The sequence below is a fragment of the Dryobates pubescens genome, chromosome 20, assembly GCF_014839835.1.
Source record: "Dryobates pubescens isolate bDryPub1 chromosome 20, bDryPub1.pri, whole genome shotgun sequence".
Classification (NCBI taxonomy): Eukaryota; Metazoa; Chordata; class Aves; order Piciformes; family Picidae; genus Dryobates; species Dryobates pubescens.
Window position 1 is genome coordinate 9776308 of NC_071631.1, and position 143763 is coordinate 9920070.

The following is a 143763-nucleotide window of genomic DNA, read 5'->3' on the forward strand; positions in this document are numbered from 1 at the left end:
TGGCCTTCATAAAGAATCTCTCTCCATCCTTCTTGTAGGCCCCCTTCAAGTACTAGAAGATGAGGGAATGATCTTCCCTCTTACCAAGTTAGTGATCTGATTGCAGCACCATATTGCCAGTCCAACCTGTTAGAACTGCTCCACTTCTTTTAACTGATATCTTGTTGTCTCAGAACTTTCTGAGCTGCCACTTGTAACCTCAGCCAGTTTTAATCCTTATATTTAAAAACCATATCCTTATTAATCCAGTTCTACCTTCAGTGCTGAATGAAGAAACCTTCTTCCAGAGGCCTGACCAAATCAGAATGAATTTTAGTGTTCAAGTCATCAGGACTCCAACTGTAAATGCAGCTGGCATGGTACCTGGTATGGCAGTGGCAATGCCTTGAGACCCAGTGTCATACATCCCAGCATTTTACATGACCTGGGAGATATCTTTGACTGCTTGAACTGCAACACAGACCTCAATGCTGAAGAGCAGCTGTGTGCCAGGATGTTGTGGGTTAGTGCCATGTGCTGTGTGGCACAGAAGCCCAACAAGAGCTTGGAGAGGGGCATGTTGAAGTAGCCCAGCCAGTGCCCTTCTGAGGCACAAAGGTGGCTGCTCTAGGAAGCAGAGTGCTGGCTCTGTATGCACACACCAAAAAAAATGTGGGTTTAATTTATCTTGGAGTAGTTACCATAAATAGCCTTATTATAGCTGAGGTTGTAAGTGGGTGGCCAAAGCAAGACTAATCATAAAGGAAAGTCTGAAGTGTCTCGTTCACCAGGGAACTCATCAAAGAACAATTTCTTCCTACAATCACTAGTAAAGGGGCTGTGGTGAAGGAACATGAGGTTTAATGGCTGTGTAAGTGCTTTAATAGATTTTAGCCTTAGAAATCGGCAAACCCCTGTGCTTTTCTTGGTATTGGACCTGCTTGTAGGCCTTGCACACCTGAGGCAGCTTAAAGAAACCCTTAGCTATGTTAAGAGGAGGTAAGAGTGTTTCAGCAGGGCATTTGCCACTCATGCAATCTGAAAGGACTGTCTGAATTGTCTGTCTGTCCTTCTTTGGTACTTCCTGAGATAACCCCACTCATCCTTCACAAACAGGAAAATCTGAAGGAGTAATTTCTGCAGCCCTTTTCCCTCTTCTCCTCCCTGTCTCTTAGCTCTAGAAGAGTCCAGCCCCCACTGTCCTAGTTTAGAGCAGCGTTGCACCTTGAAGGGAATCTTTAGCTCCCCTTACTCTGCCCTGTGCTTAGCTGAGGGGTGGCTGTGCCTCCAAGCTTTGCTCCCGCAGCAGCTCTATTCCTCTGCAAGAAGTGAAGGGTGCTCATGAGCTTGCAGGATCAAGCCCACCACCACACTTGCTCTTAGCCTTCTTCCCCCACATTTAATACAAAAATTTACACAGTGGAACTAAGTTTTACAAACATTTTCATGAGTAAGTAAATAGATGGCTCTCAGTACATGAAACCCTCCTGAATTCTTTGGGCTGCATCCAGATTTACACAAGTGCAGAGCTCAGTGAGTATTTTACAACAGCCTGTGGAGCCTTTAGGCTCCTCTGTAGAAATCTTCATTAAAAAAAAAGAAAAGTATTATTTGTTGTGTAAATTGGTGTCAAAATATCTGCAGTTGCCTAACCTTTGATCAGTTGCCTAATCTTCAAAGCAGCGATAGGTCACACAATCACTCCTGAAGCTTTCCAGAGGGTTACTTGAGGACACCACTGATCTGTAACATCTTTCTGCTGATCATTTTGTGTATTTTACCATTAATTGAGCTCTTACACTTATCAGAGGGAAATCTTTTCCCTCTTCGTTTAGAGGGTGATGAATGCATGCAAGGGAGAAGTTTTTCCTCTATTGTGAGAGAAGGGAAATTGCCTCTGCTTCTGAAATCACAATGTTATGGTTTGCTTATGACATGAGTTTAAAAAAAAATAAAAGGAAAAGGATTTTTTTTTTTACCTAGACACTGATGAGGTTTATCCCTGCAGTAGCAAAGTTAATGAGATATTAACGAGCCCTCAGCACTTTGATCAGTGCTGCCATTCCTCAGCACTCCTCTTGCCAGCCCTCCGCATTCTTGCTGTGTCAGTGTCAAACAGGAGTCTCTCCTCTCCTCCTGTCATTTCTTAAGATGCTTAGTGCCAATTCCACATGCAAGAAAACGATTTTATTACTGCAATAAATTTCTGGCTATCAGTTGTGGTTAAATCGTTGGGCTTTAACTAGCTCGCTGCAGATTGACAGCACAGTGGGGTTTGGGTACCAGCCAGCTTTGTTTTTCTGAATAACAGTTTGCCTGAGGTGAAGATCCTGACAGTGCTCACTGGATGCACCATGCTCTGACCTTTCATTAGAAACAGTAAATAAAAGCAAGAGCTACCAGCACAGTTTATCCCTGATCCTTCTCTGAAGTGCTGTACTTCACAGGCTTATTGTCATGGAGGTGACCATCAAAGGCGTGAGGAAAGCAAGATCCTGATTTTCTTAGCGAACCAATCTAACAGTTACATAAATATTTGCTTTAGGAAGTCTGATGCAACCTGTAAAAATCTCTTCTGAGCAAAGAGCACAGAGGTAACAATGGCGTCATCTTTAGACCACACTAAACAGCTGCTAAATTGCAGCAGAAAACTGCAAATTGAACAGTTGCAGAGATTTCTTATTTTATAGCTTTCTGTTACTCAAAAGCTCCTGGAAACCTTTGTCCATCCCTCCAGTGAGCTGGGGTTGCTTGTATTCCCATGGACAATACTCCAGCCAAAGAACTGAGATTTTGGAGGCTTTCCAGAAAGACTCAGTGCTTGCTGTACAGACTAGAGCAGAGATCCTGTGTTGTTTGTTTGTACTTCCAAGCTCTGATGCATCAGAGTGGTGCTTTCACTGTTACACAAAGGCCATGCAATTGGGCTCCATTCAGCTTTAGGGAAAGCAAAAATCCCATTTCCCCTGTCACAGAATATCCCTAATGGGGAGGGTGTCCAATTTTGGCAGCTGTTTATGAACTGCCAACATCAGCCAGCAATGGGCACTGGCAGCCCAGAAGGCCAACGGCAGCCTGGGCTGCATCCAAAGCTGCATGGCCAGAGATGGGAGAGAGGGGACTCTGCCTCTCTGCTCTGAGGCCCCACCTGCAGTGCTGTGTCCAGCTCTGGACTTGCTGGTGCAGATTCAGATTTTGTTTAAACCCATCAAAATCTACTCCTGAAGCAACTGTCTGGTTCCAGTCTTGTTGCAGTTAAGAGTGGTCAGCAGCTTTGGGTGATAATTTCCAGTCCACAATTGGTTGCTTTCATTTATTGAGGTGTGGTTTTTTGTGTGGTCTTGTTTTGTTTTGTTTTGAAGGATTTTAATGCAGCATTTATCTTCAGAACAGCCCAGATAGTGCCAATGCCATTCTGTGACCTTTTCAAATCATGACCTGTCAATTTTAAAGGAAGGTAATTTTGATTGCTTTTCATTTTCCATTTGTTCCTGGATTAATAAGAGTGTAAAATCTCTGTTGTTTGAAAGAGGTGAGGTTGTAAATCCGTGCCCTGCCTTGTCTTCTTTGAGACAGAGGTGAAAATTAGTTTATAGAGAACTAATAGAAAGTTCTCAGTGTATAGAACTAGTGGAATAAAGCTCCATTGTAATTACTTTCAGACTCCAGCAACTGCCCATCTTTCACTCATAAGCTTAATTTTCTCACCCATCTGTGTATGCTATTCACTTGTATTAATTATTCCATCTTGAAAGACACTACTTGATAATTAGTTGGTTGTGTAATCTGCAGCAAATGCTGGGGTGAATTTTGCCTTTTCCCTTTCATTCTGAAATCATCTGCAAGCAATTTTCTCAGAGGCACTATTCACAGAGGAATTATTTACCTGGGGGTTCTACTGGAAGAAATGCAACTGCTCTCTAATCATGGCTAAGAAAGGTCGTTGTCTGCATCTGATATTTTCTGTCTAATATCTTCAGACTCTCTTGGTTGGTTGTTTGGGTTTGGGGTTTTTTTGCTGGTTTTGTGGGGTTTTTTTTTAAGAGCTGGACACATTGTACTGATTTTCAGCACAGTAATTTCTTCACTTTCTTTTTTGCTAGAGTACAGTAGAAGGGATTACTCTGCCAAAAGGATTACTCTGTCATTGAATGCTTTTTAAAGTTGAAAATGGAATCTTTATGAGTTGTTGGGGTTTTTTGTAGGTTGGTTGGTTGGGTTGGGTTGAGGTTTTTTTGGGTTTGGTGGTTGTTTTCTTTCTGCCATGGTTGCTCTTTATCTAGGATTCAAGGTTGAAGTAGTTCTTCCTGTCTTGACTTTTCTCCTCTCGCTGCAGCTCAATACTTCCCTCAAGAAAATTCACCTGATTTGTATTGAGCAGTCAGCAGCAGAGCCCATCTGCACCAGCACTTCTCAGAAAGAATCTCATGATTCATGCTTAGCTCTGCTGCTGAAAACAGTGCAGCTGGAACAATCAATGCCACCTTCTGCTTTTCAGCACATTCATCTGAAAGAGGAGGCAAGGCAGCAAATTCAGCCTGCACACTGATAGCCAGGAATTCTTCAATTTTCTAATTGGGGCCCCTAATTAAAACCAAAATGCAGAGTTTTGTTATAAAGTGCAGGCAGCATAACAGGTCAGGGGCTGCCAGAAGAGTGGAGCACAAGATTTTTTCCGTTAGAGTACTGAGAATCCCTTCATGCTTGGCAAATATTAGGTTGTTGTGAAGCTCAGATCACCATCAGCTGTAAATTAAATGGATCACAAGCTGAGGAAAGGAAATTGTAATGTACCTAGGACAGAGTGAAGTGTCCATGGCCATATTAAAAGTGACACTGCTGGGGCTGGGCTTCTTAAACCGTCAGTCTTCTCATTTATCTTCAGGGCTTGCTTTCTCCTCTTTAAAAAAGATATTCTACCTAAAACATTGTTGCTAACAACCTTTAATAGGCCATCATCAAGTGCTTTTGGTTAATAACACCATAATAAGTGGCTGTGGTCATGTTTTAGAAGGTGATATAATAAGTGGTCATGGTCAGGTTTTAGATGGGGATCAACAATTCATCCCCAAAAGACAGGACAAATGGGTGCTCAGTTTCTGGCCAAGGTGTTGAGTATTTCCCAGTACTGCCCAGATCAGTGCAAACCAAAAACTGATCACAAAGCAAATTTCTCATTGCAAATCTCAGCCTTTACCCTCTGCTGGGCAGCTCTGGGTGCTGCATGGAACCTGTGGCAATAGTGCAAACCTGGACAGTGGTTAGAGGTTGGAGTAGAGGATCTCTGAGGCCCCTTCCAACCTGAGTCATTCCATGAAATACCTGCATGCAGATCCTGCCTTTTCTCTTTTTAAAAAAAGCCAAGAACAGGTCCTCAGTGAGAGGTTTCACATTGTGTGAATTCAGTTAATTTCACCTTGTAGCACCTCATAATTTTTCTGAGCAGAGACCATTAATCATTGCTCAGTGCCGTCGAAGTTGCTGCGATAGCTGCAAGACCACCAAACTCTGACCCTGGAGGAAATGAATTCCTAAAGGTGAAAAGCAAGTGTTTTCTTAATTAAGCCACCTAAGCTGCCTGCTTTTGCAAATATTTATTAACTCAGTTCAGATGAAGTCAGATTAGCACTTCTGGCTGCAGAGAAAGTTCTTTCACTGGACCATGAGTCCTTGGGTTTGTGACTCAGTGTTCAGTCTTTTAACACAACACCAAATTATTCTCCCCATCTGTCTCCTGTGACAGCTCTAATGAAGGTAATGTCTGGATGGGGATGTGCAAACACTTTCTAAGGGCTTCATTTATCAAAATACAGGTAGGGGTTATTTATAATCTCTATAATAATTTATAGTTATTTATAATCTTTGCAATATTCTGCAGTTATTTATAATCTCTGTAATAATTTATGGCTATTTATAATCTTCACAATCATTTGTAGTTATTTATAATCTCTATAATAATTTATGGTTATTTATAATCTTTCTAATCATTTGTAGCTATTTATAATATTTCTAATAATTTATAGTTATTTATAATCTTTATAAGACTTTATAATTTACCTTTTGGGAAGTGCATACTTAATATTCATTGCAATGTTATGTTTCTTTTGCATGGAGCTGGAACATAAAATGTACAGGGAGATAACAAAGAATTTTTGACACAGTAAACTTGGGGGTATGGGAGCTTGATATGTTTGGAGGGTTTTTTTGTACTCTAAACCAAGTGTTTTAGTATGAGCTGAAGAAAAAAAAGGTACTGTGAAACCTGGCCCAGCTGGAAGCTCAAGCGGCTGAGAGTGTGGCTGAGAGCAAGGCCATGCCCATTGTAGTGCCTAGAGTGGATCTGGGCACTTGGCAGGGTGCTGGTTTGTGTTGCAAGCACCTTCTGCCCCAAGATTAACCAGCACTGTTCTTTCTGATTTAAGGATGAGGCAGAGTGAGTAAAGCATGTCCCAGGTGGCCTGTTAACAAGAAGGAAGTTCAGAGGCTGTGACTAACATATCAGGATTGGGTCTATATCACAATTCCTCATGAAGAGGGACTGGCTGGTTTTAGCCCTGGAAGGAATCATAAGTGGCTTGAAGGCTACATCCCAAATATCAGAACCTGAATGTGGGAAATAAACCCAAGAATCTTATGGTTTAAATCTGTGTGACCTGAAGTACATTAGAGAGTGATGATCACTTTCTGTGCTGTTCTCCTTTGTGAGGCAGATGGGACAACAGAGAGAGGAGTGGTAATAATGTCATTGCTGACTGAGAGGCTCCTGCAGTCAACTGAAGGGACACAGACTCATCACTTGTAGGGCTGTTATGGTTTAACCCCAGTGGTAACTAAGCCACATCCAGCCACTTGGTTACTCCCTGCCCCACTGGGATGGGGAGAGAATGGAAAGGGTAAAAGTGAAAGAACTTGTGGGTTGTGATAGAGACAGTGATCAGGGAAAGGACAAACCATGAACAAGAAAAGCACAAAAAGGAGTTCCTTCACCAGTCCCCAGCACAGGCATGGGCTCAAGCAGCTCCAGGCAAGCTGCGCTCCAGAATGTGCACTGGAGGCCTGGGAAGAGAAGTGCCAACACTCTGATTGTCCTACTCCTCCTTCCCCCAGTGCTGAGCAGGATGTGGTGTGATCTGGGATATCCCTCTGGTCACTTGGGGTCAGCTATGTCCCCTCCAAACTCCTTGTGCACCCCAGACTGCATGCTGGTGGGGTGAGGAGCAGAAAAGCCTTGACTGTGTGTGAGCACTGCTCAGTAGTAACTAAAACATCCCTCTGTTAGCAACACTGCTTGCAGCACACATCCTAACCACAGCCCCATATCAGCCTCTAGGAAGAAATTTAACTCTCTCCCAGCCAAAACCAGCACAGGATTAAGGAAAGTGATGAGAAACTATTTTTATGAGCTGCTCTTCTATCTGCTCCAGGTTCTAGAAGCTTCCACTGCACTCAAGACATGATGCTTGGCACAAAGTGCTACATTTCTCCTGTGGTCTACACAGGCAAGTTTGGCTGCATTTCTTGTATTTTGATTTACTTCAGTTGAAAAGTTGGACTTCAGGAAGGAACAATCACTTGTTTGGGAGTTTGCTGATGATTTTGCTGTGCCTCACACCCCTCAAAGCATGCAACACCCTCTGGCTTTGTCTCTAAGTTTTAACGAGGTTTTGACAAAGCCTCTCTCCTAACATTGTCTGTGTAGTAGATCCTGGAGCTTCATGATTTCATCATTCAGTATTTGAAGGGGGCCTACAGGAAAACTGGAGAGGGATTTTTTTAGGATGTCAGATAGTGATAGGACTGGGGGGAATGGAGCAAAAAGAGAACTGGGTAGATTGAGATTGGATGTTAGGAAGAAGTTTTTCACCATGAGAGTGATGAGACACTGGAACAGGTTGCCCAGGGAGGTGGTGGAAGCCTCAGCCCTGGAGATTTGTAAGGCCAGGCTGAATGTGGCTCCGGGCAACCTGATGTAGTGTGAAGTGTCCCTGCCCATGGCAGGGGGGTTGGAACTGGATGATCCTTGAGGTCCCTTCCAACCCTAACAACTCTATGATTTGAAAGCTCTGATGAGTGCTCAGCAAAAACAAATGTTTAAATGTGCACTTGAACACCATATGAAACAGAATTGTGCTGGAAAGAGCCTGGAGTTACTTCATAGCAATCACTTCTTGTTCTGGTTGGTTTTTTCAGTGTGGTGTTTTTTTTGTATGGCTCCTGGGAGAGGCTGGTTTGGAACTCCTGAGAGTTATTTTCATTTTAGCTATCATGTAAATGAACAGTCACATCAGAGCAAATGATTGCAGTGTGGATTGCAGCCTGTGTCAAGCTCACAGCCAGGAAATGTGATGTTTCGCCATTAGAGGGATGACCCACGGGGCTGTTCACTAAAGCTTGTCTGGAGAGACAGATCTCTTTGTGGTTCTCTCTCTGATAATGCAGACAAATGGGCTCTTGTTTCGAGCTGCTGTTATCTAGAGTAGTCTGTCTCTATCAGGGAAAATTATTCTCCCCAGGTAACTGTTAGCCTTTGAAAACAGTCCCCCCTCCTACTCCTCGTTCTCAGAACCAAAAGTTTTTCTGAAGCACAACTGTATTCTTAGGTTTGTTACTGGGTGATTTTAATCACTAAAATAGTTGTTAAAGAGAAATCATTGCCCTTAAACAGATTTCTGCTTTTAGCAGGGCAAACAAGCTGCTCTCTGAGGAATAGGTGTTTAGAAAAGTAATCACTGCTTGGGTTCACAAAACAGTAGGAGGTTGTTCTGCCATTACCCAAGCTGTTTCTTTGCTCAGCATGACAAATGACACTTGTTTGGTGCTTTATAACAGATCATAGAATCACAGAATGGTTTGGGTTGGAAGGGACTCTAATGATCATCTAGATCCAGTCTCCTGCCATGGGCAGGGACACCTCCCACTGGACCAGGTTTCTCAAGACCTCATCCAACCTGGCCTTGAACACCTCTAGGGAGGGGGCACCCACAACCATGTTCCAGTGTCTTCACCCTCACTGTCAAGAATTTCTCCCCAATCTCCAGTCTAAATCTCTCCTCTTCCAGCTCAAAGCCATTCCCCCTCATCCTATCATTACAAGCCCTTGTCAAAAGTCCCTCCCCAGCTTTCTTGTAGCTCCAGGTACTGTTGCTGGTGCTCTTATACATCAGAAGAACAAGGAGATTTCACCTTGAGCAACAGGCCTTGAGCTAGTAAGTATCTTGCTAATAACTGCAATCGTACCCAGGCTGCAGGGACTCCTACCTCCTGAAGTTCTTTTTGGCCTTTTTCTTGACCATGTCACAACCCCAGCAAGTGCTGTGCTTTCTGAAGGCAGCATCACTTCATAGCTATAGCTTTAAAAAAAACACCCCAAAAGTTGCTTCTTTGGCATGGTGCATGTCTGCCTCACGTCTGCCTCTCTTCAGCATTGTTCCACTCTCACTTTTGGTAAATCCTTTTTGTTTTTTCACCCCTTATTCTTTCCTAATCTAGAAATTGCCACCTATGAAAAGCTTGCTAATTGCTGTTTGTAAAATGTTCTGCTGTAACTTGGATTCAATGCAGTGCAGCTGGGAGCAGTCTTGGCCAGACAATAACAGAAATGATCTCTATATGGAGTGTCTGTCTCGATAGGATAATTGACACGAGGCTGACAACACAGCACAGTTGTGGTGTTGTTGCTGCCAGCTCCCTGATTTCTGTGATGCTTAGCTGGGGAACTCATCCCTGAGGAACAGCAGTATCTTCAGATCTGTCTAACAGCCTGCAGGTACTTCCCTAAGCTTTCTGGAGTTGGATGTTTGCACAAGTCCAGGATTTTTCCTCACCAGGAGCACAATTGCAGGAACTGTTGGCTAAGAGCACTCTGCTCTGCATAGCTTCTACAGCAGGGCAGCATTTCCATCTGGCAATGATGGTGAGCACCTCTTGGTGTGTGTGGATCACTTAGGGTAGCAGCAGCTGCTCTTTGATTCCTTGCTTCAAGCAGCAATGGCTTGAAGGATCTGATCAACAACTTCTGCTGAAATATTTCTGTTTACCTTCACTTACACTCCAAATGTTGTTTGGTGGCTCAGACACTGCAGGCCTGATTCTACTCCACTGAAGCCAGGGAGTATTATTCTCAGGAATTTTCCACTTAAAAAAAGGGGGGGGGCGGGGGGGGCACTTTGTCAAAAATAAGCTGTACAGAAAACATGCCATCTCGCAAGAATTCTGCCCAAACACTTCTGGTTTCCTGCTAGTTCACCTAAAACCCTGCTTTGAAACATAAGCAACCAGGGTCCCCTGCTCCAAGGCATCGCTCTCACAAAGCTGGAAGGACTCCTGGCCTCCACATCCCTTCCTGTGGAAGTGTGGGAGTCTGCAAGCCCCAGGCACTGGTGGATCTGCCAGCTCCAGCCCTGCAGCAGAGCCTGGGCGTGCTGACATCCAGGTCGTGCCGAGAGGGCTGTAGGTTGGGGAACCACAGCTGAGGCAGGAAGCCTTGCAGGAGCTGGGGCTGCCAAGCTGGGTTGCTTTCAGTCAGTTACATCACGGCTGTCTCAAATAGTTCAAAACACTTGGGAAAATTATTTCATTGGGAAATTTTCTAAACTTAGGCCAAACACAATTATTTTTTTTTTTCTTCCCTCACAATTTCAGAATTTCTTGAGTTTGATCATGTCTGTGATTGATGAACTGGGAAATATTTGACTTTTTTTTTTTTTTTTTTTTTCTTTTAATGAATGCACTGAATACTTCTGTGTCTCTGTGGATAATAGGTTATTTGCTATGGATCTGGATCAAGAACACTGGCTAAAGGAACTAGGGAAACAGTAAGACTCAGATCAATGTCCTTGAGGAAACACAAGAAACCAGGGACTAGGACAGAGAATTAACACATTGGCAAAGGGGAATGTGTGAAAGATGATAGGTAAACAAGGAGCCAGAGAGGCAGGAATTGCCAAAACCAGAGCTGGAATTTACTACAGTAGCTTATATGTAGAAAAACTTGCAAGAGAGTGTGGGGACAAAAAAAAAAAAGGGATACCTTTTTATAGGCTTGTTTGGGTTCTTTTGGATTTGGTTTTGGTGGGGGTTTTTCTGCCTTTCCCACTGTGTAGCTTTGACTGCATGAAGAAAAACCACCTCAATGTCTTGTTTCGAGGAGCAGAGTCACTCTAACTACCTCTCCAGTCCTGGATTTCCAAAATGAGAGCACATACAGATGCCAGGCAAAGCTGGCCTGGCCTTGCTACTTTGGGATGGAGGCTGGAGACCTCCTTGCCAGGTATCTGACCTGCTGCAGCAGTGTGCAGGTCAGATCTGACACTGAATCAGATACAGTTCTTTCAGGGGGATGATGAGCAGTTTGAAATACAGCTTTGTCTCTAATAATGCTGACAGCTTTCTCACTGATTAGGAAACACAGTCAGGCTCCATGTAAAGCTTGCAAATCCCAAATGGTTGGGGTGCAGTTTCTTTGCTTCAAACTTCCCACCTGGTTTCCACTACTGGGCCACCAAATGGTTTTCACAGCACAGTGCTGAAATGTGAGGTGGTATCGAACAGAGGAAGGCTGCTTGCTGGCTCTGGAGGACATGCCTGCTACCCAAGCATCCATCTGCAACTCAAGGTTGGACATCCTGTGCATGGGACCAGGCAGTACCTGTGCGGAGCGGCTGCTCCAAGAGACCACATCGGGCTTGGAAGAGCTGGGTGGACACTGCCACCTATTGATTGACGAACCGAAAAGGAGCGTCTCCAGCTGCCCTCCAAGCACAGAACAGCTTCCTGAGCTACGCCAGAGAAGAGCCTTCCTTAGCCCAGAAATGTTGCTGGGTTCCAGAGGAAAGGAAGAGTATTTGCCTGGTGGAATGAATGGTGAACACCATGCGCAGCTGGACTGCTGCAAGCGTCTGAGGCTCAGAGCAGGGGGAACGAATGTTTGGGTAAATGTCATCAGCCAGCTTGAGTGGCTTCTGTAAACTAAACATCACACTAAAAGTACATCTTGAGTTGTACCTGAGAGCTGCTGGAAGCAGCTGAGGATGTGTGCTGTGCTGTGCCATGCCAGGCAGGTAATGAGGGTGAGCAAAGGTGCAACCAAAATCCATCACAACAGATGATGGAGCAGCAACCACAACACTCTGGTCAGCTGCTGAGTATGAAATGCAGGCAAGTGAAGTAATGCATGGCTGACACCTCTGAGCCTTCCAGTGGGATCATCATTCAGGTTTCTGCTCAATATCAGACTAACAGACCTGCTTGCATATCTACTGTGGTTCTCTTCTACCCCGAACCCAGGGGGTGGATTTCTGTAGGTCTTCTGAGCCTTCTCAAGCATCCAGAACTAGATGTAGGCAAAACACGTAGGTAGCTGCATTTCATGTGTTTGAAATGGGCACATATGCAATGTTTACCTACACACACAAGGATGTGTGCAGGTAGAAGAGCTCTCCAGGATGTTTTGGTCTCTACCCAGAAGGATTTTAAGACTATAGATTAAATTCAAGTCCCACAGCATTCAAATGCCAGACTCAGGACTGGGTTTTAGCTTCAGCTGCTCTGGTAACAGGACACTGCTTGGTCTGAGCACCCTTAGCTGAGGTTTGAAGGGTGGGAAATGAGGCTGGTTACCAGCTTTGGGAAGTTTTCCAATGTTTCCAAAGGATGAAACATCACATCTGAATAAAGCCAGTGATCTTCTTTTTTCAGTAGAGTGTAAGAGCAGCACTGGAGTGCTCTGGTTGCACCGTTTTAACCCAGTGGACTTGGTTGGATGTTAGGATTGGATATTAGGAACAGGTTGTTTACTATGAGGGTGGTGGAACACTGGAACAGGTTGCCCAGGGAGGTGGTTGTGGCTCCATCCCTGGAGATACTCAGAGTGGGGCTCGACAGGGCTCTGGGCAGCCTGATCTAGTTGAGGATGCTTACTACAATGGGGGTTGGACTGCATGGCCTTTGGAGATCCCTTCCAACCCAGACCATTCTGTGATTCTAGGACTGTCCAGTGAGGAGCACCATTTCCTGGATTCCTGTTTATCACCTGTGTGCCTTTGGAATTCTAGGTCTGGCTGTGGTTATTCCCTATGCTGACTTTGAAACATCTTTGCAGGTTTCTGTGGCATACAGCATCTGGATTTTTTTTTTTGTTTGGGTTTTATTTTATCCCCCCTGTAATATAAAAACATTGACACATCACCAGCTTACTGCTTTGGAAGCTTTTAATGCAGGTGTTACTGGAGCTGCTTTAGCTGAAACCTGGGCATCAATAAAATATAGGTTTTCTTATTTAATCATCTCTGCTAAGCAAAATCTGTTCAGCCTGGGAGTTTTCAGATGCTGATGCAGATGTCCCACAGCTCTGGCGGTGGTTGCTGCTTTTGTTGCTATGATTGCAGGCAGCTGGACTGATGGCTTGCCTGAGAAGGAGCAACAATACATCACATGCAACATGCCTTGTTGGACAGAGTGCAGGACTGGGATTCCTTCTTCCCCCCACCTCAGCGCCCTCTCCCCCCCCGCCCCCCCCTTAACTGGCTTCATATAAACCTAACTGCTTGAAGATGGCTGCAGCAGTGTCTTTTAGCTCCTACTTCATGGCAAATTAATTGCAATCAGAGTTGTGTTTATTCTGGCAGCAATTATTGTTTTTTCCTACTGGCAAGCCTGTGCTGCTGATCAGTTTGAAGGGACACAGCTAAAAGCTCACAGATGTCAGGGCATTGTCGACTCCAAATGCAAAGGCTTCATGCATCAGTCACTGCTGGAGCTGCACGGGGGGGCTAGGGCAGAGTCAAGGCACCAAACCTTCTACCTGTCAGACAACCAATAGTGTTTTGCTCTGAGATCTTATCGGTGGTCTTGGTAATTGCTGGTAACCAGCTTTTCCTTATCTGATCATTCATGCAGTGTAAGGAAGAGGTTTACTCACTCTGCCCAGAGGCTGAGACAGCAGAGACAGCAAAGCCAAATGTGACTCCTTGAATGAAGGCACTGGACAATTCCCAGCCACTTGCTCATGTTTTGCCTTGGATAGCCTAAGCTGGTAAGTCAAATTTAACTCTTTAATGCATATGTTCTTAATTAGCAACATCATATCATTTCACAAGCATATTTCAGAACACACACAGTGCTGAGTGGTTGCTTGGCTCCTCTGCTTTTCTCAAATCTGAAGTGCTCTACGAGTGCACCTGCCTGCACTCTGCAGCATGCCTGTGCCACATACAACACACAAGGACCCAGGGATTTCTTTTTCCTCTCTCTGCAGTGTGTTTTTAAAAGGACATGAAGATTAGGTCGGTATCTGCCAATCTAAAAAAAGGGGGGGAGGGAGGGGAGCTTTTTTAAGGGTAACTAACATTGATTTGTATTGGACTTTGACTTTTAAAGCACTGGGGAATGAAATGGTGACTTCGGTGCTTAGAAGCCCAAACAAACCTGATGGCAAAGATTAAGCTACAGCATGTGCAGCATGAAATGTGTTTTGGAAGGCTTGGATCCCTGCTTTGATACCTGCTCTAGCAGGGTGACAGCACACAAGGAAGACTTCGGGTGGCTGTTTCCAGGGGAGTGCAGTAGAAGTTTCCCCAGAAAACTGCCACAAGACTTTCATTTTGTGGTTTTTAATTCTTGGAAACGCAAACTACTGTTCATTGTGACTGATTCTGAGGGGAGCTGCTGCTATTATCCTGTCTAGCTCTACATGTTCCTGACAAACCTTATAAGCTTCTGCTTGTTGTAGTACCTGCCTTGCTGTCAGGTCACACAGGGCTGCCTCAAACCACACCGAGATGTCCTTATTTCATTCTGACCTGTGCTAGGTATGTGCAGAGACTTCTACAGGCAGAAGTTTCTGGACATCACCAGTTCCTTTAGCATTTAATATACTGCACCAGTTGTGACAATGCCATATCCTCAGACTGAGTCCATTTCAGCTGGAAGACTGATTTCACTGAAGACAATGCACATTTCAGGGTTTCACCTGCTCAGTGAGGTGAGGACATTGTCCTAAAAGAAACAATAAAACCCAATAAGTTTGCAAGTGCAGAGCAGCAGGGCAAGTGTTTAGTAAAGAAGTCTTTTATGGTTGTGCACAGTTATTAGAGTCTGCTCCTGCAGTCTGATTTTTCTGAGATGGAGGCTGAGACCACAAAGACAGAAAGTTACAGGGTTTGTGTCACAGTACAAAGAATCTAAAGCTATATTCTAGGAAAAGGTAATCAGAAAGTATAGCCAGATTTACTGTAACAACCAAGAGGTCTTTGAGAGAGACACTGTCTGCCTTAGAAATGCCTGCACCCTCTTGGCAGGGCAAGAGGAAATGTGAAGAAATTGTGCATTTTCTTCACCTTTTCACTTCAAAAACCTTGGGGATGGTTTCCTGTGCTTGCAGTTGGGTCAAATCTGATCCTTAGTTTCCCTTCAGAAAGGCAAAACTCTTCCCACACAAAGTATTTCCAGGGAGTTCAAGAGTAATTCAGTTTTTCCTAGTATGGAAAATTTGCTGTAATCATAGAGCATAGAAAGTATTGTTTGATTATGAGATAATGTGGAGTTCCTGTGAGGCCAGGCAGTCTCAGAGAGAGGAGCAGTCCTTCCTGGAAGAGTTTGCAGTCTAAATGGATGGTGGCAAAGCAGGATAAATTTGCACAATACATAGAGCCAGTGCCTGTCCACTGAGGGAGGAGACTACTCAGTGTTCAGCAGTAAACAGCAAGCTAGAAATAGTGATTATTTTAACTGTAAAACAGTGTAAGGTCTTTGTTTGCAATAACCTGGACATGGCTGGGCATGGGTGGCTTAAACTAAAAAAGCACATATGCCTCATGCTGACAACAGAGCCTAGAAAGGCTTTTTGTTTTAGCTGTTCGTTGCTAAAACACAATGCCTTAGGTGTCTCAGCTACACAACAGGACCTCTCCTGCCAAATGCTCCTCAAAATTCTATCTAAAAAACATTCTTTGTAGCAATGGACTCTCCTTTGCATGTCAACATTGGATGCAAGTTCAGTGTGGGTTCATCTGTAGCAGCTCATGATGGGGTCAGAGATGACGAAGTACTATGAACCCAGCCATACCTCCTGAGTGAGGAAGACTGCTCTGAGCCTCTAGAGAAAGAGAATCCACCCAGCTCACTGAGCACAGTCCATGCTTGTGCAGCACACAGTTTGCTAGCACAGAGTAATGTGGGAAATTGCCTCTCATCCTATCACTCCAGGCCTTTGCAAACAGTCCCTCTGCAGCCTTCTTGTAGCCCCCTTCAGGTACTGGCAGGCTGCTCTAAGGTCTCCCCAGAGCCTTCTCTTCTCCGGGCTGAACAACCCCAGCTCCCTCAGCCTGAGAGAGCTCTGATCTATGACGTTAGCCTGGCAAACCCTTGTTAAAGAGCTGCTGCTTTTCTTCTAGAAGCTCCTGTCTGAAAATGACCCAGCAGATGCACAACCTGAGCCTGCTGCAGAGCAAGAAGGGCAGCATGCCGTCCTCTCCAAACGCTGCCAAGCGCCTCTACCGCAACCTCTCCGAGAAGCTCAAGGGCAGCCACACCTCCTTCGATGAAGCCTACTTCAGAGCTCGCTCCGACCGCCTCAGCCTCCGCAAGACCTCCATGGTAGCTGCCTGACCTTTATCAAATGGCCAATTTATCATCCTGTTAATATCTCCTCACCCTGCTTGGTTTAATCTCTACAGTTCTTGTTCTCTCGCTTTGTCTGTTCCCCGAGCAGTGCTGTGATTCTTCTCAGTCTTACCATTTATTATTTGGGTGATGGTTGGACTTGATGATCCTAAAGGTCTCTTCCAACTTTAATAATTCTATGATTATCCTGAGTCAAAATACTCTGAGCTTGTTGAAGGCTAAAGAAAAGCTGCCTTGCTCAAGTGATGATGCTTTGGATTAGGAGTAAGGTCATAACTTGGCATTAATGTGACAAAATGTGGATTAAATTCACACAGACAACCTTTTTTCTTCCACGAAATGAAGAAAGCATTTTCAGAAAGCTGAAGATAACTTTAATAGAATCAAATAACCATAGAATGGGTTGGGTTGGAAGGGACCTTTAAGAACATCTAGATCCAACCTGTCATGGGCAGGGACACCTTCCACTAGACCAGGCTGGCCTTACCCAGCCTGGCCTTGAACACCTCCAGGGAAGAGGCGTCCACAACCTCCCTGGGCAACCTGTTCCAGTGTCTCACCAGAAGCAGCTCCCAGTTTTCAAACAGAAGCTCCCAGTTTTTAAAAAAAGCAAGCAGAGCTTCCATGCTGTGACAGATATCTGCCAGGTTGTTCACACGCTGGGGTGAGAGTCACTAGGTAGGACCACGGGAAAAGCAGATCAGCAGCTTGCTCCTTTCCACAGAGGACAGCTGAGCACTCTGGTGTCAGTACAGGTTGCTGGGATCAACACTTCTAAGTGCTGCTGTTTCTGCCAGTGCTGCTGAAGCTACACGAGCTCCAGCACATACATGGTGAAGGACAGATTGCGTACCTGAGAGAATGGCTCAGCATAAGTGCTGTGCACAACAGCATCTTTTCTGTTTGCTGGAGAAAGATGAACCTGCTGCTGATATTGCCAACACAAAACAATATCCCCTTTTCTGTAAGTAGGAAGAGCAGGCATCCTTCAGCTTCTCTGCACTATTTTGAGGGAGTAAAAAACTCCTCTCCACTTCTGAGGAACAAGGACTTATGGTAGTGTGTGGGAATGCAGCAGGAGCCACCTCTTGGGACCATCACTGCTGCACTACAGCAGATGCTTAGCACAGTGTAGTGCTAAGCTCTGAATATGGCTGGCACAGAAAATAACAAATTTTTATTTTTTTTTCAGGAGTTAAAAAGCACTCTCTAGACTCCTTCACACTCACAAATCTTTGTTACATATGAGACAAATCATATGCAAGAATTTAAAATCATGAATTCGATGATCCTGTCCCCTAGGATCACTCCTTCCCTGAAGTCAGAGGACCTATGCATGTCCCATGGGGAAGCTAAGCTGAAGTGCAGTCCTGTGGTGCTGGAAAGTCAAGAAGCTGTTGTCTCTGTCCTGTGAAGCAAGACTATGGCCTGAAGGAAGCAAGGGATTCTGGCTCCTTCCTCTCAGCTCCACCAGAGCCAACTGCCTAACAGAAGGAGAAGCCTGAAGTTCAAACAGGGTTTGATAGCTGGAGAGCAGGTCTGCAGGGTAGCCAGCAGCTGTGCTTTTTAGGGCAGTGGGCATCTAGATTTCAGTTCCTGGGGATCATTTGAATTTGGACCTCCAAGTATGAGCTGTGGGAAAAGATTCTGTTCTTACCTTCTTCTCTTCAATTCTAAGCTTTTGTGTGACTAAGCAAGTGCAGGAGAGGAGGATAAAGTAGTGCTGGGGACCAGGCCAGAGCAGGCTGACATGTGGACTGAATGAATGCCAGTCTGTTAGCATATCTCCTGTCCAGGGCTTCCCTAAACACACATTTCAAATTACATATTCCTTCCAGCATGGGGGCTTCTGTCATATTTAACTAATGTGAAATGGCAAACAAGCATAGCCCAGGGACTGAGGAGCAGTATGCTGCTTCTGAGGCTCAGGTCCTGCTATCCACAGAGCTAACTCCTTACAATGTCTCCTCTCTCCCTTTTCAGTCCCACTCTGACAGACAGTGGGAGTGTCTCTTCAGTCAGTCGTGGTACCTAGCAAAGTGGATTTTCCCTTGTGCTGTGGCTGGTGGTTTTCATGAGGCAGAGACTTCCCTGTGCTCACTTGGTTCCCACCACAGTCATGGGACCAACACTGCTTTTGTCACTGCTGAGCTACAGCGAGCAGAAGTTCCTCTAGGTACTGCCAGTCCCTGTCCACAGCAGTAGGTGACCAGACTTCCCCTGAACTCCAGAGGCTTTGGACCCCTTTCTGCCTGTTGTTTTCACAGCTTTCTCTAGAAATAAACAGCAAGGAAGCCACCAGTGAAGCAGTGGAGAGGTTCCAGCTCAAGTTGCTGCCTGGTGTATTTTCTAATCACTGAGTTTCTGTGCTGCAGAGCTCAGTCAAAGACTAAAATCATGTCTCCAGACAAGTGAACAACATTTGTTCGAATTTGTTTGCTTTCAAGCTTTGGCTAGTGAAGAGTTTTCTTTCCATTCTCTCTTGCTGTGCAACACTTTCCATTCAGTAAATTGTTGTCTTGCTGCAGACATAGCAATGCCCCAGAATAGCTTTATTCTTGAGCTGATGTTTATCAAAACAAGCCTTTGCAGAAACAACTTGAACGTGTTTTTTTCCAACTCCAGTAACACATAGTGGACTTTTTCAGTCAAACCTAGAGCAAATAGCTTGAAAGGGGCACTTCATTTTAATTAAGCTACAGAAGATTGCATTTCTAAACACTCCAGCACTGAATCACTTACTGGAACAGGGTTATTACTTACTGCAAAGCAATACTGTAGTCCTTTTCAGTATGTACATTTGTGCATCAGAGTAACACCTAAAGAAATTAATCACAGAGCACAGCTGTCTAGCTAATGATTAGAGGCTGCAGGGCTGAGTCAAGGAATCGGCAACGTGAAACTGCCCCTGAACTTCACCTGATCACTTGTACAAGGGATTCAGTTTCTCTTTGAATTCAATGGGTTTGCTCTTTCAGGGGAGAAGAAGGTTGTCCAGTCAGTGCAACTGAGCTAAAAGTCAGAAGGCTCTGGTCACAGAGTCACAGAATTTTAGGGGTTGGAAGGGACCTTCAAAGATCATCCAGTCCAACCCCCCTGCCAGAGCAGGATTACCCAGGGCAGGGCATATAGGAACGTATCCAGGTGGGTTTTGAAAATCTCCAGTGAAGGTGGCTTCACAACCTCTCTGTGCAGCCTGTTCCAGGCATCCCTGCCCGTGGCAGGGAGATTGGAGTAGATGATCTTCAAGGTCCCTTCCAACCGAAGACATGCTATGATGTTGCATTTCTAAACATGTAAGGTCACACTGCTGCATCCCTAACAGTAAAGTTTCAAGGAGCAAAGGAGAACAGGAACTGTAAAGATTACCTAGTTCTTACCTAGTTCCAACACCCCTTCCATGAACAGGGATGCCCTCCACTAGACCAGGCTGCTCAAGGCCCCATCCTATCTGGTTTATTTCACATCAGAAAGAATACATAATTAGAGAATAATTTCTTCTGTTCCCTCCATGTGGGTTCCAGGGCACAGAAAGGGAGCTCACCTCACTTACCTGGATCTCTGTTTCTCTCTTGTATGCAGATCTTTAGCATGCCCACTGGCACCAGATGTCCATATAGATCTCAGTTCCTGTCTGTGATCCCATGCTGAGCCCTCCTTGCTTAGCTGAGCCTCTTGCTTCCTCTAATTCATTCTTAAGAATCAAAAAACCTGTTGGGTAATGATAGCAATGGGACACTGGGAGAGAATTTAAAGAAGCTTGCCAAGGACCATGTCATTACTGAAGGCTCCAGAAGGATGTTCTCATAACAGAAACCTGCAGGCAGTGCTGCTCTCCTGCACCTGCTTCTCCCCAGCCCAATTAACAAGCAACAGATTTCTTTGTGTATTGCACCACTCTTTTATCTGCTTGACACTGGGGAGGAAAAGCTTCAATGCTTCTCTCTGCTTGAGACTTGGTGCCATGGATGTGCTTGGGTTTGGGTGCTTCTGCTCTCCGCAGACACTTTCAGGCCAGTCAGGACTTTTTCATTTCATTTCTACTTAGTTAATTATTCCTCATTATTCATTATTTAATTTATTTATTAAGTGGATGGCCAGTGGTTCTTCAATCTAAACATGAGAAGGAACTTTTTCACTTTGAGAATGGCAGAGCCCTGGTGCAGGCTGCCCAAAGAGGTTGTGGAGTGTCCACCCCTGGAGACCTTCAAAGCCCACCTGGATGCATTCCTGTGTGATCTGCTTTAGATGATCTTGCTCTGGCAGGGAAGTTGAACTCAATGATTTTCAGAGGTCCCTTCCAACCCCTACCATCCTGTGATTCTGGGACTGTACATTTACAAGTGAAATGCAAACCCATGAGCATCTAGAAATTATTGAAGTGTTTGCATGGAACACCCTGGAGCTGTGAAGGTTTGGGTTTTTTTTCTCCAGGATTTTGATCCACCTGGGTTGGTAAATTTTTAATTTAAATGTTTAATTTGAAAAACTCAGTAGTCCAAGACTCTGCCAAAAAAAACCCCTCCAGTTTCACACTGCAAGCATTACCATTGCTCAGGTAGTTTGCTTACAGGACAGATGGCTAAGTAACTATGGGCTTGCTGGGTATGGGTTTGAACCTCACTTGAATCTTCCCACAGACAGGTTCAAGCGCACAGCTCCAGAAGCAGACCAAACTCGTCTTTCCTGCAAACAATTCCCATATTTTTAGACAAGCCCAAGCTGGGGCAACCTCACAAAACACAGATTTTCTCTCTTTGTTTGTAAAACGCCGATACTTGAAATGTGCTTCTGGCTTTCTGCTTGCATTGACACACAGAATTTCCAGTGCAATGAAGCTATGTTTGAGGCTGTAGAACAGCAAGATCTGGATGCTGTTCAGATTCTTCTCTATCAATACACCCTGGAGGAACTGGACCTGAACACACCAAACAGTGAGGGACTGACTCCTCTGGATATTGCCATCTTGACCAACAACGTCCCCATTGCTAGGACACTTCTGCACGTTGGGGCCAAGGAAAGTCCACACTGTAAGTAAAGAGCACAAACTGAACTTGTAGGTAAAGGCCTGGAGGAGGTTTATTTTACTGCTGGTTTGGGGCATTCATTCCATTACACACAAAACTTGACTGGTTTGACCATGAAGATGATCATACCCCAACAGTACCATCCTGCAGGAGGGTGTTTGCAGCCTGTTGAATGCTCACTAGGTCTTTTTGTTCCCTATGTCAGACACACCAAGTGATGAATCTGGTTGGGTTTCTAATGTGAGTAACCGTGGGGCAGCTGAGTTAATATCAATACTGAGGGGGGAAAAAACACCTTTAGAAAGATGGAAATGGGAACTGAGAGAGAGCTTCAAAGATTATAGTGTGAAATATGGAGTTTGTCATCAAAAATGTAAGGACAAGAGGTTGCCCAGACTCTGGGCTGTTTTAACTATCCTTTTGATTTTTGGCTATGCTGCCTTCGAGGAACAGGTTCTGGTGTGGCTAATGGAAGTGAGAGATTGCAGACTCCTCACTCTTGGTCTTCAAACAGCCCCAAATCCAAGAGAATTTCAGAGCTCTGCAGAACCAGAGAAAATTGACAGGCAAACCCAACCTTCCCTCTTGATCAGAACACCAATATTGCTTAGAGCTCCACATTGTAGTTATAAACCTCCTTTGTACTCCCCCAGGAGTGTTTTTCCTGCACAGTTTGTGGGCTGGAGGGTGACTTTACCAACCCAATTAATCAACCTTCTACCATGACACCAACTCTGACGCCTTGCTGGTGTCTAAAAATACCCCTGATGTGTGCCAATCTGTTTTAAGCTGTCAATGCCTATATTTAGGCCATTCCCAGCAAGGCTATAATGAGACTGTGTTTGAGGGGTTCGGCCGCTGCAGACTCTGCCATTAATTTGAAGTTAGTTAAATTAACAACATTTAGTGCTGGCTTGTCAATCTCTGTGCTCCAGGAAATTGCACCTTGAGGCTACTACCATTGCCAGTTCTTTCAGTGGAAAGTGTGTATGTGTGTGTGTAGAGGGTGTTTTTTTCTGCCAGACCCTCAGTGTTGGTACACCTTTATTGCTTTTCTATGTCCACAGCACTTATATTATCATTTATTCTGGCCTCCTTTAACCTTCCCTGGAGATTTTTTTCCCTTTTTTTTCCCCCCCTTTTTTTTTTTTGCATAGTGTAGCTGCTCAGTGAAAAGAGTTTGGTTTTGTGTGTGTGGTGTGTTTCTCTTTTTTGGTTGGGTTTTTTTTTTTGGGTTTTATATTTATTTGTTTATTTTTCTGTCATGGTTCATGACTGAGGCTTTAAAAGAAAAGGGGGGGGGGGGGAAAGAAGTGTGACAGCATTTAGAGTGCATGATTGACTGCTGAAGCAACATTCATTAACCATGACAAATCTAGAGGAAAACACAGTCTTGAGTGTTCTAAACAGCAGTAAAAAAAAAAAAAATGGGGTAAAAAAAAAAAAAAAGCCTAAACTAATTTTTCATTGACCTCATCTGTAAATAAATGCAGTCTGATGGCGAGCAGGGGCAATCATAAATTAGTATTCATTTCCTGTAATTAATGCAAACATGCCTATGAACACAGGGAATATGAATATATAACCACCTCATTTCCATTTCAAAATACAGACCCACCAAATTTCCACTTCACTTATCTTGATTTTCAGCTCTTTCTGATTGCAATAATGGATGAAACGTTCTCAGCAGCAAGCAAATGATGGGCTTGGGTTGTTGCTATTTTATTTTGGGTTTTTTTACCTTAAGGGTTTACAGTTGCTGCTCAAGAGCAAAACACAAGAAGTCGTTTTCAGCGCTCAAAACAAAGGTTCACAGCAGCTTTCTGTGTAGCTTCACCCTTGTGGAACTGATAGTAGTCACTTTCTATCTCTCCAGTCTTTCTGCTTTGATTCCTGACTTAACCAGCCCTGTTAGGACAAAATCACAGAAACACAGAAACATTCCTTCAGGTTGGAACAGACCCTCAGGATCACCAAGTCCAACCCAGAGCCCTACTCTGCAAGGTTCACCCGTAGCACCTAGCCCCAAGCCCAGGTCCACTCCTAGCCCCAAGAGCTGGATCCAAACCACCTTTAAACACTTCCAGGCTTGGTGACTCCACCACCTCCCCTGGGCAGCATATTCCAATGCCTGACCACTCTTTCCCTGAATTTTTTTTTCCTACTGTCCAGTCTAAAGCTACCCAATGGCAGCTTGAGGCCATTCCCTCTTGTTCTATCCCTAATTACCTGAGAGAAGAGACCAGCACTAGCCTCTCTACAATGTCTTTTCAGGTAGTGGTAGACAGCAATGAAGTCTCCCCTCAGCCTCCTCTTTTTCAAACTGAATCCAATCTGTTTGTGTGATCTCAAGGCTGCAAAAACAAGATCCAGCACCCAGCAGCAGCATTTTCATTTCTCTGTGGTGGGCTGTTGAGCACGAATTCCCCAGGCTGAGTAGGAAGGGACTTCAAGGTAGAATTCTGACTCATCCCAGTTTTGGAAGAGGACACAGGCATCTCTTCATCTGATGGGAAGTGCATAGGAGAGATGCAGATATGTGGGAGACTGAAAGGCAGAGAAATCTCTCATTCCAAGTGCACACAGGTAGCTTCCTACAGGGAAAACTCTTCCTCCTCCACTCTATTAGCCATAGTGATCCAGGTGAAATCTCACTGTAGCCCCTAAGCTAACACTGTAGGAAAGAGGATCTGAAGGGCAGATAGCCTCCATCTACATCACCTGGATTTCCACCTGGAACAGGAATGACAGCAAATAAAGGAATAGAAAGTAAAATGACAATCTTAAACATAAAGTGAGTAAGATCAGAAAGTAGAGCATTTAAAATATCCATTTAGCTGGGGAGCAGGCAAAGGCCACTCTGTCATCTTTTCAGTTACTTTGATTCACCATATACTCTTGGTTTGGCTTGGCTTCTTCACCTGACCCCAAATAAAAATGAGATTAAAGTTTCCAGTGGCCAATAGGACACGTTCCCAAGATCAGAATCTTGATTAAACAGACAGAGCCAGGTCCTTAGCGAGAACTTGAACCAATGCCAGTTCTCAATCACCTGAGGTTCTGGCACATAAAATCTCCTTCCTCAGCCCTGTTGTGCTATCAGATGTGTTGCAAGTTTATTGTAGGCATGGATCCAGGAAACCGTATCACCTTTGGCCTCCCAGTAAACAGGCAGCTCTGAGGATACCAGCAGATTCCAGGGAGCTTGGCCATGTGCCTCTGATGTCCATATGAAGAATGATCAAACTTCAAGAAGTGTGGCTTGATGCCAGCTTCTGAAAGCAAAGGCCGAGACAAACGTTCCTCAAGCCTAACCTTTTGGATGTCAGAGGTGCTGAGTAGTTCTTTGCTCTCCTCCTGTAGCTTTAAAGATCCTGTGGCACTTCCCACATCAGTGTGCAGCCTTATTCTGAAGCTCTGCTAACCTTCAGTTGTGATATTGTTACGAGAGAGAGAGAGGACAAAAGTCAAAATGAAAGATTCAGGCTGGATAAACAAACAGCTTTTTCACACAAGGACAGAGGAGCAGTGGAGCAGCTTACCCAGAGCTGCTGAAAAGCCTGCATCCTGGGAAGCTTTCAAGACTAGATTGGGCAATGCCCTCAGCAGCTTGGTCTGACCTCATAGCTGACCCTGCTTGGAACACAAAGGTTTGACCAGAGAAGGTCCTTCCCTATCTGATTTGTTCCATGATCCTACTATTCCAGTTAAGGAATAAGATGTTCCTATGTGCAGATATCTTTGCTCATGTGGTGTTTTGATGTTTAAAAAGTGCCAGAGTCTTGGCCCTTTCTTTGGTACAGTTTGTTTTCAGAAATGCTTCTGCTCCTGCCTTGTGCAAGAAGCTGATTCATGCACCCCATGGCAGATTTAGGCTGTTCTTGTAGAGCCTTAGGGAAAGCAGGAGCCTGAAGGTTCCTACATTGCAGCTCCCCATTGCTGCTAAGAGTAGCTCTTATGCCAGGACAGAGTTTGTAGTAAACAGGACACTTTGACATCCACAGAAAACTGACTTTCTGTGACATCAGAATTCCTTCTCTTCTACAGGATTTCCTTCAGGTCGAACAGCAGATCCATGACTGCACATTTGCAAGTCCTATTTCCTAGCCTGAACCATCAGGCTAAGAGCATTTCTGAGAAGAGAGCTTGAGTGACCACCTTGACTCACCACATTTCACTGTATAACCCAGGGGCTGGTTCAGGGTAGTCTCGTGGGCTTGGGCTAACATCAAACCTGTGTTAGTTTGCAATCTGCATGATCTTCATCTTCACCTTCATGCAGCATGCCCTGCTGTACCATGACCTGCTAAGCATCACATTACAATTATTCTGAGCACTGGAGGAAACCCAGCTCTCCAGGTGTCAACCTGTCCTCTACCTGCCCAGCCTGTCAGAGGACTAAATTAATATTACTGGGCAAAACCATGGCAGAAAGAAAACCTGGAAAGGGATCCATGCTACACCAGCCATACCCCACCCCAAACTCTTCTTCTTCACTTTGCCAGTTAGATCTCTTTCTGCTTGTAGAGGTTTATCTTATGTGTATTTGGAACCAGCACAACTTCCTTTTTTTACTATGGAAGTTTATGATATTATGTCAAAGCAGGGCAAATGCTTTCTTGTTTTAGTTTGAGTTTAATATTCACAGATTCATAGAATGGCTCAGTTTGGAAGGGACCTTAGAGATCAACTACTCCAACCTCCTTGCCATGGGCAGGGGCACCTCTCCACTAGACTAGGTTGCTCAAGTCCTCATCCAGCCACCAGGGAGGAGGCATTCATGACCTGTTTCAGTGTCTCACCATCGTTACTGTAAAGAACCTCCTCCTAATATCCAGTCTATACCCACCCTCCTCAAGCTTCAATGCATTGCTCCTCATTCTATCATTATAAGTCCTTGTCAAAAGTCCCTTCCCAGCTTTCTTGTAGGCCTCCTTCAGGTACTGGAAGTCTCCTTGCAGCCTCCTTAAAACATGTGCAATTTCATACTGATTAAGAGATTTTTCCAGCATATGAGGCACGCTGGAAGACAAAATGCGCTCAATTTATTCATGTTGTTAATCCCTGTTAAGTGACCTTGGGTGGTATAAATTGCCATGCTCTAATCCACTGGATGGCAAGATAACTGATGGAAGGCAGTGTTCAAGGGCTGGGCTGACCTTTCACATGTGTTATGCTGGAATGTGTGAGGCTGGGGTTTTGTCTCCTGTCCACCAAACTATTCCTTTCCCCTTGCCTTGCTAGTTGTGAACATGGAGAGCAGGTCAGCGCATCTGAGTACATTGGTCCAGGAAGCAGAGCAGCGAGTCAGTGAATTGTCAGCACAAGTGATGAATGAAAACCCTGGCACAGACAACACAGAAAAGGAGAAGCAGCTGAAGGCATGGGAGTGGAGATCCAGGCTGTACAAGCGCATGAGGGCAGGCTACGAGCATGCCAGTAAGTAGGAGAGGCTGCACAATGCCAAACAGCTCCCGCTGGAAGCACTTTGTTGGGCAAAGCTGCTCTTGCTAACTTATCCTCACAGCACTGCTCTGAAGCCATGGCAGGGTGGGAAAAATAAGATGTACAACTAAATGGCCTTCCCAAGAATGAGAGGGAAAATGATGCTAGAACATTGCAAGACCAGAGATCTGAGAGCAGCAAGCACACAGCTCTTGCAGGAGTGAGCTGCATAAAAGTGATGAGACTGCTGTCAGCAGCTAATGATCCTGTCCTTCTTGCTTCTCTTCATATTTACTCCTGGATCTCATTTAGTGTGCTCAGAATTTAAAACAGGATGATTAGAAAGGAATATATGAGTAGGAAGGAAGAGGGATGGGGACATTGGCCTTTGTTCTGCTGTAATTTGATTGATTTTTAATGAATTCAGTTAGAAGAACGGAGTAGTTCTGAATATTTCATCAAACAATGGAATTTCATTTTATATCTAAATTGAGGTATTTTAACTGTGGCATCCCCAGAGAACATTTTCATAGGGTAGCCTCAGATTGGGTCACTTCAAACAGTTGTACCCAAAATAAAGGTGAATTTGAGCCCTTGGGAAAGAGTAAACAGGGCTGAACTGTGTGGATCTGTAGCTGTATCCTAGTCAATGAAATACAATCATTGCCATTAACATTTTTACAGCCATCCCTACAGAAATGTACTTACAAATCATTTCCCCAGGTTTATTGTATTCTGAGATTACTTCTTCAAGCCAGCTGTAGTGCTCCTTGTAGTAGATACTGACTGCAGGAAATAGAGCAGGAGTGTAAGTGAATGGAGTGACTTCTGAAATCAATCCCAGCAGTAAGTCACAGCACTTGGGGCTTGATTTCTGAATTGGGTCTGGTTGAAATTCTGTGAATTCAGATTTTATTTCTTTTTTTTTTAACACACACCACCACCCCAAAACCAAAACCAAAGCAAACCCAAGCTAGATTTGAAAAGAGAAGTGTAGGTTGGGAGTGCTGCACTGGGACATTGGTGGGATCTGCACTTTCTGCATCACAATAAGGTAAACATCTTCTTTCTCATTTGATAAATTTAAGTTTGTTAGTGAAACCATAAAGCTTTAATTAGCTCTTTGTGGGTTTTGTCCTTTCTCTCTCCTCTTACCCACCCCAAGAGATTTATAGGGGCTTTTCACTGACATAATTAGCATGAATCTGTTTTATTGGGTTACATATATGCAGGAAGATATTTTTAACCCAAAGGAGTCAAAAAAACCCCAACCAAAAACAAAACCCATGATAGAAACAAATGGTGTCTGCAGGATATTGTTAGCAGGGGCACTAATTAAAATGCTCAAAAGGCAGAGCACACAAACACCTACAACCCGAAGCTCACAATTGCAGGGTGATTTTCAGTGGGTTCTTTGAAGACTCAAACATTGTTTGAATAGGATTTGTTGTGCTGAAGAGCTGATGTTTTCTCTTCTCTCCCAGGAGCCCCTGAGGCGCCAACCAACGTCTGTGTCATGGTAACAAGCAGTACATCACTCACTGTCACCTTCCAAGAACCTCTGAGTGTCAACTCAGCTGTGGTGACCAAGTATAAAGGTATTGGATTTAAGCATCTTTCGTTTGCCTTAACAATGTACAAAAAACTGGGGGGCTGGCAAAGGGATTTATCTGCAATTAGCTGTAGAAGTGGAACTTTCTTCAAAGATTTCCCCAAAGACAAAATTTTTATTAAAGGAAAAAAAAAAAAAAAAGAAAACAAATTAACCCAAAGTTTTTCTCCATGAGTGCTTTGAAGAAGTTTGCTTGACTCACTGTGGTTAGGACATCAGCTCAATGACTGGGTTGAGATGAGCAGTTGCACAACACAAAGCTAACTTTTGGTGCCTGTGGGCTCCTGAAACCATGTGTATCCTTGTAAATGCCAAACCCACACCACCATTCCTTAAAGGAATGCCTCTGGAAGCTGAAGCGTTTGGCAGAGGCATCCTACAGCCCAACTAATTAGCTATTCCAGTGCTGCCACATCATTCTTGAAAGAGCAATACATTAGGGGTGGCACCAGTTAGTTGCAAAGTGGAATGAACAGTAAAATGCTTCCATCTGAATAGCACAGTTGAAGAGAGATGGCTTTAAAGCAGAGTTTCTGTTCCACAGGAAATTCCAGCATTCAAAAAAAAATTATAATGTTGTATTGAAGATCAGAACAAAAAAAAAAAGAGAGAGATTTTGCATTTTCCCAATGAAAGGAACTCCCAAGCTTTCTAAAATGTTGGAAAGAGGAAGTTCCTCAGTGTTCTTTGCCTCCATCTTCCAGTGGAGCCTGAGTCCTTCCAACAGGGAACTGAAAGGCACTGTTCTGAAGAGCTGGGACCTTGTTGGCCCAGCATGGGAGAGTCAAGGAATAGGGAGCCTGCAAATCCTCTTAGTTATTTCCCACTGGAGTGGGAGGGTTTAAATATTAAAGCAAAGACACAAACACAACAGGAAGCAATCCAAGTAATTTGAGAGGTCTGTGAACCTTGGGTTTCCATCCACAGAGCAAGAACCATGCTGGCTGTGCGGTGGGACAGCCTCTTTCCATACGCGGGTGTCACAGGGATTGCCTCGAGGGGAGCTTCAGAAAGCCCCAGTGCATCAAGAGGGTACCACAGCTCATGGAGCTCTTCTGAAGGTGGGAAATGTTGGTGCAGAGCTCTGCTGGCATCAAGCATAAGCACCCAAAAGACTGCTTGAGTTTATTTCGGAAAGGATAGACTCTTTCTTATCTTTCCTCCTCCTTCTCCTGCTCAGAGATTCCAGGCATCACTGCTATGCCTAGTTTAGGGGGTGCGGGGGGGGGAAAGTTTACAGTGTAAGAAAAACAATTCCAACTTCCCAGATCTGACTAAAGCCATCAAAGTGATTCCATTCCCAACAGCCTCAGTGGAAGGGTAAATTGCTGTCTTACACCCAGTCAGCTGTGCAGTGCTGCAGGAAGGGTGATTTTCAGAAACATCAAAGCCTAAATCTAATTTTCAGCAATGGCTTGGGTTGCCAGGAGACTAAATTTCATTTAAGGGCTTCCTACTGCCTGATTTGCTTGTGAAAATGATGCTAGGGCTCCTAAAGTTCCCTCGCAAACATCAGCCTGTCCTTTGTAATGCGCTTGAAATGCTGTCCCCACTCTAATTAAAATAACTGTTGATATTTTCATAGCAAAGCAAACTCCCCAGAAGCACTCATTTTCAAAAAAAAAAAAAGAGAGGAAAAAGAAAAGAAAAATAATTTTCTAAAGGCTGTAGAATCTTTCTCTCATGGATTCCTTTGGGTTGAGTCTGTTTTGCACCATGTCAGCCCTGTCCCCTTTTTTGTTGAGCACGACATCCAGAGAAATTTAATCCGACCTGAGCTAACTTCTAATCAGAACAGGGAGCCCTGCTGTCACGTTTGGAATTGCCCTCACTGGTGATCATTTTCTGCTTTATCAAGTTGACAGTTAGTTTTGCCAGAATGTTCTTTTTTAAATCCTTTATCCCAGGAGACTTGCACATTTATGGTTAGATAAAAAGCCAGATCATTAATAGCTCCTTTTGGTGACTTTCGGGAATTAATTAAGCGCCGGTGGTGGAATTGTTTATTACATTATGGAGTGAGATTCTTTGTGCTAGTTTGAGGGGGTCATAAAACGAACCTTTCAAATGATCACTTGCAAGAATGATTAGAACCAGCTAGCAATTACTAGGCCTGAAAAGGGGAGCTTGATAACATTGTGTAAGGATCTTTTTAGTCAGATACATAAACCTCCTACCCAGAAAACCATCGAAGCATTTTGCTAATTCAGGGGCAAACCCAAGCTGGTAGGGTTTGGTGGTTGGTGTGTTTTTTTCTCTCCCCTCAACGCTTTACCATTTCTGTTTCTAAGCAAATTAGAATTCAGATCATTTGCAGCAGTGTTTAGGGAATACCTGCTCATTAACAGAAGCTAATAATGTTCTTTTCTCCAGCCTTGAGTTACAGGGGATAAAAGCTGACATCGTTTCTGGTCAGTTTAGTTCCCTCAAAGCAGTGAGAAACTGCCAATTGCCTTTTTTTTTTTTTAATCTTTTTTTCCTTTTTTGTTTTTCCTGTGTCTCTTTTTCTTTTAAAACATATTTTTTTCCCAAAAGCTTTATTTGCCCAAATGTCATTTAGAAACTGGGCTTGGAACGTTGTCTAACTGTCTGTTATTTTCCTGTGTGTGATCTTTTCCCTTGTTAGCTGTATAACTTACAAATAATAATACAGGAGAATAATACTTTGCACTCACTCTCCAACCACTAAAACCATCTCACTTCATTAGGAGATTTAATTTTAACCACACACGGTGAATGGGTATTGACTTTGGTGTCCCAGCTGGATGGCAGTTCAGGGACTGCATTCTGTTGAGCCATTGCTTTAAGGAGCCAGAGTATTCTTTACTTCCTCTCCTGGATTGTTGTTTAATGTTGCAGGCACCATCCTAATGGCTTCCTTCAGCTTCCCTCCAGAGAAGGCTACACAGTGGTGGTGGCTGATGAGAAATGATTCCTATGTATATTGTAACTTAGTAAAGTGTTTTGAGGCTGGAAGCAGACAGGCATGACATAAATCAATAATAATAGTAATAATCTGCTCCATGCTAGAGAGAGAGATTCAAAGCCAGAGACACCTCACCCCAGCCAGTTTTAGGAAGGATGTGAAGCATCACTGTAATATTGAGAAGAAAAAAAAAAACCAACCCTGCCCTTGGCTAATCGTGCCCTGAAGCCAAACCTCACATCCCAGTGTGGAAGTACTTAAAATCTGCTTTAGTTTTTACATATTTGAAAGCACAATCAGAATGCTGCCCACGAGTACACAAAAAAACTCACCACAGTTTGAAGCCAGGCTGAACCTTCCAGTCCTGTTGTGCTGTTGCTGCACGATGTATTTTTATCCTAGAGCTACTAGAGCTACACTACTGTGACTACCTTGATGCAAAAAAACCCCCAACCCAACTAAACAAAATAATCCCAGCAGCCACATAATCCTGATAGGCACCACTTGACTCTGAGGAGCAGCCCCAATAGAGGGGTAAGTGCTTGCAGGGCTGTGAAGAACTCTTGTCTCTCAGTAATCAGCCTTTCTGGGGTTCAGGTGTCCCCTACACCACACACATACACACACACACACACACATATGAAGAAAGCAGGGGTTTGGAGAGCTAAATTATAAGGAGAGGTCAGGATTTTTGTTGCACTTCTTGTCTGTGCATTTTAAATCTGACTTAAACCTTGCTTTACTGTGCATAGGTACAGCTAAAACCCCTCCTGTTGCATAGCTGGGGGGGTCACTTGTTTCCCTTCAGAAGCTGTCAGAATAATGCTGTGATCCCTAGGTATAGGGTAAAAGCCAGAAAAGGACCTAGCACCAATCATTGCTACTGCAAAGGATCACTTTGCAATGGAAAAAAAAAACCCTCCCTTTATGTCGTATTTACAATTCTAAACCAAACATCTCTATTCCCATTTGGAGAAAAAATGAAACAGCTTGTATAACTGAAGCTGAGCTAATTTATTTAAGAGCCTGGAACTATTTATGTTTGAAGAGAGAGGAAGAGTGAAGAAAAAAATAAAAAGCACAAAACCCAACCCTCTGAGCCGTGTTTGATGTAGCAAACAGAGCTGATCTTCTCTCTTTGGCTGTGGCTGTGGACTTGGATGCCAAGTTATTTTCCAGATAGCAATGGTGAGCTGCCTAGGCCTCCTCAGCCCGTGTTACCTTCTTCTTTGGTTTGTTCTTTCAGCAGAATAGTTCATGTTTGTCAGGCTTTGCCCAGCTGCCTTCTAGGATTTCTGCTGGATAGAGAGAAGGGTGTTCGGGGTGGGGGGAGGGGGTGGGGTGGTGGGGTGGTTAATTCTCTATGTCAGTGTATGTAGCTCTTGAAAATGAAACCCCTCACGTCAGCTCAGATCAGGAAAGAAGGAGTTATATCTTACTTGTGTTTTGATGAAAAGTTGCTCCCTGCCTCCCTGCTTGCAAGGCAATTTAAATGGTCTTTAGGTCATGGTTCAGTCCTAGCCAGATATGCAGTAGCTGCAGCACGCTGCTGTCACGTGGCTGCATGGAACAGGTTGGTTATAGCCAAGTGTCTTTGTCCAGGACAGGCTGAAGCAATTTGGTGTCATGGAATCATAGAATATTAGAGGTTGGGAGGGATCTCCAGAGATCATCTAGTCCAACCCCTCTGCCAGAGCAGGATCATTCAGGCCAGAGCACACAGGAACACATCCAAGTGGGTTTAGAAAGTCTCCAGAGAAGGAGACTCCATAACCTCTCTGGGCATCCTGCTCCAGGGCTCCAGCACCCTTACAGTAGTGTCCTCAGTAGCCTCCTCTTTAGACTAAACAGCCCCAGGGCTCTCAGCTTTTCTTCACAGAAGAGATGTTCAAGTTCCTTCATCATCCTTAGAGCTCTCCTTTGGACTCTCTCCAGCAGATTCCTGTCTCTCTTGAACTAGGGTGCTCAGAGCTGGCTCAAGCCTGACCTTGAAGGCCTCCAGCCACAGGCCTCAGCTCCCTCCCTGTGCATCCTGTTGCAGTGTTCCAGCATCCTCATGGTGCAGAACTTGTTCCTAACAGCCAGTCTAAATCTGGTCTTCTCTAGTTTGAAGTCATTGCCCACCATTTGCTTAGTCTAATCAATAGAGGATGATGATGATGATTGTTGTTATTATTATTATTACTATTATCATTACTATTATTATTATTATTGCTATTATTCAAAGTTTCTTTGTGTATTTTGAAGCTGATTCTTTCTTTCCCCAACACAGTTCTTTCTCCATAAAAAGGCAAGAGAATACATTTCTTTGTGAGACATTTGAATTTATCCTACTGAATAGGTGTGGTCTGAGATTTTTTACAGTAGCTCATTTATGGCACTTTATTAGGTCTCCTGGGCACTTTATTTGCACGTTACAATTTGGTAGCTAGCAGGACTGTGCAATTTTACTTCTATTTTTATGCCTAGCAAGTACAGAAATGTATAAACATTAAACCTGTCTATTTCCAGCTCCCTTCAAGGGCCAAAGGATGCATTGGACTTGGAAGAACTTCTATTTTTTAAGTTTAAGGTTAAAAGCATCATTGGACATGGACCACATATGAAGTGATGGTGTAATAAACTGATCTAGCTGACCAGACACCAGTTGCTCAGCTCAATCATTCCTGCCTCCTGCTTTGTGTTTTATAAGGATTTTGAACAGCAGCTCCAGGTGATTGGCAGTGAGAAAACCCAGACCTATAGGCTCTGGTTTTGTCTGCTTTTGGTGTCCAAGCCAAAAAGCTCACATTGTGATGTTGCTGAATTTTAGACATTGCTTTACCTTTTACATTTGCTTGGATTTCCCTCAATTTTAAAAATGATCTGCATGTGGCCAAGCATGACAGCTTTCAATTCATAGGTGCTGCAGAGAAGAGCTGAAATTCCCATAGTCACTGGCAGGGCTGGAACTCCAGACCCTCAGCTTCTGTCTTGAAGGAGGTCCCTAATCTGGCAGATCTCCTGATTCCCAGGTTTGGGAATGCTTCCTCACTGGAGACTTAAACCTAGAAGGTTGTCAGAGGCTTGTGGTAAACTTTTCCTGCTCATTGCTTTTTCTGAAGTCTTCCCTGGTCCATCATGGACTTTTCTGGAGCATTTACACACATAAAGGCACTAAAACATAGTCAGTTTGCCTCTCCAAGCCAAACTTGAAACTGTTCTAGTAATTAGATCTGAGCCACAGAACTGATAAATGAGTGTAAATTTGGACTCGGGCCTTTGGGTCTGCTTTGAGCTCTTACCGCATCTATTGAGCATAAGTTGCAGGGTGTAGTTGCTTGCCATCACTGCTTATTATTGGCTGGTGCAAAAGGTGAAGGAGCCCACAGCTCTTTGGGAAGAAGCCTTCTTGCAAATAAAGTGTTTAATTGCTGAAGAAATTCTCTGAAACAAGTGTCACGAAGATTTAAAGCCAGGGAAGTTTCAAATGAAGATGTGCACTCTAGGAATAGCCCAGGGACAATCCTCTTGGTACTACTCTGGATGCTGCTCTGATGAGAGGCTCTTAACCCACCCACAGCTCTTCCCCACTAAAACACAGTGCTTTGTGTTCTTCAGCTGGATGCAGTGCTACTTGTTTCCACCGTTTCCATTCCTCTTCAGCCTTCTTGATGGTTTTCTGTTCTTCAGCTCGATGCAATGCTGCTTGCTTCCATCTTTTCCATTCCTCCTCAGCCTTCTTGATGATTCAGTACAAAAACCATTAACTAAGTTTACAGAAATAACTCAAATAATAGAAAGGACCCCAAACAATGGCCACCAGTACCCAGAGCAGTTAGGAGCTCAGATTTTAATTGAAGTAGTACCTAGAAATTCCAGTTCCAGGCCACAACTCCACTCTTTTAACTTCTGTGTTTGCACAGCAATATCCAGTAAATCCCAGTCTGAGTCCCTAAACAAACAAACAAGTGGGAAGTTCACCTGGCCCTTCTGTGGCTCCTCTCATATTGTCCCTGTCTACACTCTTGTTGATCATCCTGCAGCCAGCTCCAGACGTCCTGTTAGTGTGGATTTATGGATGGATTATACCCTTCACAGAAACCCAGAGCCATGGGAACAAACACAAACTCCTCAGTGCCAAGCATTTGTTTTTTCCACATGGAAGCACTATGCTGGGATCTCTGTCAGGACTCCCTGCAGCTGCCATGACTTCTCTTTCTCCTATCATTCTCTGGAGAACTTTCAAACATGAGAGAGGCCTGAAAAGAGCCTGAACCCAAATCTACAAACATGTGTCCCTTTCTCAATTCAGGCCAGAAAGGACAGCTCATGGCAGCTTGGAGGAGCTGACCAAATACTGCAAACATTGTTCTCCATCTGAGCTGGGGATGCTGTCTGCACCAGCAAATGATTCCTGCTCTTCACCAGTGTTCAATCCTCTTCACTCAGTTTTTGTTTAGGTGCTTCCATCCTGATTTTTATCACATGAATGGCAGTACTCAATGTCCTTAAATCGAGCTGCCAAAGCATTATGAGTGTAACTTATTAACATTATTTCGTAAAGATCAGCAGGCAGGGAAAGAGTGTCAAGTGATTTCTGGTGTCAGTGCTCTCTTTGAGCTTTACATTTCAAAGGAAGCTATTGAACAGTGCAGTTATTTGTTTGGAGGCCCTTGGAAACACAAGCTAAATCTACAGTGTCCTCCAGCTTTGGTTCTGGACATAGGGGTGAAGGGAAGGGGTGAGAATCTTCCCTACTTCAGTCTGGGTTAAAAGCCATAGCGGCAAAATGCTTTGTCCAAGGTCACAACAGCAAGCCAGGAGCAAAAGGAAGAATAAACCCCAGAATCCCAGCTCAGTGCACTGCTCTGTAGGCTCCAGCAACTCAGCAACAGAACTTGTGTCCCTCAGTCTAATTAATCTACTCAGCAATTCAGTGTTTTCAGTGCAAGCAAAAACAAATGCCAAGAGAAGTGACAAATTCTGCTGTGGCTCAGGCTGTTTACTTGACTCAGGAGAAGGTGTTTTCTTGAATGAATCTCTTCAGTCTAGAGAAGAGGAGGGTGAGGGGGAGATCTGTCTACAACTACCTGAAGAGAGGTTGGAGCAAGGAGGGGCTCAGCCTCATCTCTTTGGTGTCAAAAAACAGGGCCAGAGGAGATGCCTACAAGCTGCACCAGGGAAGGTTCAGGCTGGATGCAAGGAAATATTTCTTCACAAAGAGGGTTCTCAGACATTGGAATGGTCTGCCCAGGGCAGTGGTGGAGTCACCATCCCTGGCAGTGTTCAAGCAGCCTGTGGTCCTGGCACTTAGGCATACGGTTTAGTGTTAGTGCTGAGTTAAGAGTTGGACTGGATGATCTTTGAGGTCTCTTCCAACCAGATACATTCTGTGATACACTAGGGTCACTTTGCCTCCATCTGATAAGCTGTTTAAGGCATGCTGAAGAGAACAGCAAGACAGCGAGTGGAGAAGAAACAGGTGAAAAGAAACTTCTCCCTTTATTTTAAAGGGAAAGAATTGAGCAGTGAAAAAAAACCACCACCAAAACAGAAGGGGGGGTGGAGGGGAGGGAAGCAGCCCTACTTGGCCACAAGTAAGTTACATAACTTAAGCCAGTCTAAAATTCTGTGCCAGCAATTTACATGAGTTTTATGTAACTGTTTATACTGCTGTTTATTTAAAAATTACTACTTATCTTGGCGACCGCAGCAACACATCGTGCATTTGCTAGCTCTGGAATACAGGGCACCTTCATTAAAACACATAGTCACCAATATATTAAACACACACACACACAAAAAAAACCACCCCAAAAAAAAAAAACCCTTGCTCTGACATAACGTGAAGTGTCAGATGGAAAGCCTCAACAGCACAGACATTCAGCGCTCACGACAAAGCAGCCCTTTGGGGTGTGCAGAGCAGGACTGGAACATGCTCCATCCTTAATTCACCCAACAGCTTTCAGGTCCTTTACAGCACAGTTGGTGCAGTCTACAAGACCAGCTCTTGTTCCTGAGCTCTTATGAAGGACCCTCTTCATCTTCAGGTTTTTTATGCTTGAGCGTTTCTGTGTTCGGCTGCTGAAGCGCTGGGCTTAGCCAGCCCTGTTGTTCTCTCTGAAAGCCTCAAGTGCTCTAGAGTTACACAAATGATGGTTTCTGTTTGGAGCAGTCCGTTCCAGCGCTCTCCTTCAGAAGGCAGACAAAAGAATCAGCCAAATTTTAGATGGGTTGCTCCTGCACAGTTAGATGACTTTTTTAGATTCAGGTTCTTCACGGTCAGACCATGGATGTGGAGCTTTGTGCTCATGGCCAGAAAGTGTGAGCAACACCAGCCTGACAAATGTAACATAGCTCACAGGAGCTTGGCCTTTCTTGGTGGGGCCTGCTGAGTCAACAAGATGCTCTCTCTCTCCTTGCCTTCATTTTTCCATCTATTTTTCCCCATATCCTTCCAACCCAGACCATTCTATGTTGAGGATGTCCCTGCTGGCTGCAGAGGGGGTTGGACTGAGTGACCTTTGGAGGTCCCTTCCAACCCAGACCATTCTCTGATTCTCTGACTCTGTGATTCTTTTTGTGCCTATTCATTCACATCCTTCTAAAAGGTTTAATGAGTACAGCACAATATTGTGCATTAATTTTAGCTGACCATTATAATAGAGAGCTGAAATCTGGCAGTGCATAACAGCAGATAGACGCTTCAGTGAGAAATTACTTGGGTTGATTTGCTATTAAAATTATATTACCATGTCATCCTCTTCTCACCTGAAGCAGTAAAATCATGGGGGAGGAAAAAAAAAAATCAACTTTGTGGCAATTAAAAGTAAGCCCCAAAATGGCAAAATTTGCTATGAGTTCCTTTTTGACAGGTATCATGAGTCAGGGAATGACATTCTGTCAAGCAAAGCAATGCTTCAGTGTATCCTGGTGATATGTTTGCAGTAGGACTTTGAAAGCAGGGGACAAAGAAGGCACTATTCCAACCCAGCTGTTCAAAAAAATAGGTATTTCTCAGTTATTGAGATTTTTATGGGAACTAGGGGGCAAGGATTTTCCAAATGTGAGGGTTTAAAATCTGCATATTTGACAATCAAGTTGTGGCTACCTTTGTATACACCATCCTAGTAGGTAAATATCCTTTGAAGGAGGATTCTTGATCACAGTGATGTCCATAACCTGATCCACAAACTCATATCAGATCCCTACATGGTTAATTTCCCAGGTCTCAGCCACCTCAGGGGAAGCTCAAAACTCCACTGCAGGCTCCTGGTGTTACTTGGCTGTGTGAGAAGCACAACTGAGCCTCAGGCCAGCTGAGGAGAACAGAGGGTGCACAACCCTCCCCAGCACCTTGGGAAAGGACTCACATACTCAAGTCACTCTCCCTCTCACAGCTGTCCTTCAAGGGACTGGGAGATCTTTGTATCAACTAGCAAGCACTGGTTTAATGGCCATGGTGGTCTTAAGTTGATGGTTGAACTCAATGATCTTAGAGGTCTTTTCCAGCCCAAACGATTCAATGATTCTAAGTCAATGAGGGTGTTTGCCCTGCACGTAGGGTTTCACTAACAGCATGAATTGGGGCAACAGCTTGTCCTAGGACATCAGAGCAAAACTGTGGTTTGTTATTTCAAAACCCACTTCCTCAGCTCTTCCTGAGGTGGCTTTAAAGGCAGTGTCAGCCTTTTCAGCTTCCTTCTCTGAACTCAGCAAGTTCAAACCAAGAGCAAACTGCCCTGCTGTTGCTGCTCTTAACACCAGTACCCTGCTGCTCCTGCTGGACACAGGCTTGCAAACCTGTAGGATCACAATCCTGATCAGATTGAGGCCGTTCATTCCTCTTCAGGCAGTGTGTGGGCACCTCTAAATATGAGGAGCACTTTTCCAGATGCTGGAATAGAAGTGGCAGGGTTGAGAAGGTGACCCCCATCAAGAGCAGAGCTGCAGTGTTTATTTGTGGGAGCTACCCAAATTTAAATGTGCCTCCTGAACTGCAGTTTATGATTGGGCACACAGGAACAATTCTGAGAAGCTTTTCTCTTTCAAGGTGAAAAGAGAAAAGTGACACAGCCAGAAGATGGAAATTCCACATGCTGCAATTAAAATACCTGTACTAATAGTCCCAGTGCTACTGAATATGCAAATGAGGTGTCTGAATTATTTTGTGACACTTAAAAGGAAAGCTTTGGGGTGAATTCTCCACTTGGGTGTCAATCCAGAAAATTGATGGCATTTTCCCACGTCTACAGTAGGGTAATTTAAGAGATGAATTTCACTGTGTTCTTGATTTTTCCTGGAGGTTTGAGTCTGAAGGTATAAATTACTAATACCTGGAGGTATGTCTCTGGGATTAACCTTCACTCTAATCATGCTACCTGTCATTGTTAAAGTATAGTGGAAGAAAAAGAGGCTGGTTTCCTACCTGCAGCCACCAGTTCCCCACTTGTGTCTTTTTTTTGCAGCAGTTTTCAGGGCCTGTTTGCTGCTGTTTTACACAACAATGCATTTTTGCAAGCACTGAGGAAAAGTCCTGACTGCAGGACTGCTCAACCCATAGCCCCTCAAGCAGGAACTGGAGTTGTCTGTACATGGGTATGGCAGCGAAGGTGCCCATGGTAATGTAGGCTGCAGAATGGGTTAGGAGGGATGTGCCAGCCCAGCACCACTTCAATCACTTCAGAAGTGGACACAGCTCCTTATGGAGCTCTCCAGTTTCAGTGACCACAGCAACATCAGGCTTGGACAAGAGAGCCAGAACCCACTGAAGCCAGTGAAGAGACTCTAGTGAGAGTCAGCTCTAGTCCAAGGAGGATATTGCTGTACAAATTAGCCAAGGCTCAGTGATGAGAGTTTTGTGGAGCCAAAAGGACTCTCTGCCCAGGCCCACCTATGCAGATCCAACTGCAAAGCAGCACTTTTCGTTGCTTTGGGTGCATAAACTGCCAAATAGCTTTAGCAGGTCCAACTCTTCTGCCTACTCTTCTCCACTGCTTCTCTTTCTTTAAAAGGAAACTGTTTAAATGAGGGCAAATGTTGACTGAATGTAATGTGTTTTGCAGGGTATTTTTAAGTATTCTTTGCTAAAAAGCTTTTGACCAATATTTTCCTTTTCCATACACAGAATTTAATTCCTGTGTGAAGTTTTGGGAAGCATTATTGTTAAACATGACTTTTAGTATCCGCATGGAATGGGGAACTGCTAGGAGAAAAGTTAACCTGTGAGTGATTCAAGCGCTTTGATTCCTCTTCTTGGACTGGAATCTGATTTGGATTTTCTTCTGCTGTTTGTTTCCTAGTGGAATGGAGCTCCTCAGAAGACTTTTCTCCTTTGGCTGGTGAAATAATTATGGATAATCTTCAGTCTTTGAGGTGCACCATCACAGGGCTCAGAACGGTGAGTGCCAAGTGACTTGTGTGGATCTCAGTGTCCTCTGCCACCCCTGGCAGACATTGATGATTTGCAGTTACTTGGTAATAACTGCAGAGTGCCTTCCTTTTAGCAGCAAGTTCCAGCTGTTAACCATAACATGTCTGCTATCCATAGTCTCAAAGTCACAAAGGAACAGACAGAGAGCATGAAGTGTTTCATCAGTTGTCATGCTTAGGGGAGATCAGAAAAGGCCGGAGTGAAAGCTGCTGGTTTCTGGATCACAAGACACTCTCGGTGCAGAGCAAAAGCTCCTGGGAAGCCTAGTCCCAACTCTGATGACCAACAACTAAATTAACAGCTCCTTCTCTTGGCAGGGCCAGAGGTATTATGTCCACGTTTCAGCATACAACATGAGAGGATGGGGACCTCCACGCAAATCTACTCCTGAGTGTGCTTCTCCTTCAAGTAGGTTGTGTTTGTCTGCTCTCCCAGTCTGATGAGTGATGGTGCTTTCTAAGAATTCCTCCCCCTTCCAAGAGCAGAAAAAGACAAATATTCTGGAATTCATGATTTAATTACCACCTCTTCTAGGAATGATTTTGTATTCTGCCCTGTAGCATTATAGATCCCACTCACTGGACCATGCTCATAACATCCTGTATGTAGATTACCTTAGGGTAATCAACACAAGTTGATGAGATCTAGTCCACCAGCACTGGAATGTTCCAGACATGTCCAAAAGCCTTTCTTCCTCTCCAAACCCACAATAGGTTTTCTCATACTCCATTGGAACTGTGATTTCTCATCTGTAACTCTTAATCTATTATAATCACATAGTGCTGCTGGTTCCTTTGCAGGTTTACTGTTCACTGTCAGACTGGCTCAGCATATTGCAGCCTCCCTTGTATTGATTAAGGCAGTGAAGTGAGACTTTGCACTTTATTGCATTAGCACTTGTTTTTATTAGGCTGATGTAGCAATTTAATAAACTTGCTTGCTAATGAGAGAAAATAAATTAAGCTGTCCCTGCTCTCAATGGAGAGGATTGAATGCATGAGGATTTTGCAGCACCATTGTCTATTTTCTTTCCTTCAATTTTCCTCTTGTTCACCCTAGAATAAAACCAGATCTAAGCTAAGATGCCATTTACCACTGCAGTTACTGGGGGGCAGAACTTCTTTATCCTCATGACTGCCTTCACCACTGCCTTTGAGAACCAGCAGACTGGCGCTTGGCAAGAAGGCAGCGATCTGAAATTACACCAAACTATGTCCCTAAGCTAAAAATTCAATGTGAATGCATTAATACACTACAAAGTTGTCTCTGATGGCAGCCAGAATGAAATGAAAGCTTCAGGGTTTAATCCTGATCCCTTCCAATCCCAGAGCATCAAATGTTAGTGACATCCTTGGAGATGCATCGATGTAGCATGGCAGTGAATGCTCGTTGCTGTCCTCCTGCTTCTCGCACACACATACAGCAGCAGCCTGGATAGTGGTGGCCAGCGCTGTGCAGCTGGTCTGTGATATCGTGGTGGAGAGAAACATTTCTAGGCTTCATTAGCAGGTGAGTGGTGGGCAGTGATGGAAGCTGTCCATCCATGTCTGGTTTCTATGTCATTTTTATGCTAGTCAGCAATCTAAAGGCTCAGAAACTTTGGAAACCACTGGGATAGAGAAATCATAAGGTTGTTTGAAACTCTACCAGCTTGTTGACACCAAAGCACTTTGAGACTGGTGAGTTCCAGTTGGATCCTCTTGACTGCTCCCAGGAGATCTAAAACCTGGACTCCCCACACCAAGCTCTTAAGTGCAACTGGCCCTTGATCTCTGCAGCATCACACAATGTGCAGGACAGCCACATGCAGCTGTCACAACTGCCCACAGGCTATCAGGACAGCAAATGTCTCCTCTTTCCACCCTTTCATGGAGCTTACTCTAGCTGCTGCACTAAATGGCAGCAAACCCATATTTATAATCCCTGGCACAGTGAGCCCACTGGAAGGAATGCTTGACTCCAAACTTCCATAGAAACCAGATCTGTATATTTAGTGAGAGAGCAAACTGTTTGTTGGTGGCTGTGAACACATTCATGGCCTCTAAGCCAGCAAGATGGAAGCATGTTTCCCTTGCAGACAGATCTCTTAATACCTTGATCCACTGCTACTTTGAGTCAGGAAACTGGTGCAAGACTTTTTTCTCATTATACTGGAAGGATGGAAATAGCCAAGTCTGGAATTACAAAGCTCCTTTCTGATAGACACTGGCTCATTCCCCTATCTGTGATGAGATTGTTTCTTAAAATCAAGATTGAGATTGTAGCAAAAGAGGGAAAACAAAGCAAAGGAGGGAAAGCAAAGTCTTTTGTAGGTTGAAAGTAGGTGGAACAGACAGAAAGCTCAGCTCAGCTTCTTGCCTCAGGAGAGCAGCGCTGAGCAGAGCCTGGGCTCCAGGGCAGGAACCACCAGCAACTGTCAGGCCTCTGCTGGGAGCAGGTTTTCCTCAGAGCATGTTTCTCTGGCTACAGATCTAGCTCTGGAGGGAAGAAATGCTCACTCTCTGCTTTGCAGTGGGTTTTCTGTCTAACAGAGGCCCAGGCTCCTGGTGTCCCAGCAAAAGGCAAAAGCAGCAGCAGGACCCCCAGTGAGGTCCCAATGCAATGAGCACAGGCTGGAGCAGCTCTGGCCCTTTATGTACCTGTGGAGAGAAATAACCATTGTCTAGTTAGGCACCACAGGAGTTTCTAGGAGCTGATTATGAGTTCTTGGTTAATAATCATTATGATTAATTAGCTGGCACAAGGTAAAGCAGCAGCAGACAGATGTAGCAACAGCCCAGATGTAAAACTCCTCTAAAGCCAAGAAGTATCAGAGGCAAGAAAACATTTTTATACCCTTGTATTGCACCTTTGTGTTCTATTTCTGTTTATTTCCTTTGTTCAACAGACTGGAAAGACTGCAGTGGAAGAGAACCTCGGCACAGGGGACACACTGAGGCCCTGGAACGCCTCCTTCAGCAGGTTCGAGCAGCTCATCAGCATTATAATTGCAGAGGTAAGGCAGAGGAGCTGTGTGGTAGGGCACCAGCCGAAGCCTCTGTGGCGCCTGTAATTTTAGCAGGTTTCTAACTAGGTCATACCTTCTCATTCATCAGGGGGGGAAAAAAAGAGATATTAATATTGGCCCATCTGGAATCACTTTAGTGCACTATCTTGCTCTTAACCCTTGAAATTAGCTGGATGAAAACACTTGGAAGCTCGAAGGCAGGCAGCACAGACACACCCTTTCTGCCTCTGCACACCTACGGATTTGTGGTGGCATACAAGTTAGTTTCACACAGGATTCCACTGAAATGTTTCAAGAATCCCTCTTTTGTTTTGTTTTTCGTCTAAAGAGAGTTAACAACTGGTTTGGATCAGAAGAGGGGACTTGGCTGCCTCCAAATGGAAGACACTAAGTACTCTAGTGGATGCGATGCCAATCCGTAATGAAAACTCCTTGCAGAGAGAAGATAAGCTTGCTGTGTTTTCAAATGGAATGGACCAAAACTAGGAGAGTATTCGAATCTCAGCCAGCTCTTTGCTCTTCATTCATGAGAAACAGACTGTGCCTTTAATAGCTCAAGAGCCAAGGCAACAGCTTGGCATTCTTTTTAAAGCATATATAAAAACTCCCCTTCTATATGGCTTGTTGAAAAGTGCTATTTATTTTCTTAGACTAAACTTCTAACTGGAATAATGCTTCATTGCAAAGGAACTCACTTTAAACTGAGCAGCTGAACGACCGTGAAGTTTGCATTTTTCTTCACCTGGTGTGACTGTTATGCCAAGCTGCAACAGTTGATTTTCAGTCATAGCAATACCTAGGGCTGAACTCAGCTGGCTGAAAGGGAGAGATGCAGCCTTTGTTCTTTACGTGCAAATATGTCACGATCAGGATGATCCACAGTCTGCCACAGCCCTCTGTAGCCATAGCAACTTCAACTCTTTGGCTGTTTCTTGGAAAGGGAAGGGAGAGATTGCAGGGAAATGTTGTTTTTCTAATTAAAATTCATACCAGGATTATCACTTGCAGGTGGTCTTGGTACTGAAAATACAGCTGATGTGTTCTGTCTCTTCCATCCCTTTTTTTCATGCTGTTGAAGCCTTTTCTCCACGGCACAGTTTTTCCTTTCTGAAGTTAGGGCAGCTCTCCGGTCTTGCAGGCCACCTTCCCAGTCAACAGGGAATAAGTGATGGAACATCTGAAAATATTCTTAGCATGAATTGTTGTGCTGCCACAGCAGCCCAGAACAGAAGCAGTTCAACCAGAACAACGTGCAGAAAATCCTTCCTTTGGAGAATCCAACACCACTGCCTGCTTCTTGCAAAATTCTACTGCTCCCGAAATCAGCCTCACCCTCAAAGTATGTTACAGACACCTTTGCTGTCACTTCCTAGCTCCTTCTCCTTACATAACAAATAACACAGAAAATCTGTTTCACTCAGAATATTTTCTTGCATCCCTGGGACCTTACATGTGGCAGTTCTGCACCGTGGAGTCAGCAGCACCAAGTCAAAATCTCCTAATTGCTTGTAATGCCAGCATTACACAGGGCTGGATTTGGGATAAACCAGGGCTGTAACATGATAGCAGAGCCCTTGGAACTCGCCCTGAATACATGGCTCATGGCAACCCCTTATATCTTCATAATTTGGTAAAGAATCAAGACCAAAAGTTTGCAGAAGAAATAAGAATTATGGCTTCACTGTGACTCTGAAATTGGCTTCTGGTATTTCTCAGCCTCAGTGAAATCTGAGTTTGGTCAAGGATCTGAGATAAGCTGCTGGAGAGGACTGAAAAACCCAAACAATGACATTCACTTCATACAATAGGGAGGCCTGAGCTAGCTCCTGAATGTAAATTAGCATGATTGGATTGACATGGACAGAAGTCAGCATGGAAATCAGCATGCAGAAGAGCTGAGGACCTGCCCAGGCACTGATCCATTCTTTACTTTGCTTCTCTTGTCCACACTCCCCTCTGACTATACATTAAACTGGAACCTCTGTCTTCTTCCCCTGTCTGAGAAACATCAGCAAGTCACTGGACACTGTATGCAGAGCACCCTGGGCTCTGCTCACAAGCACTGCTCTGCTATGGTTTATAAATGAGAACAGGATCAGCTCTGCATGATCTAAAGCCAGGTGAAGACAGACAGGGCTCAGAGCCAGGGCACTGGCACCTTGGCCTGTCACTAGGTGACTCCCCTGTGGGGCATCACGCTCCTGCCACTCAGGCTGGCTGAGGGAGGGGAAGAGGAGTGGAAAACTGAGGGCAATCAATCTGAGATGACTTGGATAACTTAGGTAAAAGCCTCAGAATGCAGAGCAGCTAGAAGAGCAAGGCTGTGTGCTGGTGCTCCAGCAGGACCTGGGCGGGTAGGATTGCCCAGATTCCAGGCAGAGCTCTTGTCCAAGGCTGTTCATTGAGGCTTTGCACTGCAGCCTGCCTTTGGCCCTGGGCTTTGCATTGCAGGAGCCGAAGAAAACAAGCTTACAAAAATACCAGGAAGAATACACTGGAATGTACAGTGAGTTTAAGAGCTTTTGGAATTAGATCAGCTGTTGCTTTTGAACCTGCTCTGTGATATGATGAAATCTCCAAGGGAATTACTTAGGAAGCTTTGCTTTCATATGTTTAATCTTCTGGAAACCCCTGATGATTACAAACAACAGGCAGCCATTTGTCTTCATAATACCATGGTACAGACTATCATAAGTGAGTTACTACAACTGGATGTCCTGGCAACACTTCAAATGTATTTTTTAAGTTTGTTTGGTGTTTTTTTTTTGCTGCTGGTAGATCATTCCTTCTAAACAACTCTGAGTGGATTAAGCAATTGTATGATGCTTCATTAAGAACTCAACTTCTCCATAACATGCTCACCAGATATCTTCTTTCTGAAATTTGATTGCAATGTACTTTACCAGACAAGCCTGAGGTGAAATAAATGTTCTAATTGTAATTTGATTCACAAGCAGAGAGCACAGTTTTATTGCATTCAGCAAAGAGAAGGATCTCTGATTCCACAGGGTGTTTAAAACCCTTCTGATTGATCATTACTTTTGAGAGTATACAAAAAGCACCTTTGAGGAGCAAGCCACAGGCTGAGAAGGTCAGGGAGAGCATTAAAGAAGTTCCAATTTCAGCTGTGGAGCCTGGCTTTGTAAGCCTAAACATCCCACCCAGAAATATGACTGCCATGCCAACAGCTTCTGCAGGAGGTACACCATCTTCTTCTGAGGGGCATCCCATCTTGAGGAGAGGCAATACAGAATCCATCACGGTCTCCAGCATCTGACCAGCACTTTAGGCCTTAATTTCTGCCTGGTATTCTGTCTCTGTGCACATTATCCCAGTGTCAGCTGTCTGCACTGCTAAAAATGTGCAGTTTTAAATTGAGGTGGAATTCATCTGTTTAGCTATTTGATGCATTTGCATAAGGTTACCCAATTAGTGAAAACTCTAAAGCCCATCTGATGCCCTCCACCGGGATTCCAGTGTGCTAATTTGCTTCCTTCTTGAGGGTCACCCTAAATGATAATTGAGCTCTTCCACAGGCTGCTGATTTGTGGGGCTAAGATCTCAGACAATTTGGCACTGAGGTAATTCCATGGACTTCACATCTGCCCCACTTGAGGAGAGGCACCCTCTTGTCTAGGACAAAGCATTCCAGATGATCTCTTGCCCAGAGAAGCAGCAGGGCATAACAGACATTCCTCTAGAGCAGAGACCCCAGATGCAGCTTTCCTCTTACCCTTCCACAGCCCTCTCAGGCTGTTTTTAAGTGTGTGTTACATTTAAGTGAACTGCAGAGACACATTTCTCTATCTCACCTGAGAAGAGCAAGCCTGCTGCTGTTGCAGACACCTTTGTAGTTAATTGCCTGTTTCAGCCCAGGTTTGAATGCTTCTGATCTCAAGCTAATCACTGAAAATTCTCCATTTGTTCACTCCAGAGCTCCTATTAGAAGGGCTCACAGCTCTGCTGCTGTATCATTTATTAATACAAACTTATTTTGCTGCTACTGCTGCTTTTCTGTAAAGGTTGCTCTGTGTTATTTATTAGCTAATTAAATAACAGACAATATTCCATTTCCTGTAGGTCCAAATTATCCTCTCATCTCAGCTCCATGGATTTGGCTTCTAGACACACTGCACTGTGAAACAAAGGCAAATAGCAATGCAGGAGACTTTGCAGTCTCCAGCTAGTTTTCCGTTATTTCTTTTGCTGTTGGCTTCTGCCAAGCTGTGGACTAGACCCAAACCACTGAGCAGCCCAGCAACATACATCTCACTTGTAATGTGCCCTCTTACTTTACTGCTGCAGTCTCTGGGTGTTTTATACAGAATTATGTTGCTCTGCCTTCAGCAATTTCCTCCTCCATTCCCTCCCATCCTTAATACAGCAGAAAATAAAAACTGCATAATTAGAATGAAATTTATATTCCTAAATTGGTCTTAACCTTGGGAGGAAGAAAGAATAAGGCAGGAGCTTTCCTGCAGCATTTGGTTTATATTACTGTGGTCCATTGAAAAGAAGGTTGACAGTGACATAAAAATGATCTGAGGAGATATGGATAGGAAGAGGGGGGGGAGGGAAGGAATTATTTTATTATTTTTTTAAAGGAAAAGAAGGAAAAGCAAAGCCCAGATCAGTTGCCTCGAAGGAGCAGTCATGGACTTGATGAGTCTGTTAAAACCAAACTGAACAGCGCACCGGAGACTATGCCGCGGAGAAGAAGTTTGCGCTGCCAAGACAATGGATTTGATGATCTAATAATTCTCATGCATCTGATTTGTATGATTTCAGCCCCAATAGAACCTTGCTCCCTTTGTACTTGCTTTTCAGCAGGGTGGTAATTATTGCTAACAATGTGTCTTCTTCCTCTGGCTTGCGACGTGCAAATTTATTCGTCGCTTAAAGCTGCCACGAGTGCCTCCACAGATGGGGTTTGACAATAGCAAATTTAGATGTGCTTTAAATGTTCAAACCTAGAACTCACTGGGGAGACACAGGCAGACACCTCCCACTCTGCTCTGGAGGTGAGTGGGATAAGTGTTGTTCTGAAAACACCTAAGCAGACTGATGAGCAGCTTTCAGCAAGGCGTTTTTCATGAGACTTAGGGGTTTTTTTCCCCCACTGGAGAAGGGTGTCCCTCAAACTGTTTGACAGTCTGGATGGGTGTCCATGCTCCCTGCAAATAAACAGATCCTGGAAAGCTGAGATGTAGCTTCCCAGTTACATCTTTCTTTTTATCTTTGTTTTCAGATCACAGCAAAGAGCTGAAGAATTAATTCATTCTTTCTTTTTTTTTTTTTTTAACTAAACGTTCCTGCTGTTCCTCTTGCAACAGCATTAAACAGGAGGGACTTCACAAAAGACAATGTGCAAAACCCAGCTTTACAGGGCCTGTTCCTTTCAAATGCCACACACTCTAGGCTGTACAGTCCTGTGTAGTCCTGCCTGTCACCCTGGGGTACAGTCGCTAAGACCTGCTTCCAGGTGGACACAGCTGTCTCAGAGCCACTTTTAGTTCCAGAAGTGGCTTCCAAGAAAACTCAGGCCATGCACAAGAGAAGGGAAGTCAGGAAGTCAAATTCATTCCAGTGAAAAAGGGTATAGAGTATAAGAAAACCACCTTTCCCCTCATGGATTATTAGGTAGATATTTGAGTGTATCAAATTCTCTTATTGAGAGAACTGCTGCAGAGACCTTTGCAGGCACACAACAGTTTTGACGAGAAATGGGTTAAAGGCCAGGTTGGAGGAGGCCTTGAGCATCCACATCTAGTTGAGAGGTATCCATGCCCATGGTGGGGAGGCTGGAGTAGATGATCTCTGAGGTCATTCTATTGTCCTTGGACTCCAAATGTAAGTGTGAAAGATCTGAAGCAACACAGGAGAGTGGCAATTGCTGTGCTAAGTGAAAAAACCTCCAAACAAAAGCAGATGCATTTAGCGTGATGCAGAGGGAGACCAGGGTCAGTTTAAGTTGTTTCCTTAAAGCCTTTGGCTCAGACTGGGGATGCTGTGAAGTTAGGGATGAACCAGTTATTCAGTTCAGAAGCTAAAGCTATATGTGGACAGAAACTGAGGCATTACAACACCTAAAATGTTGACTGATGGGTCAAACCCCTTCCTGGATTTATGAGACCACTTTCAAAACCCCTGTCATTCTGAACAGGTTCAAGCTATCCTTTGCCTAGGAGCAAATTATTTTCACCATGTCTGAGTTTGCTGCAAGTGAGGAAATGGTTTGCTGCTGCTTATCACTAAGATAATGAAAACACAAGCAAAAGGCTGTCTTGGAGCACGTTTCTAAATGTTGTCTTTTGAAAGGGAATTAGTGGGCACCGGCTGAATTTAGTATTGTGCTTCAAGAGACAAAAGGTTCTTTATGAGATACTAACTGAAATTTAAGTGCTGGGGTTGGTTTGCCTTTTCTTTTTCCTTCTAGAAAGCTCGAAATTACAGAATGCTGGTCGCAAGCAATCAGTTTCCAGAAGCCTGAAGCACCTTTTCCACTCATCAAACAAGTTTGTGAAGACTCTGAAACGGTTTGTCACGCATTTTATCTCCCAAACCTTCTGAGGTTTAGCTGGCAGCTGCTGCTCGAATGTAACAATGAGAAGCACCTCAGAAATGTGGGTCATGATTCCACCACCAACGAGCCAGCAATCCATCAGGACTTGATAAAATCACATAGGTGCAGGGCTGGTGCAGCTGATAGGAAAATAATGCTCCAGCTCCTACTGAGACGAACAGAATCTTCTTGTGATTACTGTTGGGAATGGAGCTGAAACACAGCAGAGTAAAAGTTTCTGTGCAAACACCAAGTGCAGTTACTGAAATGCTTTGGAAGCCCTGCCTCAGTTGCTGCTCAGTAATGAAAGTGTAGTGTTTATTTCATTCACAGGATGAAATGCAGAGCTCAGATAACATGGCTTAACAGCCTGTTGGCAGCAAGAAACACATCTAGAGTTCTCTAACATCTGTAGCTGGGTTTGCAACCCAGTGTCACCCAAACAACCCTCAAGCCTTGGTCATTTCTTTTAGCAAATGCAAGCTGTTGGATTATTTCTTCTTTCGCTGCCAGTTGGCTTTTTCTTCTTTGCATTTTGGTAAGAGTTTGATTCTTTCAGGAGAACTCTCCAGAGCCTTTGAATTCCCTAAGGCAACTACTTAACGTATGTAACTAATTGCAAGGGTAAATATTGAAAGGAATAATCTCTATAAACAGTTTTGCAGATATGCTGGCCAAGTTCCACTCAATTACACTAATGTAAATCCATAATAACCCACCTGATTTCAGCTGAGTTTCTTCAGGTTTACTCTGTAGCAGGAGTAAATCTGGGGGGCAGAACTAAGCCCATTAGTGATAAAAAGTTGTAGTCAAATTTCTGATTTCCAAAGTGCATAAAGCCTCCATTGTACACTGTTTACCCTGCCAAAGTTCTGGCTAAAGCTGATGTCAGTGGCTTGCACAGATTCATACTCCTTAGATTCCTGTAGTCTCACATCATCTAAAGTGATAAGCTGCCCAAACATCTTCCAGAATTTACTGGCTGAGGCTGCAGGATCCCTGTGACACAGAACATAAGTCCAGATGATTCCATTTGTCTCCTCAGAACCTAAAATACGTGGTAGGCTGAGTCAGATTTGGCATGGATGTGAACAGACCTGAAAGGTGTTTGACAATGTTTCCTTCTCTCTTTAGGGGACTCTACTTATCTGTTATATTTTTTTACAAAGACAATTTGTTAGTCACCAATGAAGATCAAATCCCAATCGTGGAAATTGATGACTCGCACAGCAGTTCGGTCATGCAGGATTTCCTGTGGTTCACAAAGGTAACAGCAGCCTCATTTCATGCATTGTCTCCACAGTTTGTTGCTAGCAATGCCTAGGCCTCAGCTCATGGTTCTGAAGATGTGCAATGATGTCATCACAGAGCTAAATGGTGCAGGGCTTCCCCTTTCCCTCACCTTCAAATGCACTTTTCTGGGGTCAGTTCTGTGGTGGTGGCACAATTAACTCTTTTTAATGTATGACCCCACACAAGTGATGGCTACTTGTAAAAGGTGAATGAACATTCAGAGGAGGAGCCTAAAGCAAAAAAACTAAAAGTTTTGATGTCAGTATTATGGTGAAGAACAGTAAATTGATTTTACACACGAGGCCAAAATGCAATTGAAATAGCTGCACCTCACAGCAGAGATGTTCCAGGAGTGCCACAAAGATGATCCAAGGCTGGACCATCTCTGCTGTGAGGACAGGCTGAGGGAGCTGGGAGTGTTCAATCTAGAGATCAGAAGACTCTGGGGGGACCTTAGAGCTACCTTCCAATACCTGAAGGGATCCTACAGGAAGGCTGCAGAGGGACATTTCATAAGAGTATCTAGCAATAGGGAAAGGGAGAATGGTTTGAAGGTGAGACAGAGCAAGGTTACACTGAATCTGAGGAAGAAGTCCTTCAATATGAGGTTGGTGAGACTCTGGAACAGGCTGCCTGGGTAGGCTGTGGATGCCTCCTCCCTGGGGGTGCTCAAGGCCAAGTTAGATGAGGCCTTGAGCATCTGAGTCTGGCTGAGAGGTGTCCCTGCCCATGATGGGGAGGTTGGAGCAGATGATCTCTGAGGTCCCACCCTACCTAAACCATTTTGTGATTCTATGATGTACAGAACAACTTCCATGTCTGAGTCAATATTTGTTTCATGTTTATCTGGACAACTCACTGCCATCCACAGCAACTCAAAGTGACCAATACCTTCTGATTTTTCCAAGTCCAAAATGCTTTTAGTTTCATTTCTGTCTTTGCAAATGCTGAGAACCAACACTGACTGAACTGGACATGTTTTTGCAGTTGTCCTGCATGTGGGACGACATCAGATGGCTCAGGCAGAACATGTCTATATCTGTGTCCTCATCAACAGCACTTCAGGCCAGGCAGAAGATGCTTTCAGCAGCAGCACAGCTACAGGTTGGTTGCTTTGCACATTTCTAGCTACTAATTCAGTGACTTCCTACTCACTGAGGGATGGTTCTGCCAGCTGTCCTGTGGTTCACCACTCCCCACTGGCCTCTTCTTTGGAGCACTGTTATCAACCTATGATGAGCTGAGCCACTGAGCCTCTCCTGCCAGCTGGATGGAAGCAGTCGCATTAAAAGAGAAGAGAAACAAAAAGAAAGGAAAGAAACAACAGTGGCACATGAAGAAACAAACAGATATGAACAAGCAAATAATGACCACAGATAAGCCTCTGGGTTTGCAGACTGGGAATTCGTGATTTATAATCCTAATATTGGCTGCTCAAAAGCCTCTTAGAAGGTCTATTCATAATTAATTATTCATATATTAATGAAGCATTTAAACTTTGGGTAAATTTAATGCTCCCCTGTGCTATATGGGACCCTGGAGCAGGAGATACCTTCTGTCCCTGACCAGGAGGACAAGTAGGCTGCTGAAGCTGCCAGAATAGTGCTCATGATTCACCCATGGCTTAGAAACTGCTCAGGCACAATTTCTGGGGCAGAACCACACTGTCTGACCAACAGGATGGCTGCGCTCTCGTGGATTGCCAGTGGGGAAATAGGCAGGAATCTTCCATAAAGTTCTTAATTGAGCTGCCAGAATTTTTAAGGTGAAACCTTTGTGCAGAGAAGCTGCCAGAGAGCTATCCAGAGCCTTAAAACCAGAGACCAGGAGAGAGTCAGTGGTGCACAGATGGCAGCACTGCACACACTGTTCCTGTCACCATGTTAAGGCACAGCAGTGACCCTCAGTATGGTTCTGTTCCACCCTGTGTTGCAGATACAACCTGAGTGGTACTGCAAAGGCCACTTAATCACTCTGTGTCCTGGGCCACTATTTGTTATGCAAATAGTAATGAGATGTTCTCCAACAGAACATTTGGACCTTTGTTGTAAAGCTTGTGAAGAATGGGTTTCAAGACAGGGTCAAAGCTCTAGCCTGGAGGGCAGACACTTTGTTACTCCTGAGGGAAAATCCATTTTCCAAAAGATGTGAGCAGGACTCTTACAGGAAAGGTATGCCCAGGCCTCCCTTCCTTCTTCCTTTTGTTTTAACAAAGTCACCAGGAAAAATCCATGGTGCAGCCACGGAATTACTGAAGACCTTCATATTGCTTGGCTCATTGCTTGGCCACCCCTCTGTTATTGCCAGTCGATGCAATAAGCTGAGTTTATAGCAGCTGGGAGAGCCAGGCACTCCCTGGCCATTATTAAGACCATCCACGTGGGGTTTGGTTTACATCTTTTGGCAAAGCACTGTACTGGGGAGCAGCCTTCCTGGGCAACCACCTGTCTTGCCTGATTTCCCCAAAGTACCCCCAAACACGTGGAATGCCAGCCTGCTGCACCTTTATTGGAGGACCACCTGTGTTAAGCAGCAGCTGCCTGTCAGTCCTTTGAGCTGTCAGAGAGAAACTTTTCATTGTGTTTGCTGATGGTTCCCTCTGGTGTGGTTATCTCAGCTTAGGTAGCACAGGTTCCATCGGTGCAGATGGCCTTTCCCAGAGCCCTGCCAGCCTTCAGGGACCGCACTGGGAGATAACCAAGGATCCTGGGCTGTTATTTGCTTGCAGAGATATTCAGAGCAGAGCTTGAAGCACAGAAATACAGCAAATGTGCCTATGTGGTATAGTGCTCTGCTGAATTGCTGGCAAATTTATGGTCCCTAACATTTGCTCTGTTAGCTTGTCACCGACCCACCAGCCGCTAACGGTGTGTGGCCTGCTGGGATCCACCCATGGAAGGATCTCCATAAAGTTCATACAGCTGAATAGGTTTTATTGTGGCAGTTAATAGACTGGCTCTGCAGGAATTCAGGACAGAATGGCAAAGATCAGTGACAACACAGCTGCTGAGGGACTAGATCAGTGGATACAGAGACGGCAGGGACTGGAACTTTGCCTGTTGTTACCAGTAGACAACTAAAGCAAACAAAGCACCACTGATGGGGTGCCAAGCTGAGCAGACACAATGCTTTCACTGCATGAGCTGCTCACACAGTCACATCTGTAGGTGCCCCCACTATCCATGCTGGAATGCCATCCAGAATGCACAGTGACAGTAAAGAACTGTCTGTATTCACCTAGGCACACTCACATGCTGCAGTGATGAATATGACAAAAGGCCAACATCTACCTGCAAGGATTTGTCCCACCTGTGGGCACAGGGATTAATAGAAAAGGTGTACTCAGGACATCCAGTGCTAACTAGTGAATCAGATAACCTGAAAAGGCAGAAGAATTAACAACAACAAAAAGAGGAAAAGTGCTATAGAAACACCATCAGTGTGCCCAGCATGAAGCTGAAGCAGCCAAGTGATGGCACACAAAGGGCAGGCACCGTGCTGAGTACCTGGAGCTTACAAACAACCTAATAACGCACAGTTTATAAGCAAATATTGCCTGCTAAGTACAGATAAATCATTTTGGGGTAACCTATCCGTTTGCAATGTCATAAAGTTAATGTTCAGCACTTGCCTAAGCACACAATGTGCTGCATTGTGAACTCAGGTTTTCCTCCTGAAGTGCCCCCAGCCCTGCCCAGCTTGCTGCAGATCTCCTGAGAAGCAGTGCAGCACTGAGCATATTTCAAATGTTAGGCATTTTTCTTTCAGACATCTGGGAATCTCTTCAGTGGCTGCTCCCTCGCCTGAGTGTGTTTGCACCTACAAGCAGACGCCTTACTGTGTGAGAAAAGGGATTTTGACCAAAATATGTATTTTATGTGGAGTCTTTTGAAATTACTTTTCTTTAATCCTCACATATTTTCCTGGAGAGCTTTGCCCAGCTAGCTTGCTGGTTTCTGCTGGTTTTGTCTAGCACATTCTTGGTATTTGAAGCAAAAGGAAAAGGGTCCTTGTCTCCTCAAATTCTTCTGAGCTCCTTCCCAAACACACTCTGCAGTTCAGCTCCAGAATTATTTACGTTCAGCACAGATAGGAGAGCCTCTTACTTTCACTGCTGAAAATAATCTGAATCGTTTTAAACCAGAGGACAAAAAAGGGAGATTGTGATTAACGACCCTGACAGAAATTATCCATCGTGAATGATGTGGGGACAGAGGAAGAATTTTGTGTCATCTCTGCCATTTGTGTATGGAGAGGTTAAGATAAGCGCCTAGCTTCCAATCAGAAAGGCTGCACTGATACCAAAGGAACAGCGCTGGAGCAACACAATGATATGAAGATTGCATCCTTTATCTTTACATGACTGGGCAAATCCAGGCAATTCTGCCCAAATAAGTGAATTACTTTCCAGTGTTTCCTTTTCCAAAGGCACTGGATTGTAAAAGGCTTTCTGGAGGTCTCCATTAACTGTTGGACCAAACACTGATGAACCAAATACCTCAGAGGAATCACAACTCAGTCCACAAACCCAACCCAGGGCTGGTGTCACTCTCCTGCTAGGTGACAAATAACTTTCACTTTCTGATTTGCTTTGTTTTCTAGAATTTGCTGGGAACTCACAACCTAGGCAGAGTTTTCTATGAGCCCATCAAGGACCGGCATGGCAATATGCTGATAGTCACTATCAGAGAAGTGGAGAGCCTCTATTCCTTCTTTAACGGCAAATGGATGCAGGTATCCAAACTCCAAAGCCAGAGGAAATCCCTTTCAACTCCAGAGGAGCCAACAGCACTAGACATCTTGCTTATAACAATTCAGGTAGTGCTTTGCTTCTCTTACTGTGTGTTATTTGCTTTTGTAAATCCTGTGCCAGAGCCCTGATTTTTGGAAGAGTCTTGCAGAATTTTAGGCCCAAATCCAGTGCCCAATAAAACCAATGGCAAGGCTCCCACTGAAAGCAAAGACTTATATTACTTCCAGTGGGTCTGGGACCAGATCCTTAATATGTCAAGTACCCATGAGATTCTAAAGAAATTACTTCAAAGCCCTAGCAGAGAATAGTAGTTTCTATCAGTTTCAGGAAGCCATGCTATGGAATTCTGCAGCAGGGGATATAAAAACCTTCGACATTCTCTGGGATGTTCTTAAGCACCTCTGCAGACATTTACTGTTTCTACACTCCCTAAGATCTTTTTCATCCAACCCTGAATTCTAAATCTAGGTTTAAAAGCCTTACTGCTCTACTTAATGAACTTGTTCTGTGGGATTCAGAGTTCCTTGGAGCTAAAGAATTCATTACTGACCAGAACCTTTCTTCAGTTTCTTTGTAACATGCCCCTGGACATCACATTTAGAATCATAGAATCTTTAAGGTTGGAAAAGACCTCTGAGATCATCATGTTCAAGCTTCTACCCAACACCTCCACAACCACTGGACCATGTCCAAAATTGTCACATCTATTTGTTTTCTGAACACCACCAGGGATGGTGACTCCACCACCTCCCTGGGCAGTCTCTTCCAGTCCTCAACCGCTCCTGCAGCAGAGAAATGCTTCCAATCTAAACTTCCCCTGGCAGATAAGTATCAAGGTAAGGATTGAGTTTAGAAGTTGTTTTGCATCATCAGTTCAGCTGACATAGCTAAGCCATGAGGTTTTCAGCCCTTCAGGAAGCAGGGAATTGTAGACACAAGTTAAAACTAGGTCACATCACAGCAAAGTTTTTTTCTTGAGAGTGTCCAGCAACAGGGCAAAAGGCAACAGTTTGAAGGTGAGGCAGAGCAGGGTCAGGCTGGATCTGAGGAAGAAGTTCTTCAGTAGGAGCGTGGTGAGGCTCTGGAATAGGCTGCCCAGGAAGGTTGTGGCTGCCTCCTCCCTGGGGGTGCTCGAGGCCAGGTTGGATGAGGTCTTGAGCAGCTGAGTCTAGTTGAGAGGTGTCCCTGCCCATGGTAGGGAGGTTAGAGCAGATGATCTCTGAGGTCCCTTCCAACCTGAGCCATTCTAGGATTCTATGAAAATGTCAGTAGCCAGTTTCTCTAAAACTGTTGCATCATTACTCCAAATACTAGCAGGCAAATCCTTGTCCTAGTCCCTCCTCTGGCACCCTCCACTAGACCAAGCCTGCTGCGGTTCATTTTGGAGCTGGAGGCACTTTCTGGAGCACAGACTCTGCTTTTTGGGCCGGAAACAGGCAGGCAATCAAAATCCACATTGCCAGCTTTCAGAAACCTTACAGCATTTCCAAAAGACAATAAAACTTACCTGATCTATGTTAGATTTCATGCATTAAAATGTGTTAAAGGTGTAGAAAAACGTCAGTCTGGGCAAAAGTTTTACATTAGCCAACCCGAAATGGAGGCCTGATCAGATTTCCACAAAGATCTCAGTGGAAAAAATGTTCCCCTAATGGTTTACACATTCCTATCTAATGCCCACCCTTTCTTGTATTACTTCTTTAATCATCCAATGGGTATTTGGTTCATGAAGTGCTTGTGAAAATGAGGGTCTAATTGCATTGGCCGGAGCCAAGCATAGCACTGGCAGATAATTTGATGGTTCCAAGAGCAAAGGCTCAAGGCCAGGTGTCTAATCCTCACCCAGGGCAGAAGCACACATTCCTCAGGCTGGCAGCAGACATCATTTTTAGGGTAGTTTAGGGGGACTGCTATACATAGCCTTGGAAATGTCTGCTGGCTTCAGCAAATCCACCATTGTTATTAGTGCCTTCTGAGCTCTATCTGTGATAAAGATATTTGTTCAGAACAAAACCAGCCATTAATTAAGCTTGGCAACCCACCAACCCCAGAGGTCTCCCTGTGGACAGCAGGTGACACACAACAGGTTTAGAGGGATGTAGGCTGGGACTCAGCAGGGATTACTCTGGTGACAGCACAGGTTTATGCAGCCCAAGTGACAGCTTTTCCCCAGTGCTGCTCAGCTCTGCTTGGTGTAGCACCAAAAATGGACCAAGGAGCTGCTCGGCTGGAAAATGCCTCCTCCTCCTCCTGAGCTGTTTGTCAGCTGATGCATTCCCTGCCCCAGCTCACTGCTGAAATGCTCAGTAGGAGTGCAGAGCTGAAGGTTATTTAAGCCATTTAAAATATTACAGCGGTATAGAAGAGTGAAATCTCAGGTTTATAGAGCCAGTTCCTGCATGAGGTGGGGATCACAGGGAACTTGCGTGGGGCTTCAAGTGAAAAAGTTGTCCAAGTGCATCCAAACTCCCAGAGATTATTTATATGCTTAAGGATGTGCTGAAATGCTTTGTGAATCGTGAACACTTGAAACAGAGAGTCGGCTGTCAAAACGGTTGATGCTTTTTGATCTCAAACTCTTCTGCTTATGGGGGTGGGGGTAGGAAGAATAAATAAATAAAAAGAAGATTTTGTTTCTCTTAAAACAGGACATACTTTCCTATCACAAACGAAGTCAGCAGCGCCTCCCTCCAGGCTTGTACCTGGGTTACCTTAAACTCTGCAGCTCTGTGGACCAAATCAAAGTGCTGGTGCTGCAGAAGTTGCCTAATGTCCTGTGTCACGTTAAAGTCCGAGACAACAGCAATGTCTCCAAGTAAGTGTATTTATTTCTGAGCTTGCACACACAGCTGGAGAGAGAGGATGTTTGCTTTCAGTCGAAACTGATCAAATTTAAAAGCCATAGCAAAGTTGTAGGTGCCAGCATATCTTGGCTCAGGTGGGTACACAGCTTCACAGATTGCATCAGGTTGGAAGTGACCCTCACAGCTCATCTTGTCCAAACCCCTGCAGCTAGAGCAGGCTGCCCAGGGCCACATCAAGTCAGAGCCTGAATGTCTCCAGGGATGGGGCCCCAACCACATCCCTAGACAACCTGTCAGCATGGAGCCCAGCACCTCTCTGAAGGCCAGTCCAGCACATGGACTTGTGAGCCCCCTGGGTTTTAAGGGCAGTATTCTGTGGTCACTCAGATTGTGCTCAGTGCTGAGAATCTTCCAGATATCTCCTAGGAAGTTCATAGCCTGTAGCCCTATGCCAGTGAATTCAGTGTCAGCCTTTCTGTCGATTTTCACTGACCATAAGATGTGGTGGTGATTTTTCTGGGTATTCTTTGTGTGACAGTTGGTTTCTTGCTCTAATCCACAGCAAGCAGTAACTGCAAACATTCAAACCTGTTCTCAGCCACTGAACTGGTGTGCTCTGGGGAAAGCCATCTGCCCTTGGTCCACTGCTTCCCTTATCTGCTGGGCGAGGGCACTTCTCTGTACTACCAACTACTGTCCTCGTGGCAACACATTTTGTTGGCTTTTCTTCTGAAGCTTTCTCATGCCATAGCATTTCAGCAACCAGCTGATAATTTCACATGAGGAAAAAAAGGAGCTGGGTATCTATATGGATAGCAAGGAGTGTAGAAGCAATACCAACAACATGTAGTATTGATGTAGTATTAATACCACCAACAATATTGGAAGGAATCTAAAGCTGAGTGCTTCAGAGTTTATCACAGCCTCTGACTCTTGAAGTTCAAGACCTTTATTTTTGGAGCAAATCAAACCACATCTACTACTTGTCTTGTAGTGGGGTTTCCTGTGCTCTTTTTCTTGACTGTTTGGTGCTGGCTGCTTGTCAAGGCTGAATACTGGGCAGGGTGAATTAAGGATTTGATCCAGAAAGATGATTCCCATATTTATCAGCTCTAGCATGGATATGTCTTGAGTAAACCAGGAAGTTCTTTGGCTCCAGTGAGTACAAGAGAGTCTGTCACAGAAATTAAACCTCCTGCTGGTTGTCACTGTTGCCATTTCCAATGCATGCTTTTGAGAATGCTGTGGCAGATAGAGAGTGGAGCTATGTGAAAAAGGAAACCTGGAGTGAGGAAACCCTAGTGAAACATTTCAAAGGCAGTTGGACTTGCAGAGGTTTGCAAGGAATGCTCAGCCTGATGTGCATGTGCTAGAAAAATTAAACTTTGCAAAGTTTAGATATTTTTTTAACAACAAACAATCAAGACTGCACAAGGTTGGAATGTTTTGCTATATGAGGATTAAACTATCAACAGATCCCAAATGCACATACACTGAATTCCTGCTTGTGCACTGAACTTTTGTTATATTTCTAATTTTAACTTGACTCAACATACAGAGATGAGTGGGAATGGATCCAAACACTTTCTGGCTCAGAATCTGTGGAAAGTATGGATCATACTTCAGACTGCCCTACTCAATTGTTCTTGTATGAGCTCCAGATGGCAGTGAAAGCTCTCCTTAAACAGATCAATCTACCTCTGCATCAGGTATTTTCCTTTGTGCTGTTTATCACCTTTCCTTTGTGCTGTTTATCACACAAAGCTACAAACTGTGTGTCTTGCAAGTAGGGATTAAATGGTACAGCTGGCAAGGAAAGAAAAGCTGAGGAGTTTTGTATTCCATTATTCTAAATGTGGGTGAGGAACATCTTCACTGAAACAACTCTTCCCCTGGATATTTGGGCATGTAAGGATCAAGGCACATATTTTCCATTAGCTCCTAGCTTGGTGTCTGCTAGCCCATTTGTGCAGCTTCGGGTAGGGGTGCAAATAAGCACTTTTGCACACAAATAGTAATTGTGAACTTCTTCACCCAGCTGGCAAAGAAAAATTGATAGGCTTCCAGGCAAACAGGACAACTGATGGTTCTTCTGGAGGTGAGAGGGAGGGTGTATGGAAGGCCTGCTGAAGACACAGCATTCTACTATTGTTTTACACACAGAGAAATGTAGCACTTGTAAAACATAGTTCCAGACCTCCAGATTGCAGTGGGTGAGGAGACCTATCTGGCTTCTGCATTTACATTTAGGCACAAGCAATGCATATGTGAATAAATAAAGCCAGGGAGGTTAATCTATGATGTGAAAGAGCCATGAAAAAAAAAAAAAAAGCTAAGGAGTTTGTTTCTTGTTTACATGAATTCCATTTTATTTTGGTCTACAAGGGTAAAGAGGGCTTCAAGCAGAAGTAAATCATCTTAATATTCACTTCAACATCTGTTTGTGCAGCTAGAAAGATGTGGCCTTAAAATAAATTCATCTGGTTCCACATCTCTTGATTTTTGAAAGGTTTAGGCTTTGCTTTTAAAAAGGAATCCATCAGTGCTGCACCTTCTAGCCTGGGAAGAGCCAAGTAAGACTCAAGCAAATCCCAAATGAAGACAGATGGTGTGCTGCCTTGTGGCCAGTCCCTCCAACTCAATAGGGCTCTGTACAGCTTCTTTGCTACTGTATTTTCTTGCAGGTTAAAGCTTTTGTGCATATTTTTTTTCTTTCTTTCTTCTTTTTTTTTTTTTGTTTTAGCTAGGGATTCAAATATTTCCATCACTGTGCAGCAGGCTGCAGGCCTGCCAAGCAGTTAGGCTCTTCCATTGTGCAGGAGAGAGACAGAAACATGACCTTGCAGTTAGAGACCCTTGTAAATGTTTTGATGACTCAGGACCCCACTTTTATGTTAATGAATTGACTTTTTAATTCAGCAGAATTACGTCTGCATTTTTTACTGGGTTTGTGGTAAACAGAATATTGGACAGTGAGCCTGGTGCACACCCAGGGTACGAGGCAGAGCTGCACACAGCAGCTCCACAGCAGCCTCAGGCCAACTCCTGTGTGTGCCATTTTCTCGTGCTGCAGCACTTGTTAAACCTTTCCAGTGCTATGTTGAGGGAGAGCTGCATACTTCTCTTAACCAACCCCAAATTGAATCTTAAAGGTTTTTAATTGAATCCATTTTCATGTTTTCACATAATTATGCAATCATAATCTTGAAAAGCACATGGCATGTGATCATTTTCTGCCTAATAAGAAACATAAATGTTGTTTTCAGGGGGGGGGGCGGGGGGGCTTGTGCCTGCCTGTGTTGTTTTAATGTGGAACATTGCAGCTTTAAATCTTTATTTTATGTAGTGACACGAATCCACATTTAGGGTCTTTCCCCCCCCCCAAATATTTATGTTTTATAAAAATTCCAAGCTTGATGTTGTGCAAATTTTCTTTAATGTTTTATATCATTGGGGGTGTTGTTTATGTAAGTGCCATGTTGTAATTCTCTCCCATTTCTTCCCCCCCGCGCGTGTCCCTCTACAGGCTAAGCACTTCCGTCTGTACACACAGGAGGTGTTGGAACTGGGTCACAATGTCTCCTTTCTTCTCCTGCTCCCTGCCTCAGACGACGTCTGCACTGCCCCAGGACAGAATAATCCTTACACCCCACACTCAGGATTTCTTAACCTCCCTCTTCAGATGTTTGAACTCGGTATAGTAGCTTGCTTCACCTAGAAATATTAACCCAGTCTCCTTATAATAAAATCACAAAGTTGTATCTGTTTTCCCCCCCTTGTCCCAGTGGAGAGTCAATAAATCACATGATGGCTTTGGCAACAGCCCTCCCTATAACTGTGTACAAGTTACAGAGGCTGCAAGGCAGTTAAAGCATAGACTGTGGCAATCATTATTGAAATGCAAAGCAGAGAGCAAAGCCCACAGTTGTCCAGTGTCCATGAGCCTAGCTGTGAGATGATGTTCTTGCACAACCAGAACCAGAAAGCTGCACATGACACAGTGTGAAAGGGGATGCAAAAAAAAACAAACCACCCCATCCCTCTAAATTGCCACACTAATAATCAGATGTTTTGGAGAGGAGAATTCCTGCAGTTCCTGATTGCTGATGGTCCTGCTCCAGGTCTGACTGCCTCACAGCTTTGGCATAGGGCTGAGTGGAGTTTCCTGCATGAGGCTCATCTTTTTCCTTCTGATTCATGAAATCATGGAGGGGGCTCAGTCCTGTTGCCATGGGGCAGGAAAAGCCTGTTGTGAAAAAAGCCAAAACTTGGATCTGCTTCTTTAGGGACCACATCCTGTGCTGCCAGCAGATTCATCCCTCTTGTTCCACTGCGTGGCTGAATGGCTAGCCCTTCCCCAAAGCAGAGTTTTCCAGCTGTCTCCCAGAAGGTATAAGATGCATTAGCTTCAAGGTCATCTAGTTTTCATTTCTTCTTCTTTGGTCCACGGAGAAAAGAAAGGTTCCACATAAAAGCAGCTCATAAAGACTTAATAGTTTTTTAGAAAGAATATTGTAAGTATGGGGCCGCTGAGCCTTACACATTTGTCTCCTCTGCTTCCCTCTGGCCTGTAAAATTGGATATCTTTCTTTCCTTGCCTTGGAGAAGAGGGAAAGATGTGAGCCAAAACTAATGGACTCAGTACACAAGGAGCCACTACAGAACAGCTCTCTGGTGGCAGCTGTGTCCTCAGTGATCTCTCAGGTGTTCACTTGCCAGCACTACCATCCCATTCCCTCCATATCTTTGCTCAGTGCTGTTGAGTCACTAAGGAAGGAGACCAATGATTAGATGTTAATGGAGGCTCTTACCAAACTACTTCCCTTCAGTCACAATGGATCCATGACCTACTATCATCCAGCAACACAAATCTCATTTGGATCAGGCAGGAAAATCCAATGATGTTCATGTCACATCAGCCAGAGCACACAAAGTGGTGCCTGTGACAGTCTGGGGGGGAAATGCTGCTCGTGGAAGGACAGATGATGGCTGAGCTGCCTTTACATTATGAGTGGCACAGACACTGGTGTGGGATGCCAAGGAGAGGTTACCCCTTCAGAAGAGAACTAAGCTAGCTAAGAAGGAGGGTTAGTTGAGTGCTTTGGGTGGTATGGCCATGGCTGTAGCACCCTAAAGCTAGGCTCACCACCTTCTTGACATGTAGCGCTGCAACCTGCAGTTAGACCCTGTGCAGGGAGCACATCCCATCTCCCTGTGAGGGGTGGCTGCTGCCCCCACTGTGCCAGCCAATGCATGAAGCATCCTCACCTCTGCTGAGGCTTTGCAGGCCATTAACTCTCATTGCATGCTACACAGGCCAAGGGCAGAAGTCACCTCACTTCTGGGACACAATTTGCATCCCATCAACTCCTGGGACGATGTGCTGCAGAGGGACACCCGACAGAGCAACCTTCTCAAAAGGCATTCAGAGTGCAGACCTCTCTGTTCAGTGTTGTTGTTGTAGTGGGAAAGCAGTTGATGGTGGAGAAAACTGTATGGAAAGCTGAATTTTCCTTCTGAGTATTTTTGGAAGCAAGCAATCCTCTGGCCAAAGGCAGATGGCATGTCTACATGACTTATTATAGATGTACCCCTGATCTTCTATAAAGTGACTGTGATTCACATCTCAAATATTAGAAGCTTCCATTCCCCATTAACTGGTGGCTACCAACTATATAATTGCATAACCACAAAAGACTACGTTGAAGCAACATTTGTTAAAGTAACATTAAAGGGTCTGACTTAAAAACCACAAAGGGCAGAAACTTCAGCACTGGAGCTGAAACCACGGCTGTAATTCACTCAGGAGTCCACCACATATGGCATATATACTGCAAGACCACACACTGTTCAGGCCAGATCCCTGCAGTATCTTGGCATCACTGGGAAGGCAGAAGGGAGAATTCTTTCCCTCACTCTTTTTGGTGGGGTTTCTATGTTCAGCTGAAGCCTTTATTGCTTTGCTAGTGAGATTTCTGTGAGTGGATTTCTGAGCTGGAGAAATCCTCCTCCTTTATTGCTACCATGTTGTTTGCAAGGGATGAGTGGACACTTGGCACAGGGTTTTATCTCTTATTTAATATTTATGATAAGAAGAATGCATGCACTTTGTACATGAAACACCCTGGAAAACACCATGCCACAATCCAGAAAAGCTGGCAGCAGTACGCCAGCTGGCACTCACTGCTGGATCATATTTACTTGCATTTCTGGAGGCACTAATGCGTGGGGAAGTACTGCTGAAAGCTTGTCCTCCTCAGCAAGTTTTGGGATGTCTAGAGATACCCCAAAGAGAGAAGTTTTGCCTGAGCAGCTTCTGCAGTGATGGAGCTGTAAGAGGCCAGGTAAATGACCATCGGTAGGGCTCCATGACACCAAGGCTCTTCTCTCTCTGCTAGTTACCTCTGTTTGAGGTAGCTCAGACAGCTCTGGGCCACTCCAACGTCAAATTATACAAAGCCAAGAGGACATGTTGGAAGAAGCCAGGTTGGATGGGGCCTTGAGCAGCCTGGTCTAGCAGGAGTTGTCCCTGCCCATGGCAGAGGGTTGAAACTGGATGATCTTTAAGGTCCTTTCCAACTCAAACCATTCTGTGATTCTAAGTCTGAACTTTCTGTGTTCCCCTTCTGCATGACAGTTCAGAGGATGATGTGTGAGAACACCTCAACGAGATTTAATTGTTTCCCCCAAACTGTGATACCACTGAAATGCTTTTCCTGTCAAGCCCTTTACAACTGCAGCTCCTGAATTCAGCTGGCCTAGCCCAAGAGAGAGTTATCAGCCTTGGAAACCATGCTTGCTTCTGAAACACTCAATTAACAATAAAACCCAAACAGATGAGTTCCATTTTCCAGTCGTGTCACTATTGTCTTGATAAAAGAAGTGATGAGCTATAAAAGCCTCAGAAACAGCCTTTCTGATTAAAGCTATCAAGGGCAAGACAGCCTCTGGAGTTGCATACTAAGGACCTGCTTATCCCTTCACTTAGAGATGAATTAGAAATGACCCCTTTGAAATGGGTGCAGCGCAAACGAGCGGAGAACCACAGCCTCTATTATTTATACCTAGCTTCAAGTCACCCATCCAGCGAGAGTTAGCAATTAAACTTTAGTACAATTTGTGTTCTGAAAGCTGAGGATTTCATATTTCATACACAGCTGGGATCTAACAACGTTTCCTTTGCACTTGGTCTTTTCACAGTTCATTTTTGCTGTTACAAGGAAAAATTTCTAAGCCTGTATTGCCGCCTCTCTGCTGTCATAGAGCTGGACTCTCTGAAAACCCAGCAGTCCCTGAGGGAAGCAATTTCAGACAGTGAAGTCGCTGCAGCCAAACAAAGACACCAGCAAGTTATGGACTACATACAGGTAACAGTCTGTTCCTGGCTATTCCAAGGAGATTTTAAGGTGGCTTTCTTTAAACAAAAAAAAAAAAATAGGCACAGGTCTGTAATTCGCAATCTAAATGGAGAATTATTCACAGACATCATAAAAGGAGCAGTTGTATCAAAAGTGCAATTCTGGTTTGATGAAATCCAAGCCCAGAACACGATTTCCTTGGTTGTTGCTTTTATACAAGGGGTTTTATGGGTGAAATCAAATGACAGCTACACTAGGCTGTTATAAAGCAACGTGTCAGTCTGCTTGTAAAACCCACCCCCAGCCAGCGTGGGCTAAGCCTCTGCCATGCTTGGCCCTTCCTCTGCCTGAGAGTTTTGCTCTCTTTGTCAGGATAAATTGCCAATTAAAACACACACACACAAAAAAAGAAGAAAATTCCCACTCAGTTGTGGGTACAATCTTCAGCAGCAGTTCCACAGTGACACAAGCAGCTCTGCGTTGAAGGTGGCAAAGCAACCCCAAAAAGCATCTGTGAGTCTGTCCAGCACCCTGCAGCGATGCTGCTTCAGTCCCCCAGATGTTATCATGCTTGTCTACCTTGCTTACTCCCTCTCCCACACAATGATTTTCCTTTACTGCTCCCAGCTCAGGGATCTTGCCCTGCACCCCACTGAGCAGCACAGCAGGGCCTGTCCTTTGCAAGCTGTTATGGCCACAGGTTATTTATAGACGAAACTCATGACCTTTGCAGGCTGCATCCATGGACATGGGTGATCTGTCTTTCTGCAAGGGAGGTGCAGATGACTTTATAGCTCTATATTCCTAATAATCAAGCCACCTTTGATTGGAACAGAGGCCAAAACAACCACTTATCCTATTGATATTATGTTTGGCCCTCCAAAAGTATGAACAAGATGATAATGTTCTGTTCTTCTCTGCTCTGACTTCAGATCCCCCTTTGCCTTGTCCGCTTTGGAGCTTCTGGCAACCTGCAGCAGGGCAGAGAGGAATGTTCCATTGTACTTTCACTGCTCAATCATCTTCTCATCTTCTTGTTCTCACAGGCAGAAAATCCAGCTTTTTTTTCCCCAGTCTGCAGAAGAATTGGGAACATTTTTCTCCTTCCCATCAAAACTGAGCCTATGTATATTAATGCTCCTGCTCCGCACAGGCAGCTCTGTGTTCCTCTGCTCCCAAAGTGTCTGAGTCACATATGTACACTGGGAAAAGAGGGGAGAACGTTTGAAACTTCAGTGTTTTGTGCTGAATTATTGTGACAGTGTATTGGCCTTGTCAGGTTTCCTCTCGAATGAAAACCAGCTGCATTCCACCTATTGGCAAAAAGATCTCAGCCCACCACATACCGCAGCCTTCAGGGGTGACCACGAAACCGCAAGAGCATTTGTGTGATCCTAGATCTAAGACAGTGTTGAAGTCACTACACAAACCGAACATTGTAAAGAGCAAGGCAGTCTGTATAAGTGTGGTTCTGAAAAGGAGTCAGAAGGCAACTTAAAAGTTAAAAAAAATCCTTAAAAAACCCCAAACCAACCCTAAGCAGCAGATAAGGTACCCGGGGTGCACAGCAAGAACAGAAACCTACAGCCACTGGAGCTAAACCTGAAGTTAAGCTGTGCTTTATATAGCACAATGCTTCAAACGTTCCTACACTGTAAAAAAAAAAAGCACAGGGCATTAAAATGCTTGGTCCCTTTTCCCAGGAGACAGCAGGAGGGAACCCACCAGGATGGTGCTTTAACTGCATGTGGGGTGGTTGTAGTCTGCGGTTGAACAAGGATCACATAAAGGAAAGATCCCCACATGCAAATAGGTGAGATGTTTGCTAACTGGCATTTTCCTCATGGTGCTGCACTGAAGTCTTGCAATGATGTAGGATTATGAATTAATCCCTGAATCATTTGCTATTCTTATCAGTGTATATTCTTAGCTCAAATTAATTCAGTGGCAAGGCTTGCGCTGACATCATTGGAGTAGGGATTTCACCTTTACATAAAAATGGCCATACTAGGTCAAAACAAAGATCCATCTGTGCAGCTATCCTGCCTCCACCATGGCTCATCAGGAGCTGGCCTAGCTAATCTGGCATCTACAGTATCCCTTGGCAATAAATGTCACACTTTGAAGGCACATTTTTGAAGCAGCATCTCCAGCGTGGAGTTTGTGCTGGAGAACTCATCATAGAACTCATCAGCCTGCAGCCTGCTTCCATCTGATTCCTCTGTTACTTCCCAGCTTGATAATACTCTGATAACATCAGGTGCCTCTCACTTCTGCCTGTCCATTTACCCACCCAGGGTTCTCACTCTGCCTTGCTGCTGCTGGTGTAGCTGCAAAGCACTTTCCTTTAAACACTGCGACATTGACATGAAAGTCACTCCTTTAAGTGCAGAGTCTTGCAGGAAGAGAAGCACAGGGAAAGTTCTAGAAGGGACACTGCAGCAGAAAGATATCACACTCACAGCTACTGCCCTTTGCTGGCCGCAGCAACATTTGCTCAGTCATCAGAGATCTTGAACTGCTTGGAGATGGCAAAAGTATTCCATTATCAGAAGACTCTCAAGTGTCATCAATATTTAAATCTATCTGCTGCTATTGATTCAGGCACTTGTCTCTTACTGCCATTGACAGGCATGGTGTAGAACTCTCAGCCTAGCTTTGTACTCTTAAAATATGTGCAGACCACGGTGATGCTAAGGGAGAAACCTGCAGTTTGGCTCATAGCTGTGCTTCAGCCCTCCATTTATATCTGTTCTTCCACATGTTTGTGTAGCTTTACTCCATTAATAACCAGGTTTGCCCTAAGCACTCTGCTTTTGAACAGAATCCTGGGTTTGTGAGGATGCTTAAGAAGTCTGCTTTTCATCCCAGTACAGTATGAAACCAGCTTTCCAGTGTGCTACAAAACTCACCAAGAGACAATTTTCATTTTCATTCCATGTCAGAGTTTAGGCCTGGATTCACCCCTCCAAACCACAGGTTATTAATTAAGGTACCTAAGTGTCTCCAGCAGCCTCTGCAGTGGTGGAGGAGAACAAGCACCCAACCAAAGGCAGTTCAGACCACCTGAGTCTGAAGTGTCCCATGAGGACATCTGCTGGCAGTGACTTGGGCACTTGAAGAAAGTACACACTTAGGTGAGGACTGAGCTGTACTTGTCACCATTTTTGTCTCCACAGCAAATTGATGAGATCTGGAGGGAGATGAGATGGATCACAGAAGCACTGCAGTATGCACGATACAAACAGCCAGCAGCTGGCCTGCCCATTAAGAAGCTTGTGGACCTTTCAGAAGTACACTCTCAGAAGAAGATCAGCTCAACCTCTTCACATCTTGATTGTCTTCCTTCACCTCCCCCTTCACCCGAGGCCAGAATCCAGAGGAGAAAAGCTGTGAGTGGTAAGAGACTTTTGCTTTGTTCACCAAATGAGATCTTTGAGCTCACCTTTATTTATAGCAATTCTTGTATATCTTTTTAGAAAAGCAGTGATTTCCCACCCCCACGCCCCCCTTGCAGAGGTACTTCAACAATCACGTTAAAAGTCATTTGCCACTCAGTGTCCTGAGATCCTTCTACAATCATTTTTTTGTTTCCAACTACTCACAATAATCACCACCATCCAGCTTTGTCACTTCGCTGTTGCAGAGCATTTAATGAACAGGTTGGAAGGGACAAGTGCTCTCAGTGACTTCTCTATGATGGCTGGAATGAGTCAAATCCATCCACAGTGAAAGCTGACTGCTGCACCTGCTGTGTACCCCAACAAACTACTATTGATGGAGGGAGCTTCATCTCGGTCACAGCTTCATTGCTTCACAACCTGTAGTAAAGAACCTTGGCAAAAGCTCTCCAGGAATCTAAGGGCAAAAGCTATTGATCCTTTCTTGTCCCTCATGTCTCTCTCTGTTCTTCACCACACTTTCCAATCATTTTTTCCAGGTTCTGAGTCAGACTTTTCCATAGTCTCCATTTGTCACCTCCTGTTTCTCTGCTGTCACAGCCATTTTCTTCCCACATTGGAGCAATTCTTTCATCTGCTCCTCTTGCTTTGTTTTGACAGGGCAAATTTCAGTGCCAGCAGGCCAATGTGATTTACCAGTCACTTTCACACAGCTCAGTGTTCTCAATGCTTCAGAACAGCACTTTAAAGCAGAGCATCACACAAATAAGCACCCACCTCATTGACCATTATTGCTTCTCTGAGCAGCTGGGAAAGTGAACTGAGGAAAGAAATGGATCACAGCAAATAAAGATGAAGCAAATTAAACAGTAGCACCTAATTTGCTAACAAAATCAGGAAGGACTTTGGCAAAAAGATGTAAGCCATCATTCTGCTGAGCTGTTTTTAAGCAATGAGTAAATGAAATAGTAGGGGAAAAAAACAACAGAGGCTGCACTAAACAACTGCCATGGGCATTTGGGTTGAAATCATTTGGGTTTTATTAAATTGGCAGTTTCATATAGTCAAGGAAAATGAATAAATCTACCCTGATTAGATTAAACAAAAAGAAATCCTAACCCTGCCCATGGTGGGGAGGTTGGGGTTGATGGTCTCTGAGGTCCCTTCCAACCAGAGCCACTCTAGGATTCTGTGGTTCTTTCAGAACTTAGTCAAAATGCAAATTCTTCCCTGTAAGTGAATCCTTTTTGGTTTTCCCAGTTCTCCCACTGCTGCTCTAATACATCTGTAAATCCTCCCTGACTGTTGTCTCTGCTGTCACCTTTGGCCCACAGACAATTCCACAGAGGAAACACACACACACACACACACATTTGCAGAACTGTAGATCTCATTCTCAAGTAGGAAATAATAATTAAATAATAATAATTATGATGATGATAATAATGATGATGATAATAACAGGATCAACAACAATAACACAGAAATGACCATTCAGCAGTTTCTTTCCTGTGCCTGTCTTCATAGTATTGATCATTTGTCTTTGCAGATTCCCAGCCCTGCTCAGACGAAGAAGGTTGCTCTGAAGTGTTCCTTCCTACCGACAGTGACTATGACTCCAGCGATGCACTAAGCCCCAGAGAACTCGATCTGCTCTACTCCTCCTCCCATGACATCAGCCAGCAGGCAGGCAGTGGCCTGGGTGGCAGTGCCCCTGATGTTCTCCAAATCCATGACATGAAGCCTTGCCTGACGCTGAAAGAAGGGGTGACAGAGTGTGGCACCTGTGAAGCCAACACTGAGTGTTGCACTGAGTCTGTGAGCAACCTAACCCTGGCAGGGCTGACATCCAGAAGCACAGACAAGTCCTCCAGCTCCAAGCAGCCACTGGGCTTTTTGGGAAAAAAAAAGCTGGGGAAACATCAACACTACAACTACTTCAGCCGGCAGCACCGCTGGATGCGTGTGCACAGCGAGACGCAGGCTGGCTCCCTGTCCGAGGGGGTCTACACCCAGCACCTCATCAGATCTTCAGATCTGTCTCCAGAACCTACCTCTCGTGAGCAGCTAAAGATTCCCCTCGATGGGACTCAGAGCACTTTCTTACCTCATGCATCCAGCCTTCCAGAGGATGGGAAAGGCAAGTATGAGGAATCAAGGCCGGACATCCACAGGATACAGGTGGAGCCTTACAAAACATTTCTGGATGAAGAGGGCAAATCCTGGGCCATGAGCACACAGTCTGTAGAAGACAGGGATGTGCACAGTGCTATGCAACAGAGAACAGGTCCAGATGACCAGGCAGGTTCTGCTCTCTCAGAAGTCTTCAGCAGCACTCTTTAACCCCATGGCAAGACAGGGAGCACCATGCACACAGGGCTGTGCTTTCAAAACCACTGCTAAAGCTCCAGCTCCTGAAATGACAACTCCTGCCACCCAGGGGATCCTCACCTTTTGTCTTCATCCCCAAATTTCTGCTCTTACAGGGGTATGTCATGATACAAGCGTTGGTATTGGCATTTGCAGTTTGGCAGTGGAGTCCTCACAGTCACCACCCAACAGAACAATTCTGTGCCTGCAAATCTGCTTGCCAGGGTTTGCAGTTCTCTTGATGTCCACACTACTCTGAGCATGCACACTTTGAAGCATGAGCAGTTCTGCCTGCAAGCTAGCAGAAACTGCACTATCCTTGATGTCCTCACCTTAGGACTGTACCCCAAACTTCTATTAACTTGTTTGGCACCATTTCCTAGAATGTTTTCCATTTCTCAGCCTTCTTAAATGGATTTTGGGTTACAGAAAACTGAAGCTCTAACTGGTCTAGAGGTTCCAGCCACTTGGAGAGAGATGAAACTTCTTTCAAGACCTAGAATCTGCAGTCAGCACTGTCTCTGAGTGCTGACAGAGCCTGACATGATCATCACAGTGGGGTTTTTCAGGAGCTTAGACTTCAAGCGATATAAGAAGTAAGTTATTCTAAAAGCTTAGGAGATGAAACTTGGAGGTCAAGCACAGGCAGAATGAGGCCATGTTATGAAGGAACAATATGGAGGCTCTAAGTGAGCTCAAAGTGTTTTCCTCTGCCCACTGCAGCAGAGGGCACTTCCTTAGGCTGGCATCACTCTCAAAGCATTGCAACGAGTTGCCTCTACCTTTGTCTCTGAATATTTACTGTCAGCTTCAGGGGGGTGTGATCACCCTGGCTGAAATGGGGATATTCTGGCAATCCAGATAAGGGAGATTTGAATCTAAGGGCAGTTTGACTCCGAGACTTTTTTTTCTTTGGGCCACCAACAGCTATCAATATCAAGCAGGAGGGTTTGAGGCGGTGTTTTAGCATGCTGCATTTGGCTAAAGGCAGATCACACTCAAGCATGACTTTGTCCTTTGCACCCAGAGCAAGATTTGGAGTACCCCAGAAGGCTATCTCAAAAATGAAACCTCTATTAATGAGAACCATAACACTGGAGTCCCTCAGAAATGGAGTAATGTGCAGAGCAACCCCAGCTGTTGCACAAGCTTTAATTTTTCTTACCCAGTTCTTGAAGTTTAATTTTATAAGCCACATTCCTGCTGGTTAAATTCCCTCACTCCATGTTTGCGCAGCCTTCTACCTTTCAATTTTTCAGCCTCCAGGTGGATACATTCTAAGGCCTCCAATAAAGAGATTTGAGTTAAATAGTTGAGTTTACAAGTCCTTGAGGTAAAGGTAAGGATTTGGGCCCATGATCTGTGGTCCTTATTAAAATAGCACTTCCATAACCCCAGTGCTATTAAAACCCCTGTGAACTTAATCCATAAATTCAAAACTAAATGTTGTTCACTATTTGACTCTTGGTCAGTGTGTGGAAGCCAGGAAGAGACTTTGCAGGGATATCAGGGCAAAAGCTGTCTGTAAGGGATTCACATTTGTCTCTTCTCTTTTTGGGGAGAGGCAAGTTAACTTTCTGTACCAAAAAATATTTGCTCATTAACTGGTCCAAAGCTTGGTGAGGATGGAAAGACTTCCATTGGACTTGCCCAGGGTTTGAATGAGACCCACAGTGCAAATTCCTGTGGGTGAGAAGATGTGGGGGGTGGGAAGCAGAAGTGCCAGTGCCAATTTGCAGCTAGAAGGACATGCATTGTATGGTTTCTGCCACATGGAACTGCACAAGGGAGACTTGACTCACACCATCAAACCCAGCAGGGATGTTCCACTGTCAGTGAAGACAGGACCAGCTTGTACACTGCATCGTGTTCCTCAGCAGAAGGCTTTTCAACAGGCAGAGCCAGGACAATGCAATGCTTCACACTCAGAAGTCTCCACAGCGTCCATTGCTTTCTAGTACACAGCACCTAGCCCAGGCTGCCCTGATCTGGTTAGCCTCTAAGTGAAACTGCCACAAACCTGTCTGTTAAAGACTGGAAATAGCAGTCTGCTGATGCCATCTGTTTTTGCAGGAAGGGAAGAGATAAAGCAAGGTGTTCCTAAGGGAAACCCACCTTGCCCTGCTTTGGCTCTTCAGGGACAGTGAGAGTAAGAAGTAGCAAACTCTACAGCAGAAGAGCTCAGGTAAGAGTTGCAAAAACCTCTATTATTGGACCAGGTTGCCCAGGGAGGCAGTGAATGCTCCTTCCTTGGAGGTATTTAAGCCCAGGTTGGATGAGGTCTTGAATGACCTGAGCCAGTGGGAGATGTTCCATGGCAGTGAGGCTGGAAGTAGATGATCTTTAAAGTCCCTTCCAATCCAAACCATTCTATGAATCTTTTATCTGCTGGTGCTGCTTGACTTTTCCAGAAGCAGTCATGTATCTGACAGCACTGGATTCTTTAGTGGTAGGAAAGGCTTGACTGTGAAGTCATGATGACATCATTGTCTGTGCTAAGCAGGATCTTGACTCTGGGAGGACAAATGCCAGCCACAACCTACCCCAACTTGATTTTAACCTTGCTATGTGAAAGTAGTGTTTACATGGTGGCCAATGGGGCATGCTGCCTTCATCCTGTTACCTCTGGGTTGAGATTCTTCCACACACTTTGACAGCCAGAGTGGTAATTGATAGTTCTGACGTCAAACACTCCTTGTTGTAAAGCACTGATGTGTCTTTGGTAGAAGGATGAGTTCTTTGCTCAGGTTTGCTATCCCTACCTGTTCAGTGGGGGAGTGAGTAAAACAGCTTCTTAGAAGAATAGTAATAGACACCCAGAGAGAAATAAAGAGTGAAAGTGGAGCTTTCCAACTGCTATCATAAGACTGATCAGAATACTTCCGTTGTTCTCCTGGGAAGATCACTCATACATTTTACAAGCAACTACAGCAGACTCCTGCAAAATGCAGCACTCTTACGCCTGCTCCATAAAGACACAAGTGACCCTTCTGAGAAGGGCCCAGAGCAAAGGCTCACAGGCAGGAATCAGATTGAAATTAGGGACTCAGACCTGTGCCCCAACTACTAGGAGTTTTTCCTCCAGGTTGAGCTAGAGTGCCTCTCCAAGGATCCTTGCACAGCAGTGGGGAATACTGTGGCTCAGAGCCCACAGCATCCTAGAGCTGCATTACCCTGCAGCCAGCTCAGTCTGTGCCCACTTAGACCAGCTGAAGCTCTGCTCCAGAATGGGTATTTTGGCTTTGCAGACTTCAGGATATCACTCTCTTACTCATGTCTTGCATTTTCCAGGGAGTCTATTTTCCCCTGGGCTGTGTCTAGGCATGATTTGGACTGGCCAAAAAAAGAATACAGTGCTTTCATATTAATGACCCACCAGGAGGGAAAAAAAAGGTGGATTGTTATCTCCTATAGTGTAAAACTTCCCTCTTTCTGCTGGCAGGAAGCAAGGTAGAGGTAAATTGCAAGGTTTACACTCACAACCCCTCACATCCACAAGAAAACAGGCAGTCTCCCCACAGAGAGTCTGCCTCCAGATACCTCTGCCTCAAGCATTGATTTCCCATGCTTGTATTAATTTTTTCCCTCCCTTGCCTTTAAATCCTAATTAACAATTAGGTTCTCTAGACAGCAAGAGCACACACAGAGAAATCCATAATTTGTGTTGGTTTTAATAGAGACATTAAAGGGGAAGGGGAAGGATGGGATGTTTGCTGCTGAATGTTCCTGTTTAGAGTGTTTAGGTGCATCTTTCAGTTCTGGGGGGTATAAAGAAATGCATTAAGTTGCTGGTCAACTCTTTTAAGGTGTTTAAATGCACGGCTCACGACTGTTATGTGCAACTTCAATGCAGCCTTACAAACAAGGGTATAGTGTATGAGAAAATATGGTAGACAGCTTGGAAACTTACTCTGAAATTCTCTGAGGTGTTGAACTTTGCCATCAGCAAAAAGTATGTTTAGTAAAGAGGCCTTGGATTTTCAGACAACAGAGATTTCATCAGGTTGGGTCTGATTTTTCCACTACAGAATAACATTGAATGGCCAAAATACTTTATTTGTGAGCATGATTTATAGTTTTCTTCCAAGAAGCAGAATTCATAGAGCTAAATCATGGCCAGAAGTGAGAAGCAGAGCTGCTGGCCCCACTCTACTCCTTGCAAAACCCAAGCTGGGCTGCACGTTGCACTCTGAAAGCGTGCTCTGGCCAGTTCCCCCTGTCTGGTGCAGGCACCAGCAGCAGCCCTCTCCTCTGCTAAGTCAGTGCTTGCGGAGTCATTAGGAGTTGTCTTCTTGGTTTGACTGGGCTGTGGAGCAGGTCCCTGTGAGATTCTGCCAGCTCTAAAACAATCCTCTGTATCAAGGTAATGTGTTCCTGAGCTTGTCTGTCACTAGGCTACAGAAAACCTCCTGTTTTGCTTGTCAGGTAATAAGGATGTCAAATACTTTTAATGTTTCTTGTTCTTTTCCTTTTGTTTCTTGGAAGAGTTTTGTGAAATGGAGCTAAGGTTTGAGAAAGTGATGGGGGAAGCACTCCCCCAGCTGATTACTGTGAACTGTAGTCATTTATTTAAGAAGATTTTAAGCTTTACTTTACATAAAGCTCAGCTGGGGCTCAATCCTGCTGTCTGTGGACCTCATTTCAGTTCTTTTGCACCAGTGTAAATCGAGAGTAACTCTGCTGAAGCTGTGTCAGGTACTCCCTGCACACATCACCACACCTCTTGCTCACAGGACTGGCTCAACACCAGCTCAGGATCATGGAATCATCATGGAAACAACACATTTATGCTGGTGTGAAAAGTGATCTGTGTAAGGAAGACAAAAAGAGGTTTTTATCTCATGGAATTTTCCTGTAGAGGTCAGGGGAACTGTTGTCAGAGCCAGGCTCAGGGCGAGTCCACCATGCTGCTGTACTTTGCGGGGGGGGGGGATGCACCCTGCATAAAACATTGCTGGGTTTTATCACAGGGACCAAATTTCTCTCCCAAATGATGCAAGTGAATCCCCTGCTGAATGCCTTGGGAGTTCCACTTCTTTCACTGATAAAGATGAAGACTGTTTAGGGCTACTGTGGCCCTGGGGGAGGGGAATGGGAGTTGTTCGGGGGTCTTTTTTTCCCCCCTCGGAGAAAAAGTAATTGAAGTGAAATGTGCAAGGCAGTGTTTAATTGCTTCCTGTCTTGTTTGTACATAGCAATTGGGCTGTTTATTGGTTGTCTTTGTTCAGATTTTTATTGTAACTTGTTGCTATATATGCAACCCAAGCCTACGTTAAAGGTTGAACTTTGCTACGTAATACTGCACAATTTTATGTGCTCTAAACCTCTGTAAATATCTGGGTGAGCAATGTCTGCTGTGCTAACTGTGATCCTGGGACCTGACACAACGATATTTTCATGCAGATGTACCTACAAATGGTTTGAAAAAGGCAAAAATATATGTGTATATATATATATATATATATATATGGAAGGATGGGCCACAAGCCAAGAGTAAATGAGTGCCGGATGACTCATGCTCCTTTAATAATTCCTGAAAGAGGCATGGAGAGTACATAAAATAGACAATAAAAATAATTTTCAAGACTACAAATATACATATATATTATTTTTTATATATATAGCTTCAAATATGAAATGCTATTTTAGAAAAAAAAAAAAGGGAAGGGGGGAAAGGATGGGTTGGTAAAAGAAATCTGAGATTTATTCAAGTGAATCTCTGGCATAAAAAAAATTCATGTTCTTAAGATAGAATTTCTTTTTCTTTGATCTAATATCATAGAAACTTAGCTCTGTCAAGGTTCAGGGGGTTTGAAGTGCTCTTGCCTCCTTACAGCTCCTGTGATTTCCAATTATGTACTTCAAGACTTTTCCCTTATTAACAACAAAAAAAGAGAAGAACCCCAGCGGGTGAATACATTCCCCTAATCCTAACTATAAGCTCTGAGATGTGTCTACTTGACCACCACCAAACAGCTCCTACCTGAGCTTTACAGTCCATGAGAGTCTGAAGGTAGTTTGTGTTTTTCCTTGAATTCTTTTCTTTCTATTGGGAAGTGGGTTTTCGTTCTTGGTTTGGATTGTTGATGTTTTGGTTTTGGTTTTTCTCCCTACTGCCAAGCTCTACATTTTGATTTTGGTCAACATACCCAGAAACCAAACTGAAACAGGCAATGGCTTGCAGAGCTTGTGGCCGCAAATACCCTCCCAAGAAAGCTGACAGATTGAAACTGATCAATGCAGATGTCAATGCCTTCCTCCAAGTGACAGCTGGGCAGCCAGGTTTGCAGTGGCAGCTTTCTCACCTCTGTTACAACTGCAGAAGTTGCTGGCACAAGAGCATCTTTGCATCGAAGCAGGGAACAGCCTAAAGATCGCCCAGGCAGTGCCCTCTTTCTCCAAGTCCAGGGCTTTGTGCAGGCTCTGCAGCTCTCAGCCACAGCCCCACAGAACCTGCTAGGCACTGCTGCTGCAGAGCTGTCCTTGAGAACCCTGTCCTGTGGGGATGTGTAACCTGCTTCCCAGGCACTGTCAGCTGAGGGAACTGCCTGGCAGAACTGAAACACTCTTGGGTTGTGATTCTTCTGCTTTCACCTACCCCTGTGCAGGGAAAAGCAAAGTAGGGCAACATTTCCAATAACATATAAACCCAAATGGATTACTTAAGCAAGAGAAATGAGATCACCTCTGCTTGGAATGTTGCAGTGAAACTGGGAGAGCCCTGATCTGGGTCACTGTTTACCTTCGTTCAAAGTTGGGCAGGTTTCTAAATGTATTTGAACTGCCACACTGACCCAACCCCTCCACTTTCATGCACTGTTATGGAATCACAGAATCATTTTGGTTGCAAAAGTCCTTTAAGATCATCCAGTCCAACCATTCTCTAACTCTGCCAAGTCTGGCGCTAAACCATGGCCCTCAGCACCACAACTCTGTGTCTTTTAAACACCTCCAGGGATGGGGACTCCACCACCTCCCTGGGGAGCCTATTCCAATCTTTGAGAACCTTTTCAGTGAAGTATGTCTTCTCATACCCAACCTAAACCTCCCCTGAGACACTTGGGGCCATTTCCTCTTGTTCTATCACTTGTTTTTCAGGAGAAGAGACCAATCCCCACCTCACTACAACCCCCATTTGGGGGTTCTAGAGAGCCAGAAGGTCTCCCCTAGGGCTCCTTTTCACCAGACTAAACACCCCCAGTTCCCTCAGCTGCTTCTCACCAGCCCTGTTCTCCAGACCCTTCATCAGCTTCATTGCCCTTCCCTGGACCCACTCTAGCACCTCAGTGTCCTGCTTGGAATGAGTGGCCTGAAACTAAACCCAGTGCTCAAGGTATGGCCTCACCAGTGCCCAGTAGAGGACAATCCCTGCCCTGGTCCTGCTGGTCACACACTGCCTGATCCAGGCCAGGATGCTGGTGGCCTTCTTGGCCACCTGGGCACATCTGGCTCATCTTCAGGTGTGGATGAACAACACCCCAGGTCTTTCTCTGCTGAGTAGCTTTCCAGCCACTCTGCCCCAAGCCTGGAGCACTGCAGGGGGCAATGTTCTCCCTTGTGTACAGACAGTGACCTAACTGGAATAAGTGACATGCCCAGGGTCACACAGAGAGCTTGTGCCAGAGCAGGAACACAATTTTCTGGCTGTTATTCCTTACAACACTATCAGTAGACCATCCAGAGCTTGTGCACAAGTAGACAGCAGGGACATCCTCAACTAGAGCAGGGAAACATGGTCTTATTGAGGATGTCCCTGCTGACTGTGGGGAGGTCGGATTGGATGACCTTTGGAGGTCCCTTCCAGCCTTGACTGTTCTATGATCCTCTATGGTACTGTAAATGCTGACAACTCTCTGTTTCAGCCATGCCATGCCAGTTCACTGCTAGCTGCAGAACAGCAGCACCTCACTGGAGTATCTCTGGATCTTTTCACACATGGAGAATATTTCAACCCAAGGGGAATTAAGGAGCAGAACAAAAAAATCCTTAAACTGCAAGATGAAATGTGGCTCTGAGTCCTCTCTGCTGCCTTGATTTTTCAGTTCAGAACAAGAAGCTTGTGGCCACTTCACTCAGTAAAAGAACCAAATGCAGGCAACCAGCCCTGTACAGCAACCTCAGAAACACAGCAGAACTCAGGCCACAGGACAAAGGGGGATCTTTGTGTGCATGTGCTTAAGCTCCTGGGGGGCACCCTGCATGTCCCCTCCATGCCCAGGGCCTGCTTCTTTGGCTGTTTTGCTTGCCCCAAGCTGAGATCCCTTCTCTCCTCCAGCAGACAAGTGAACAGTGCAATTCTCCCAGCCCTCTCTAACAAGCCTGCCGTGGTTCCTGGAAGTGCTGCTCCCTAACCACCTCTGCATTCTGTGCTGTTTGACTGAGTTGCTTCTAAACCAACTGGAAAGAGAGGAACCAACTCGTACAGGCATGTTTCTGACTCCTCCTCCTGCCAGCAAAGGATCCTCATTTCCCTGTTCCATGCAGATGTAGTAACTCAGAGAAACTCTCCTGTCTCTGAGCAAACTCTTCACTTCTTTTTAAATTCCAGCCTTAAATAAAAGCTTTGGGTTTGATTTGGAGGGGTTTTCTATTATTTGTTTTGCAAGCACACACACACAAAACATCTTCATTAACAAGCTTCACTGTTCTCTTCCCCGGGCTGCTGTTTCCAAACAAATCAAAGTTCATTTAGGAAGGGCTTATTAAATTGTTTCTATTTTCTTACAAGGTTTAATTAATGTCACATAATTAGCCCTAATGACTTTCTGCTCTTTACCTGTGTGATAATAGATCTAATTACTCTGATTTTCTGTTTCATCTTTATTATAGCAGACAAGTAGGGGGGGGGGTGGGTGAACCAGGCAGAATCCTCCCCTCTTACTGCTTGCATCTACACTCAAAGAGCAGCAATTTGCCAGCTTTATAAAATGAGATTAAAATCAATTTAAAGGCAGGGCAGCCTTTTTTGAGCAGGGAATAGAACTGCTTTGCTTCAGAAATCTCCAAAGCCCTGAATTTGGTGATCTGGACTTTTTTCCGGAGGGGGGGGGGATGGGGGGGGGGGGGTTGGTTGGTTTGGTTTGTTGGGTTTTGTTTTTTCACTGTGATATTTTTCAAACTAAAATTATTTTTACAATTTCAATCCAATTTTGATTCTTTTTTTTTTTTTTGGGGGGGGGGGGAGGAAGGTGATGCCAAAATGTTTTTTCCAGCACTGTTTGTAATCACTTTCTGACAATCCTGAAGCAAAGCATTCCAAGTGTGGATGCCTTCATTAAGTGGTGCTCAATAAATCTGTAAGAGGTGGCTGGGTTGAAACCCACATCTGCTCCTGCTGCTGATTTCAGTGGTGTTTGGGAGTGCTCCCCACTTCTGAAAATGAGGAATTTTGGCTGAGCACTTAGTACCAGCCACACATCTATGAGAATGTGGCTCCAGTTCCCTTAGCTGGGATCATTTCTGGCACACAGAAATTATTTCCCCTGTGGGGAAGATTCTTCACAAGAAGAACCTTTGCCTTTTAAAATGTTTAGGAAAGGCAAATGTTGCCTTTTTTTTTTTTCTTTTTTTTTTTTTTCCCTCACCTGATATGGATTGCAGGAGAAAGCTAAATCAGAACTTGGGCTCAAATAGGTCAGTGCCAATTTCTCACAGCTCTGGATGCTTTGAACCCAGCCCCAGCAGAACCAGGACTTTTCCAAGCTTTATTTTGGGACACACTTGCTCCTTCCCCCTTCTGTGCCCTGCAGCCTGGTTCCGATCCCCTGCTCTCTCGTGGCTCCATCTTGATCCCTCTCTTCCTCGAGCCTGAGTCACAAAAGCAATAACCCTGCCTGCTTCGACCTACTCAGTGCCTCAGCTGTTAGGGTAAAGCCCACGCTCCCGAGGGACTCACGTTTGAGTACAACCCCAGGATTGTCAGGGCTCTGGCTGGCAGTGCTGCCGAGGGGACAGTCTAAGGCTCTATTTTAATCTTCTGGAGCCCAGCCAAAGGCTGGAACCGAGCTGCCAGCATGAGGGGGGCCCTCCTGCTCTCTGCGCCTGACCTCCCATCAGGAGAGGTGCTGCTGTGTTCCTTCTCAAACTACTAGGGCTCTTTCATTGCTCCTGACCTCCCATCACGAGTGCTACCAGGGATCCAGCCTCGACTGCTGGGGGCTTAACCCTGGCGCGGGTCCAGCACGCGAGCTCCACGCCGCTGCTCTCCAGATGGGAGATGCACCACGTGGAAGCCCACGCGCCGCAGGCTCAGCTGCTGGGGGCTGCATCAGGTTCCTTGCCAAGCAGCCATGCAGCACTGTGACTCCTCGCCCTGTCTTACAGAGGTGGATATACCCCTGCATGGTTTTCAGCTGCTCTGTATCTTTTTGGTGGAGGCCAGATGTGTGTAACCAGCATTTCCCACGTGCACATGGTCCCAGCCACAACCCCAACTCCCGCAGCTGGCTCTGCAGCCTGGCTACAGACACACGCTCCTCTCCTGAGTGGCACCAGCTCCGCAGCCTGTCCCCACGGGCAGTGATCAGGTAAATAAGACTTGGCTGTGCCTTGGGTCTCAAGGAGGAAGCATGCAAACAACTGCAAAGCACAAGCTGTGCCTTACCCTCCTTAGAAGCTCGGAGATGTGCAATTTACAAAAGATTTGTCCAGAGGTGAGTGGTTCAGTGAAGTCATGATGGGTTTTGCTGCTCAGCTTTGCAGACCTCTCCTTCAGCACAGACAGCAAACACAGCAGTGGTTTCTTCCTGCCCTGTACTGGTTTGCTCAGAGCTCCAGGACTTCTGTTGCAGCCCATCCTGAGCACCAAGAGCATTTCCTTGATGCCAGCAAGCTCTGAGCTTATTTATTAGCAGCCTCCTAGCCCATCTTTACTTACACTGCAGATCATAAGCCACATGAGGCTCCAAACCAATCTAACACAGCTTTCAAACCCCTCCATGACTTTCTACATATCATTAGCTTGCTACTAGAGATGCCCATAGGGTCAGCTCTGCAGACCCACCCAGGTCACCCCTCAGCTGCCCACAGTCGGCCACTGCAGCCATCACTGCCCACAGTCGGCCACTGCAGCCATCACTGCCAGCCCTCAACTCAACACAGAGATGTGCCCTGTGCCTCAGAAAAGCTGTAAAGGTTTTCAAACCAAGAAGAGATTGGAAAGTGCTGCTCAAGGTCACTGGGAAACACCTGATGTGGGAAAACTCTCAGGCATGTGTCCACCTGGACAAGGCATTGCAGCAGCCAGGGGCAGCTTGTGTGTCATCCCCACTGATGTGGCTCAGGCAGAGGCTTTGCAGAGGCATTCTTGGCAAAGCTAAACTCATAAAGATTACTCTGTCTGAGTGATTGCATCACCACAGGTTTCTGAGTGACTCCAAACTAAAGATGCATATTTTAAACCTCCCCTGCTGTTGCTGATAATTTGTTCCATATTTACCATATTACTTAGTACTTGCAAATGGGGGTTTCTTAGAACGTAAATGTTAATTAAATTAGATAGCCACAGACACAGCAGGTCAGACTCATCTCTGGCCCTTAATGCCACTGCAGTCTAGGGTTTTAGCATTCAGGGAGTATTTAGTGCTATTGACTTTCCCTCTACATTAATCCATTGCACTTGAAAAGAAATGGAGCTTCCTCTTCTGTGTAAGAGCAGATGGTAACCATTGCTGCATGGAGCTTCATGCTGGCATTGGGTCCAAAAGGTTTGCAAAGGATGAGGCTACTGAAACTGGAATGCTTACGCTAAAATACAAACATGTGATGCATCTATGCAATTCTGAGCTTGGTCAAAGACCACAGCTCTTCTATCTGCATCTCTGTAGGTAGGGTTTGGGTAAGAATGTAGGTAAAGTAAAGATTTAATGCAACAAGCTTTTAAAAGCACTTTTACTCAGCTGGAGGTTTCATGGGGATATTTTTTTTCCCCCTTTAAGTAAATCAGTGAACTCCCACAACATCAGAAAAAGGAGCAACTCAGAAGAAAATTACCTCCAGCACTGGTCTCCTGCATTCTGCAGAGCTTGCTTCCAGTGTCCAGAATTGCACTTTAAAATCCACTCAATAAAATTATCTTTAAGGTCACACAGTTCCCATTTCTGAACAGAATAGCCTTTATGACTTGATGATAGCTTTAGAGCAAGTATGAAACAAACAAGGTCCATGCTGCTGGGCCCACTAAAGTGCAAGCTGATGAGGGCTCCATTGTTCCTGTGACCCATAGCTTTGTTAGTTCACTTTCAGCATGCTCTAAACTATTTGCCAAATCAGTCTGCAGAAAATCAGTTTGACCAGTGCTGAGGGAAAAAAAAATGTTTTAGTTTTGGCAATTAATTTCAAAAACAAACTAAAAAGTCACTTCAGCATCCACTGAAGCCATGAAAGCTGGGGAGAAAGCAGCTCTGTTCAGTCAGGTTGTCTGCAGCCAGGAGTGAGAATTGCACAGGTGGTGCAACAGACCTTTCAGTGCCTGCTCTTTGTGCTGACTGCCCCAATCTACAGCCAAAGAACTTTTCATTCCAGTCAGACCTCTGGAAGGGACATCAGAAAACTACCGGCAGTATGAATGATCTTGATTCAACTCTTGCCATTGATTCAACTCTTCCAGCCTGAGCAGATCCACAGCTCTGGCTCATCCCTGTACCCCCCAGGCAGGCAGGAAGCCACAGGTGAAAGCACAGATGAGCAGACTTCCAGGATTGGTGTGGTGGGAGTTGGTGGGAGGCAGGCAAACCATTTCAGGAGCACTGAGGTTACTGAATAAATAAATTGGGACCTTGTGCACCCAGCCTGACTGGAAACGAAGCTAAGAGAGAATTCTCTTTTGGAAGGAAACAGAGGATGCTGGAAGTTGTATGGCCCCAGTAAGAGTGCTGGTGCTGGGAGGTGAACACGGGTCTTTTTGGATGCAGCTTGGCAGGAGTGAAAGCTGGCAGAGCGTAGCCAAGGGAGCTTTAAATGCCCCACCCTTGCCTTTTCTGTTCTCTGGGTAATATGCAGCCTGGGGCTGGGTGGCTGTACACAGCAGCACACCTTTAAGTACTTCCCCACTGGGGTTGAGTATTGGCTTTGCTCTTCTCCAGTTGCCTGCAGGCAGGTTTATAAATGACCTTATGTGATTTCTTCAAACATGCTTAAGCTGAGGAGACATTTAGTCAGTGACCTCCTCTCTCTCAAGGCATTCTGCCCTCACTACTAGCTGTCGGCTTTCACAGAAGCTCTCAAAAGCCTCTTGACCAGCAGATCTGCAGCAGAGGTCTTCCTGCTTGCTAACCACCTACTGCTTGTCAAGGTGCCTCTTTCCCGCCCTGTTCCAGCTGAGCTTTGTGGCAGCAGTAAACAGTGAGGTAGCTAAACATCTATTGAAAGAGAAGCCTGTCAACTTCCCAGTGCAAGCATATTTCTGTGAAGAAATATGCAGCCCAACCTGCAGTGGCCATTGAGAAGCTGAGCTGCAAAAACATCAACACCACAAGGACACAATATTTTTCTCCTGATTACTACATGCTCATTTAGTTTGGAATTCTTACACCAGCAGAGGACTACAGGGCAGTGACAGTAGAAGAGCTGTCCAGATGCCAAGGAAAAGAAAGAACTGTATAGGTACTCCTGTCCTGAAATGGTAGAGGATAGGGGGAAAGCCTGGGTAACCATCTGAAACTTTTCAGGGGACTCCACAGATTTCTCCCCCAACAGATACCTGCAATACTTTGGAAATATGGATACAACCCCACTGGCTGCTAAATCCTTAGGTCTGCTCCTTGACTCTGCACAGATCTGCAGATGGAGAACCACCTCTCTTTTAGAATGAAGATAAATGATTACTTTTCAAATTAGCTGGGAAAGCCACCACATAATGAGGTCCTTTTGGTGGGAGCAATCCTTCCTATGGCTGGAGAGATAGTAGGCTGACAGGGTTAGCCAGGCAGCAGGACAGAGAGTGAAAAAAAGAACTTGTTTTGGTTCATGTGAAAAACTCAAATCACTGTGTCTTTCTACAGGACATGTAGAGGAGGGCCACAAAGATGATCAGGGGGCTGGAGCACCTCTGCTACAAGGACAGGTTGAGGGAGCTGGGGTTGTGCAGCCTGGAGAAGAAAAAGCTTCAGGCAAACCTAACAGCAGTCTGCCAGTACCAGAAGGGGCTACAAACAAGGCTGCAGAGAGACTATCCCCAGAGATATTCCAGGTTCGTCTGGACAAGGCTCTGAGCAACCTGATCTAGTGTAGGATGACCCTGCTCACTGCAGAGGGGTTGGACTGGATGAGCTTTGGTGATCCCTTCCAACCTAAATCAAACCATTTTATGATTCTACAGTTTTATAATGATACAAATAATAAGCCTTAGGGAAAAAAGAGAGAGAGATAGATACATAAATTTTCCTAGTATCATCATGAGTGTGATGCAGCTGCAGAACCAAGGCATAGATGATCTGCAGTCAGAATTGTTGAGTATCCCCTAATTGTGGGTGTGTTTATTCAAGCCACCTAAGGGCTGATATTTCATATCAGGACTTTATATGTTCAAAGCACAGTTCCAGCTGGCTTGCACTGCAGCTGTTGTGTGTGTGCACACCCTGCTATGAATGGAGTCCCAGATGAAGCTGCAGAGCTTAGGCATGGCCGAAAATGAGACATAGCCATTAAGCAGCCACCTGTGAAAAGTTTTCAGTAGCTTATACGCTGTGGCACTCGGATTCTTTGGCAGAACACAGGGACAGAGTTCATTTTTCTCTGCTGATGTTCAGCTTCTGCAAGCGTTGCCTTTATCTCCTTGCAATCTTCTGCTTGGCTCACTACTTAGCATCTAATTACTGTAACAAATCCCAGAGTCCTGTTTCAGCAACAGCCTCCTTTCATGGCATACCCACTGTCAGGTGCACCATCAGAGAGCCCCAGAGATGAAAAGCAAAGTCCACACACTGCAGAAAGAAGGGCGTGGGGAACAAATGGCATTTGCTCAAGCAGTGAAAGGCTGCAGCATGAAGGGTGGGAACAGCTCAGGGCTGCGTGTCAGACGGTGCTGGCACATGGTGGAATGTGGGCCATTATCAAAAACATGCTTCCTCCACGTGAAGGCCTTTCAGCTTCACTCCTTGATCCAGCAGACTGTTGACTGAAGGCCCTCTATGACCAGGACTGGTGTTTGAGAAGCTGTGACTACTCAAATGGTAAGCAGCCCTATGAAAGCAACGATTAAGTTAAATTTTGGAGACTGCTTCTAAACCTGATTTGTCTTTGCAGTGCTTCCTTGCTGCAAGGATGGCTTTGAGAAGCTGTGCAGAAAGCAGGCAGTGTTGCACACACTGCACAACCGCTCCTTGCAGCTCCAGTTGTTCTGTCGTGATCATTGCAGATTGATAAAGCCTCTGCTAGCAGCTCTGTGGAGTCTTGTCATTGCCTTGCATGCAGCTGTGATGAGCATCTCCCGTTGGAACTGATGGCTAACTCCCACTGTAATGACATCAGAAGGCACCCTGAAATCCACAAGACCCTGTGGCCCATCCCTGGCAACATCCTACCCTTACAAGAGATGAGCAATGGCCCTAGGCAGGGAGGGTGGAGCTCTCTTCCCAGCTTTGCTCTTTTGTGACCTTGGGCGAGCCAGTTCAGTGCTTTCTGTGCTTTCATCTCTGTAATCTATTGAGATGATCCAGAATCCAGCCCCTGAACTGCCAACACCTACACGATGCCTACTGCAGAGGGTTACCCCTGAACCAGCATCCACCAGCTACCTTTAACTGGAAAAGCAAAGTGGAAACTGACAGAAGAAGTTGAACTCGACAGAACAATCCCTGAGCAAGTGCTGAGTGCACATAGCATGGGGCAGAAAGTCTGTGCTGGTTTGTATGAAACCTGCTGGATTCCCTCCCCAGCATCTATGTACAACGCCACAGCTGCTCCATGTGTGTTCTTGATATTGTGAACCTTTCCAAGGCAGCCTTTCCACAGAGAACCATTCCTTTCCTGTAGGAGCTTTTCCTGTCACTTCACAGGCTTCTTGAATGAAGCCCTCTGCACTGCCAGGAACTAAGCTGCAGAATCAGGCCCTTACCTTAAAAACCTGTGCATTAAGTGCCTCCTATCTTATCTAGATAACCGTTGAACTAATCAATAAACATTCTGCTGGTTCAATTTCTCCCAAGCTGAGGGCTCATGCACCACTGGCACTGAAAGGGCTGAGTGATTTGCCCCGGTTCATGCTTCTGAACAAAATGGACAGCTATGAGATGGGAACGTTCATCTCAGCTTTTAATTTGCTGCAGGAAAGATTTATCAGGCAGAGGTGAAATCTCTCACCCAGGTTTGTCCTGCTGGGATCTCTCTGGGCACCTTTAGAAGCAACAGGGAAAGGAGGAGTCCCAAGCACTGATGTAGAATCCCAGAATGCCAGATTGGAAGGGACCCCAATGCTCACCTAGTCCAACCATGCTAGGTGAGAGTGGAGTTGAAATGAGCTCCAGCACCCTAACAAGATGAGCCTGAAAACTGCCCAGTGTAGGGGACTCCACTGCTTCCCTTAAGAGATCATTCCAATGTCTGACTGTTCTCATGAGGAAACATGTTCTTTTGGATTCTAACAGGAATCTCCCCAGGAATAACTTGTACCCACCACCCCTTATCTTTTCCATGTAGTATCTTCAGGTATCTTCCTCTCCCAGTTACATCCACAATACCCCAGCAAGCCAGTGTGGTTTTAGGGTCCCTCCCCAGCTCTGCATGCACTCCAAGCAGAACTTTGGCAGGGCTGTCAAAGGTGGCTGCAGGGTGAGCCCTGGCTGGGGGACACCCCAAGATGCCACATCCCCTGGCAGGGAGCAGCCAGGGAGGAGAGAAGCCCTGGGGATGCTGCTGCCAACAGTCACCTGAATGGCACCAGGGCACCTTGGTTGGGGAGAAGCAGGGATGGGATGGGGCTGGCAGGGCTCAGGGGCTGGCAGGGCTCAGGGAGCTGGCAGGGCCCGGGGGGGCTAGTGGGGCCAACAGGCCAGCCGGGAGGGTTGAGCTGTGCCCAGGCAGGGCTGTGCTCCATGCAGGGTGCCGGCGGTCGGGGGGCAGGGCTGCTGTCTATTTTTAGTGAGGGTTTTATAGAGTGGATCCCTGCGGTCTGGCTCCACACTGAAATATTGTCCTAGTCTCAATGACATAAACACAGGGCCAGCCTGTGATCCTGGCGCCAGCTTCAGCTTAGGGAATGTGAATGAAAGTACCAGTGGGGTCCAGGCAAGAAGGAGAAGAAAAAAAATCCCGACTGTAATTACAAATAAATCCCAAACCCTTTCGCTCTCATGGCTCACTTAGTACAGCAAATAGCCTCTGATTCTCTACAAATAAGTCCCAGCTTAGTTACTGACAGATCTACCAAGAGGCAGTTAATGGAATAATGACTAAGGGAAGCTTAGGGTAATTTACAAACGGTTCCCAGCCTCGGAGGGCGTTTGCCCCCAGCTCGCCCCCTGCCCTGCTCCCCTCAGCTCCTGCATCAGCAAACCACTGGCCAAGACCTCAGCCTGGGCACACAAGAGCCCTCCTGGGCTGCAGGGGGAAGGCTGCTTATTTATTTCTTTACTATCTCTAGCACAGAATGATGGCAGGCAGACTCCAATATCTGCAGCTGAGCTGTCCCCCTGGAGACAGTGGCTTAGATTAGGGTCTGCAGAGGAGGGTTATCCTTGCCTTGGTTTTTTGATAGGAAAAGCGGGAAGATCCGAAGTGAAAGTGGCATAAACAGCCATCTGCCATGGGACACTTGAAATGCAGCAGTGCTCCTTTTGTTCTTTTCTCTGTCACAGAGGCTTGTCTCATCTTTGAATCCCTTGTCCACCCTGTTTCAATACCTAATATCTGAGCTGAAGTGCTCAGTTTGCTTCCAAAAGCTAACCCTCATGTTCAAAGCATGGAGAACTCTTATGGCACTTCCACAGCGCTCAGAGCAATGCTCCTTTTGCTTTGGTTTTGATCTTTTTGCAAATAAAGAGAGAGAGCAGCCTTCCAAAGAGAACATTATCCTGTCAAGAATGGGATTAATAGAAAGCCTGCTCCTACCTGGCAGCAATTGTGCACAGACACACGGACACAGAGAGAGAAGACATCCAAATGTGGCATCAAATATTGATGCCATTGAGCTGGCATCTCACTGAGCTGTGTTTGTTATGAAAACAAGCACTTCAAAAGGGGATGTGGCTTCAGCAGGCATGACTCGAGGATGTGCTGGGGAAGTGTCATTCTTTCCATTTTGCTTAGAAGAAAATGATCCTAAACCTCAAGGTGCACGTGGGAAAGTTGAGCTGATTGCTAGTACTCTGATGAATTGTTTCTTCTTACTGTGCCAGCTGAGACTTTCCAGGTATCTGCATTAAAAGGAGGAAGGTAATATTTCCCTGTTAAGATTTTTTAATGATAAAAAAGACAAACAAAATCCAAAAACTTTCCCAAGTCCTTATTGAAGGAAGCTGACTATACATAAGTGATGCTTTCCTGTGAGTAAAGCAGGAATTTGTGATGCTTCTGTCTTTTCCCTGGAGGATTCTGTCTCGTACTCCTACCACACCCTGCACCAACTCTGTTTTAGAGACAGTGGTGGTGTGGGATGCTGCTCTGTACCCAAGAATGGCTCTAAAACATTTTAACTCTCTCCTGTAATTGATGTTTTGTGTAAACTGCAATAAAGGAAGGATATTTTAAAAAGGCAAGGTGGCGGGGGGGGGGGGGGGGGGGGGGGGGAGGAGAAGAGAGCAACATATTTAATGAGGATAAGTAAACACACCCAAGATGTAACTGTAGATATAAGAAAAATAAAAGCAGCTGGTGGGCTTCTGAGACATTGTTTGTCTTGAAAGTGATGAGAAGAGGCACCATCAAAAGCCTTGTTTTACTACAGTCATGCTTCATTATGGGGAAGGAGAGTGTGGGGAAGGGGAGGGGTGGGGGTTCCCTACGTGACCAGGTTGCCAGAAGAGAGAACCTAACTCGTTTGCATGGCCTAATTAATCCCTGAACCCAGTCAAAGCCTGAGTCAGAGGGGGAGAGCAAATGTCAGCTCTGTGTCTGGGAAGCCTGGGTTCATTATTTCCCTCGCCTGGATCCCTTTGCCTTCACAGGCAAAGACATGAAACTCCTAAGCCAAAGAAACAGATCCCAGAGACTCATACTGAACATGAGAAGGTTTGGAAGCAGCCTCTTTTGTGTCTGCTTCTGTATCTGCATTAATCCCATACCCCCGTGTGTGTGTCTGCTTCATCACTGGTGAGAGAGGGGCAAGCATTCCCTCTGCCACCAAAGGGACAAGTTGCTTTGCAAAGTGTCCCAGTGAACACTAGGCTTTTCACAGCCAGCCCAGTCACTCTGAGCTGGTGTTTGTGATGTTTCCAGTGGCTGCAAGGATAATGCTTTGCACACAGCTTTGGCTGATCACTGTGATCTAACTTCTTTTTTAAGATATCAAATCCCCTAAAGGCATAGAGCATCCAGAGCAGGGAAGAAGTGATAACTACAAAATGCTGGGGAAAGTTGCACAATTTAATCTTCTTCTAGTTCTTAAAACTCCTCCTACCCTGCAGATTTTCTAGCCAGAGCACATTTAAAGGATGCCCAACAAAGCATCAGGGCTGAATTTGTGGGACCTTCCTTTGCTCCATTGCTTCCTGAGGCAAAACTGGAGTCAGGAGTTGGCTTACATACTGGGCTAAATTCTGCCCTTTTGTTAGCCTGTAGCCAAAATACTTCTTGTGAGCACAAAGTGCAGCCATTCCAGATTTGCTCCAGGGCTTCTGAGTCAGATAAATTCATGATCCTACTCCCTGTGGCTCACTGGTCAGGATAAGACCCTGCCTTTGGGATTCTGTGCTCCTACAAAACCCCCAAGTCTCTTGGAACATTTTGCTTCAGCATCCAAGGCAGGGCTCCCAGGAGCTCAGGACTTAGTTGATAGAAGCACTTTTAAACCAAGTTCCATTTTCCTTCATTCATAACCAACAGGCTAAATATGATGTCATTGGATTTATTTTTTTTCCTCTTCACCCCCACTGGAGCCAGGAAAATGAAGTAGTTGAGAGAAAAGGGGTTGTCATTTTCAGTCAAGCAGCCGTTCATCACCTAGCATTAGACAATCAGCAATAAAACATTTGAAGGGCTCCAATGGTGCTAAAAGGGCGAGGGGAGGGCTTTAAAATATCAGAGGTGGGAAATGTTATGTATCAGGGTTACTCAGCGCCTGGCAGCCATGAATCACTCACAGGCACTCAGGGCTTGGGCTTGACTGGGGGCGGGGGTGGGGGGGGGTTGCTGTATTTTTTACCTCATTGAATCTCCGTCACTCAGTTGCCTTTAGTGGGTTTTTTATATATCTATATCAATATCAATATAGATTATATAGATATAGATTATATAGATATAGATTATATAGATGATAGAGATAGAGATGATAGAGAGATATAGATATTATAGAGACGATAGAGAGAGAGATAGGGATAGAGATAGAGAGAGACAGAGACAGAGACAGAGATGAGATAGAGAGATATAGATATAGATATAGATATATAGATATAGATATAGAACACTATATATAGATAAAAAACACTATATATAGATATAAAACACTATATATATAGATAGATAGATGGATGATAGATATAAAACACTATATATAGATATAGATGGATGATAAATATAAAACTATATATAGTTTTTTAAAAGGAATAATAAAAAGTTGCTTCATCTCAGTAGATGTTTATCTTAATGAGCAGCCTGGCAAAAAATGGGGGGGGAAATGAAAAAAAAAACAAAACAAAAACACCAAAAAGAAAAAAACAAACCAAGAAACCAAAAAGATAAATACATTCCTACTTGTCATGTGTGTGTATATGTAATATATGCTGCTGCTACAGGGAGTTTGTTTGGATAAACAAGGTTGCCTGTGTGGAAATTCAAATCCCCGTCAGGAGCCATGGCTTGTAAATATCAGTGTCATTTCAGGGCAGGGGAAAAAAAAAATGCCTGGGGTTCTCCCACAGGCCTCTCTCTCTCGCTCGCTCTATAATGAATTGGTCTGCAAACTGCGAGACGCTGAACCACCTCTGGTCTCTGCTCTCCTTACTGCTGAGATGTCAGTAGCTGGCACACAGAGCCAGGATGGTGAAGTGGGGTTGAGGAGGGGGAAGGATTGAGAAGAACTTTTGGGTTGCCTGTCCTGCAAACCCTTTTTTATTTCTTGTGCATAAATAAATAAATAAATAAATAAACAAGCCTAACTCCTCCAAGTGGGGCTGCAGCCAAGAAAACCCTGCTCTGAGAGATTCAGATTTACGGCAGAAGACACTGCTGAGAGGAAAAGCGAGAAGCAGAGACAGTGGAGTTCCACCTCCCGTGATATATGGAGCCGAGGGGAGGTATAAATCCCCGTCACTTCCCGGACCCTCGCTTAGGCAAAGAAAGACAAACGCCCAGGATCCTGTCTCTGGCTGCCTTGCAGCAAGGCGCCCTCATAAAAGCTAAGATAAACAGTTTATCAGCAGATGAATGCACCAGCTCTGCTGGAAAGACAAAAGTCTATACCTTAGGAAGAATGCAAGGGCTGGGCTGAGAACCGAGGTGGCACAGTATTTTAGGAGCAAGAAGGACATGAAATGAGAAAAATGGAGCAGTTCATTAAGGACCTTGCAAGATTTTTGTTCTCTTCTTTTACAGCCTTTTTTTCTTCTTCTTCTTTCTTTTTTAAGGCAGTGCATACACCTTTGTCTATAGCTGTACCTAAAGACTAAGGAATCACTTGGTGTATCTGGGGGGGTCTCCTTTTTCTTCTGGCTTTTTTTTATTTCATTGCTGTAATGCATCAGTCATCTTAGGATTTACTCTGCTATAAAACATTTATCCCAGAGCTTAGGTTCAAAATCTATTATTTATATATCATTTATCACTGCAGATGCAGGTTCTGGGCTGAATGGCTCCTTCCCTGTCTCCATTCTGTTGGGATTTGAAGGTAGAACTTTACTCTCTCTAAAAATGTTTCCCTCCCACAGTGTGATTCATGAGTATTTCCCTCCTGAGCAGCCCCTTCACCTGCTCACGTTATATTGCCCCTTCCCACAACCTTTGCTCCATGAATCAGGAAAGGGGCAGGGAAAGGGTTGAGGTACCTTCACATGCAACACCACATCTCAAAGGTCCACCAAGGTCTCCCTGAACCTTTCCAGACTAAGAATATAGCTTGAGAGCAGCAGCGCAGTGATTTTCTACCTGTAGAGCCTGGATTACTGGGGAAAACCACACATGGCCTTAGACAGCTGATGATGTAGATTGGGCAGATTGTCACATGGCCTGCATGAGCTCTGGAAGGTGTCTGAAAGCTCTTCATCTCCCTTAGAATTTCCTTAGTGATTCACCTTTTAAAAAGAGGTAGAAAATGAGTCCATAAGGAGTCCCTACAGAATTTTCAGGGGTGTGATAAAGGAAGAAGGAGCTGGTCTAGCAGTTGCCTGCTCTGTCAGTCATAGGTTTAGTAGAACACTGGAGTCTTCCCTCTGCATTGGCAGAGCTTTACCAGTGGCATCTAATCAGACTCTCCAGCAGCTCCATGAAGAGGCAAGGTTCACACTCCTGCTCTACAAACAGGGAAAGCACAAACCTATGGAATTCATTGCCCAAAGTCATATGAGAAATGTAGATGAAAACTAGGCAGAGGGTCCATTTGGTTATTGGTTCAGATATTGTTGATTCTTCTTTCTCTGACAAACATTGGTTCCTGCCAATGGATTTCTAAAAACAAGAAGTTAAAGCAACAAGATCATCAATGAGACCAGAATTGCAATGATCTTTAAGTGCAAGGGAAACAAGATTAGTTGGGAGGAAACCTCCAGTCCTAAGGAAGGTACAGCTCTTCCAAGTGCTCCCAGCACAGCTCTTCCTCTTCCCAGTCTGGAGATGGTTTATTCCTTCCTGTGAAATTCCCTCTGTTTCAGAGTGGAGTGTCCATCAAGCTTGAGATCACTGCTCGTAGACCAGACTGATTCAGTGCCACAGGCTTCCAGTGCTTAGGGATGTCCCTGAGCACTAGGCTGGATGAAGTAGGTCAGGCTATTTTCTGTTGGGAGATTTAATGGGAAACAAATCTACTCTGAATTCTTCCTGTGCATCCTTGCTGTCGTGGACTGAAACCAGATCCCTACATAGTGTGTTTTCAGAGCTGTGGCTCCGGTCACAAGCAGAGCAGTGCAGGCTGCATACCTCTTCTCTCCTCATCAGAGTTGTGGCTCTGCAGAAGTGACATCTTACTCTTGCCCACACTGGCTTCCTGTGTCTTGAAGGTTCTATTTGCTTTGTCTACTGAAAAAACACTTCTTTATTACTGACAGCACTCCAGAACTAACAAAGCTGAGGCAAAGGGAGTTGTTCTCTCCTCTGCTTCACAAACCACTGCCAGCAGAGTGACCAGCTACAGCCTCTGTGGGCTGCTGGCTCTCTCCCCATCCCAGGAAGGGCTGGCATCACCCACAGGGCCTGGATCAGGCTCTACCTCCCAGCTTCATTTACTGCTGCTTTCAGCAAACCCTGACACAAACCAGTTTTTTTCCCCTCTGACCCAGAGGCTTCTGGCAGAGCCTTACTGGCAGCTCCTCCCCAGTCCTCTGCTATCAGCCATTCCACCAAGAAATTCTTGGGCCACAAGTGACTTTTGTCACTTTTGCATCCCTCAAGCTCTCCAGGCCCTGCCAGGAGCCCAGCACATCCCAGGCGGATCCCTGCACTTGAGGAACAGACAAGCCTAGCTCACTCTGCTCGGAGCAGACAAACTTTTCCTCCAGCAGGTAACAGCAGGAGATAAGACTTCAGCTACTGGCTTAGGATGACAGTTTTGAAAGTGGAATCTTAAACACAGCTTGCATGACACAGGCAGGGCACAGAGGCTTCAGGTTTAGACTTGGAGACTGATAGTTAAAGAATTGTTTTGAAATGCCAGCTAAGTTAAACTGGATTTGTTATTAAAGAAGAAATCCAAGACATGAGGTGTAACCTCCACATTTCTGCATTCTGTTCAAAACACTGCTATTTTAACCTAGAATTGTTATTTGTACCTTTGTGTTCAAGCAAGGTGGTTTAAAAGTGAATTCAGAAATATTCCAAGTGACTTCTTGGCTGGAGTTAGGAACATAGTGAGGAAAGAGAGAGGAAGAGACAGGCACCCCAAAAAAACCCTTAATGCCTTGCTGGGATCCATTAGCCACCCTCACAACTGCTCCCTCCTGAAACCAGTCCCATCAACCCTTCCCAGAACCAGAGGATTAGAGGATGAGCTGAGCACTGTGCCAAGAAATGTTCCATCCTGCAAAAACCTGGAGTGGATGTGAGTAACGGAGGGGTGAAGAAACCTTCCCCAGATGTGCTCCACAAGTGTGGCATCTCCTACAGGTGAAAATCCAGCAGGCAGAAGTGGAACTGTGGTGTGGACAGGCCAAGACCTTGGCAGGACCTTGAGCCAGGAACAGTTGGTCTGAGCTCCCTCACTGGCTCTGTGCAGACCTTCACCTCCATATCCTGCTCACACCCAGGTCAGCACCAAAGCCATACCCCCTTAAGCTCTATATTCAGCAGAATGTCCATCTTCTGTTCCTGATACATTTCTGCTCCTTGGATTTTAGTTTGGAAGATAAAATGTGGGGCTCCTCACTTATTTCCAGGGACAACTTGTACAACAGGTTTCAGCAGGGAAGGTTTATCAGGTCCTAGATGAAGACAGAGACCAAAACCTCTAGGTGAAAAAATAACTACTGGAACCCAGCAGATCCTTGACTGACATCCCAATAGCAGGTGTCACTGCCAGGCTCCTTTGACAGTGCCGAGCTGGGCCCAGTTTTCCACCTTTTCCTGCCATTTCTTTCAGTTATTTATGAAATTCCCTTCATGTTCCAGAATGAGAAGGAGTAAGATCTGGTTTGCATCTAACATGGGGAGTGAAAGTGGTTGGGAAAATATGGTTAAATTCTAAAAAAAACTACTCAGTAAATTGATCTGTGTGGTGCTTCCAGAATGCCCCTCAAATGGAAGGTCAATATCTAGTGTCCGTGTTTTGTTTCAGGTATTGGTGCTGAGCTGAATGTGTCTTTGCTAGATGGCTTGGGGCATGGCTGGAGAGCGTGTGGCTGATGAAGAACTCTTAGGGAACTCTTGAAGAGCTCTTGGAGAACTCCCGGAGAACTCCTAGAAAGATGCCAAGGGCGTGCTCAGCGGTGCGGCGAAGCTCACAGCCTGCCGGAACGGTCTGCAGCAGGAGCGGAGCCGCTGGCTCCTCTCGGGCACTCAAGCTCCGTACCGGGCGGTCTCTCGGCGCAGCCCCTGGGCTCCGCACCCGCCGGAGCCGCCTCCTCCCGTCCCGCTGGCTCACATCCTTCCCTCTGAGCGGCACGGGAGGCTTCTCGCCGGGGCTCCTCCGCGCCCCTACAATCGCCACCGCTTCACCGCCGTCCCGCTGCCTCCCCCTGGCTCTGCCGCGGGCCCAGCCCCGGCCCTCCGCCAGCAGAGGGCTCGCTCCGCCCGGGCAGCGGCCAGGGCCGGCGCCCGTTCCGCGGGTAGAGGAAGGTGTCCGCAGGCGGCCTGCGGCGAGCAGCGCATCGCGGAACCATGCACGGAGCCGGGCGGGCAGCGCCGGGCGGGCTGGGCTGGGAGCGCAGCGCGGGAGCCCCTCCGCGGGCAGCCCCTGCGCGGGGCCAGCGACACAGGCCGCGCTCCGCCGCCGCGCTGCCCGCACCCGTGGGCTGAGCGAGACTGCGGAGTGCAGCGGCGGCGGGGCCGGGCCGAGAGCCGGGCTCGGCGGCCAGAGGGAGCGGTGCGACGGCTGCCCCGGGCTGAGCAGCATCTCCCGGGGCGCGGCGGCGTGCGGAAGGCGGGAGGGGGGGTGGGGGGGGTAGCGGTGGCTCCCGCCTTAGCCTTCCCCAGCAGAGGGTGTGCGGCGGTGGGAAGGGGCGAGCAGCGCTCTCCTGGACTTTTGTGGGAGTGGGGGTTGTGGTGTGTGTGTGGGGCGCTTTTTTTTTTTTTTTTTTTAAGGGGGGTGGGGTGGGTTAGAAGAGAGTCTGTGGTTTCCATGGAGATGAAGCTGAAAGTGCAGGAAATTTAAAGGCTTTGGGTCCTTGCAAAGCAGACAAACTGGTGCCAACGTGCGTGGCTGCTGTTGCTGCTGAGGAGGCTGCTTTGCAAACGGCGGAGAGGAGCGGGGAGGAGGAATCGGCTGCAACTTCTTCCGTACGCACGGGCGGACAACGAGGAGCAGCACCGGCGAGCAGAATTTGCAACAAAAAGAGGCATCTCCCTGTCCCGGGGAGGCTGAAAAGAGGCAGCGGCAGCGGCAGAATTTTGGAGCGGCTCCACCAGGAGAAATTTTATAGAGAAGCCTGCAAAAGAGAGAGTGTTTGCAGGGGGCTTGTTCTCCGGGCTTATCAAGGGGCTGTCTTTGCTGGTGGTGCGGGGAGTGGAGGCGATCCCCCTTAAAGACAAGCTATTTTGGATATCCCCGTACAAGTTTTCTGATGTGTTTGCTTGCACCTTCTTCCCCTGCTGTTTGGTGAACCCAGCCCCCCTTTCCCCCCCCCACCCCCACCGGTCTCCCAAGGATGGATCATTCCCAGTGCCTTGTGACTATATACGCCTTGGTGGTTCTGCTGGGTCTCCGGCTAGAGCAGGGCTCCTGCCAGCACTATCTGCACATCCGACCGGCTCCCAGCGACAACTTGCCCTTGGTGGATCTAATCGAGCACCCGGACCCTATCTTTGACCCCAAGGAGAAGGATCTTAATGAGACCTTGCTAAGGAACCTCATGGGCGGACACTTCGACCCTAACTTTATGGCTATTTCCTTGCCCGAGGACCGTCTCGGTGTGGACGATCTGGCCGAGCTGGACCTGCTGCTCAGGCAGAGACCCTCGGGAGCGATGCCTAGCGAAATCAAAGGGCTGGAGTTTTACGACGGGCTGCAGCCGGGCAAGAAGCACAGGCTGAGCAAGAAGCTGCGCAGGAAGCTGCAGATGTGGCTCTGGTCCCAGACCTTCTGCCCGGTTCTATACACGTGGAACGATCTCGGCAGCCGCTTTTGGCCCCGGTATGTCAAAGTGGGCAGCTGCTACAGTAAAAGGTCTTGTTCAGTCCCCGAAGGCATGGTTTGCAAACCTGCCAAGTCCGTGCATTTAACGATCCTGAGGTGGCGGTGCCAGCGGCGGGGCGGGCAGAGGTGCACATGGATACCCATCCAGTACCCCATCATTTCGGAGTGCAAGTGCTCCTGCTAGGGCTGGCACTTCCCTGCTCTCCCCTTCTCCAGCGGACTCACGTGGACCTTTGCTGCAACAAAAATAAAAAGACTTTTGCTTTCTGGTTAACGTTGTAATGCACTGTAACGTGTAGGAGAATGTATATTGTGTGTATATATGGCACCGGTTTAATATACTATTAAAAGGTCAGTATTACACCTGAAATAATCAGCGTCTACTGTATTTTTAAGACTATTACCCCGATCCTTGCTAATGTATCTTTTTTTTTTTTTTTTTTTGGGGTATTTATATTCCAGAGAAAAGTTGCTTCGCTTTGGCGAAGGCTTTTGGTGGGGGGGCGGGGGGGGGCTGGGGTTTTTTTTTGTTTGCCTTTTTTGTTTTGTTTAATAAAAGGATTTTTTTTTTTAAATACAAACCAAACTTTTTGATAAGAAAACGTTTTAAAGCTATTTTCCATTCTTCGGAAAGCATGTGTGTGAGGTTCGATTCTTCATCTTCATGGACTTTAGATTTAAAATTAAAAAATGAGTAAACGCCTAGAGCACAAGGTTATTGTAAATAGAGAGAACAGTCGGAATGACTTAATCCTATGTAAATGAAGAGTATCTGCTATTTATTCTTTATATCCTTGTAGTAAAAGTGCAGTGCAGAATTAAAGTCAACCACTAAAACACGAGCCGTTTGCCTTCTGTTTGCTTTTTGGTTTGGCCACCTTCGGGGGGCGGGAGGGGGGGGGGAGGGGGGGGTGCTTTCTTCTCCCTCCTCCTCTCCCTCCACGCTCCGCAGGACGTTTCGCGGTGGCAGGGGGAGGTGGGAACCTGCTCAGCGTTCTCTTAGGAGGGGGATTTTTGGCACCCCAACCGAGGGAGAGCCCCGGGGATGCGGCCACGCCGGTGGGGGCGGCTGCGGGGGGGTCCCCGCGGAAGGGTCCCTGCGGAGGCCTCCCCCGGAGCGGCGCAGGCAGGGCCCGCTCCCCGCCGGCTGGGCTGGGAGCTTTTTGTGCTCGTTTGACATTTCATTTACAAGGGGACACGTGTCTTTCACACCTACCATTGTGGTGGGACACTGCTGAAACTTGACCCCTGGGCTTTGGGGGTTGCAGCGCAGACACGTTATTAGCCGGAGCCTGTGACAGCGCCGCGCAGCCTCCTCCTGCCCGCTTAACTCTTTGGGCTCCCGCCAGCCCCGGGTCATCTCTCCACTCATCGCCCGGGGACAGGCCCCCTCCAGCCGCCCTCCCCTGGGCAGAACAGGGAGCACCGGGGGCCAGGCTCCCGCCCGCCGCGCCAGGGGATGCCGCCGCCCCGGCGGTGCCCGCTGTTCCCCCGCTGTCCCCGCTCTGTCCCGGCATCCCGGCGTCCCGCCGCCGCCCTGTCCCCGTCGCCTTCCGCGGTGCCGCTGCGCCCGCTCCCCCCGGCCGCCGGCTCCAGCCGCTGTCCGCCCCGGCTGCGGGACACCCCGCTCCAGTTCCCGCTGCGGGGAACGGGCAGCGGCGGCGGGCGCGGCTCGGTAAGGACCCGTCGCAATTAACAAAGTATTTGCGTGTTCCGTGCCGGGAGAGCCGAGGGTTGGTATCACATAGATACCAACTGCAAAAACAACCTCTCCACGTGTTCACAGGCTCCCTGTCAGTGCAGAAAAGCCTTTTCCTTATTTATCTTGGACTCGAAAAGCTTTTTGCGCCTTTTTTTTTTTTTTTTTTTTACTCTCCCCAAACTCGGAGGGAATCTATGCTAATTATCCTAACCCCATCGCCGCAGCTCAGCCCTGCTTTCGCTAACGTTTAGCTCGCCTATCTCCCAATACATATTCATCCCCTCTCTCACTCTTTCGGTGCGTTTTACTACCCGTCTCTTTGCTTCTAATTTCAATAGTTTGGGGGGGGGGGGGATGGAAAAAATCAGGTCTTGGGACATTTAGGGTATTCATTAACCTAGTGAAGAGGAACAGAGGCATTATTACTCACATAGAAGGCACCCTGCCCCCATGTCTATCTAAGGGTTCATTGTAAAAGGATTAAAAGTTAAAGACCTTCATCTTATGATTCTTTCATTTAATCTTCGTGGCGCCTGAAAGACATGCTGGATGGATGATCACATTTAAAATATTCCTAATGCCGGCTACCTTAGGACTCCAGGCAGGGCAAACAAACGTAATTTATTTCTAGAAGAAAGGGTATATTGAGATGTTTAAGTTTATGAACCACCATTACCATGTATATTTGTTAGGTTCTGACAAATACCCAAATAACATTAAAATCAGCCATTCATCACATATGAATTTATGCAAAACCTTCTGTGCCTGGGGCCAATATTTTTTTAGACAGAGTTTCACTTGCAAGGGAAAAAAAAAAAAAAAGGAAAAAAAAAAAAGTTTATTTAAAAAAAATTCCCAAAGCAAGAGTTTTTCATGACTGGTAAACACAAGAATTATGTGAACAGAAACTATTTCATGCTGGGATGGCAGCCAGAGACTCGGGAATGTCAACAAAAGTTCTCCGAAGGTTGAAAATGTCACTGGATTACAATACAAGGTCCTTTGCCCCATTAACAAACGTTACTACAGCGATACTCCTGCTCCTCAGCGAGGGGACTCGCCCCCGGGCTTTAGCTGTCTGCGATCCCAGCCATGAGGCAGACGGATTTCAGCTGGAAACCTCCTCTGCTTGCTTCAAGATTCTGTGTGTTCAGAGGGGTGTAAGCATTTGTGAGTGTTACCTGAGTGTGAAATGTGTGTTGTTAGCACAGCCTAAATATCACCCTGGCTGCCTCACGGTTAATCCGATAGCCACTGCACTCAGCAGCAACACATCCACACATCCCTGCCCTCTCAGCTAGCAACACCCTGTCACTAATACATTTACAAGGAGTTTTAGGTTTTAAAAAAAAAAAAAAAAAAAATCAGGTTTCACCATGCACAAGGCCCGTGGTTTTTGCTTTAAATAGCTAACTACATTTTGTCAGCTGGTAGAGCAAAAATAAACTACTAGTTTTTCACTGTTGTTTCTGGTCAGGTTCACTTTCTGGTCCTCCTGCCCTGGTGTTGAAATGTTTGGCTTGTAGTGGAAGTGTTTCAAGCCAAACAAATAAAATATCTTTCTGATGAATGTTTCTATGCAAATCTTTTTAAGATTGGGTTTTGTAATGTGTTTTTAAAGCAAAACTGAATTATGGCTCTTTTAAACTGGAATCAATTCATCACACAGTCAGGTTTTGTTCGCTGATCTTTGTAGTGGCATCATAAGACCTCACAGAGACCACCGTGGGGAGGAAATAAGAAGGGAAAGGCTGAGAGTCTGCTTTTAGTTTGCTCCACAGTTTCTTCTTTTGCAATTTTGGTGTCTTAACATGCAATATTGAAGATTTAAATTTATTTCTACCTCTATCATAGGCTGCATAACTTTGGTTGTGTCCTTTAACCCATGGGCTGCAGTTCCTCCTGAGGGGTTGGACAAGATGACCTTTGAAGGTCCCTTCAAATCCAATGCAATCTGTCAATCTGTGAATACAGGACTCAATCTTCTTTGTCAGCCTAGTTAGTCTTTATCCAGAGCCATCTGATCCCTCACACCATGTGTTTATTCAGGATCTAGTCAAGCCAGGGTCCAGTGTTTATGGGGGAGAGTCCTTGTTGGTAGTGGATTTAGGATCCAAGCCATTATTTTTGCCAGTGCAGAACAGCATCTGTGTGGCATTCTCAAATGCTTTATGCTTTTGCTTATCAGGATGAAGATGTGACTTTTAATCAAAGTTGCAATGTTGTAGGGTAATTTGAAAGTGCTGAGAGCAAGATGGTTGATAAATGGATTAAAAAATAAAGTAGATCTGAGTAAGTTATACAAATGTGTGTAATAATCTCATCCCAAATTTGGATAGTGCGAAGAAAAAGAACCAGCTAGGAAGCCTTTGTTACAGGTATCATTGAAGTGTGGTGTCCTCACATGTGTCCTTGCAGAAATAATAGGTCTGATTCATTTTCTCCTCTTCGAAATACCACCACAAAGATGAATTCTTGAGATTGCCTGAGTGCACAATGGAGTCATCACAAAAATAACCACAGCTAGAAATGACAGCAGTAGTGTTTGTAGAAACACTGGGCAAGTTTTTCTTCTTCCATAGTTTTCATAGAGAAATAGTCTTAATTTAGTAACATCAACAGCTGTTACAAAATCCCCAGCAGTTCACCTCACTTGGGGTGTGTTAAATAAATGTAATTTCCACCATGTTGGCTGGATCTTGGATCCATTAAAAAGAAGATATTCCAGCCCAGAGATCTGCCAGGAATCTTCCCTGCAAGCTGAAATAAATATAATGACATCATCACAGAATATAACATCACAGCTTTCAAGGTAAGCCAAACCAAAAGCATGCTGGCAGGAGAATGCTGCCACCTGGTAGAGCCACGCTGGGAGCAGTCCTGGGGCTCTCCTGCAGTGGGGAGGAGAACAGCCAGACTGCTCCTGGAGAGCCCCACCAGACCCCACAGTCCTGCTGCACAAGCAGGTCCCCTGGGAGCCCTGCTGCCCCGAGAGCTGCAGCATCCCCCTCAATGCTCTCTTTAAGAGAGCAGCTACAGAGGGTTTGAAGAGACCCTTTCATTCCCTCCTCCTTGGTCCCAGACCAAGCGAGAAGCTCCAATGGTTAAAAGGAAAGGAATGAATACAGTGACTTGAAACAACTGTTGGAATGGTTCAGAGAAGAGCAGAAATATTCAGCAGTCAACATTAAAGGCTCTAAATCCTCATAGGTGTTACTGTAGGATCAGCAGCTTACAGTCCTCTTTGGTGAAGGCTGGGTACCAGTGTCTTTCTCTTAGATCTCCTGCAGGCAGTTCTCCACAGGGAAAAGCAGCTGCTCTATCTGATGTGATCTTTGAAGAGTCTGAGAGAAAAGATATTGGAAGAGAAATGTGCACCCATATAAGGTTACATTGAGTCACTTTTCTCTGCTGAACTGGAGGACAGGAGCTGCAGATCTGGCACATTTCAGCTTTTAATTCCTTAGGTGGATGCCAGCCTCTATCTCCTTTGGGGCAATGGTTTGAAACTAGAGCAGGGTAGGCTGAGGTTGGACATCAGGAGGAAGTTCTTCACAATGAGGTGGTAAAACACTGGAACAGGTTGCCCAGGAATGTGGTTGAGGCCCCTCCCATTCAAAGTCAAACTTGATGTGTCCCTGGCCAACATGATCTAGTTGGAGGTGTCCCTATTGACTGCTGGGGCATTGGACATGCTGATCTTTGAGGGTCCCTTTCAACCTAATGCAATCTGTGAATCTTTGAATAGTTAGATGAATGCTGGCTGAGAGCAGGTGCTCACAGGCACTCACTGGTTGTATATTCTGCCCTCTCCAGGGGTATATTTATGCTGCCATGAAGCATGATTCTGAGGCAGAGCTCTTGAGCAGACCAAGCTGTGTGTGCACTTAGGCCTCATCCTGAAAAGCCTCACAGCATCCCTGTGAAGGCCTCTGGCACAGCGTGAGGGCTTCTTCACAGGAGCTACCGCCAAGATAAGGGCAGCAGGACTGACCAAAGGCATATGGACCTCTGCATGATGAGGCTCTCCATCTCAGACATTCCCCAGGACTCAAGCCTCTGCCTCAGAGAACCCAAGAGTACTGACTGCATCAGATAATCCTAACAGAGTTTGAAAATAGGTTTCACACTCCCTCCTTGGTTTTTTTTTTTCCCCCTCATGAGAGGGGGAGTGGCAAGACTCCCATCACAAAGAACGTTACTCAGGACCAGAACAGATCTTAAGGCACAACACTAAAAACCTGTATGCAATGGAGAAGGACTGGGTGGCTCGGGGGATTGGTAATGGTATAAAGAGCTTTTCACCGCTAGGCTTCTGGCTTCACTCCAGAGGTAGTAACTGAAAGCCACAGTCATCTGATGCCTGCAGAGTGGGCTGTGTAGAATGAGTTGTTGGTCTCTGCATAGATCCTACCAAGCAGGACCCAGATCACAAAGCCACCATCAGGACTGACACGATCGCAAGGATTCACAACCCAAAGAGCAGAATGGAACAGGAGTGTGGATGTCTGAGCTGTGTTTGTGGCTTTGTAGCACTAAGGTTATATTGGGGTGGGGAGAGGAGAAGATGTTTTGCAGGGGGTATGTGTTAATATAGGTGGGTAGAACCAGTATAGATCCTTGTATAGATACAATGCTGATAGTATTTTCCTTCTGGCATAGTAATATCTTTACATTGGACCTACATCCAGCAACTTACTGCCTGGCTTGGAGTCAAACCTGTGGTCCAAGGACGATGCAACAAATGCAAGAGCTGTGCTCTGCTGCAGGAATCTGAAGTGCCTGCTGCACTGCATGGTGTGGTGCCAATTGCCTTGCAGTAACTGCATCTGACACCCACCAGTGCAAATACCTTCTGCTCACTGGGGTGGTGTGCTTCACGTAGGGCAGTGCCACTATCAATGCCCAGGTGAGAGGTTGCCCTTTCACCAGACCCCCAAACCTGCATCTCTGAGTCCACATTGCTCTGGACAAAGGATGAAGCAGGCTGTGGTTCAGAACACATCTGCCAAGCCACTGTGTTGTACCTGTGCAATCAAATAATCCAGCATCTCTCCTCAGCAGTAAATAAGCTGATTTTAATGTCAGGTATTAGAAAAAGAAGAACATAAATCCAACACGTATTTATATAAGGGCTAGTGTCAACAACACTCCACTTTTTCAAAATGAACCTTCTGGCATTCCAAGCACTTCACAATATTGTCTGTGAGGGGAAAATGGACAGAAAATCATTTTTCTTTCACTCCTCCTCCTGGTTTGCTTTGGACATTTGGAGAGCCCACATATCTAGTCAGTTCTGGTTTGCCCTTTGCATAGATCTGTGCCTCTGAGAGTACTCTCCTTCTTTTATACAGCAACTGGACAGTGAAAAATGTTGCATTGATATGACTTCAAACATGCAATAATGAGCAGAGAGGCTTTATAGCCCAGTGAGATAAGCTGAAAGACTCTCTCTTAAAATTGAGTGGACTTCCAAGTTCATCACGTGCCTCTGGAATGAAGGGATACAGTTCTGGTTTGTAGGTAATGCTTCCACAATAGATTGAGGTCATTGATTTGAACCTTGAAGATTCTGTAAATAATCCTCACTGTCATAGTTCTAATCAAGCCTTAAATTAAGTCTCAGTGCTGCATTTGAAATATTTACAAACACTTCAGTCTCTTCTCTGTTTTGTGATATCTGCTCCTGGGCTGTTTGCTTCAAAAAGGATGTGAAAAGTCCCTTTTTACAGTTTACTGGGTGTGGAGCTCCTGTTGTGGGGGTGGGTTAACCACACACCTGTCTGGATGCCAGGTGACCACCTGTCCTGTTTTTGGCTGGGATAGAGTTAATTTTCTTCCTAGCAGCTGTGGCATTGTTATGTTTGGGATTAGAGTGAGAATAAAGTTGATAACACACTGATGGCTTTGGTGGTGCTCAGCAGTGTTTACACCAAGTCAAGGACTTTACAGCTTCTTATATCACCAGTGAGTAGGCTGGAGGGGCATGAGAAGCTGGGAAGGGACACAACCAGGAGAGCTGGCCCAAGCTGACCAAAGGCATATTCCAGACCATGTGACATCATGCCTGGTATATAAACTGGGAAGAAAGCTGTTTGGGGGCAGAGCTGCTGGGCATTGTTTGGTGCATGGTGAACATTTGCTTCGTGCAGCACTTGCTTTGTGCAGTCTAACTTAACTTTTCTCCCAGTTTCTCCACTTCCTCCCCACCAGTGACACAGGGGGACAGGAAGTGGAGGTTGCAGTCAGTTCATCACACATTGTCTCTACTGCTCCTTCCTCCTCAGGGTTGGACTCCTCACACTCCTCCCCTGCTCCACCATGGACCTCCACGGGCTGCAGGTGGACAGCCTGCCTCTCCCTAGTCTTCACCACGGGATCAAGAGGAATCTCTGCTCCAGTGTCTCAAGCACCTCCTCCCTCCCCTTCTTCCCTGCCCTGTGTGTCTGCAGAGTTGTTTCTCTCACACATTCTCTCTCCTCTCTTCTGGCTGCTGCTGTGCAGCAGTTTTCCCCCCTTCTCAAACATGTTATCCCAGAGGTGTTGCCACTGTCACTGATGGGCTCTGCCTTGGCCAGCAGTGTATCCATCTTGGAGCCAGTGGCATTGGCTCTACGAGCCATGGGGGAAGCTTCTAGCAGCTTCTCACAGAAGCCATCCCTGTACCAAAACCTTTCCACACAAAGCCACTACAGTTGTGTCTGTGCACAGTGGAGCAATCTGGGTAACTGGAAAGTCTAATAATGTTCCCCAAGAACTGCCTGAAGAAGGCAATAAGGCTGGACCACCAGGTCAGGGATAGTTCTGCTGTACTTAAGCTGTCTTCAAGAAAAACAGCATTCTGGTCTGAGCCAACAAAATTTTGAGTACATACCCAGCCTAGGCTTCAGGAGCTCCTCCACAGAAGGGCTGCTCACCTGATGGAGTAAAACACCTCAGTGGGGTCTCCCTTGGATTGGGTTGAAATGCTCAGCACCCTGCATCCACATCCCGAGGGAGCCCAGAGCAGCTTGGGTGTTCAGGGAGGGCTGCTTTGCCTAACCAGGAACAGCTGAGTGTTGTGGTTTGTATAAACTGTTTGCCATGTATGTGTGGCATGTGGCAGTAAATGAAACACTTACTTTAAAACTTATTGAAGTTCTTTCAGCAAAAAAATTAATGTGGGCTTGGCTTTTATGCCTTGTTTCAAATGAAGCAGAGATTTATACACCTTATTATCCTAATTTTTTTCCAGACACTGCCTCGAATATCTCCCATATCTTATGGGAAATTAAATATCAGAGTTTTTAAAGAGATCATTTTTAATTTCCCATCTATGCCCCCCCTCAAAAAAAAAAAAAAAAGAAAGAAAAAAAAAAGAAGAAAAGAGTAAGTCTAATGAAGTGGCATGCAGTCAAATGCTAGACTGTAATCATCCACCAAATATTTAAAGCAATCTGAATGAAACTTTTCAGACAGCCAGACTAGGTTCCTCTTACTCCTGAGCTTCTGGGAGATGCCAACAGACTTTAAGGTTAACATTTTCAGGCCTGAGTGCCTAAGATTAGGCACCTTGCTCAACAAGCAGACACCTCGGGGTTGGGGGGCAGAAATGATGGTCTGAGTTTTGGATGCAGAAATTCAGTAGGAGGCAATGCTGATAGAGCACACAGTGACACCAACAGATGTAGCCTTACTGCTGGAGTTTGTTCCTGACACTGTGGCTTTTATGGTAAGATTTAATTTGTTTTGGTTTGGTTTTCCAAAACGAGCTAATAGATACACACTTTAAAAAATAAATAATATAAAAGGAGGAATTTGGTACTTAACTTTCCTAGGAGCTGCTGAGAATCCCATTCACATCCTCACAAATTCAGAGTGCGCATCAGGTTGGAAGGGACCCACAAAGCTCATCTTGTCCAACTTCCCTGCAGCCTGCAGGGACACCTCCAACCAGACCAGGCTGCCTTGAAGTCATGAGAAAAAGAAGAGGACTTGAAGTTTCCCACAGGCAAGAGAAATCCTAAGGCAAAATAATTTGACTCCAAGCTGTATCTTCTGCCAGAATGGATTTGTAGGGAATAAAGGGAGGGTGGGGGAGGTAGAGCTAAGGCAGTGTTATCCTCTCTTCACTTTTTGCCCTCCTCCTGCCTCTCAGCTGTGGTTGAGTCTCCTCCCTCCTTCATTGCAGCTCTCCATCAGCCCCTGCAGATGTGGTGGGTAAACATATTGACTTCAAAACAGTTATTTTATGCTGATCAAAGGTCTTATTCTGCATATAAAATACATGAAGTCTTTTCAGAAGTCTATTTCTTGCTGCCTACAATCATTCTGCCTTTGGCACAGTAATTAGCTGTCACTGAAGTTTCTCTTTGTTATCATATTTTCCCTGACCTTGGCCATAATATTATGATTAAAATCATTTTTTATCAAATACTAGTTGCTTTATGAAGCTCCATGTTTTCTTTTGCAGGTTAGCTTGTGGAATTTCTTTAGCTTTCCCTAAGACAAAGCAAAATGTGGGCTTTGGTCACCTGGGTTTTCTGCTGTAAAACAAATGGAGCCTACAGCTATACTGCCCATTCTTGAGAAGCTCATGAGAAACTTCCAGTATGAGCTTGAGTAGAGTTAAGGAGAAAGTCTGCAACTAAATTAACTCCATTGGCTTCTTGCAGTGTAAAGCACCGGTGCTGAGGGGCAGAGCAGAAATGTTAGGTCACTGTTGGGTAGAGTACCTGGTATAATAACTCCTGTCAGGAGCCTGCAGGACCTTTAGTGTCCATGCAGAGACTGCTGCCACTTGACATGAAGAAAGCTCTCTACTGGCAGCAGTGGGACACTTCTGGTTTCTGTGCAGCCCTGCCCTCAGAGAAGAATCCAGTAAGTGTCTTTTACAAATGTGGCAGACACCTTGCCGTGCTCAAGTTTGAGACAGCTACTACTGCAACCTCCCATGACCCACTGTGCTGCTCACTGGAAACAATCATTTGAACACTGAGGGGAAATGACAATATTTATAATATATTGAGCCATGGAACATGTGAAACCTGTTTTCCTGTGGATTTATGTCTTGAAAAGGGATTTCTGGAGCTCATTTGCCAAGTGTACTTGGAACCAAACCTGGATTTCTGGGGAGCATTGTCTGTGCACTGCAAGGCAGGTAACATCAGCTTGAACAAGCTGAGCAGCGCTCTGAGAGGCACGATCTGAGTCCTGGTCTGCACCTCAGTCCCACTGAGCAAGAATTTGTGTTGGCTCCTTGATTTTTAATAACAGCAGAGCTCATCCTTCAGCTTACCATAATAGTGGGAGCTACCAGATCCCTCTTCCCAGCATAGTTTTTGGGATTTGTTATTTGTCAGGAATTTCATATTTCTAACTGAAACAACATACAAGCACACAGCACAGCCCAGCAGACCTCATTGCCTTTGGGAAAAAAAAATTTTAAATACATTTGCTTTAGCAGCAAATAATAGATCTGAATCCCCCTGAAAGTATCTCTAGTGCAACTATTAGAGAGCCCTGTTGTGAATGCACAGCTGGGTTGGAAGGGACCCTCAAAGGTCATCTTGTTGAACCCCCCTGCACTCAGCAGGGACCTCTCCAAATAGAGCGGGCTGACCCAGGGAATAAATCAAGGCTGATCTTGAATTTTTCCAGGGATGGGGCCTCAACCACATCCCTGGGCAACTTGTTCCAGTGTCTCACCACCCTTATTGTGCAGAACTTCCTCCTGATGTCCAACCTAAACCTGCCCTGCTCTAGTTTCAAACCTCAGAGGCTCTTCAGCATCATTTCTGTGAGGCACTTGCAATGTGAGTCAAGTATGTTACTTATTTCCAAGAATTCTGCTGCCTTCCAGCATTGCTGAGCAATTCTGTAACCCTTGTCCCTCTCCTTGGTATTTTGGATTCATTTCACTGTACTGCAAATGAAACTAGATTGAAAGTCCCCTTGAGGAAATGTCCCTGGTTCTGTATTTCTGCTCTAAGCTACTCTGAACAGCTTCATTTCTGTTAAACCCATAGATGTTCCTGGCCCTACCTGTGCAAATTGTCTTACTGAGGTCAATAGATTTATTTGCTTGTACAGCTGAGGAAAACATCCCCGCAGTTTTTCCAGGGCAAAAACGGTGGCTGGGTGGCAGTGGTAACATCAGCTGGGAAATGTGGCCACTTGCCAGCTCTGAAAGCACTAAACAATTCTCCTTTGCAAATCAAAATATTTGGTTCTGATATTTTCAGAGTAAAACCTATTTTTTTCCTTTCTTTTCAATTCTTTCTATTCTTATTCTATTCTATTCTATTCTATTCTATTCTATTCTATTCTATTCTATTCTATTCTATTCTATTCTATTCCATTCAATTCCATTTCATGCCATTCCATTCCATTCCATTCCAAATGTCCTGATTCAATTCTGCTACAAAAATCCATCCCTTTTTAACCTAAGCCAAAATCCCATCCCAATCAAAAATAAACTCTTCAGGGCTGAACAGAGTAGTTTGTGTGATTCCAAGCCAGTATTTCTTACTTTTCAGCTCACCAAAAATGTTAACAATGTATTATTTTTGGTGAGCCCCAAGCATAGATTTAAATTATTCACCAGAGCTGCAAGGAATGGAAAAATCAGATTGCCTGACAGCTCAAATCAGATGCCAGATCCATAGCTGCAGTAAATCAGCAGAGAGCTCTGCTGGTGTCAGGCGAGCAAGGAATGCAGCTCCACTTGAGCTTCTATTTCAGTGGCACTCTGTGGATGGACTGTTCAGGTGAATCTGGCTTGGAGCTGAGATCCTTGAGAGGGGAGTCTTGGAAGACAGAAGTTTTATCTGACCAACCCGTGGCACTGGCGTGTGGCGCCTGTGTTTTCAGCACAGTTGGTACCAATCCTGTGTGCTGGGGCACATATTACGTGACTTAACTTCTGTGCTCCTTCACTAGGGATATTAAAAGTTGCATCCCTTCCAAGTCTGTCTATGAGCTGTTGATTAGCATTCCACCAGGATCACTAACCTATTCGAGTGTCTGTCACTAGTGGTGGAAAAGAGGCTTTTATTTCCTTCTCAAATGATTTTGCTTTTCTTCAGTGGTGTCCATAGCAACCCATACTGGTAGTGATGAGTCCCTGATTCTGTTGCAGGCTTTCCACAGCAGTGTCTTGCCAGTAACAACAGTTGACCCGACATTGGAAGGCTGCTCCGAGGCACGTAGTCACGCTGGTTCTCTTGGGGAATGGGAGGTACCTTCCCTTAGGTGACAGGTCCCTCCTGGCAAATGACAGGGCTCATTTCTAATCAGACCAGCATCTTGCATTGTCCTGAACACAACTATGGGAGCCTAACTTTGGAAGGACTTTGGGCTGAAACCCCTCTTCTGAGTATAGATGTGCATCCCTGTTCCTCTGTCTGAAACTATGAGTTTTCTGCTCTAAGCTGAGAGTGAGCTCTAACAGCAAAGAGTCTGTGGAAGAGATTGTCCAGAACGTAGCCAGGGGACAAGGAGAGCCATTTGTCCCTTCATTTTCTCAATTTCCTCTCCCTATTTTTAACCTTTTTGTCTAGGTAAAAGACATTTTGAGGCAATGAGTAATCTGTAATACAGACTATCTTTGCTGCAGGCTTGAAATTAGAACCAACAAGCTAACATCAAGCACAAATAAGAATGACTTCATTACCTAGGCTGAAACTGGCAAGGAGAAGAGAATGCTCTGCTGTGTGGTCTCTTGTGCCTTAACCTAATATTCAGAACTTATAGGAACAAGTCTTGGACTTAGTAAGAGTTGGCTTTACATCACAATGTGCACAGAGCAGGGATCAGATCCAATAACCTTTCTTCATGCAAGCAATTCTTACTCACATATGCAATCAGGAGGATGATTTGCTTAGGTAAAGATTCTCCACATGTGTAAAAGTGGAAAGGTCCTGGACAAAACTCGTTTTTCTTTCTCTGACTCATACTTGTCTGTGGATTTGCTTTGTGTATGTATTGGCAATGTGGTCACCTCCAAGCCCCAAGTACCTATCTGCAGTCCTTTATGTTGTGGTTTGGATGCCAAATAGACATCCTGAGCTTCTCCTGCACCCATCAAAGAATCTGCCTTTTGGAAGCAAGAAGTCTTGACCTGTTGAACGAAATGAAAATGATTGGTGGTGACTGCAGTGCCCCTGCCATCCTCATCTGTGGCAGCACTCAGCCATTGCTGCTTTTCTGTGTCACTTCTTCCAGGGAGAGCTTCACCCCGATGCCTCGGTGTGAGGGTCCCCCTGGAGCCGGGGCCAGCACAATGAGCGTTGTGTTAACAGATGGACACGACTGCAGTCAACAGAGCGTGCTTAAGTGGGAGTGTTGAGAGCAGAGCTCACAGGTGGGAATGGCCAAATGTCTGTCTGTGCTGTGGTTAGGGGGACATACCATTGCTAATTCTGCTGTGGGCTGACTTAACTGAAAAAAGACATTCTTCCTTTCCCACATAAGGAGAGGTTTTGGCCTGTTGGAATTGCCTGGGTGGTGCAAAGGAAGGTGGGGTGCAGAGAGACATTCTAATTAAGTCTCTATCCCCTTTTGTTCATATCTTTTTAGGAAAGCCCCTGTGGAATAGACCAAAATAAGCTCCTACCCCTCGCTGAATAGGTTGTCAGGGTGCAGAACTATATTCTGAAGACTTATGCATGTGTAAGGGGTGTGTAACATTTTTGTCTGAATGGAGCCCTATGTTCTCATAATTTATAGTAAGTAATCTTATTTGCAAAGCATGCCCTTACAGTTTTAAAAAACAAGTTAATTGACTTGCATAAAAATCAAACATGTCCAAGTTTTCCATCTCCACACAAACACCACATTGAGCAGCACGTTGCTACAATAGCCATGATGCAGTCTGGGGCTACCTATTGAGATGTTTCATAAACCAAAATGGAATCTTAAAAACTCTGTCAGTTTTCGCATACCTCCAAGCTGCTGAATTTAGGAGTCCATTACTCCGCTAATTATACAATGTTTTATTCCCCCCCCCCCCCCCCCCCCCCCCTTGTGTAAATAAACAAACTTGTGTCTGAATTTTGGCAAGGGGCACTAGAAGCCAATTAGAAGGTGTTCCCAATGTATTACAGTATTACAAACAAGATGCCTTTTCTTGGAAAGGCCAACACACCGTGTTGCTTTTAATGAGTGTGAAAATATACCAGTTGCTTAATCACTAGCAACTTATAGTTATGAGCATAAGTGAGTCCTTTCTCAGGAATGAAAAACATTGCTTCGTTTCTTTACTAACAGATGACATTTTAATTTAAAGATCCAGGTTTTTTTGTCTGGAAGGGCTAAAAGCATCTGAATTATTTGAGAGAGAAATAAGAGGCAGAGGGGAGGTGTGGGAGAGCAGGCAGGATTTTCATAGAATCATAGAATGGGTTGGGTTGGAAGGGACCTTAAAAATCATCCAGTTCCCACCCCCATGCCATGGGCAGGGACACCTCCCACTAGCCCAGGTTGCTCAGGGTTTCATCCAACCTGGCCTTGAGCACCTCCAGGGAGGGGACATCCACAACGTCCCTGGGCAACCTGTTCCAGTGTCCCCCCACCCTCACTGTAAAGGATTTCTTCCTAATCTCCAGTCTCAATCTAGATAAATCAGATTTTATGTGAGTAAACTTCATCCTCCACATGTTTGAGTGGAGAGGGCAGTGTGTGTGCCCCCTCCCCCCCCCCAGTTTGTGCCTGCAATGCCACCTGAGATACTCTGGCCTTTCTAGTAATGTTGGTTCACTCAGTCGTGCTGCACTTGAGCACCAAACTGGATCCAGCACTACAGCACTGTCATGGCTGCAGAGTTACTTTAGGGTGGATTACTTTAAGGCGAATTAGAGTTACTTTTAGATGGATCCACTGTTGCTTTAAGATGGATCCAGCACTTCAGGACTGTTAAGTCATGGCTGTAGAGTTACATTAGGGTGCCTTCTGCATGTTGTAAGTACAGGTTGGAGCACACCAGCATCCCTGGAGGAGTGAGCCCCAGGAAGTGTGGTGACTCAGCTGCAGTTTCTTCCCGTGAAGAAACTCACTCTTCTGGGTGAAAAACAGAGTTGACTTTGAAAGGACAAAGCTTCCTCCCATGCAGTCTAGACAATCTGCAGGCTCGTTGTGAAGCAATAAAAATATTAAGCTGGATAAGAGACTGGATAGAACAAATAGCTCCATGTAGAGATCCTTTATCCTTGTTTTTCTTGAAATGTTTGTCTAGAAACATAAAGATCTCTTGATTTATGACTTGTTCAGCCAGCTCCAAATCAGATGGCGCTGCACTCAGAGCAGTGAATCTGTCAGCCTGGTATTGCTCCAGGGCAGCCAGTGGAGTGGTGCAAATTCCACCCCACGACACCTCCCGAGCTGCTACTCACTGGTTTAATGGCAGGAATATGTTAGTCGTCAGCAGATAGAAGTGTGGAAGAATCTGGCCCATCGTGAGTTTTAATCCTTCTCATAAAAATAAAATAAGCCTTGGGAAAGCTCTCCAATGTTATTTAAAAATAGAAGAATGAGTGTTAGTGGTTTTATATGGATTACATAAATTACTACTTTATTAGAAAAAGGGATAATTTTCAAAAGAGAGAATTTCCCTCGCAGGGAACGTTTCACGTCTTTGGGTTACTTTATGGATATTTTATTTTACATTTTAAAATAATTAAATCTTTTCAAGCAGAAATATCCTCATTTCTTCTGTCAAATAATGCTTTTCCTGCCTCAGAGCTGTGCAGCCCCTGGGCCAGCCTGCTCAGTGCAGAGGCATCTGCTTGTGGATCCATAGCTCAGGAGGTTACTGTGGGGGGCTTTGGCTGTGGTCTGGGCATGTACTCCACATTCAAGGGAGAGGCAGTGTTGGCTAACTTGCAACCAAACGCAGAAGATTTAATCCCAAACCAGCTCTACTGCCCAGCTTTAGTTATGTCAGGTCCAGACAGGAGGCTCCTAAGTTGGGCCTTCAGTGTCCTTATTCCAGTGGAGCGTTTAGAGAGGCAGAGCACAGTGAACAGCCTATTTGCCACCTAACCTATTTACCACCTAACCTATTTGGTTGGACTCAATGATCTTAAAGGTCTTTTCCAATCAAAACAATTCTGTGATTCTATGGTGCTGCTGGGACACAGCCCTGTGCTTCCTTCCTGCCACTCACAATTTTGATGAGGAGGAAGAGAAAATTGCCCCTTCTGCTGTGATTGTCAATGGAAAGGCAGTCAAAAAAATTATCTTTCTTTTAGGAATGCCTCTGAAAATGTTCAGATCCAGCTCCTGAAAAAATCCTGAGGCTCTGATTGGGCAGAAAATGTTCTGTTAAAAACAGGAAAAAATCAGGTTTGCTTGTAAAAATTCTTTGGTTTTCAGTACCCAAAAGTGGAGGGGAAGAACTTGGTTCAAAACTAAAACATTTCAGCTTTCTGTCGCTGAAAACCAAAAAGTTGTCTCTCTTTTTTTTTTTTTGTGTGTGGTGAAGGGAATAGTTTCTAATTTTCCAGGACATTTAGGGAATAGTAGGCTGCTCTGGATGGGGACACAGGAGGCCACAGCTCAGTTCTCAGCTTTGTCAGATGTTCTGACAAGCTACATGATCTGACTGGGTATGTCTTCACGTCCTGATAGAGGTGGCCCAGGGCTCTGCTGGAGTCAGTTCTGTCTGGTTTGGTACAAAATAAAAGCCAGTGGATGAAGTGGCAGCTTCAGACAAGCTCAGCTCCCTGTGATTGTTGTACCCTTCTCAGAGAAACCCTGCTGCCTGCCTGTGCCCACCTCAGCAGGGCATTTCTCCTCCTTTCCTCACTCTTTTCCCCTTCTCCTTCCCATTCACACCCTAGTCCCCACTTCTGCTGTTACCCCCATGCTGGTGGTGGGTAATTGGGTTGCTGTCAACTAAGCCTGCCCATGACACAGGAGCCTTGCCTTCCAGGGCAGCTTTGGGATGGCTGCAGCTTGTCCTCTCCATCACATAAGCCCCCAGGGGTCCCAGTGGATCATCATGCTTCAGAAGGCATGGTCATATTGGATGCCCACAGATGGTTTCCAGGCTGTCCACAAGGCTCCATGTGGTCCAAAGACAGCCAGATCCTTAGAGCCACTCTCACAGTCACATAGCAACTGCTTTTCTGTCTCAGTTTTCCTATGTAAAATGGGAATATCATATCCTGGTCCTGTTTGCTCTCTTTAGCTTGTGAGAGCTCTCTGTCTACGTGCTGCTTGGCAAAGCAGGTCCCTTGTGTAGCTGCAGAGACATGGCTGTTCCCTGGCACTACTGCTAAGGAAAGAATATTCAGCCATCTAAATACTCCCTTTTGTTCAGATTTTTACAAGCATTTTGCTTTACTGGGAAAGATCCTCAACTGGTGTAAATTTGGCAGGCACCCACCCAAGTGTGAGCAGCTCTACCAGTTTACACCAACCGAGGAGTTTGGTCCCTGGATATGCTTGGGGAATAAAAAGAAAACCAAAAGAAAACCTCCAAACCAGGAGTAAGGCTCCTTTTGTTAATGCAATTAGCATATTTGGTGTTTACAGCATTTTTAAAAGTTCTGTTAAAAATAAATTCCTGAAGTCCTGGATAAATAAATAGTTGTACAGAAGAGTCTTCTGTAGCCATGAAGTTGCCAAAAATTATCAGTAATCCTCAGTCAGATGGAATGTACAGTTGGCAAGGGGATGGCAGGAAAAAGTCCTCACCACTTCTGCCTCCTATTCCCATACAATGAGAGATGCCAAGTTTTTCCATTCGAGTCTGTGATGCAGTTGGAGATGGGAGTGTTTGTCATTAAGGAGACCTTGTTTTAGTTAAACAACCAGTGAAGGGCTCCGTTCTGTTGCATATTTTTCCATCGCTAGACGCTGATTTCACACGGGCTGCTTTATTTTGTTAATGAAATTTGACCCCGGTTTCTTCTCCCTCTGCATTTAACTCAATTTAGGTCAAAACACAGAATATGCAAATGAAGACCCACCAGTCCAGCCCACTACTGATGTGGTTTTAAAGTCCTGAATAAAAACAAAAATTATTTACAGACTAGTCTGGGGCAATCTATGCCTTGAAAGCTGACGGCCAGGAGCCTGGCAGCTGACGTATGTATTTATTTAGGCTTTGACACTGCTAGGATTTATAATTTGGGGGGTTTGGGGTTTTTTGGAAAGTGAGTAGTGCTTTTAAGGGCTTTTATTCTGAGTGACGAAATTCAGACAAATGAAACTGGCGTGTGCTGCCTGCTGTCTGAAACGCTGCTTTATGTAAGCCCTATGCAGTAAAGCTTCAGGCTCTTGAGGAACCCCCAATCACTTGTCAATTCTGTGTATCTTGGCCCCTGGGCACTGTGCATGTAAGTGGATAATGGGCCAAGAGCTGTTTTTATTTAAAACTGTGGAATTCCTACTTGGTTCAACAGGAATTACACCTGTTCAACCCAGGGCAAATGCTGGCCCAGGAACTGAAAGCTAGAGATACTGCTGCATCAGAGCACAGTCACACCATGCAGTCCCAGCAGAGGGGTCACACCTACACCATGCACAGCACCAAGATGAAATATCAAAGCAGTAAGAAAATGGGAATCTGCCCAATATGAGGTTCCCCAGTCTGTGTGACTGGATCCAGCTCTAATAAATACACCTACTAAATGTTCCACCGTTAGATTTATGCGATTGCATTCTTCCATACCAACAGAAAAGTTAGAAACACTTTGCTGCTTAGAAAAAACATCTGCTGAGAAGTTCAGTAGCTTCACTGATCAGAGGACTGGAAGCCCTACATTATGAGGAAAGGCTGAGAGAGCTGGGTATGTTCAACCTTGAGAGGAGAAGGCTTAGGGGAGAACTTATTACCACAGACCAGTACAAAAAGGGTGGCTACCAGGAGGATGTAGGATCCCTTTGTACAAGGAGTTCCATGGAAAAGACAAGGGGTGATGGGGACAAGTTACTGTTGGGGAGATTCCAGCTGGACTCTAGAAGAAAATGTTTCCCCATGAGAACAATTAAACATTGGAATCCTCTCCCAAGGGAAGCAGTGGAGTCCCCTGTATTGGTCAGTTTTAAGACTCAGTTTGCCGGGGTGCTGGGCCAGCTCATTGCAACTGCACCATCACCTAAAAAGGTTGGACCAGATGAACCCTGGGGTTCCTTCTAACCTGACATTCTGGGATTCTGGGACTCAGTTGCAAACTTCAGGGGCATAGTCAGAAGAGCAGAGTTGTAGCTGCAGGAGTCATTGTGCCTGAATGAGTCTTGCATCTTTTCAATTAGCCCTGAAGGTAGATGCATAGAATCATAGAATGGTTTGGGCTAGAAGAGACCTTGAAGATCATCCAGTTCCAACCTCCTGCTGTGATCAAGGGCACCTCCCACCAGCCCAGGTTGCTCAAGGCTTCATTCAGCCTGGCCTTGAACACCTCCAGGGAAGGAGCATCCACAACACCCTTGGACAACCTGTTCCAGTGTCTCACCAACCTCATTGTAAAGAATTTCTTCCTAATTTCCAGTCCAAATCTGCCCTCCTCAAGCTTTGATCCATTACCTCTTGTCCTATCACTACATGCCCTTTTTAAAAGTCCCTTCTGAGAACAGAAAAATTAAGAGCGACTGAAAAGATTTACCACCGTTGCCACAATTGAGCTCCCTTCATACTCAATTTTTCAGTGTTTTCCTGACCACCAAATCATAAAAGCAAAGTCTGAGCTATTCAAGGCCTAATACAGCTGCAGATTAAATTAATATCTACACTATAGCAGCTACTTACTGCAACTGTCAGAAGCTGGGTTTGCCCCAGAGAGAAGGTACAAAGAAAACAATGGAGGGTCTTCTGTGTGAAGCCCTGAAATCAGATCCGAGCTGTGCAGATGTAACACAATCTAAACCTTTTCATGTTTGGACTGAAGCGTTTTCATTTCACATTATACTTAACGGAACAGCCTTAAACCAGCCACAAAGAAGTGACCTGGCACGTTTGGGCTGTAATAAGCATTGATTCCATGCCTATAAATTTTATAGTTGAATCAATTATACTCCTTCTTTATAGGATTAAAGAAAACCTTCCATTTCAAATGGAATTATTTTTTTTTTTAAATTCTCATGACAGAGAGGAATTGAAGGGGGGGGGGGAAATAAAAATGAGTGAGCAATGTTAAAATTATTAAGAAAATTCCTAGAGTGCTTTCTCCTAGGAGATAGAATACCTCAGCCTGTGGAAATATCCACTGAAAACATTCCTTATTTCCCATGAAGTGAGGCAAGGGCCAGCTGTGGTCCTTCACTGCCCAGAACAGTTAGGAGATGCCACCCAGAGCTCACTGAAGATGGGTGGGTGGGCAGGCAGAAATAGGTTTTGCTGTCAGAAATAGCAGACAGACCCTCAGGGAGAGCTCAGGCACATTTTCATCTCTGCCACAAACTTCCTTGGGCAACTCAGCTTTTGCCTGACAGCATGAAATGTTTGGGCCTGGCAAGGGGGTTTTATGGAGTGGCCAGTCAAATGGGACTCACATTTTTCAGTGGCACTGGTTGAACACAAACCCTAATCCTCTCTAACTTCTACAGCTCAATGACATCAATGAAGTGCAGCACTCTCAGAGCTCTGTGCCTGTTGAGTGGCAGTTGTGCAACTGAGTCGTAGGGAAATGATACAGCTCCAACAATTTTGAGGTTTGTGGTTTCTGCATTTGGCCACAGACATTGTATGGGGGGGGTTGAAGTTCTTCTCAAGTTACATTTTATGCTACCATTATAAAGCAGACATATTTCTAGATGTGGGGAAAAGAAGGCTCCAGGGATGCCTCAGCGCAGCCTTCCAGTACCTGAAAGGGGCCTGCAAGGAGGCCAGGAAGGGACTTTCTACAAAGGCCTCTAGTGACAGGATGAGAGAGAATGGATTGAAGATTGAGGAGGGGAGATTCAGACTGGAGATTAGGCAGAAATTCTTGACAGTGAGGGTGGGGAGACACTGGAACAGGTTGCCCAGGGAGGTTGTGGATGTCCCCTCCCTGGAGGTGTTCAAGGCCAGGCTGGATAAAGCCTTGAGCAACCTGGGCTGGTGGGAGGTGTCCCTGCCCGTGGCAGGGGCATTGGAACTGGATGAACTTTAAGGTTCCTTCCAACCTAAACCATTCTATGAATCTATGAATTCGCCAAGATCTCAAAGGCTGTTGTTAGAGTTCTGTCACAAAGCACAGAACAGAAGCGCTTCCCATTGAGCCTCATCTCATTCTGCTGTAAAAGCCTTCACTTCACTCTGCTGAAGGGGGATTACAAAGCAGTTTGTGACAGATATCAACAACACAAACCAGAACTCCTCACAGTCTCCAAAACCCAGACAAACTTGTATACTACAGTAGTCTTTATTTACAAGTGCTCTGAGTGAGGTGCCAGTCCCAAAGTGCTAAGGATTACATCACCCATAAGGATTGAGATCACAGCCTTGGTTTGTTCAAGAGCAACTGGAACACAATTTATATCCTAAAGACTGAGCATATGTTACATGTTCTGATGGATCCACACAAACTTCTGCTTCAAGTCAATGTGTGCCCATGACTGCACAAAGCATCCCTGCAGTTGCACAGTCGCTGTCGTAACTCCTTTTCCTGCAAAGCAGCACCAGTTCAGCTGACAGCAAAACATCCTCGCCCAGAGCAGCTCACTCCACTCTGTGAGGGATCCTCCAGGCCAGTGAAAGATCCTCTAAGGAGAAGACAGAAAAGGAGCTGTTGGCTGCTGCTTTGCAGTTTCTGAAGGCCAAGGTCTGGGGCAAATGTAATAATTTTGAGTAATGGAGTGCAGCAGCTGATCAAGGTGAACTAATTTACAATGCTTGATTTTATAGTTCTGAATTAATTATACCTTTTCTGCCTTCTCAATTACTCTCACTACCCGACAAAACAGTGCCCAGGCAAATTTCCATAAAATGAGGGAGCAGCAAGCAACTTCTTGGGAAAGATACACCAGAAGTTTAACATCAGAAACAGTGAAACATCCTTGAAGCTTCTGCAAGCTGCTGCTAATGACTTTTCAGATATTTAGACTGTGTTTAAAAGTAGATAAGATTTTAAATGCTCTTTTGGCCTAAAAATCTGTGGGAAAAAAAAATCCTGCTCTCTCTGTTGGAAACAGTGTAATGCAAACAGTATTGTAGGCATCATCAAAAGAGCAGATATCAGGAGAGCTGGAATCCCAGAGAAGCTGGGACTGCTGAATTTCTTCACACTCAAACCTGTGCTTGTCATTATGCCTGGCATCTGTGAGAGCACGGGTAGCCAGCTCAAGGAAACACACATGGATGTATCAAAACCTCCTTTAGTCAGTGAAATTCTGTAAATGCACAACCTTTGCCACCTTTTGGTGCAAGAGGCTTGGATTTAAAGAAGTCCTTCAAAGATTTCCTGAACTGGGCAGGTGAGCATGGGTCCTTTTTGTGAGGAGTTTGACTTCAGCCACACATAGCACGCCCTGCTTGGCCACCAGCAGCAGCCTAACGTGGTGAGTGATAATGCAACATTTCCCTGATTGTTTTGGGTTTTATTTTTAGAATAGCAGCATTTATATAACAGTCTTGGTAGAGATTTAGGGGACAAAAAGCCCCTAACCAAGGCTACAGCTATTAACCTCCTGTTGTGTTTATAAAAAGCCACTTTAATTCAGTGTTGTATAAAGTATGTATAAAAAGAAAAAATCCATTACAACCAAGGGGATTTTCAATGAAGTATTAGCCTGGTAAGAGGGTTAACAAGGTTGGTACTTTTTTTTCCCCCTTCCTTTCTCTCTCTTTTTGTTTTTTTTTTAATCAAGGCACAACTTGGTATAAGCAGTTAATGTGCAATTTTGGTGCCACAGATTAAATTGTGCAGGCAAAAGCACTGCAGGGTTTTTGTAAAGACATATATTCAGTTCATTGATACATATAAATAAGATTATAGCCTTTCCCCTGTATTTGCATTAGCCAAGACAAGTATTAAACATCATAATACAGAATGGTTATTCAGAGTCCACTAATTATGGCTTCATATCTGTAAATGAGATTATAATATGGCCAGCTCTGGATCCTGGTACAGCCTGACTGAGTTATGCTGTGACACTTGGAGGCAGCAGAAAAACAGCCTGGGAAAAAAAAAGAAAAGTTCACAAAATATTTCCATATGAAACTGGTGAGAGTGTCTTGTGTGCAGGGCAGGAGAGAAATGGGTCTTAGCCTCCTGGTGACATGGGGCTGCTCCAGAGCTGGGATTGCTGGTGCTGGCAGGGCAGGTGCTGAAGGTAAATAAGAGCAGCCTGTATGAACGCTGCAAGTGAGGAATCCAGGGTGGCTGCCTCCCAAACACTCCCACACTGCTCCAGGAGCAGCAGAGTTTGTCCCTGCTGGAAGGCTTTCAAGGACTATCCCAAAGATTTCCCATTCATCTGAAGTTGTTATATTGGCTCTGGACTTCAGCAGACCTGGCCAGGATGGCCTTCAGATGTTTGGGTAGACAAAGCTCTGTGAAAAAGAGGATGCAGGCTGGGTGAAGTTTTACTTTTATGTGACTTTTACTGGGATGGTATCTACACCTCATCCATTTTTCTTAGGAGCCTCTGCTGCTTTTCCTCTCTTCCACCCTTCACAAGTTTTGAACAGTCTCATCTCTGTCTTGATGGGTGGCAAAGGGATCAAGGCACTGCAGTGGAGGTGGCCAAGTTTTCCTTCCACTCCCTCCTGAGCTGCAGCCTGGCATGTTTAACATCATGTGCAAAACAAGTAACAGAATTCAGCATCACTGCAATAAGATCTGGAAGAAGAAAATCAGGCACTCTGTACTCCCTGTTGTAAACTGCTCTACAGTGTTGCTCTGAGCTGTTGGTAGTTATCATGCTTCACCCCAGAGCTGGCTGTGTTTCAGTGATGAATGAAGCCACCCTGTGTCCAACATGTCTGTTTTGTTTTAATTCTGCAGAGCTCTTTGGAATCTTCTGGGATGAAAGGCTCTGTATAAGTGTGAAATTGTTGTTTTTATTTGGATTTGGAAATAGCCTTTCTGAAAATAGCAACTAGTAGACGAAATGCCAGACCAGGATGAGGCAATACTGCTCTGTACACAGAGAGGATTATTAGAAATATTTCTGTAGAATGATACCCAGAATGTGAATTACTCAACTTGCCAGGTTACTTATGAAAGAGAAAAAGTTACAGAAGCCCTTATATAACATTGTTTTTCCAGAAAAAAAAAAGTAGGTGATGATTTTTCTCAGCAGTTCCATCTACTAACTGAGCTAATATCTTGCAAAAGCCCCTCACTGCTTCTCCTCCCAGGCTTTCTGTAAGCAGGCACATCCCAAAGCATGTCTATGCGTACCAAAGAGCAACCTCAGATGTTCTGAGTAAGGAACTGGATGCAGGAACAAGCTGGGGCTATTATTTGGTGGGTGAGAAAGGTCAGCTTGTTTTAACTTCTCAAGCTGTGCCAGGGGAGGTTTAGGCTGGATGTTAGGAAGAAGTTCTTCACAGAAAAAGAGATTGGCCATTGGAATGTGCTGCCCAGGGAGGTGGTGGAGTCACCATCACTGGAGGTGTTCAAGAGGAGACTGGATGGGGTGCTTGGTGCCATGGTTTAGTTGATTAGATGGTGTTGGATGATAGGTTGGACTCAATGATCTTGAAGGTCTTTTCCAACCTTGTTAATTCTATTCTATTCTATTGGAACTCAGTGATCATTAAGGTCCCTTCCAACCTAAACCGTTCTATGAATCTCTGAATCTCTTTCAGCCGGTGTCTATTTACACCTTCAAAACAATGCTTCTTGATGCTTGCTTTTTATAGTATTGTAACACTCATTACAGAACAACAGCAACAAAGAACCCCTCCTCCTTGGCTCCCCTGTAAAGCTCCAAGTGGGTGTTTGTGTCACTCCTTTAATAGGCATTTGTATTTTAGGCTGTATTTTTAAAATGCATTTACAGATTTCTTTCTAATTAAATGTCCTGGGTGAGTTTACTGCTTATGGAAGTGAGTGATTAATAGGTACTGGTTCAAGTCAGAGATATTGGGGTAGGCATTATGCAAACTTCCCTCCATGGCTCTGCCAGGGCATCTCAGCCTTGACCTATTTTACCCTGGAGAGCAGGCTGGCCAGTCGTGTGATGGTCGTGGCACATGGCTTGACTTTTCCAACACGTGCCACCAAGCGAGCCACCAAGGAAGAACTTTCCTCTGCACTGTCAGTGACTGGCATGGTTCTGTTACTTCTGCTGCTGACACCCTTGGTGTTGCACTGGCACTGGTGGTAACAGGAGAAGCAGATTGGGAGCTTTGTGCTTGGTTCCCATGGAAACAAAGAGTAGCCCGTCACTTGGAGAGGGTCTGAAACTTCAGTACCTGCATGACTTCAAGGATGTAAATAATCTTACTGCCTTTGAGAGCCATCTTCTTAAAGTCAAGCATGGGCTGAAGTGATTTGTTGCCTATGACAGACAAAACTCAGCAGAAGCAGTAAGATGGGAGGTGACAATGCAAAGACTTGAAATTAAGGCATCTGAAGTGAGAAATCAGCGTACATTCATCCACCAAAGGGACAATTTGGGATGTACCTACTGCAGTTCTTTCAGCATAGATTTTAGGCCAGTGCATAGGGAAGTGGCTATTTACCTATGGAACATGCAGCAACATCTTCCTAACCACAGCCAGGACAGTTATTGGCAGACCAAGCAGGATGTGCAGCAAACAGCAGTGTGGTTGCTCTAAGTGCATATTTTATAATCATATCTACATTGCACCCACATTTTCTTTCCCCTTTTACACACTGAGCCCTAAAATCCTAGCTGACTAGACAGGATCTTTATCTCTAGAGCCTCCTATAAATGATTTTCATGCACTGCTTGGAATCTATCTCACAATGATTAAACTATAATCCACTTTATTGCACATTGTCTTTCATTTATTCAGACCATGTGCTGCAAGACAGTCGTTATGGAAATTGCTTCTGGAGAGGGCTCCACTAGGCAAATGAAATGCTGCTTGAGTATCCTAAGGAAAACTCTAATTAAGTGAAAAACCTGACTGATCATGCAATAGCTTTTGTTTCCCAGTGAAGATGTTGCTGTCTGCACCACAGTGCTAGTTCAACAACAATCACTCATTGGAGAATTCCATAAGGAGCCTCCCATCACTCCTCCTGGCTTTCACTGCTGTAAATCCAATCTAAAACCTGGTAAACGAAGAAGAATCTTCAGGAAAGAATGTAACATTTGCTCCTTGGGAAAGTGTAGAGAGTGATCATCAGGTAGGACTTTGCAGAGAAAATATTTACCTGCAGTAGCGCTGATGTCTCAGTAACTGTGAAGAGCATTCTCCAATGCATAGTCAATGTTTGGCTTAAACTCAAGTGGCTCAACAGCTAATTCAAGTTGGCAGGTTTTGTTGACCTGCAGACCTAATTATTTACACTCTCCAGGTATTGTGACCTTTGAGGAGCACATTTCAGATTGAAGCAAATGGATACATGCCAATTTACACCAGCTGTTGGACCAGTCCTCACTTTTACACCCTGTTCTTAAACATTCTGCATCAAAACCAAAGCACAAGGATTCATGGAATTTAAGTAATTTCTGGATGTGGTTCTGGATCCATATCAAAGGTAGCTTGGCCTCTTCCCTGGCCTTCCTTTTCATCATTATGAGCTTCACAATATGCCTTTAACATAGTTTCTGCCTTCAGAAAGGCAGTAATTGCTGTTTCAAGAATTCCTATTTATGTAAAACTGTTTGTCAAGGCCTGGTCCACTGCTGGTTGATACTGGTGAAAATCTGGAGAAATGTCACTCACTTTGATACAGAAAACCTCAGAATCTTTGCTGAAGACCTCACCTAAGGAAGGAAGGAGTGAGGAACGTACCAGCACAGAGCAAGTAAACCATAAAGCCAGAAATAACACTTCTGTTTTCCCACATTCCCTTAGTGTCCTGTCCCCTGCATTATGCAGTTGTAATTAGGAGGCTGAATTAAGCTGTAAACTAAATCCATGGGAACCCAGCACAGAAGAGCTAGTCAGAATATCTGAACAAAACTTGGGTGTTGGAATTTGAAGAGCTCTTTTGCCAACTCCATGGAGCTCTTGTGGTGACCTTTGTGTGTAGAGCACTTAACTGTGAAGCTGGCTCCAACCTCTAGATACTAACAGACAATTGGTTTCTATCCCTTGAGCAATAGTTACACCTACAGTGAAGCACTCTGGAGAAGTGCATGGGTGCAGAGAACTGCAGCTGCCCAGCACTCTTCAGCTGGAGGTGTTAGAGAGTACTGCACTACTGAACTTGTTGCTCATGAGAATTTGATCCATTTTCATACAAGCTATGACAGTAGGGTGGATTAGAGCACTCTAAATCTAAGTATTTAAAAGATGGAACCGAAATTCCAGAGCCCCACTCTTAATTATGCTCCTGTGATGCTATAATATGGCTATCTAAGTGCACTTAAGGATATCTAGGTGCACTTAAGGTTATCTAGATGCACCTACAGATGTCAGTTTGGACTGTGCAGCTTTGGCCTGTAGATGAGGGCACACCACAGGATGATCTGCAGTCAGTGGGAAGATCTCAGGGGTTCCTGACTAAGTGTGTGACACAAGTGCTCTGAAAAAAGCAGTGACTGGCACTGGCTGCAGCCCTCTTCTTGGGTCTTTTTTTCCACAGAAAACTACCAGTTTATCAAAACAGACTTTGAATTTTAATTCAACATCCTGAATTTTGGATCAAAAGCAGAGAAAGACAAAGAATGCCAGAAACTGTTCCTCCAGCCCATTTCAAACTAGTCAATAAGGTGGTAGCTGGGACAGCTATTTGCAACATGAGATAACTGGCTTCTAATCCCTCTGCTTCAGAGATTTAAAGCTTATCCAGCAGCTTTAGCCTAATTGTTACTCTGGAATTGTTAGATTTTTGTCTTCTTCTCTGGTTTTGTGCATGAAAATTCAGAGGGGCTTAATCTGTTCTGCAACAAATGCTTAAGAGGAGGTGCTACTGCTTAACATTTCCTGCAAAGCATAGCTCATGTTTTCTAGCCTGGGTTTCTCTCTGAAGTTCTCCACAGAGCTGTCAGGAATACTTCCTGCACTCTTTCGTCCCAGTTTCGGCTTTGAGTGCAGAGTCATAGAATCATTTAGGCTGGGGAAAAAAAAAAACAACCCAAAACTTTAAGATCATCAAGTCCAACCATTAACCCAACACTACCAAGGCTGCTGCTAAACCGTGTCCCTCAGCACCACATCTACATGGCTTTGAAGTACCTGTAGACATGGTGCTGAGGGACATGGTTTGTGTAGGGCCAGGGAACCCTCAGTGTATGCATTGAGACTTCTTACATGCACCAAAGTAACTTAGTTACCCTCTACAGGAAAGATTAGAGAGTATAAAAACATTCTGATTCTTTCAAAGCCATATTTTCATCTGGTGGCTTTAAACTTCCATCCATGTGTGTGAGGAATTGGGTGTGCCAATCCCATTAACAGTAATGGCAGCAGAGGGCTTAACTCTCCACATACCATACTGAAAATGTGCCCCCATAAGGCTGCTGCCTGTGTAATTGAGTTGGGCTCTTTGTTGGAACTTGCCAAATGGATTTCTTGAATAGCTGGTTTTGAAAGCGCTCCCATCCTCAACCAGACACACACATTATTAAAGGATTTGATTTGACATTTAACAATTTTGTATATTAATATTCCCCTCTTTTCCCCTAAATCGACATAATCCTCCTAAATCCCAGCATCAACAGTCATTACACCAAAAGAACAAGATGTTGCTGCTGTCGCTGCCTTCCAGGATTGAATTTTCTCTGAGCTTGGCTGACTTGGACAGATTTATATTCTGCTATTTCCTGAACTGTGAGCAGGACCTCGCAGGTTCAGCTCTTTGAAAACATTCACATAAACAATCTCACTTCATTACTTTGAAGGAAATGGATTCGGTGGCATCTGCTAGAGAGGTGATATTCTGTGACACAGAGAGGTATCTTTTTGCTCTCAGCCTTGGCTAGATGAGACTCAGTCCTGGGTACCAGAAGAGATGGAGATCTTATCCCAGATATAATAAGGATTCACATCACTCTGAGATCCTCTGGATTTCAGCTGCCTCAGGTGAGAATGGCAGCAAGAAAGTTAGTTTCAACTGATGTAATCATTGCTAGTTCTTCCCATAGCCTAGGTGAGTTTCAATCCAGAGTTCAGCAGAGGTTTGCCCCAGCTTTTCCTAGGACTTTTTTATGCTAGGTCTTCACTTTGTCTCCCAACACTAAAGTGCTTTTCATGTTTTCTCATTCTATCACCACAAGCTACATTTTGCCATCCTGGCTAAGGCCAAGCATTGCATCACTCAGCAGATAATTCCACTGTAACAAACTGGGCTACTCAGAAATATATCCTAAAGCTTCTGACCTGGGTGTGATGGAGGGAAGAGGATTCACTCATCAACTGACTTCCTTATTCCAGTAGGTAGGGTGAAGACTGAGTGTTGGCTCTCGTTTCAGAGTCCCTAGCCAAACCAGCAAGGTCAGCATAGCAGGAAGATGTTGTAATTTGCCACTGGTGTAAACCAGCAGTAAGTTTCTACCCCAAAGAACCAAGAGGAAGTAATGAAAGAAGAGTGACTCAGAGGTGTGTCTGTGAGTCATGAATGCCCTGGAGATTATCTTCAAGACAGTGTGATTAACACTCAACCCCTTGTTGGAGGCTATGCCTAAAGGTACAACATACCCTAGGAGACGAAGAGTGATCTACCCATTCTGAGACATAATTGCTGCTGTCTTGAGTAAGGTGAGGAGTTTGGATTAGGCTAATTTAGATACAGCTGAGCGTTAACTGTAGCAGAATCCCCCACGAGGGGACGAAGAACTGTGTTTACCACCATCCATTTATCAGCACTCCAGAGAGTGCCTCCCCTCCTTTGGTCACACTGCTCCTAGAACACACCACACTGAGCACCTTCTGAAGCTCCTTCTGACCCCTTTAGCCTTTAGTTCAGACTTGAGACAAACCAGCAGTAACTACTCACATGCATATACCTCTTCTTTTATCTTTCTTTTTTATTTGAATTAATGCACTGTGCCACTCTCCACATTTCTGTCATGATTCATGGAAAGACCTTGGGTCTATGATTCACGTATTTTAAAAATCACCACTGTTGTGACCTTTCTTTCCTAATGCTCTGACAGAAGTTGTGGTCTTGGTTGGGTTTTGTAGCTTCTTCCTATTAAAATGTCTTTAGAGAAGTTGTGGTTGAGGTTGTTATGTAAAAAAGGATTCTCACAGTTGAGATGACTAAGAGAGTAACTTATTTACTGGGCTCAGCAGGGCTGAGAAGTGCTGCCAGCCCAGGCGTTAGCTTTTCTAAGGCTACTTAGGATGAGCAATCCAAATCTCAGCAGCTTCCAGAACAAATATCAGAGAGAAAAGGGGTGAGAGCTTAAAGTCTTCTCTAAATCATCAGGTTGAGCTTTTTAAGTCATAATATTGTCTTCTTGCTGGTAGTGTTGTGAACTACCTGTTAGCATTGAAGCTTATGGATCCCTGAAAGAAGGAGGGTACCAATCTGGCCACTAAGCACTACTCCTCGTGGTGCAGGGGATGAAGTGGTACCACTGGGAGTGCTCGCCTCCATCCTTCTCCACTTTCACAGCACAGTTACCTAATCCACTTTCTGCCCTCAGCAGCTACAGCTCAGCCTAAAAGTTACATTAGCAATTTCAGGAGTAAGCCAGATAATGGCTCCAGTGTTGTGCTTATGTAGGTCCTTGCCCTTAATTCTATCAGCTGCCACTGGTGCAGTCACTGCTAGCCAGGAAAAGGATTTCCCCTGAAAGCTACTTCTGAGGCCACAACATTTTTGTGACACTGCTGGTTTGTGAAAGAGCAATACCAGCAAACAGTATTTGTACATCACTGGAGAGAGCATTCAGAGGTTCCTGTACTAGGAATGTTGAAGAGACTACTTCTTGGGAGGTGACGCTGACATTGTCATATTCCATTCCCCCCTCTCCAGGTTAAGAGGCAGTATTGCAGTCCTGAAGGAAATTATTTCCCTCTACAATCTTAAACTTTTCATCTGGGCTTGCACATTTCACTTACAAAAATCTGGCATTAGACAGGAAAAGAGAAAACTCGGAATGAAGGGAGCCCGTAGGGAAAAGACTCTTTCTCTGGTGTTTATTTGAGCTGAGCTCAATTACTCTGCTAACTGCCTGTCTTCAACTGCAGGCCTAAAGACCTGTCCTAGCTCCTGGGGAGAACAGACCAAGCCCACCCAAGCCCACTTCATCTTACCCATTTGCCATGCAGACCTGCAGTACTGCATCCAGCCCAGACCTGGCTCTGGGAGCTGCAGCTGTTCAGGGATGGCAGGGTCCAGCCTCACTCCTCTACCTCCTCTCTCCCTGCAGAGCTGCTCCTGTTGCCCAGGCACCCAACACAAAGCCCAGTCTCACCCAGGGAAGAACAAACACCTTGTGTGGACTGCTGCAAGAGAGATTGCCAGGGTCAGGCCCACTGTGCGAAAAGAGGATGAGTAGAGCAGCAATACTGATGCTTGTGGGTTTGATCCACATGAGTATTCTAAGATTTTCCTGTCTAAAAGTAGCCCAAGGCCCTTTATTATACAACAGCCTGCAGCTTAGCTCTGTGAGCTCAAAGTTCTGTGCATGTTCCATAAATATGGATCATACAGAGCACACACACACAAAAAGAAGTGGTCTGGTTTATCAGTATTTATTCTGTACAACTACAAACATCTGTGTAGAAAATAAATATGGACACCAAAGGGAAAAAAAAAAAAAGGCATTTCTCCCTTTTTCCTTCCCCCTCCCTCAGGCCATGTGGGCAGCATCTGGGATATATGTGGGAATTATTCAAATGAGCCTTGTGGTAGCTGCCTTGTGCCAGGTTCCTGAAGTGGCAAGGAGGAGTGACATCCCACCATGGCTGTGGCCATGCCACGCTCTTTCCCACCACATCCACATTCCAGTTGTCTTCTTGTAGCTGGGTTTGCCACTGCTGGCCTGGTGAAACATAACTCCACCTATTTCATATCATTATGAGCGTAAAGGTGTCTTCAACCAAAACAATTCTATGATGCTCTAAGTATTCTTTGCATGTCTATGGTCACATCTACTCCAGGATCTCAGTGCTTGACAGTGCCCCATCTTCAGGAAGGAGGAAATGGATGTTATTGTGGATTTAATCTAGAAAAATAATGTTGAGGCACCTGAGCAATATGCCATTTGCAAGATAAAGGGAAGACAGGCAAATCTGTTCTTTCAGGGGAGAAAGCCCCAGTTTCTGGCAGAGCTGAAGACCTTGTTAGGACTCAAGCCTTTGTTATTTCCACTGAAGGAAATTAATGCTCTCTGAAAATTGATTTGGTGGATCAACACCAGGAAAGAAGATGGCCCACCACAGAAACACAAGTCCAGGTCATTCCTGCAGCTCCCCAGGCAGTGCCTGGGAGGCCAGGGTGCTGAAGGTGAATTGCCATCAGATTAAGTCTGTGGCCCTTACACTTGGGCTGGTGGCTCCTCCTCAGACTCTGCAGCCTGAAGTGCACAGCACAGGCTCCAGTTTGCCTTTCACCCATGCAGCCAAGTTTCTAACACCTCACCATGCTCTAGTTGTCATCAGTGAACCTGAATAAAGGCAGTAGAAAAAATGTTTCTTGGCCAAAGTACATTTATCTACTGCTTTCTAGCCTTTTAGCTGAAAGCCCTTCATCAGGAGATTTCATCTTGTTCAGGAAGGGACTGCATTTAGTATCAGATAGTTTTGAGGGTGGGTTTTTTTCCCCATCACTAGCAGTCAAGCGTCAGTGTCCATGCTTAGGGAAGCTTTTGGCAAAATCTTTCTGTCTTCTTTGCTACTATGAGAAGAAAACACACTGGAACCAAACAGACTTCTTTTTTTCCTGACCTGACAAACCTTGCTTCTTTTCTTCCTAAGTGTCCAAGGCACTTATAACTGAAGCTGGATGGTGAGTGCCCTGCAGTAGCAGCGACTCATGACATCAGCCCTCTGACGCTGGGCTAACGCTCTCCCTACTCACTTCAACAGGGACAAGCCTTAGTAACGTACCGTGCAGAGCTGCAGCCAGCTCTGAGCACGCAGCGATTTGTGCTGTGAACTAAACAGTAATCGAAGGCGCGGTGATTTCAGCGGCTGAGTGCAGCGGACTGCTTAAGCCTCTTCTCGCCATCGCCGCGGCTTGTAGCATCCCGGGTAGGAGGAGCCGAGCCCTCTGCGAGGGCAGAGACTCGCAGCCGCTCCGGGCTTGGCTCCCAGCCACAGTCCCGGCTTGGGGAGCGGGCTGAACAGCGAGCACCCCTCGTCGAGGTAGGCTGTTGAGCAGCTCTGCTGCCTCCTCAGCTCCAAGCAGTTTGAGACTTTGCGCCAGCTTAGCAGCTCCGCGCCGCCAGTTTCGCGCAGTCCGGGCGAGAGGCGGGGGAGAGGCCGCCGGCGGCTCCGCCAGCAGCGGCTGCGGCGGCTCAGCCCTCCCGCTGCAGCCGAGCCAAGCCGAGCAGCGCTACCCGGAGCCTCGCCTCGCACAGCTGCCCCCGCCGGGCCGAGCCGAGCCGGGCCGCTGCTGCCGAGCCTCCGGTGCCCTCTAGCGGCGGCATGGCTCGGCCCAGCCCGTGGCTGCTCTGGACCAGGTCTCGGCCTCGCCCACGGTCACAGCAGAAGGAGCCGAAGCTTTCCGTGGTGCGAGCGGCGGAGCGGCGCTGGGTTTATTGCTAATTGAGCCCAGCTGAGGATCTGGCCCCGCTTGTTCAAACAAATTAAACCCGATGCAAATCAGCCGCAAGTACTTGATGATTTCACTGTGCTAGGGGGAATACAGCTATTTGGCACCGGCTGCACTGTCAATGGGAGGATTGCGAAGTATTTTGCAAGCCCAGCACTTTCTCGGTGCAAAATGGCTCACTTGTGCTAGGGCTGATCAGAAATATTTTGTCCAAACTGTTTTCTAAAGTAAAACTGAATTTCCAACAAGACCCCTCATCTTTTTCACAATGGAGACCTGCTCGTGCAGAAGAAATGGATTTATTTCCCTCGAGAACAATTCAGCCCACGTTCTAAACTTCTGTTTGCAGGGTCTTGGTTTCTGTTGAAATTAGCCATATTTGGGTTTTTCAAATAAAAAGGTTGCATTTGTGCAGCAGAGGAGCAGTCATTTTCCGTACAGGTCTATGAATTAACTCTCATAAAACCTCAGCCAGCAACACAAGCATAGTTTTCTTTTTATGGATGAGAAGCTGAGAAGCAAAGAGGTTAAGTGATTTGGCTCCAATCCCTACAGGCACCATTAAAAGCTCCTGGCTCCCAGTTCTGTGCTCAGAATGTTAGATCGCATGACATATCTTTGTGAGGCAGTTAAATGCTTTCAGACTCCCTTGGATTTCAACGGGAGAATCAGTCAGTCTACTGAGAACAAAAAGGATGATGGAGTAGTCTTGCCTCAACTCACACAGCGAGTCCTCAACAGAATTAGAGCCAGGACTTGTGACTCCTGGTTCTTCACATGACGCGTCACACAGCACAGAAGAGACCTTCAAGATCATCCAGTCCAACCTTCAACCTAGCCCTGCAAGGTCAACACTAAGCCATGTCCCTAAGCACCAGGTCCACATGCCATTTAAATCTCTCCAGGGATGGTGACTCCACCACTGCCCTGGACAGACCATTCCAATGTTTGAGGACCCTTTCAGTGAAGAAATTATTTCCTAACATCCAGCCTAAGCCTCCCCTAGCACACCTAGTAAACATTTCCTCTGGTCCTGTCACTTGCCACCAAGGAAAAGAGGCTACCCTCTCCTCACTCCAACTTCCCTTCAGGTAGTTGTAGAGAGCAATAAGGTCTTACCTCAGCCTCCATTTCACAGCTTGCCACATGAACAGTCTGAGCTTCCTTCTGGCCTTTTTGGCCAAATTCTATGTCTCCAAATGGAACAGTAGTGGCTGTTCCATGGACAATGGTGTTTGTCCTGGGTTTGAAATCTGATCGATACCCATAACTGTAAATACAAGCTGTTGAGTCCTACTGAGCAGTTAATAGCACAATATTGCACTGACAGCCCCAAAAGGGTGACAGCCACAGGGAAGAAGTCAGAAGACTCAGCAAGCTGGTAAGGTAGCTGAGGGTGTCAGTCATTTCTTGGTTAAAGCCCAGAAGATGAGCTCCTAAGATGTATTTCCAGTTTGGGGACTTTCATAATGTCTAAAAAGGGTTAAAACATTGCATTTCCTCCTACCTCAGTTTTCATGTATGCTTATGAAGTGCTTCCAAACCTTGTGAGAGAGCAAGGGCTTACTAAAAGGAATGGTATTTAGCTGGGCAGAAACTTAGGCTGACCAAGCTGGAGGGTTTGTGTGCTCTCCAAAATGACAAGAGGTGAGATTACCTCCCACCTGCACTCTACACTTGCACACTAACCCCAGAGGCTGCCACCTAAAACAGGTTCCCACTGCAGTTAGGCACCGTGCTCTGGAGTGACCTGGGCTGGGGTGATTTCCATTAACATCTCAGATGTTTTGACAACTGAATCACTCTGTATATTGACTGAGTATCTCACTGCAAGCAGCCAGGATGGAAAATGTTACCGAGATCCTTTTGTGCACTGGAAAACACAACATTTGTTCCTGGGTGGTACAGATCTGCTCCCTCCAGCAGCTCTCTGCGTGTGCTGGCATTTCCACCTTGGGGCTTTGTTATCTTCATTCACAGTTTCTTTCATTTAGGACTTGTTATCCCTTCCCTCAGCATTTTTATTTTATTCTGACCACTATCTTGATGAACCAGATTGAGGAACTGGACCATGCTGTGTTACAGTTGCATAGCCACACTGTAATACTACTACATCTTCTCATCTTACCAGTCAAGCAGTTTGGAAACTGCTCAGAGTGCAGTGATTTTTCCACAGAGCCAGGGCAGTGAGCTCCCTAGCAAATTCAACTTGCATGATTGTCATGTTCAGGTGAATTCACAGCTTAGCAGGGTGCACTGCACCCAGGTCAGAGCCCACTTGGTATCACAAGAGCTACTAGAAAGAAGCCTTTTTACCTTTTCCAGTGAGAATACACTTCTTAAAATGTTAGTGATTCATTTGTAATTCAAAATGAAATGGTTTCAGGAGCCCTTACATCCTAAAGATCTGCACTGTTTTATGAGCAATGAGATATAATTTTTGCTGCTCCTTAGCCAGTCATGGACTTGACAAATATCCCTGAATATTCTAAATTCTAGGGGAACAAATGAAGAGATACTTTCTCCTCCCACATAAAATGTCTTATCCTACTCTTCTTTGAGTTCTAACTTCTGGGTTTCCCCAACAAAAATAAACAAACATTTTCTCTGTCAGGGTCCTGCAGGCACCACGGATCTCATCACCCTGACCAGCCTTACACAGGCCCTCCACACCCCTGTTCATGGGTCCAGGAGCTCTGTTTAAGCTCAGCTTGGGGCTCAGGGTCCTTGTTTGCTCTGTGCTGGTGGGTGACTGCAGTTCCAGTGTGGCTCTGTCTGGCTGTGATTCTTGTTGATCTGGCCTTGCCTTGGTCTTGGTTTTGGACTTGCCTTGGTCTCGGACTTGCCTTATTGCTGTGGACTTGCCTGGAAAATCACAGGACAACCTGTGACCCTGGTTACCCTCACCAGACCTATCCTGACTTGACTTCTCAGCTTGACCTCATCACCACAGACAACTCCAGTGTGGACACTTGGCTGAAGATATCTGTCACCCTGGACCTGCCCTGCTCACCTCACTCAAGCACTGTGGGACAGAGCAGTGGCTGGCAAGGCCACAGCCTTGTCATCACTTCCCAGTCTACATCCCTCAGGGAGCAGTCAGCCTGTTATTTCAAACACTTGGAAGGCAGACAAGTGTTCATCTGGCTGTTTTACTGTACACTTCCTTTTCCTTGTAGTGGGGAGATAGAAGGAGTAGGCTACTAATGCTGGTCTTGTTCTTTTCCCCTGTTAGAAGTTTGGAATGTTCAAAATTGAATTTAGTTAAATAGGAGATGTAAGGAGACACAGAGAGAAATTACTTTTGCAGTGGCCTGCTAGAAAAGCTGGAAAGGACACTCATTTCTTGAACAGTGATGCCCTACCCACTGAACCAAGTTTGCAGCTCTTTTAATGCATATTCACTTTGTTTGGAAAAGGGAACTTCTAGTAATTCAAACAGGGTTTGTGCCACTCCTCTCCTCTTTTAGCAGGTATATAGATAAGCTGGATCAGTCTAGTTCCTAGTATTGCTGCTGATTTGAATCACAGATCATGATGGTGCCACCTACTTTGCCTCTCATGTCAGAGACTTGTGTGGTTTGTTGCACTGAAATTACTTCTATTAGCAAGTCAACTTAATTTCCACTTACAATTGTTCTACTTCCCAACTCAGACAGCAAGCAGGTGAATATCTTGGTGTGGATACAGCCGGTGTAGGTGAAGCTGGGACTGGTATCTAACCATCCACTTAACGATGGTTAGGCGGTGGAATATGGATCATAGATGTTGTGGGACAGTGCCTGGAAAAATCTCTGTTGTGGCTTTCATTAAGTCCTAGAAAGTAACATCATCAGCCAACAGTTTTTCTGCCTCAAACCAAGGAAAAGAGACGCTTTGGAGTTACACAGTGTTAGGCTGGTAGCTGCTAGGAAGAAGTAACACATCAGATAGTGATGTCCATCATTAAATCTTCTGCAAACACCAGTCCTCATAATCCCTCTTTCAAAGACACACAGAGGCAGAATTAGTTTAAAATAGACTATGCTGTGACTTGTCCAAGAGCCTGTATTAAGTCACTGGCAGGTGCAACATGAACCCAGGCTGTATCCATCCTGTTACCATGCAGCCAGTTCCCCACCTCTGGTATGGTGGCTTTGTCCTGTGCTTGTCCTGGCCGTGAGCTGCCGGCATGAACTGACAATATCCATAGAGAGAGGACACAGTCAAAATTGGTGAGACCTGAATTGTGAGCTGGTGAGCTAGACTGTTTCTGTTCTTTGACCTATGATTTCTTTGGTCTCTGTAAAAATGGGCTTTGCCTTCTCACACCAGCACAAAGGGGAAAGAATATTCCGTGGGTGTGACAGAGAGCACAGTTTTGACCCAAAACCTTGTTCCAGAAGTTTGTAGGGGGTTGGAGCTCTTCAGTCAGGAAAAGGCAATTCACTTAGACTTTCAATTTCCCACCCCACCCTTTCTTTTTTCCCCCCCCCAGCATGCTTTATCATAATTTATTGTTGTTGAGGTCTAAAAAGGAGTTGTGTAAGTAGTCAGAAATTTTTCCTGGTGAAAACCACTAAAATTCCCTGTAACTTGAGCAGTGCCCCATTGATTGGCATGGCCTGGCCATGGTCTCTCTGGAATTCAGTGGAGCTCCACTTGCATCAAAAGCAGTTTTGGTCCAGGATGCACTTTGAGTTGTGTTTAAGGTGCCTGGCAACATGGTAATGAGCAGCTTTATAAATAACTCTGTATTATTATCTTTATGTCTTAGTAGTAGTATTGTTATTTTTATGGTACTGTAATGTTTATTATGGCTCTTTTATGGTGTAATTTGATTAGTGTGTTCCCCTAATGTCACATAGAAAAGGGGAGGGCATTCCTGTCATACTTCTGAACACTACCCCTTCTGTTCTCATCTGAGGAACCCAAAGCCCTTTGGCGATCATTAATTGTCCCACACCATATAAGTAAACTCAAGCACAGGGAACTTAAACGATTCCCCCAAGCCCACACAACAAGCCCGTGGCAAAGCTGAGGGTTGGACCTCAAGAGTGCTGACTCCCTGATGTCTGTGTTAACCACCAGGAAACGTTCCCATTGCAGGAACAGCAGGTAGAATAGGGATGAAGATTGCCACTCTGGAGCTTTTTTAAGGTCAGTTGTAATGAGAACACTCAAATGTCTTAGAAATCCTTTAGGTTTCCTGTTTAGGACTTGATCAAACCATAAACTGCTCGTTTAAATAAGCTCCAAAAACAAAATGTCCTAGAAAGCTGAGGAGCAAGGAGACAACATCCAGCGGCAAACTTCTGTTTATTGCTCATTTGCTTTCCTCCCTGGGATGATGCCGTGTACTTATATTAAATATGCAGAGCCAAATTTATCCCTGGGGTGTAATTTTTTTTGGACTCTGAATGACATTAGGGTGAATTTGGCACATTTACACTCAAAATTAATATGGCTTTTACGAATATTTGGAAGGGTGTCAAAACGTTGTGGGTTAAATTCTGTTCTCAGCCCCACCAGCGCTAACCCAGGTTAACGCCGTTCTGATCTGGCACTGGATTTACAGCAATGTAATTCCACTGGCCCAGCCTTCAGCTGGTGTGAATTAGTTTATCTGCACTGGAATGCAGGCAGCTCAGCTGCTTTACACCAGCTAAGAATCTGACCCATATTTAACCAGAATTACTCCTAAAATACACAATGGCAAATGCAATGTGAATTAGGTCCACGGTGTGCCCCTGGTTTGCGCCGGGGAAGCACAGCTGAAGCTGGTTCTGCAGCTCTGCTGTGCAGCAGCAAAAAACCAGTGTGGCAAACCTGAACCTGACCCCGCTGGGTCTTCTGCTGCTTTGTGAGTTTTAAAATAACACTGCAGCCTTACACATGCTGCGTGTGTGTAAATCATCCCAAACTGCTGCAGAGCAGCGGCTGCTCTCCTGTTTCAAAGCAGAGATTGGGAAGTGCTTGGTGATATTTGGGCTCAGTTCAGATATTCCGAAGCTTGGATGGATGGATTGTTTTGATTCTTTCTTTGAACTCCTTTCCCACCCCTGCTAAAAGAAACAGCCAGATCCACTCAGGGAAGGGACAGACAAGTTGGAGACAATGCAGCGCTGCCCTCCCCGGTACCACCCCCCACATGCCAAATTTGCAGACATCTGCGAGCTGGAGCAGAGCTGTGTGGTAGTAAAGAAGTGCTGGCATTCATGGGATGTGCTGCCCTCAGCCTGCACAAGCAACTGAAATTAACCTCTGTTCTCTGGGCCTTCTCTTGCTTTACGACTGGGGGTCTTTTGTTTTATGCCACTATATAGAGGTGCCTTTGCCATGCTAAAGATTTAACTAAATTATAATGAATGATCCTCACCAGCACTGTGCCCCTAATTAGAACAAGTTGCACAGACATATTGTCTCCTTGATTTCCTCTGGTGCATTTCTCTCACTCTCTTTCTCTGCCTGAGACACATGGGTCCCATTAAACATTTTAGCATTTAATGTGGTTCCCTTAAATGACTTCTCAAGTTTTCAAGTTCCACTTAGAATTGTATGTTACCCTCCTGACTGTGGTTTTGATTTTGTTATGTTTCATGTGTTTAGGCAAAGCAATTGCTCTTCTCCTCCCTCTAGTGGGAACTGGCTTGGCTCTGTGGAAGCCTGTGCAAGTATTGTGTAGCATCTACTTAGACATTTTGTAGAGATCCACACAAATCTCTATGGATGGAAAAATATTTCCTGGTGATTGGTGTGTGAAGGCATGGTGGTTGTGCAATGTCTTTATACAGCTAGTAATGAAAACAAAGCATCTGTTAATTATTCTATTTCTATCAAGACCTCTTTGTGTTTCTGTGGCACACAAAGCTTCTTATTAATCATCAGATATTTCCATCCTAAACAGAAATGATGGGCAAAAAGCTTTTCTGATAAGTGGTTGCCTGTATCATGTATATTATCCCCATGAAGTGTCCCTGTTGTACACAGTGCTGAAGGACAGAGAATTTGTTGCTGATGGCTCTGTCTGTAATGTGCTTCCTCAGTCACCACTACAACGAAAATACCAAACTGTCCTTTCCAGCAGTACCAAGTCCAAGATCTGGACCATAATCTTTAAGGTATTTTGTGGCTTGGGCCAAAGGTGTCTCATAAAGCTTGTGTGTGCTTGTCTTGAAGCTTGTCTATACCACTGTAGTTATCCTATTTTAGATCTGGATCATTATTTTTGCATAAGAATGACTTCTTTCCACACACATACACACTCTCTTAGCTTATGCCCCTCTGAAAATGCTGTATCTCTGAAGGAAAAGGGCATTCTTCTTCCAAAATCAGAACCTCTTTCCCAACAGTGGAGAATGTAATAGCAGAACATAGCAATCTGATTGTGAGAGGTAAGATCTATTGAAGGGAAAAGGCCTTTCCATAGCCATAAAGGAGACCTGTGAGCTGGATTTAAGTGCCATCACATTTGAGGACCTGTATCTTTAAAGCTGTTGACTTTCTTGGTGCCAGACTGACATCGGTTGCTGTTAGGAATCTAGAATCTCATTCCTTCCTGCTAAAGGCATTAATACCCTGGTTCTGATGCCATGATTGCAGTATTTTTGTGGTGGATTTTGACAAGCCATAACAAAAACATCAGTCATAATTTCAATGACAACATCTCACTGCTCAGATCCCTCAGATGTGAAATCAGCTAAGATTTAATTGTGGCGGCTTCCCAGCACTTCTTGCTCCTTAGATAATTCTACAAAGTTTCCATGATGTATTGGCTCCCAGGTTTAAGCCACAAGACGCTTGAAATTTATCTCTGGAGCTGAGATTTAGGTTTCATTAACAGTTAAGCCTTCGTCTGGAGTGCTGATGTGTTCTGCAACGGGTAACTCGGCTTGTTAGTAACATTAGCAGATTTGTGAGTCCTCAAACACGTCCACGGATAATTCTGTTTCAACCTTGTGTTCTTTATTATAATCCACTGTCTGATAACGGGTGACAGGGCAGATAAGAGAAGGAAACGTGCCAGGAAGATTTCATTCAGGCTTGTACATTCTACCCGCAGCTGCTGTTTCCTCTAAGGTGCTGGCTGACTTGGCATCTCTTGCTTCAGAACAGAGAAAGCCACGATTGATGGCAGGCTGCTTAATGCCTTTCTTACCAGCCACTCATGGAGACTTGAAGATTACTGTAAAGAGATATCACAGCTCCAGGAGCTGCTTTCTGGTCTCATTCTTCTCGCAGTGGTGCAGACGGACAGCTTTTGTTTCTATCACAGCAATGATCACTGTTTAAATTAAATGGAGCTCTTTGAAAGTCTCTTGCCGGAGCAGTTTGCTGGTGATAAATGCAGTTTCACTAAAATGAAAATGTTTCTCCAGGGAGGGTATCAATTTTAGCAAGTTCTTTTTCCACAGGAAAGTTAAAAAGAAGCATCTTGGCTTTGAAAAGGATTTGATGAAGCTCAAGTCTGAATTTTAGTCGGTGTTTAGATTTGCATTTTTACACTGAGGCTGACAAAAGAGGTATTTAGAAGCACAAATGCAGTTGTATATTTGGTTGTTTCTGTGTGATGGCAATAAACTCTTCAGGTAATTCTGGATTTTGGGAAGTCTTAGGAACCTTGATTAGTGGAGAAAAGTTGATATTTCCATTTAGAATGGAGACATTTGAAACACTGCAGTTTCCTATTAGAAAGATATTCTGCTTTCTGACTGGTTCCTGTATTAAGTGCAGGCTTTGTTAATTTTGCTGGTTGATCTTTTTAGTTCTTCATAAGTCTGCAGCCTTCTGAAAAAGCTTCTGTTGCACGAGAGCTGTGCCCTGGAAAAGATTATTGTGATAAATATTTGCTTTTCTAAACTCAAGTCACATTTCTTCTTCTTTCACAGAAAGGCAGCCCTGTTTCCTGTTGGGCTTTTCTCACAATCCTGATCTTTGCACTGATTAATGCCTTATTACCAGCACTGCTCCTGTCCAGCCAATATTTTGTAATCACAGCACTGCCTTTGAGCTAGAGATAAACTTTATTTCATGAATTAAAAGGAAAAATTAAGGTCCAGACTCTGAGATGCTGCTTTGGCTCCAAGTGACTTGCTCTGTCATAGTCCTGTATGATCTCAGGTGAGGAATTCATAGAATTGTTTTGGTTGCAAGAATCCTTTAAAATCATTGAGTCCAATCATTCTCTAACTCTACCAAGTCTGGTGATAAACCATGGCCCTCAGCACCACATCTCTACCTCTTTTAAACACCTCCAGGGATGGGGATTCTGCCCTGGATAGCCAGGGCCAGTCTTTGAGAACCCTTTCAGTTTCTCTTCAAATCCAACCTAAACCTCCCCTGGTGCAACTTGAGGCCATTTCCTCCCACCCTATCTCTTGTTCCTTGGGAGAAGAGACTTCCCCCCACACCACTCCAGCCTTGTTTCAGGGAACTGTAGAGAGCCAGAAGATCTCCCCTCAGCCTCCTTTTCTCAGGCTGAACATCCCCAGTTCCCTCAGCTGCTCCTTACCAGCTCTGTTCTCCAGACTCTTACCTTGTTGCCCTTCTCTGGACCTGCTCCAGCACCTCAATATTCATCTTGGAGTGAGGGACCCAAAACTGAACACAATATTCATATGCAATACTATCTCTGAAAGATTTGCCTCCCCTGGAACGTTTTGGTTTGTGGGGTTTTTTTGGGTTTGGGTTGGGTTTTTTTGG

General features: G+C 45.2%; 2 protein-coding genes across 2 annotated transcripts; both read left to right on the forward strand.

Annotated features, from left to right (window-relative positions):
* Nucleotides 1–13977: 13977 nt before the first annotated feature.
* Nucleotides 13978–72834, forward strand: ANKFN1 (ankyrin repeat and fibronectin type III domain containing 1). Its single transcript, XM_054170476.1, has 18 exons — nucleotides 13978–14011; nucleotides 16371–16572; nucleotides 21419–21629; nucleotides 26871–27065; nucleotides 28556–28669; nucleotides 40894–40991; nucleotides 41342–41432; nucleotides 43912–44019; nucleotides 50468–50567; nucleotides 51728–51860; nucleotides 52874–52990; nucleotides 56489–56704; nucleotides 59288–59454; nucleotides 61002–61152; nucleotides 62970–63138; nucleotides 66644–66810; nucleotides 69981–70200; nucleotides 71752–72834. The coding sequence occupies exons 2-18, from the start codon at nucleotides 16387–16389 to the stop codon at nucleotides 72543–72545; spliced, it is 3237 nt and encodes a 1078-aa protein (XP_054026451.1). The 5' UTR covers nucleotides 13978–14011; nucleotides 16371–16386; the 3' UTR covers nucleotides 72546–72834.
* Nucleotides 72835–98662: 25828 nt separating this feature from the next.
* Nucleotides 98663–100068, forward strand: NOG (noggin). The gene has a single exon (XM_009911490.2). The coding sequence runs from the start codon at nucleotides 99170–99172 to the stop codon at nucleotides 99839–99841; it is 672 nt and encodes a 223-aa protein (XP_009909792.1). The 5' UTR covers nucleotides 98663–99169; the 3' UTR covers nucleotides 99842–100068.
* The last annotated feature ends 43695 nt before the right edge of the window (nucleotides 100069–143763 follow it).

Bases quoted from the DNA above. Each gene is read 5' to 3' on its own strand.
- ANKFN1 (XM_054170476.1), top strand. From the start codon at position 16,387: ATGACCCAGCAGATGCACAACCTGAGCCTGCTGCAGAGCAAGAAGGGC. The intron at 28,670-40,893 runs GTATTGGATTTA...TTTGTTTCCTAG, and splicing joins TGTGGTGACCAAGTATAAAG to TGGAATGGAGCTCCTCAGAA. The intron at 41,433-43,911 runs GTAGGTTGTGTT...TTTGTTCAACAG, and splicing joins TGAGTGTGCTTCTCCTTCAA to ACTGGAAAGACTGCAGTGGA.
- NOG (XM_009911490.2), top strand. From the start codon at position 99,170: ATGGATCATTCCCAGTGCCTTGTGACTATATACGCCTTGGTGGTTCTG.